At 31.5% G+C, this 108733-nt stretch overlaps 14 protein-coding genes and 1 non-coding gene across 29 annotated transcripts; 12 read left to right on the forward strand and 3 right to left on the reverse strand.

Moving 5' to 3' along the window:
• The first annotated feature begins 3260 nt into the window (after positions 1 to 3260).
• On the forward strand, positions 3261 to 11857 carry LOC662873 (transmembrane protein 62). The gene is made up of 9 exons (XM_008194635.3): positions 3261 to 3604; positions 3660 to 3909; positions 3964 to 4423; positions 4474 to 4629; positions 6971 to 7241; positions 7291 to 7372; positions 7419 to 7666; positions 11093 to 11376; positions 11423 to 11857. Exons 1-9 carry the CDS (start codon positions 3431 to 3433, stop codon positions 11496 to 11498), a joined length of 2001 nt encoding a protein of 666 aa, XP_008192857.2. The 5' UTR covers positions 3261 to 3430; the 3' UTR covers positions 11499 to 11857.
• A 345-nt stretch (positions 11858 to 12202) lies between these two features.
• On the forward strand, positions 12203 to 12919 carry LOC100142391 (odorant binding protein 14). Its single transcript, XM_001813603.4, has 4 exons — positions 12203 to 12347; positions 12392 to 12565; positions 12611 to 12802; positions 12853 to 12919. The coding sequence occupies exons 1-4, from the start codon at positions 12294 to 12296 to the stop codon at positions 12883 to 12885; spliced, it is 453 nt and encodes a 150-aa protein (XP_001813655.2). The 5' UTR covers positions 12203 to 12293; the 3' UTR covers positions 12886 to 12919.
• Positions 12920 to 12982: 63 nt separating this feature from the next.
• LOC100142187 (methyltransferase 2) lies at positions 12983 to 17299 on the forward strand. 2 transcript variants are annotated; one of them, XM_064358613.1, is made up of 4 exons: positions 12983 to 13206; positions 13251 to 13355; positions 16715 to 17001; positions 17049 to 17299. In XM_064358613.1, the coding sequence occupies exons 1-4, from the start codon at positions 13106 to 13108 to the stop codon at positions 17237 to 17239; spliced, it is 684 nt and encodes a 227-aa protein (XP_064214683.1). In that variant the 5' UTR covers positions 12983 to 13105; the 3' UTR covers positions 17240 to 17299.
• Positions 17300 to 17740: 441 nt separating this feature from the next.
• Mt1 (methyltransferase 1) lies at positions 17741 to 18660 on the forward strand. The gene is given in 3 exon segments (NM_001134228.1): positions 17741 to 18108; positions 18153 to 18439; positions 18488 to 18660. Coding segments are annotated over 3 exon segments (828 nt in total).
• A 4810-nt stretch (positions 18661 to 23470) lies between these two features.
• On the forward strand, positions 23471 to 27282 carry Tcjhamt (juvenile hormone acid O-methyltransferase). The gene is made up of 3 exons (NM_001127311.1): positions 23471 to 23829; positions 26762 to 27042; positions 27089 to 27282. Exons 1-3 carry the CDS (start codon positions 23471 to 23473, stop codon positions 27280 to 27282), a joined length of 834 nt encoding a protein of 277 aa, NP_001120783.1.
• Positions 27283 to 37158: 9876 nt separating this feature from the next.
• Positions 37159 to 43705, forward strand: Patsas (patsas). Its single transcript, XM_008194638.3, has 4 exons — positions 37159 to 37495; positions 37541 to 38081; positions 42580 to 43314; positions 43363 to 43705. Exons 1-4 carry the CDS (start codon positions 37392 to 37394, stop codon positions 43546 to 43548), a joined length of 1566 nt encoding a protein of 521 aa, XP_008192860.1. The 5' UTR covers positions 37159 to 37391; the 3' UTR covers positions 43549 to 43705.
• Positions 43706 to 45803: 2098 nt separating this feature from the next.
• LOC663016 (equilibrative nucleoside transporter 3) lies at positions 45804 to 47727 on the forward strand. The gene is made up of 7 exons (XM_969081.4): positions 45804 to 46146; positions 46195 to 46346; positions 46399 to 46544; positions 46586 to 47038; positions 47100 to 47185; positions 47236 to 47432; positions 47492 to 47727. Exons 1-7 carry the CDS (start codon positions 45931 to 45933, stop codon positions 47601 to 47603), a joined length of 1362 nt encoding a protein of 453 aa, XP_974174.2. The 5' UTR covers positions 45804 to 45930; the 3' UTR covers positions 47604 to 47727.
• Positions 47728 to 49762: 2035 nt separating this feature from the next.
• LOC663040 (uncharacterized protein) lies at positions 49763 to 55727 on the forward strand. The gene is made up of 5 exons (XM_008194640.3): positions 49763 to 50542; positions 54553 to 54759; positions 54810 to 55005; positions 55051 to 55206; positions 55303 to 55727. The coding sequence occupies exons 1-5, from the start codon at positions 50029 to 50031 to the stop codon at positions 55370 to 55372; spliced, it is 1143 nt and encodes a 380-aa protein (XP_008192862.1). The 5' UTR covers positions 49763 to 50028; the 3' UTR covers positions 55373 to 55727.
• A 64-nt stretch (positions 55728 to 55791) lies between these two features.
• On the forward strand, positions 55792 to 62945 carry LOC663094 (uncharacterized). 2 transcript variants are annotated; one of them, XR_010335449.1, is made up of 8 exons: positions 55792 to 57045; positions 57093 to 57390; positions 60561 to 60697; positions 60743 to 60957; positions 61012 to 61265; positions 62158 to 62317; positions 62406 to 62536; positions 62587 to 62790. XR_010335449.1 is itself a non-coding variant. In XM_969155.5 (8 exons), exons 1-8 carry the CDS (start codon positions 55992 to 55994, stop codon positions 62854 to 62856), a joined length of 2559 nt encoding a protein of 852 aa, XP_974248.2. In that variant the 5' UTR covers positions 55793 to 55991; the 3' UTR covers positions 62857 to 62945. The 2 variants fall into 2 exon arrangements, 1 of the variants encoding a protein (XP_974248.2); XM_969155.5 differs by having other exon boundaries at positions 55793 to 57045; positions 62158 to 62357; positions 62587 to 62945.
• On the reverse strand, positions 62925 to 72612 carry LOC663149 (uncharacterized protein). Of its 5 annotated transcripts, XM_064358960.1 has the most exons (6): positions 72457 to 72612; positions 72269 to 72327; positions 67094 to 67530; positions 66687 to 67044; positions 63601 to 63782; positions 62925 to 63553 (listed from the first exon to the last, which is right to left on the reverse strand). In XM_064358960.1, exons 2-6 carry the CDS (start codon positions 72305 to 72307, stop codon positions 63139 to 63141), a joined length of 1431 nt encoding a protein of 476 aa, XP_064215030.1. In that variant the 5' UTR covers positions 72308 to 72327; positions 72457 to 72612; the 3' UTR covers positions 62925 to 63138. The 5 variants fall into 5 exon arrangements, with proteins under 5 accessions (XP_064215030.1, XP_064215033.1, XP_064215031.1 ...); XM_064358963.1 differs by lacking the exon at positions 72269 to 72327 and having other exon boundaries at positions 72457 to 72561; XM_064358961.1 differs by lacking the exon at positions 72457 to 72612 and having other exon boundaries at positions 72209 to 72327.
• An 85-nt stretch (positions 72613 to 72697) lies between these two features.
• Positions 72698 to 96825, forward strand: LOC663176 (uncharacterized protein). Of its 9 annotated transcripts, XM_064358953.1 has the most exons (20): positions 72698 to 72861; positions 72911 to 73334; positions 73392 to 73418; positions 76549 to 76763; positions 76817 to 77000; positions 77047 to 77301; positions 77383 to 77553; positions 80637 to 80741; positions 80791 to 80919; positions 80969 to 81460; positions 83823 to 84032; positions 84120 to 84221; positions 84282 to 84422; positions 84478 to 84492; positions 87763 to 88228; positions 91721 to 91999; positions 92054 to 92523; positions 95969 to 96157; positions 96204 to 96386; positions 96439 to 96825. In XM_064358953.1, exons 1-20 carry the CDS (start codon positions 72751 to 72753, stop codon positions 96798 to 96800), a joined length of 4530 nt encoding a protein of 1509 aa, XP_064215023.1. In that variant the 5' UTR covers positions 72698 to 72750; the 3' UTR covers positions 96801 to 96825. The 9 variants fall into 9 exon arrangements, with proteins under 9 accessions (XP_064215023.1, XP_064215025.1, XP_064215026.1 ...); XM_064358955.1 differs by lacking the exon at positions 84120 to 84221; XM_064358956.1 differs by lacking the exon at positions 77383 to 77553.
• Positions 84476 to 84586, forward strand: Mir3819 (microRNA mir-3819). The gene has a single exon (NR_038765.1). It is a non-coding gene; the product is annotated as a microRNA mir-3819 (primary transcript).
• mRpL22 (mitochondrial ribosomal protein L22) lies at positions 96769 to 101825 on the reverse strand. The gene is made up of 3 exons (XM_008194641.3): positions 101625 to 101825; positions 101363 to 101576; positions 96769 to 97024 (listed from the first exon to the last, which is right to left on the reverse strand). The coding sequence occupies exons 1-3, from the start codon at positions 101823 to 101825 to the stop codon at positions 96807 to 96809; spliced, it is 633 nt and encodes a 210-aa protein (XP_008192863.1). The 3' UTR covers positions 96769 to 96806.
• A 122-nt stretch (positions 101826 to 101947) lies between these two features.
• On the forward strand, positions 101948 to 103258 carry LOC663227 (uncharacterized protein). Its single transcript, XM_969284.5, has one exon. The coding sequence runs from the start codon at positions 101948 to 101950 to the stop codon at positions 103211 to 103213; it is 1266 nt and encodes a 421-aa protein (XP_974377.1). The 3' UTR covers positions 103214 to 103258.
• Positions 103210 to 108062, reverse strand: LOC663250 (uncharacterized protein). Its single transcript, XM_064358958.1, has 3 exons — positions 107918 to 108062; positions 106480 to 107869; positions 103210 to 103526 (listed from the first exon to the last, which is right to left on the reverse strand). Exons 1-3 carry the CDS (start codon positions 107965 to 107967, stop codon positions 103287 to 103289), a joined length of 1680 nt encoding a protein of 559 aa, XP_064215028.1. The 5' UTR covers positions 107968 to 108062; the 3' UTR covers positions 103210 to 103286.
• Between the last annotated feature and the right edge of the window lie 671 nt (positions 108063 to 108733).

A 108733-nucleotide genomic window follows, 5' to 3' on the forward strand; every position in this document is an offset into this window, starting at 1 on the left:
GTCACCTTGCTCTTGCGTAGTATTTGAAATAATTTAATTTTTTAACAAAAACACGCTATTTTTAATTGATACATAAAACAAAGAAGTCCAAAAAAGTAGGACTTGCCCCACCTTAAAAAAAGTTCAAACTTCTTAACAATATATTTTCTTTAAATCAAGAAGATTAAAAAATGAAGAAGTTTGTTGCGATTGGAATAACTTAAAATTTTTAAAGAGAATACCCTTATTTATATTTTCGCATACAAAAGACTTTTAAATTGTCTCTCCAAAAACATTAAGAGTTAAGTGTCTCTTCTAATAACTCAAATATTTAACTTTAAAATAAAAAAAAATTGTTTCAGTAGTTGAAAAGTGAAATTCTCAGCTAACAATTTTAATGTTATCCTTAGGCCATTATTCGTCATTTATTAGAGTAAAATAACTAAAATTTTAATATTTATAGCGCATCTTTAAATACCCGTATAAACTCCAACAAATGTTCCGTGGTAGAACTACTATACAGAGTGTCCCACGAACGAATGCAAATATTTTAACCATAAATTAACCATTAAAATTAATTAATTAAGAAAACGTTTATTTTTATATCGTAAATAATATTCCAACAATTTTTATAAAATTTAGTTTGCAAACATTATTTTTATTTGCCATGTGAAAGCGCAATTTGTATTTATATAGGGTGTCCTCTTGGAATAAATTATAACATTTTAGCACAAATTACGTTGGCTTTGCCATTATCACAATCTGAAAGCCCATTCAATTTAAAAACCTTTTTGTTTCTTGCAGTTTTTCTAAAAATTAATGCAAAAGTGTAAACGATGCAGTATTAAAGCAGGCTAATATCCTGGTTTCAAAAACTCGTAAATTTTTGAATTTTGCGCTGTCTTGTACAGCTTAATTCAGGGTTTTTAGATCAAAACAAAGACAAAAAAATAGATTTGACCTTTACTTAATGTTTGCATTTGCATTTTTGGCAAAATAATTGCCATCGTGACATCGAAGAATTTTGGTTTCAATTGTGTCGAGCCAACGCAGAATTTTTGCAAGTGATTAAAATTAGAAATTTGTCGGGTGTGATTGCTTAAATCAAGGCGTGCAGGCTATAAATAAAGAAATAAAAAATTCTTTTCAGCTGAGTCATTGCGAATATGTATAAATATAGCAATAAAATATGCAAAAAAATGCGAATTTTTTGATGAAAATTGCGCAATGTCTTGTTTCCGTTGTGGTGTTTGAAAGTGAAAAATGGTCTATTCACACATAGAGAAATTGCGAAATGCGTGTTATTTGCCAATGTTAAATATAATATTTATCAACAAGATGTTTGGCCTTCTCTGAGCGATCGCATAAAAATGATATCTACATTCCAGGAAATTAAGACTATTATTTTATTACAATGACATTAAAATACAATGTAGATTTTTTGATAAAGTGCGGCAAAAGGACCGGTTCGTTTCATCGATAACAAATAATTAAAATAAATAACCTGACATCAATAATGGATTTAATTACATGGATATTTCATTTCTGATTTATTTATTGACGAACAATTATAAAACTATTGAAGCTTTAAGTCCCATAACTTGCCAGGTGGCCAGGTGGAAATACTTGAACATTATTTATTTAATTTTCAATTTATTTGTTTGTGTTTTATCGAGGCTCATTGAAAACGAAACAAATCGATTACCATGCAGGTAAGAGCCATTTTCAGAGTCTTTTCATATTACAGCTACAATCTTTCCCAATGCAACAACATTAAGCTATTGAAATTAAGTCAGTCTTGGGAAATAAAATCAACAATTTTTAAGGACTCTGGTGACATAGAAAATTCCACAATAAAAACATTGTAGGATCGAGTTTAAATTGAATTTCTACAGTTTTAGAAGAAACTAAGTGGATTTGTATCTACCAATTGTCGTAAAGACGTTTCAAATATGGTTTTTTAAACGTAAGTAAAAACTACTATTTGACTTCCTGTCTCTATAATAGTGATTGAGTACTTTTGTCACACAAAAAATATTTTTTTGTTAAGCCTTCTTTTTTAAATCTAAATTCTGATTATAATAGTAATTTATTTTTATTGTTCTCGCGTTTTCGCGTTTAAACATTTGCGCAGATAAAACACATTGACCCCGTATTCAGTACGTTTTAACCACAGCCAGACAATATAGAATAAATCCGAGATTAAATCAATATTTTCAAATTATTTTAGAAAAATTTCATTTGACATTTTAAAATGGCGTTTGTGAAATTAATTTTTAAAATAAAAATACTGCATTAGTTCCGGCTTCGTTTACAGTAAATCTGGCATTCACATCGAATAAAGAAAAAACCGACCATGTTTTCTCTTTTAATATAAAGGTAAATGTAGAAAAAGCACTTTAATTCTGTTATGAGTCTTATTGTTATGGTGTTTTCATAAGACCTATAGGTTTTATTGATATCATTAGACATCTCCTAGTAGCAATATTATGACCTAATAGTAGATCAACACTATTTTAAGACACGCTCCCCATATCAACTTCCAGCAAAAAAAAAATTATAAACACTCATACGAAAACGCTTAAAGTTTCCGGGTGTCTAGGTATGCAACTCGCATACGCTCGCTGCATAACAATAGCTCTCGAACTTTACGCTTTTGTCAAACTCGGTAAATAAATAACTAATATCACTAATATGAAAAACTAAAATAACACAAAATGAACCGTAGAATTGTCTGAAACAAATAATTTTTTTTTCTAGAACTTCTAGTTTCCGAGATATAAATTTATTTCTGAAACATAAAAAATATTTCTGTAGCCAAAACGGTTCCGGGTTTTTACCAGCACGTAGATAATTTAGTAAAAATTTGGATGCTTTTTTAGTTTTAAGTCTTTTATTTAAAAAAAAAACAACGAATATGTTGACATTTTCACTTTTTTGGCTTTTTTGGTGTCGATTACGGCAAAAGTGTTGGAGCAATAGTAAAAAAAATCAGGTACCATTAGAATTTACAAAACGGCAAGTTCAAGGCAATATCTCGAAAAAAATATCAAAAGTCGTCTACGGTAAAACTAAAAGAGCTATGAAAACTATAAAATGTTTCATCACACGAAACTGTAACTGGGTTTTCAGGAATAATTAATTTAATTAATTTTAACATACTATCTCTTTGTTTAATTTCGTTTATTAGGAATAATTGGTGTGGCTTTTAAATTGATTGGCTCGAAATCGAAATAAATACTTGCGTGACACCTGGTGGCTGCCACCGCAAGTTGGCTCTCTCAAATGTCAAAAGAAATGACACTTGACATTTGTCAAAGTGGTTGTGATGATTGGAAATTTTTAAATTCATTGTGCAATAAATTCTTGAATAAGCCGGTGTATTGTCACACAACCAAGCGATGAATAGTCAAGAACAGACGGTGCGGTTTTACTATAACAATCAAAAATCATGAGGATATCCAAGGGCACAATCATTATTTTAGTCTCGATGCTACTCATCTCAATTTTTCTTGCAAATGTTGTAAATTTGTTAAGCACTGATGGGACGAAAGTTAACTTATCAATGAAGGATGAATATCTGAAAGTGGCGGACAGTAGCGATCACCTAATTTGGTTTTTACAAGTAATGGAGTGTTGTGTAAGGCTTTGTTTATTTGATTTACGTGTTTCTTTTTTAGATTTCTGACATACACATTAGTGTTTTTCAAGACCCGTTTCGCGTAACGGATTTGAAGGATTTTTGCTTTCGAACTGTTGACGTAATTAAGCCTCCTGTGGTGTTGGCTTCTGGTGATTTAACCGATGCCAAAACAGCCGACCACATTGGCTCGCAACAATTGGAAAAAGAGTGGCAATATTACAGAAATGTACTCAACGAATGCCGAGTCAGAGAAAAAACTGTTTGGCTTGATATTAGAGGAAATCACGGTATTATAGTGGAGTAGGCTGTGGCGAAATCTAACCTCACTTATGAAATTCCAGATAATTTTAACGTAGCAGAAGCTGACTCTAAACAAAACTACTATTTAAATTACTCAATTCAAGGGCGCCAGCACCCTCGCTCCTACATTTACCAACTTTCAAAGGGCTCCGATTTATACTCCTTTATAGGGATCGACGCCTGCTTGGACCCAGGCCCTAGACGCCCTTTCAACTTCATCGGAAAACTCGACCAAACCGAAATCGACCACATCAACAAACTGATCGAAAGAACGAAAATTTCGGGCAGTAATTACACGATTTGGTTTGGTCATTTTCCGACTTCTTGCATTTTGAGTACAGGGAGCGAGGGTGTTCGAAATTTAATCCGGAAAGACCCGAAAGGTTTGGTTTATGTTTGTGGACATTTGCACAAACTTGGGGGTCTGGTGCCTAAAATGTACACTTTGCAAAAGTCGGGCTTTTTGGAGTTGGAACTTGGGGACTGGAAAGACAACCGAGTGTAGGGAGTGGGGTCCAAGTTTTGTTTTTTTTTTAATTGGGGGTTTGTAGGTTTCGTTTGTTGGCTATTGATCACGGAATGTTGTCTTTCGTGGACGTCGCGCATGGAGAGTGGCCTGTGGGGCTTATAACTAACCCCAAACATGCACAGTTTATCAACTCGGCGAAAGAGAATCTTGACAATATTAGAAAGTCCACTCATATCAGGTTTGTTTTACTAGAAAAAATGCTTTGGCGTCATTTGGCCTTGCGTTTACATTTGTTTGATCGGTAAAATCCTTTTGATAAAAAATAAGTAGCTACTTAAATAACTACGTTTTATTGATAATTGTTATTTTTGCTTTCAACCATATGATTTTCCTTTGCAATATTTAACTTATACATTCGGTATCTCCGATTTTTGTAAGAGAATTGAGACTTGAAACAAAAAACAAAAATTAATTACTTTCATTTCTTATAATTTTCTATATAATATAGTAAAAACGAGGCTTTTCTAATTTCTTCTTATTTTACTAATCTAGTGACAAAGATTTTTTTTTAATATACTGAGAAATATTTTTAACGCTATCTCAAAGACTTTTTCTCTGCACGTGAATTTTTTTCAGATTTTTCTACAATTCCTTATAATTAAAGTTAATTAATATTAAATGACTACAAAAAATTATTTCCTGTATCATTTTCATTTGAGAACAAGCGATCTTAAATGTTTTTTGTGTAAAAATCCGTAGCTCTAAAGATTAATTAGAAAGAATAAAAAATTCTAATAAACGTAATTTCGGTGTTTGTGGTAGCAATAATTTTATTAAGAATTTTTTAATCAAAACATCGTTTAATAACTATTGTTTTAGAGTTACACTAGAAATCAGAATATTTCGATTAATTAATGTTTCAAATTTTTAATTCCAATTATAGGGCAGGGTAGAAGAATTATAAAAAAATATTATTGCATAAAGAAAAGAATAAAGAATTTAAAAGGAAACATTGATTTCTGTGCACATTACCAAATTGACTTGACAATAATTTTATTTTGTCTTTTATTTCAAGTAGTTAAGAACGTTTTGGAACTTAAAACACATTACACAGCGAATTTGAAAAATTACCAAATTAGATCTAAATACATTTTTCAAAGGCATTGATATATTTTGAGCTAAAAACTTAATTTTTTACAAAAATAGATTAGAATTGGTGTTTTCTTTGGGCGCTTCAGCATGTTTTCAGTGTGAAATATCGATTAAACAAGCCAATATGATGAAAAATAATGTTGTTTGTCCTTTTTCAAGCGTTTACCCAGGTTTTTTTTAAGACGATTTTGGTAAAACCATTCAAAAAATTCCCATATTAGATCAAAATTTATCTTATTTTCGTTTTTTTCGGTAGATTTACCTTGTTTTTGATATAAATTGTTTCTACAGCAAAATGTAACCAAATTATAGTGATATATTCATAATATTGTATCTCAAAAATAAATTGTCTTACCAAAGTTTTTGAAAATAATTTTTATATTATTTAAATAAATAATATTAACACGTAACTGGTCGAAAAAACATTAAATTTGGCCTAAAATAATGTATTTTTGAAATAAAACTTTCTTTTTTTATGAAATTTTGCTAAAATTTTCTGAAGCATAACTGAATTACTTTAAATTAAGAACGTTCTTATGTATTGTCTGAAGTTTTGCTTCTAACAGCTAAAAAATCAATTTTTTTACGAGACTAAATCACTAATTTAAATACGTATCTAATGTAACATTTTTGTATTTTTACAGAGTTTTAACATTTGAATAGGAACTTGTGTTATCTTGGCTTTTTAGAGCACCTTGATTATGAGAGTTTGCAACAAAATTGAAAAAAAGAATCAGTAATTTACGTAGAATAATCAAATTGACAAAAAATTCTATACTTTTATCGCAAATTCTGTTTTTTTTTACAATTCTCGATAGTTTAAGCAGGTTTTTGAGCTAAAAACATGTTTTTGTCATGAAATTTGGCTAAAATTCTTTCAAAAATATCAAATTGAATCGAAAGTGGCCGTTTTCAAGACTTACTTATAACACGTTTCTCAACCTTTCAACCAAAACCGTACTTATTAGTTAAAATTTTAACTATCAGAACAAACGGACTGAGTTATACATAAAATGGGAAAACCTGAGATACCAACAATTAGCAAAAAGGTGTATTTTATAACTTAAAACTATGTATTATGATATAAAATTATTTGTTTCGTGTTTTACACTGAATATATTTTTTCGTTTTTACAACGTCTTATCATTTCATCAACTAGGTAGACAGAAATTGATGTTTTTTTTTCGAGCTTTTTTTCCACCAGATGTTGCTAAAATTGACCAAAAATCGCGAAATTAAATCAATATTGATGTTATTTCAGTTTGTTTCAATTTGCCTCGTTTTAAACGAGATCTCTACAAAACAAGTGAAAAAATCATAATTTTCATTATGTCGCAAACAAATTGAAAATTATTTAAAAAATAAATAACTTTTTAGTTATTTGAGAATTTAGAAATATTTCTGGAATTAATAATAATTACTTTCAGAGTGTTAGCGTTTTCGTTAGGAGAGATAACGTCTGTAAAAATACGTATAAACGATGGTAAATGGATGGACCTGTACCGTGTAGAGGGTCCTCTATACGTACTGAAGTGGAACCCCAAGAAATACCTTTCAGGGCTCCACACCATGGAATTATTAATTAAAGACTCTCACGGAAGGGAAAAGTTTTACTCACAACCCTTCGCACTGGACGATACTCGTCTATCATTTAGTCTTTTGTCTCGAATAGCTTTAATGACTGATGCTAGCACCATCGTACGTAATTTCCCAAATAATAATAATTTAAAAAAATAATAATTTTTAGTTTCGATTGATGTTCGTTGTGACGTTAATTACGTGCATATTACCCTTAATCGTATTTCGACTTCTCCACAGAATGGCGGAAGGTAATTATGTTTAATTATTTCGCTTTTTACTAATTGCTAATTTAAGACAAAAAATTAACTCCTCCGCGCCTCAGAGGCTCTTTTTGTCGGATGTGGTTGCGTAAATTCTGGGTGCTCTCAACCGTTGATCGGATTTTTTGGCCTATATTTTTATACCCTCTTTACCTGTCCTTCGGACCATGGTCGGTGGGATACTTGGTGGAGGACCATGTGGGGGTGATTTTTGCATGGGGTATTTTCGTCAATGGCTCCTACTTACCCGGTTCTTTCACTTACGCTTATGGATTTATCCAGGTAATTGGTCCCGCAAACTTCTCCAAACCCGATTTTTCTATTCTGTTTAGTGTTGGGCGGATTTTTTTTTGAGAATAGAATTAAAAAAAAAGTAGATGATAGAAAACACTTGTAGCAGCTAGCTTTACCAACTGACGCAAAAGTACATACATTCTTCTTTAAAAACAGCAAAAAAAGCGCAAAGTAGAAGAAATAGTATAAAAAATTGGTTGTAATGTAAACTCGGGAAAGGGTGAACATGGAGTAAGTGTAAAACTGTTACTATCTATCGAACAAACTGGATTAGTTTAATATTAATTTGAAACTTCTGAAAGTTAGGTTGTGCTATAGTTAAAAATGTATTAACGTCAAAATTTTCACTCATGCGAATACTTTTAAAATGCAGATTACTATATTAAAATACCAATATCCCTATTTTTTTTTCAATCAATATATTACTAAATACAGACTGATCCAGAAATACTGAGTCTGTTGGCAACACTGGACTTAAATTTTTAAGGATACCAATGGAGTACTCTTCCAGTTAACAACAATTTAACATTCTTGTGGGGTTATACGTTAAATAATTGTCAAGAGAAATCGTATTCGGTTACAGTGTTGCAAATTACGAGCACAAATACTTTCAAATGTGTTGCCAACAGACTCAGTATTTCTGGATCAGTCTGTAGTTTAATACATTAACAATGACCGTTTTTGCTTCAACTTTTTAGAAGTTTATAGGTAAAGTGTTATCCAATCGCGTGTGAACTTACTTGTTTCTTAGATAGTACGTAATTACAAACGAAGAACTAATAGAGCAAATTATGATAAGGATGTTTTCTATATTAAGCAATTTCGCTAGTTAAAGCTGAAATTATGACTTTATAATATGAAGCACATAAAATATTTAAGATTACAAAAACTACTTTGTTTTCCGATTTAACTGGAAAAAGAGGCATTAAAACTCTAGGAAGGACAACACTCCTACCAATAAAAGAAGAAAAAAAGTAGGAAGATAAAAAATCTTAATTTCTTAGTATAAAAACGCAGTCAGTTGAATATGTTTTTAAGTAATATTAATGTTTCCTTATTTTAATACACAAGTTCATAACTTTTTTTTTATTTATTTTATTGGTTTGTAGCAAACACAGTAAAACATAAAATAAAATGAATTTTCACACTTGCCCCATTAACGTTATATTGTAATATGTTTGTATTTATTTATCACACTTGTCCCAGGATGGTCACTTTCAAAAAATCTGTACAAATTTTTTTCTGATTTAGAATTTATAAGGGTGTCTCAGCGGGTAGGTAAAGTCCATTATTCATCTTTAAATGTTAGAAAAGATGTTTTTTTTTCTAAGCCGTAGTTACTAACCCCCTGGCTTACATACAATTATTTTCAAATATACAGGATGTTTTCGAGATTAAGACATTTCAATTAAAAAAACCATAAATTTGTATTGTAATTCATTTCTGAAAGTAAAGTATTTTTTCCAACTCGCTAGGTTATTCTGTATTTAAAATACTAACTATGGGTTGCACTTGTCCTCGTTTACCCTAGATTTTATTGAGTAGTAATAAAGCGATCAGTAATCAGTTTGATTTTAAGCAGCAGAAAATGATGAATGATGCTGTTTAACAAATTTTTCCACCGTAAAAAATTTTATTAAGTAAAGCCTGCAGAGTGTTTTATTAAAATTTGTTCAGTATAAAGTATCTCAATAAAAAAATCATATATTCACTGTAGCAAATTTCAATTTGCACTGTAAAAATAATAAATGTTCAGTATTCAGTGCGCAATAGCAACACGCCACTTGACATTACATTTTAAAGTAAGTGTAACTGGCGATAAGGAGATGAAACCTTATAATATATTAATTATACGAGTTTTATAAGACGTTCTATTGTGGCACGAATAGTTTTGGAGCACGACGAAGGGGTGCTCTAATAGAATGAGTGCCACAAGTAAGTGTTATAAAACGAGTGTAATATACTATTTTTTCTACTTTCTATTTTTGTTGTTTGTTTTTGTTTAGTTTAACTTAATTAATTCTTAATTTTGTTAATTATTCGGGCTTTATCAATAAATGACTTTACGATATTGACACTAGATTACACAGATGACTAATGATGACACCCAGCCCAGTACTGCCAATACAACTCCTAAAAATGTACTAAAAGGAGTTGCACAAAAGTACTCTTTGTGAAACTACTTTCAGTTTCACAATATCTTTGTTTGCGGACGATTTTTGGAACTAATTCTGAACTAGTCCATGTAAAGCGCATGTGCGGTTCAGGATCAGCTACGGATTTTCGTCCACCGCGAACGATAATTTATCGTTAAGTGCACAGTAAATGTTTAAAAACTAATAAGCCATCCAAACTTATCCCCAAGTCAGAAATGAGTTATCCAAAAAACCTTGATATGAAAAGTTATAAATTGTAGAAAACAAACCATTTTCAAATTTATAAACGTCATTTTATGAGATGGTGAGATGCATCCAGTTACAGGGACAAGAAATAAAACAAAATTGCTTTGGTCGACTAGTTTCGTTCTAATTCGAACATCATCAGGACTTAAAGCAATATTAATTACATAATTTAAAAAGTTTAAAAATTGAAACGGACATGTCAATAATAGTGGTAGCAAAGCAAGACAATTTTGTTTTATTTCTTATTCCTGTAACTGAATACATCCCACCAGCATAAATTTCCCAAGAAATAACTTCGACAAAAATAATTTATTTTATAAATAAAAAAAAAGCTCTAAAGACACGACAGTAACAGACAAAACCGCTTTCGTCAACTGCGCAAGTCTAGAACTAAAAATCCTACGTCGAGTCCGAGGATGCTTTGGACTGGTTTTGAATTGATCCGGGACAAAAGATTTTCTACCGCGATCGCCGGACTGTTACTAAAAGTCCGGTATTTTTTTCACCGCGAACGCTATCAAATGAACTGCGCATGCGATTGATGCCTGAACTAGTTCAGGACCGCTAGCACGAACAAAGCTAATGAATATTTTGTGACACCAAAGTAAAAAAAATGTATTAATGTTCGCTTTTTATCTCTTGTAACTCGAATATATATAAATTAAATTGGCTTAAAATCGAAGATTACTAAAATTTTACATTTCAAAAATAATTCACCTCTAACTGAAAAACAAATATCCACATTTTAAAAATTGGTAGGTGAGATTATAAAATTTAATGTAAGGGTAGCTAGCGGTAAGGAGATGAAACCTAAAATGTAACGAATGCTAGTTTTAACTTTCCCATTTACTGACATTTACTTAAAATAAAATGTTATTTAGTTTGATCGGTTTTGTAATGAAATATTTACAGTACATTTATTATTTTTACTGTGCATTTGATTTGTACCGGATTTTGTGTTTGTTTGTTTGTCCACTCGCCGGTACGTAGCTTGTATCGTATTTTTTTCCAGTTGGTTACATTCCAAATACCTTTAACGTTTATTCTGGCCCATGGAGTGGATCACAGTATCCAATATAAAGTGATAAATGCACAAAAAAAGAAAACAATTTGTGGCCACATTGGGTTACATTTGCCCTTTTTGCTGATATTCGGGATTCAAGTACAGATGGCGTACTTGTTCTGGTTGGCTTATGGGACTTTGGCCTTTATTTTGGGGCCTTTGAGGACGTGGTCTTTGTTTTTGGCTGCAGTTCTATGGTACAATGCCATCTATCTACCAGAGGGGTGTACAAGGTAAGAAGTGTTTTTTTAATAATTTTTTTTTAATTTTTAATCACAGGAAAGCTGCAAACTTGTTGCAAATTGTACCAGCGAGAGATCACAGCGACAGCAATGTCCTCGATATCAAGCAGTAATTCGATGTGTCTTTTCCTAAATGTACTGATATTCAATGTTGAACAAATCATTTCCTCAGTTTAGGTTACGACAGGGCCATACAAGAAATTATACCAAATATATTTATCGATCTATTTGTGCTTTCAATAAATTACTGTGAGACTTTGCAATATTATTGTTAGACGTTAATACGGCTCATGTGATAGTTTTTGTTAGTATTATAATTGTAGTTAATTTTTTTCTTCCATTCCCACATTCTTAACAAGGTGAAACCTATTTTTATATATCTTTATCCCTCTAGTTTGTGTTATCGATCAAGAATTCTAAATGCAATATTGTACTTTCGACGTCAATCAATAAATAAATATTGCAGCAGTTACCATTGCGTTTTAAGCACCTTTCCCAATAAACAATCTGGCTATTGTTTAAAATTTTCTTTACTTATTTAAAGAACTTCGAAATATTTAGCATAACAATAGCACTGCAAACAACGAGTGTACGTCTGTTTCTTAATTAATTTGCATTATCGACAACAAACCGTTCTAGAATTGCTTCAAAATTTATAACGATTTTTAAATCAAAAAATTCTGTGTTTATGTAACACCTGCAATTAATACGTATTGTTTATGGTTTGGTTTCCTGGCACTACAATTATGGGCAATTAAATTAAATCACAAGAGATGGTTGAATCTAATTCAGGAAGCAAAAACTGTCATTTGGCGAATATCATCACTAAATTATCATTTTTTACTTAATTGGTCTCGACCTTCAACGAGAAAATATATAATTCTCGAGCCATCTTCACTTGCATCAAAATGAATTCGGTACTTTTTCTTCTAGTGTGTGCGCTTGTCGCCTGTAGCGGTGAAGTAAGTTTTAGCCAGGAAATAACTTGAGTTAATTAGAAATTTAGTTAGACAAGGAATTTTTAATGCAATTTTTGCAAAAAATCAAAAAAGTGAGTGAAGATTGCATTGCCGAGACCCAAGCAACTAAAGATGATATTAAAACATTGTTGGAACATAAAATTCCCGACTCGCATGAGGGCAAATGCATGATTTTTTGCTTCCACAAACATTTCCAAATCGTAAGTCTTGATTTTGTTTGGTTTAATTTAACCGAAATATTTAAGCAAAACGAGGATGGATCTTTGAATAAAGTGGCCGCGATTTCGTTATTAGAACCGATCAAGGACCACAGCCAGGATATTTACGACAAGGTTGTGAAAATCTTTAACACTTGTTTCGATTCAGCTGAACGTGATGACGATTCTTGCATTTATGCCTCCAATTTGGCTGAGTGTGCCATCCGTGAAAGCAAATCGGTGAGTGTTCAATAAAAATACGAAACAAAAATACGTTGTGTTGATTGTAGCTGGGTCTAGACGATTTGTTGGTGATCGAATAATAATGTTCGAAATAAACAAATAATCGACAAACAAGTTGTTCACTCTTCCTGTCCCCTTCCTTTATATAAATTCGTCCGAATTGAAATCGGTCATAACAAGCAATGAACGACAACGCGAAACTTTATTCAAGCGTCGGCCAGTTGCAAAAACAAGGCATCGCTGAAACTTTGCAAAAATACATAAAACTTGTTCGTTTCAAAGATAAAATAAAAGTGTTAGATGTTGGGTGTGCTGATGGTGGTCTCACTTCCGAAATTCTTGTGCCAAATTTGCCACCAGATTTTGACGAAATTATCGGAATGGACATCTCCCCAAAAATGGTAACTTACGCCAGAGAAAAGTTTAAAACAAATCCAAAATTTAGTTTCGTCCAATTCGATATCACTTCGGAACAAATTCCCGAGAAATTTTACGAATATTTCGACAACATTTTCTCGTTTTATTGCTTTAATTGGATTGCTGAACACAAGTGAGTACTATCCCTAGTAGCAAAATTTGACTGTGTTATATTGCGGTTATACAGATTGAACCAAAACTAACGCACAAAATTCATATCTTTGTTATTAGTCATTTTTTTAAATCTTCGAACGGGGGAACAGGTCGATTTTATTTTTTTAAATGCTATATTTTGACACCGTGGTGACATTTATGACGCCATTCGTTTTTGAGTAATGACGTCATTTTTAATTTTTTTAATGTCACGATATTTTTGATTACGTTTTATTAGCTGTTTCAAAACTTTAAAAACGCCAACGTCGCATTTTCTCTCAAAATTAGCTTTTAAAAATTATTCATGTACTTCGATAATAGCTTATGTAATTTATACTTTTAATGAGAGGTCTAACCATTGATAACTATTTTACTATTTTAATATTTTAAAAAATAATTTGGTAAAATACGAAGTTGGCGTTTTTACAGTTTTGAAACAGCTAACAGACAGTAAGTATACACATCGTTTCTTCTGGTTTGTACAAAAAAATTAAAAAAAAACAATGCAAAGAAAAATTAAAAAAAGAAGAAAAAACAAATAAGTAAAAAAAGTCATTGAAAGTTTTATACAAATAGACGCTGTATTTTGTAAGGGGTGATTGTTTTTTTAATTTTTTTTTGTGTTTAGGTTTCATATTCATGCTAATTATTTAAAAAACATATAAAAAAACAATTGCCTTTTATAAAATAACAAGAACAAAAAAATAAAGCCTGTTGTATTCAATTGTCGATATTTTTATAAACAACTTTTTTAATTTGAAATTTCATTTTTATTTATTTTTTTTTAATTATCAGAAGATAAAGATGTGTCTTAGTTGTTTCAAAACTATGTAATCGCCAATGTCGCATTTTCTCTTAAAATTATGTATGCACTTCAAAAAATTAATAGCTAATGTAATTTATAGTTTCCATAAGAGATCTAACCATTAATAAGTATTTTACATTTTTATCAACCTTATTTACAAAAATGATTCAAAATGCGCCTTTAGCTTTTACATAGTTTTGAAACAGCTAATAGTATTTAAAACAAAATAAATGTCGGCTGTCTTTAAAAAAAAATAAAAATTACGTTACAACTTAAAAAAATATCTTATTGTTTGTCATGTAAGTAGAGTACAAATTTGTTTATACTTATAATTGAAAACTAAAGAAACTTGTCTAAATGTATTTAAGTGTTGAACCTGAAGATAATGAAATCGTGAAAACCAAATTATATTATTACGAGCATAAATTTGTCTCACTTTCTAACTGTCAACGAGCTTTTAATCCTACAATGTTAAGATGGGTTCGGAGAATTTGTGTAAAAGTAAGAAGATAGGTTAAAATAAATTTTAGAAAGTATTGAAGCAGGTAAAGGAAAAAACTATTAAGTCCAATACAAACACAATTCAACTTTGCAAATGCATCTATAAGCTGTTTCAAAACTAAAAAACGCCAACGTCGTATTTTACCAAATTATTTTTTTTTAATAAGATTGATAAAATTGTAAAATAGTTATTAATGGTTAGATCTCTTATTGAAAGTGTAAATTACATTAGCTATTATTTTTTTTAAGTGCATGAATAATGTATAACAGCTAACTTTTAAAGGAAATGCGACGTTGGCGTTTTTATAATTTTGAAACAGCTAATACAATAAGAACTTTCACCGAACCGAAAACACATTCAACTCACAATGATATTCAGGTAACAGTGGCGACATTTAAATACTTTGTGCATTTAGAATCACATTTTTAAAATGAAGAAAACAGTGAACAGTCGTACGTTTTTAAATTTTTTTTTTACTTTAGTTTCATAAATTTTTCATTGTGAAACTGAAAATAGCTTCACAAAGAGAACTTTTGTAAATTTTTATAAATTGTATTCACAGTGCTGGGCTGGGTCTCATCAGTCATTACTCATTACTGTAATTTAATGTGTGATCTGTTAACAGGGTCAAGTCATTTATTGATAAAGCCCAAATAATTAACAAAATTAAGAGGAAATAGTTTGAACAGAGTTTGGCAAGTTAAGTTTAACTTGTTTAGTTAAACAAAAACAAAACCAAGATAGAAAGTAGAAAAAATAGTATATTACGCTCGTTCTATAAGACTTAATTGTAGCACGAATGGTTTTGGAGCACGGCGAAGGAGTGCCACAATAGAACGTGTTATAAAACTCGTATAATGGTATACTATAGTTTCTGATAACTGTAATTTGTCTACACTTTGAAATACCCAGCTAATTTTCTGCATGTTAATAAAAATGATAAATTTTGCAAAACAAGCGTTTTCTAAGCAAGAAACGGATTTGAATTTCAAGATCTATACAACAATCACGAACATTTAAAAGGTAGTTATTAGTTTGGGTTTTGTGGCTTTCTAGTATATTTTAATAATGTTTTTTCAAGAATCCATTAGTTTTGAGTTACTGACTTAAAAACAACAGCGCTTAAAGCAAAGGAATGTTATGACTTACGCTCCTTTGTCTCCAAATATGAAACTTACACTTCATTTCCAGTTAACAACACACCTATTTTTCATTAACACTTGTTAGTAACTTATAATTTTGATATTTTTAAAGTTTTTAATAATTAAAACCTGCCCGAATAATTTTGTTTTGAATTATTTTCATACATAAGATTTTTGTCCCGTCCGTTATAACCTTATTCGGTTTAAAAAATAATACGAACTATGTTTTTTTTTTAATAAATCTTAGGCAAAATTATACAAAAAATTATTTAAGAATAATATACACTGAGGTTTTTATTTTACTGAATATGGCGCAACACACATATAACACTATTACTCGTATGTTTGATTCTAAAAAATTCATATCAATGCATTACTAGACTTCTTAGATCTTCTATATTATGTGGTAAAGAGTTTATTTTGCTGAACATTACATAACACACATAAAACTATTAATTGTATTGGCTTACATTCAGTTTTAGAAAATCCACGTTAATGCATTGCAAACAGTTCCATAGAAACGCCAATCAGCAAAATAAAATTTTCACTGTATAAGCGCAATATAGAGGTTAGATCACGAAACATAACTGCTACATAGGGCAGTTATTTAACTGCAATATAACCACGCGCGTTTAATGGTTAGCTAAGGAAATATAACTGCAATTTAACCACGCGTAGAAAAAGGCTAAATAACGGTACATAACCGCGATATAAAAGCAGTTATATAACCGCGCGTAGATAACGGTTAGTTAAGGTGGTTATATAAGAGTTAGCTTAAAAAAGCGTCACATCTGGGAGCGTGCGGTTATATTGGAAAAATATATCTCGGTTATATAAGTGTGCAACTAGGGATTAAAACGTCGTTTACTTCATGTAGTACCTAATTGCAGACATCCTCAAGCACTCAAAAATTTGTACAAAATGCTAAAACCCGGCGGTTACATTTTTCTAGTGATTATTTCAACCAGCCAAGTTTTCGACGTTTATGAAACCATGTCCCAGTCTGAAAAGTGGGCCCCATTTGTGAAAAATGTGAGAGAAACGGTATCGCTCTATCACTTCATCGACCAACCACAACCGAAACTGAACAATTTCCTGAAAAGTGCAGGTTTTGATTGTCATTTATGCACGCTGGAAGAGAAATGTTACACATTTGAGAATTTAGCGCACTTTTGGGGTGTGTCAGTATTCAAATTTGGCCTAAATTACTTTATTATTTTGCAGAATGGGCGGTTTCTATTAATCCATTTTATAAAAAAATTCCGGAAAATAAACTGCAGTCGTACCAAGAAGACTATTTGAACGAATTTAGGAAACACAAAAATGTTTTTATCGAAGTCTCAAATCGGGAAGAAAAAATTCGGAAGCCATACACCACTCTTGTGGCTTGTGCCTCAAAGCCCGAGGAAGTGTAAACTGATTTGCATTTAGCGTAGTTGTTTAACTTTATTGAGTGAATAAAAATTTTGGCGTTATCGGTTTTGTTTCATTTGATTTAGCTTTGATTTTTTGAATTAAATGTTGCAGACAAGACAACGAATAAAAAGTCTCGAGATAACTTAAGTGTATGAGCAATAAAGTGATTTTTAAAACTAAAGGTGAATCAATAAGGCATAAACAAGTGTTGCTATTTAGCTGAATCATCCTGTTTCATGTTTCAATTAACTCACAATAAAAGATAATTTGGCTAGGAAAATTCTGAAAAAATCATGCATAAACTAAATTAGCTCTATTGTTTTCTTGACTTTTCCATTTTCGTGCGTTCATAAAAATGTGCATGAATATTAGCACGTGCGAATTATTAATAATCAATGTCTAAAAATGATTCACAATACAATATCAACCCGTGGATCTAATTAACCCATAAAATGAATTTAAAAGCAAGGCAAGCGTTTGTGCAAGATTTAGTTGTTAAAATGAACGACAACGCTGAACTTTACTCGGATTTCGGTGACTTGCAAAGACGCGACGCCGATTACATTTTGAAAAAATATTCAAACTACCTCAAATTTGGAAAAAATGCCAAAGTGCTGGACATTGGGACGGCTGATGGCACCCTCACATCACAAATTTTATTCCCAAAACTACCCCAAGATTTGGAAAAATTGATCGGGTTTGATATCGCCGAAAACATGGTAAATTACGCTAAGAAAAAATGCCAGGATCTACCGAAACTTGACTTTGTCCAAATGGACATCACTTGCGAAAAAATCCCCTTGAAATATTACCAATCCTTCGACAATATTTTCTCGTTTTATTGCCTCAATTGGGTCCCGGAGGAAAGGTAGTGATTGTGTTTGTTTAGCTTCAGTGTCTTATTTTTTTCAGCTTTCCCCAAACGATGAAAAATATTTACGACTTGCTAAAACCAGGAGGCCAAGCTTTTATTACTATTGTTGGAAATAGCCCACTTTTTGATTTTCTCAAAAGGACTTCTTTGAAGGAAAAATGGGCTCCAATTATGTCAAATGTTGATCAGTACTTGTCGATTTTTCACAAATTGGAGCATCCCGAAGTTAAATTAGAAAAATTCGTGACGGATGCTGGTTTTGAGAGCAAATTGTGCACCGTTGAGCATTTGAGTTACGTTTTTCCGAATTTTACATATTGGTGGGGTACGTATAAAATTGGTGTTTTACTTTTAGAATTATTTGAATTTGCAGATTGGGCAATGTCGATCAATCCATTTATCAAAAATCTCTCCGAAAATGAGATCGATTTGTACCGCGAAGACTACATGAAAGAGGTGAAGAGACACAAGTCGGTTACGATTCAAGACGGGGAGAAAATTGCAATTGTCTACACAATTCTTGTCGTTTGTGCTTCAAAACCATGATTTAATAAATAAATGAATCGTTACGCAATTATTTCAACCCATAGAATGAAAGTAATTCGCTGGAACAGACCGTTTTGGTCTTAGACAGAGTTTTCGAGTTAAGAATTTATTTAGGGAAAAATTAAAAATGACTGTGTAACTGGAGTCGGCTGAAAGGTTTTCACGAGGACATAGATACTTTTAAAGCGCATTCTGATGCTTTTTTATTTTTGCTTTAAGTCGTATAGTTTCCGAGAAAAACGCCAAAATACCTATGCATTTTTGAATTTCTTGAGACAGTTTCCACCGATTTTCCGTCTTCTTTGTGGGATTTTCTGGAAATATCAATTGTTAAATTGAAAAAGTACCTACGTGCGCATGTGCTTTGATTTTTAAACATTTTTTTGAGAATTCTTCAATTGAACTTTTTTTATTAATATAAAAGAGTTTTAATTCAATATTTCTTATTTGTTTCCTCTCATTACTCCATTTTTGGTATTTTTCATCTTGCAGATGGTCCAGCATTACTTAAAGAGGAGTAAAATTCAAAGAAAATTTGAAGATGTGAGATGCAACAAAAATAGACTCATTTTTTATGAACTAACGTAAATCACGTTATTAATGATTATTGTATAATTTGTAAGCATTTTGATTGGGCTGTTAGAGGTCGGCCATTAGAATTACGGAGAAAACCAATCATTTTAGATTTTTTGCTTCAATGAAAAACTATATTTTTGAATGTAATTTATGTATTTTGGACGCACTTTAAAGGCGTTACTATCGAATCTGTCGAAATCTTCAGGACATATTATATTACTAAATTAATAAAGAACTCATTTCTTACTAAAACGAGAGACTGCATGTATAAGAGCATTGCTATATAATACAGGGTGATTCAAAAGTGTCAGATAAACTCTCATATGGTGATAAAAACGTTCACTTAAGCATAAAAATGAAGTCAGTTTTTTTTTTTTTGAAAAAAAATTATCTTTTAATTTGTTTTCCTTAGCAGCGGTATCGATTGTTGCTCTTTTGTTTACTAGGATGTCGAATTTAATTTATTGTTGAATTTACAAGTTTTTTAATCATTAGATACTAATTGTTGTTTTTTTTAAGAGCAAGAGCTGTCGTTTCCGCTAACTAAAGTAAAAAAAATATGATATGAAGCATCAAAAAATTAACTTGAAAATAGAACCATGAAAAGTTATATCGCGTGAATAAAGGCTCAAACAATTTTTCATCATAGGAAGTTTTAATTCCTTTATCAGCACCCGAGAGATTGTACATTGCTTTCGAATCATGCTGTATACAAAAATTACCTTCTCGTATTAAAATAAAAGAATGCATTTATAGCGAAAAAAATAATTATTCGGTGAAGGATGCAACGGAGGTTTTAAAAAGTACCTAAATAAGAGCCCCAACATTTTTACTGCAAGGGGCCCCCAGTCAAGTTAAGCTGTTCTGACTATTGGGAACTATTCGAAAAATAAAACTACTATTAGAACCGGCTAAAAAATGGCTTATAAGCGTTAAGGCGACTTCTCGAAAAAAAATCTCAATTTTCAAACTCTGATTACGGCGAACTAAAAGAGTTATGTTCAGAAAATATTCAATTACCATGTAAAATGATCTGAGGAATCAATTGGCGTTGAGCAAATTGAAAAATTCATAACAGTTTTTAAGTTATGAACAAAGATAAATTTTATCTATTTAGCATTTATTAACAGTTTTGGTTTTCGTAAAAAAACTAGTAGAACACATATTATAAATAAATCTTAGAATTCTTTAGAAGAAATCGTACTTAATCGTTACTCTAAGACTTTTAGTCTATAATTTGTTGTATCTTCTTGTTTTAATTTCTTTTATTGAAAATGGCTTTATTTTTGCATTTGTCTAGCGCTTAAACACGTTTTGGAGGTAAACCCTTCAGATGTCGACTCAAACTGGTTTTTCTATCTGATTAAATTTTATAAATAGATATATGTATATATTTAGATGTAGATATAAACGAATACAATTTATAAAGCGTAAATACCAATAATTTATTTAATTATTTAATTCCTAATTAAACTAATGCTACATTAAGTTGCCATTTAAATGCATTGACAAAATATCATGTCAAGTTAATCCCAAATAAAAATTTTATTGCAATTAAAATGTTCTCTAAAGCGGTCTTGAAAATATTAGTTTAAACAGACTAATTTTTTTCCAAAATTACATTGTAGAACATTCGTAGTCTATAGATTAATCTTATTTGTGTTTACTTTTAAATAATAGTAAAATGTGTGAGTGATGTGTTTCTGAAACGACTGCCTGTTGGCAGTTGATGCCAAGTTTTCTTTACGTGTATAATACAACGTTTTCTCTTATAGGTACACTGAGAATGTTATTTTTTTTACCGATAGAATAAAAAAATCACCAAATGGCCACCTTATTCTATCGAGTAAGATAAAAAATAACTAAATCAAATAATGTACCATCGTAACCATATTTAACTCATATTTATGAAATAAGCAACAACACTAGTATTAACCATCAGCTGTCTCAAAAATATAAAAACGCCAACGTCGCATTTTCTCTCAAAATTTGCTGTTAGAAATTATTCATGCATTTTAAATAACAGGTAATGTAATTTATAGTTTCAATGAGAGACGTAATCATTAATAACTATTTTACAATTTTATCAATCGTATTTAAGAAAATAATTTGGTAAAATGCGACGTTAGCGTTTTTATAGTTTTGAAATAGCTAATATAAAAGAAAAATCCATTTTAAGTCAATAAAATAAACTTATTAGTTATAGGAAATACATACAGAAATTTTCAATTTTTTGCAGCGTTAATTTAAGGATGTAATACAATTCACATAATAAAAATTTGGACGTACTAATCTTCCAATTTTGAAATACCTATATTTTGTTTAAAGGCAAATTTTTTTTTCATCGTAAAAAGCTCACACTTCATTATTTGCAAATTGTTTAATCTCTAAAATTGGCCCTAAAACATTAAATTGCAATTTCCGAACACAGTTTCTAAGTTAAGCTTTCGATAAAATTCAGAGAATTTTATTAGTTTAAACTAACCAAACATTTTTTTTTTAATTTAAAAACTACAAATTTGGTTTAACAACTGCATTTTGGAACATTCGTATTCTGTAGGTAAATTTAAATTCGGAATTATTTTGTTTACTTTTTGACGAGATTTTTGTAAAAAAATTAGGAATTATTGTTTTCTTAAAGTCTTAGTTTGAGCAAACACAAAAATTCAAAAATTAGGTTTCCACAATAAAAACTGCGACTTTTAATCTTGAAGAAATTTTTTCTTTTCCATTTAAAAACCAACATCAAATTACTAAATTTTGCAAACTATAAAACCTCAAATTAATCAAATTCTGACATGATAAAACTAGCCTAAAAAACGCTATTTTTAGATATTTGGATACCTTTTAGCTCAGAAACTGTTCGTTCACAAAACTTAATTTACTCAAAAATTATGTCAAAAATGATGACATTTTGTAAAATTACGAGTATTTTTGAGCTTATCTTTAAAAAATGACAATTTTTTTAGAATCACATTTTTTACCTAAAAACGTCGGTAATTGGTAAATCTTCCACAAACTAGCCAAAAAATCAGAAAATTCAGTGGAAATGGGAAAGACATATGCTACAAAAGGATGACTTAATAAATAAACGTTTCATTATGTAATTCTTTTCGCTTTCGTTTCTAACGATAATAAATTTGACCCGACGGAATGAAAATAAAAGAGCAGCTTGTGACTGGCCCCGAATTGGGTTAAATTTGAAATTTATTTGTACTTTCTATTAAAATAGGGTCATGGTCTATCCTGGTCCACTATTGAAATAAACAAATCCAAAGCTACAGTCCCCATTTTCACCTACATTCAGTGACCAAAAGAGAAATTTTGAGAAAGGTCATTAACATTCTTTTCTATCGGAATTTCAGTCAGAGAGTAATGTTTTTAAGCGCATCTGTGTCCACATTTTACCGCATAAAGGACAATATTCGGCTCTTGTCTTGTCGCAAAACAACTTGGAAGCTTGAAGGTGACCGCGGGGTTGAAGAACTTATTGTAACTAACCTATCCTATTCTAATGCAGAGTGGTTCCGTCTTGATAGACACCCCTCACCCCACCTAGACAAAAACATCATCAACCCCTATGAAATAGAACTGGTTTTCGTCTCGGTTTTGACTATTTTTGCACGTGTTTTGATTTTGTTTGAGATAGGGAGAAGAATTTAAAACAGCCCTGACCAGACACAATTACTTTTTTTGTCGAAAATGCCCATTTTTTGTTTGTTTTTTAGCCGAGTTGGATGACCGGTTGGATTGAATTCGTGGGTCCTAAACTCTTATATGTTGTAGTGGTCAGTTCATTCACTTATTTATAAACACATTTTGGGTCCACCTAAGGCAAAAAAGCGGCTAAAAATAGCCGCCTTTTGTTAAAAACACTGAAAGATAGGTGAAAGGTGCAATTTTTAAATAACAAAAACTAATTGTGTTTTTTCTCTGACGTCGAGAACAGTGCTTGCAAATTTTTGGTGAAAATTTCGTGTGATTGAGTGATTCTGTGGTAATTCCCTGACGATCGATTTGCGAGGAACGTCCGAATTGTGTCTTGAAAATTACGAAAAAATCGTGTTGGATTTTTCTGGGAATGTTTCAGTGTCTGTTCTCGTCAGGCTTGTTTGAGATGCGCTGAAACTGAAAATTAAATTCTGGTTCGCCCCTCTCGAAGTTATAAAAGCTTCGGAGGACCAAAACCCAATTGTTAGTTGACACCAAACACTTGGTCTATTTTCTTTAAAAAATGAACAAAGCCTCACTGTACTCAAAATACAGCGGTTTGCAAAAAAACGATGCGTCTTTTGTAATCGACAATTACTTGAGACTCATCAAGTGGAAGCCCAACGCGAATATTTTAGACATCGGCTCGGGTGACGGTAATGTAATATTCGAGCTTTTACTCCCGAAAATCCCCAAACATTTCGCCAAATTCGTCGGAACGGACATCTCCGAAGAAATGGTCCTTTTTGCGAAAAATCAGTGCAACGATCCGAAAATCGATTTCCTACAAATGGATATTTCGGCAACAATTCCGCCCGAATTTCACGAATACTTCGACCATATTTTTTCGTTTTATTGCTTGCATTGGGTGGTGGAACAGAGGTGAGTATCGATTTGAATTTACTTATTGTCTAAAATCCGAATTAGGGTCGTCCTTCACTCATTCGCTTATCGGACGAAACACTTTTATCAAATATGATATCCACAGGAATGTATCGCGAATGAGTTGTCTAAAAAAGCATGTTCAAGACTATGATTAAGAGAGCTAAAAAGCGTCCAATTTCATTAATTTTCTTCAGCGATTTACAGCTGTAATAAGCAACAATTTTTAAATTTATTTAAAGAACACATTTTTTTACTCGGGCTTAAAATGTAACTATTGTTTTATTGATTTCAGAAACAAATTCCGAAAACTGAGTTTTACATCAGTTTTAGGTAACATTTTTTAAACTGATTTACAGGATACATTCTTTATTCCCAAGAGTGCATTACAGGGCCAAAAGTATTTTCTTTTCCCTTTAAAACTTATATTGTTAATGAGAAAGAATTTTCAAATAGTACCAGATTTTTATTAAATTTTTTCAGTTTTCAAATTTTTTTTGTGAATTAAATAAAGCAATGACCGAATCTTAAAAGACTTTCTCCCCCTACAGCCCAAGTAGAAGAATGTATCTTGTAAATCAGTTTCAAAAATGTTATTTAATACCGCCGTAAAACACTGAGGAAAATGATTAAAATTTCACCCAAGTAACAAACTTATTGGGCAAAAGCATGAAACCATACGTTTTGTGTTTTGTTTTGTAAGGTACACTATGTACCTTACGAAAAAACTAATTCGTACATCAAATAACTTTAAAAATGTGATTATTTCTTCAAGAACAATTTTTTTCGAGTTATTCAAAAAAAATTTTTTAAATGGCAGCATTTACGGAGATTTTTTTGGTAAAACATTATGCTTTAAAATGATTGACTTTTAATTCAATAATATTATTATAGAACCACTGTTCTGAAAAAATCACTCGAAAACTAAAAATAAATTTGGAAAAAATGTATTCTTGATAAATCACCATTATTAATTTTTTTTTTTTTTTGTAACCTACATACAGTCTTATACAGGGTCGTTGAAAAGTATGGATTTCAGAACGGTCTAACAGAGCACCTTGAAACTTGGAAAACAGTTAAAAGTATTTAAATTCTATCATCTGAGAACTGATTCAATTTTCCATCATTTACGTATATTGAAAATACCAGGCCAACTCTATTTTTTTTAAATGACACGAAGGGTCAAAATAATTCAATAATTTTTTAAAGAAATTTTTTTTCTGAATTTTGTAGTGTATAACGTCTACCCCTTTATTTTTATTAAAAAAAAATTAAAATCCAAAAATATAATTTTGGATTTTTTGGAAAGTAACTAAGTTAGCTTCGAAAATACTGTTATTAGCGATCTGTCACTTGTATATCACTCAAAAATTAAACTTGTGTTCAATAATTTGTTTTACAATGACATATTTTTTAATGTTCAAATTAAATTCAAATTAAAAAAAATACTAACTACTGTTGAATTTGCTCTCGGTTTAGCGAATTTTTTTTGTTGGTAACATTTTAAGCCTTCTTTTTAATATCTGAATCCTAGATTATAAACACTATTTTAAAACACGTTTCCGATAGCAACGTGTTTTCATTATTTTAAAACACGCTTCCCATCTCATAGCAACGTGTTTTAAATTAAAATGTTACAACAAAAAACTTTGAATAACATTTATGCGAAAACGCTTAAAGGTCTCGCATACGCTCGTTGCATAACGACAGCCCTCGTATTATTAATAACTATAATGTAATTGTAGGATCTAGAATCATCTAGACTTCTTAATTTTTTTTCCACAGCTGATTCAATAACTTCTAAAACTTTTACCAGTCTTCTTAATTTTGGACAAATTCTCAGAGCATTGTAGCATTAATATAATCGGCAGGAAGAAAGTAAGAAAAAAATGTTCTTGGAATAATTTGCTTTAGCTTTGACGAATTCATTACCTTTGTGAATTTCGTGTTATGAAATGTTGTAGCTTTAGTCCTAATTTGGGTAAAATGACAAATATGGAACTAGAAAACTACTTTTTTTAGGTATTAAAACTAATTTAATTGTTCTACTAGGTGATCAGATTAGTTAGACCACGGTAAATGATAGAATCTTATCTTACTCTCTGGATTTCTAAGTTTACTCTAATTAAAAATTTGTTAAAATTAATTAATAAATCCATGTAACTCCAATATAACCGTAATATTGTAATCATGCTTAGGTATAACTGATATATAAAATGAATCAAGCAAACGCTACATTACATGACAAACATGGCAGTTTTATAACTGTCATATAACCAAAGTTATATACGTACGCTAGATATAATCATAGTTATGTACGCCAAATATGACCATAGGCAGGCGTTATACATAAAAACTTAGTCTAAGATAACTAATGGTTAGGTTTGTGCATTGCGGTTATATAACGTTATATTATAACCGCAATATAACTCAGTCAATCTATGCCTCTAATTTAATCATAATTTAAAAAAAAAAATTAAGCAACCCTTTCCTTTGTATACAGGATGTTTGTAGATTGAGCTTACAAATTTTAACCACTAATAGACCTCGTCAAAAGTAACATTTTTTCGTGAATTTACTCGAAAGCGGGATTGCGACTGACTAACCGAACGTCTGCACAAACATCTGATAATTTTTTGGTGCACAAAGTTATCCCTTTTTTGTGTATAAAAACGTTCACGGTCAACGTTCAATGCAATTTATTTTCATTGATATTTTACTTGCACCTAACAAGGGGAGAGACACTGAACGCCTCGTGAAAATCGTGAGGGGTAAAATGGTAAAAATTATTTTTGGTACGGAATTTGTTTTGCCTTCAAATTGATTTTTCATAACGCATTCTTTTAGTGGTTAAAATTTGTGAGCGCAATGCTCAAACACCCTGTATTATGTTTGATAATAAAATTTATAAAAAAATATTTGATAATTTCAGGCAAGCCATGAAGAACATATTCGACATGCTGAAACCGGGGGGCGAAATGCTCCTGACTTTCCTTGCCAGCAACCCGATTTATGACATTTACGAACGAATGGCTAAATCCAACAAATGGGGGCCATACATGAACAATTTAAAAAAATACATCTCGCCCTATCACCATTCGGAGGATCCTGAAACCGAGCTGGAGAATTTGCTGAAAAAGGAAGGGTTTATTACGCATTTGTGTCGAGTGGAGAATCGCTCGTACACTTTTCCCAGTTTTTCAGTTTTGTCAAGTAACGAAATACTAGTTGCCGTTTCATAAATAATTTTCTTTTTTAGAATCGGTTTCAGCGGTGAATCCGTTCATTAAAAAACTGCCTGAAAACGAAATTGACACCTACATTGAGGATTACCTCAAAGAGGTCAGGAAACTGAAGACGATCACAATCGAAACGTGTAACAATAACGACAATGAAGAGAAAATACACGTGCCGTACAAACTCTTCGTTACATTTGCCTCGAAACCGGTCTGATTTCAGAAAGAATAGTTGCAGGAAGACGAGTACAAATTATTATATTTTTAAGAATTATTTTTTTATTTATTATTCTTAGTTTCAACGTACTGAACCTCAATAAGTACAAATTATCTTTAGATATCGTAGCTTTATAGTTATATATTTACTCTAAGGTAATTGGTTTATTTTTTATATATTTTTTTATTTACGTATATTCTATAAACAGAGTAGGGCCCGGTAAATCGCTTAAATTACATCGGTAACAAAAAATTTGGTTGTATTTTTTTACCCATGTATTTCAGAGATTTGCCAAATTATTAGGAATGGTTTACGGAATGATATTTTCTAAAATATTTTTATATAAAAAATTTAAATAAACAAATGTTTAGATAAAATGTCGTTTTATATTATTTATAGATGAAAAAATTCTAATTACTTTACTGTTTCTTATTACTGGAGGATGCATAAGATGCTTTGGTGAATAGTACCTATATGTTATGTTACGGCCAATGTGTAAAACTTGACTAGTTTGTAAACTATCCAAACTGTTGGCTACTTTAATAGAAAACACAATTTCAACTAAAATTGAAGCTAATTTACAAACTAGACAAGAATATTGGATAATTTACTTGAAATATAAAGTAGCTCTAGTTGAATAGTTTATAGATTATTCATTCAAAGCTTTCTGGGTAATATGAAAACCACCCACACTTCATCGTAACACAAAATATCCAATTCTAGTTGACAAACTAACCAATTCGCTGGCTAACTACTTGTCTCTGCTATTAGTAAATAAACTGAGGTTATGAGATCTTTTAATTTTTGATTTAGCAGGTCGGGTTTACAAACAAACAATGGCTGTTTTAGCTAGTTACTTACCAAACTTACGATAAGTTGGACTTACAGTCACTGAAATGCAAATATAAATTTCCATTTTATCTTTCAAGGAAATTAGTCAAAAATTTTGGTTTGTTTACAAAGTAGCCGCCATTGTAATAGAAACTGCGTTTTCTATTAAAGTAGCCAACGACTTAGCTAGTTTGTGAACTAGCCAAGTTTACCCATTGGTACTGAAAGTTCTAATAAAGATATTTATCTGCTCAGTCATGTCATAAGTCATAATCCGTTGAGTTCTGCTTAACAAAAATATTTTCAAGATGGCAGCACTTTCGGTTATACCGAAAGTCGTTATTAACTTTCTTATTTTAAATGTAAAGCTATCTTTTTCATTGAGTTTTTGTGTTATTTTAAGAGAGTTTTTAACAGCTTTCTCTATACCTAAGTTTCACTTTTTTTGAAATAATGGTCACTTCAAAAATCGGTAATTCACTTAGTTTTAGAGATTTCGAAATCATATTTAGAGTATTAAGAAAGATGGCCTATATCTGTTCACTGTTCTTCAGTGTGTTCAAAATTGAAAATGAAACTAATAACCCCAAAGTATAAGTTTGGACAATTTCAAGTACCCATAACTTAATTTTTTCAAATGGGACGTCCCAGTTTTTATTTTACTAGATGGAGGAGAATTTTGTTTTGCATCGATCTGTATTAGTATTCCCTATACCTATCTGAAATAGTTTTTAAGTTATGTTGTTTTTTTTGTCATTGTAGGAAATTTCTTATTAACCACAACTATTTTTGTATAGTTTGTCATAGAAATATTTCTGATTAAACTTAAACGATAAACTCTGTTCAAAATTGTGTTATCCATCCTCTAAAAATAAGATAAATATTGAATGTATTGGTTCTAAAAAACTTTAATTTCTCACATTTTTTTATTCGTTTCTATGGCAAATTGTGAGAGCAAACCTATGGCTAATGAATTTGTCAATTTCAACAAAAAGTTATTGTAACTTGAAAACTATTAAACATAAATTAGGGAATGTTAATACAGATCGATGGAGAATTAAATTTTCTTCCATTTAGTGAAATAAAACTTTTGGCATTTCATTTGAAAAAATGATTTATGGGTGCTTAAACTTCTGCAAACATAACTTTAAAAATTTGAAGTTTGTTATTCTTTTTTAGATATTTGAAAACACCAAAGGATAGATCTAGGCTTCCTCTTTCAAGTGAGCTGAAAAATATTTCCAATTTTTTTTAAAATGACAGGGTTATCGATTTTTGAACTGGAAGTTCCGAATCCAAAAAAATTTTGTAAACGGCTAAATTTAGGTATAGGGATAGCTTATGAGAACTACCTTAAAATAACTCCAGTAATTTAAAAACGAATTAAAAAATATAGGGACTTTCGATATAACTGGATGTGCTGCCATCTTGAAAATTTTCATTGAGCAAGACCTAAAAGATTATGGTTGTACACAAATTTTCAGATGACTATGATTATTAGAAATCTCAATACTTCCAATGTGGGGTTTATAAAGCCTGTATAAAACGGGCCATTTTCGCCCACATTCTTGTTTGTTTAGTGATATTTAAAAAAGAAGACTTTAAAAAGGACTTAAAACACTGTGAAGAAACAAATATAACATCATTCTTGGCTTAATTCAACGAAATGATTATTTCTAATTGCGACTAATTGCGAATAAAGTAAAAATTGATAAAAATAGTTTACTTTCCAAAAGAATTTAGTGATTTATCAAAATAACACCACTATTCTTGAACTAATTTATTTAAAGAAAAACGTTTGGAAAAAGCTTGGTCAATGTCATTTTTGATCCAATTTTTGATCAAATATTGCGTGTTTGAAAAAACGCTCACAAAAAAACAAGAATAAATAATGTAAACATTGTCTTAATTTGGTAATTTATTGTTTTTTTCTTATCAAGATCTTACATAAAAGGAAAATTCAACAATGTTTTTGAGTTAATTTGATTTATTTTCGGTATGTTTTTAGAGAAATTTTAGTAAAATAGTATTTGTTTCAAAATGAGACACAAGAAATAAAGTGAAAACAATGTAATTTCCAACAAAATTTAGTGATTTATTACTTTACACTCAAAAACTATCGAAAATAGCGAATTTATAGTGTCAATAGGTCATTACTCAATTTGATTTTTGGTCTAAAAGTCATCAAAAAGTCTCACAAAAAGCTGAAAATGTGAATTTAAGCTTTCTTGACAATTTTCTACACACAATTTTTTTTTATATTTAATGCGATTGTAAACTTACTAAAATCAAATGCTATACAGATATACAGAGTGTTTCAAGTTTTATGGCCGAGGAAAAAATTAATATTTCTAGTCGAGTAAAAAGTAAATTAATTGTCTAAACAACAGAGAATTATTTACGCTACACACAAAGCGTGCCATAAGTTACTGGAGGTTGTGGATCTTCGGTATTAAAACGTTATAATTACTCAAAGGCTATCGATTTTCGCATACGAATAATTCTATTTTAGCAATTACGGCTCTAAAATTTAAAAGAATTTTACTATAAGAAATATACGACAATATTTTGAATTTTTTTTCTAAAACTGGATTTTAAAGGCATTGGCAACTTATTTTACCTGTTTTATGTTTTAACGGAAATTGAAAATATCATTCGTTCTATACCAGTAGGTTTTTTCAAAATTTTCTACAGTGAGAAATAAGCGAGATAATCGCTTCTAAAAGAAGAAATCGTGACGTCACAACCGCCTCTCATCAGTCATTACAGAATCCTCTTATCACTGAACTCTCTCAATCACCAAAAACCTGACAGATATTTAAACATTTTTCACAGATTTTCCACAAAATCAAAAATTAACTACTTTCTAAACTTCTCTGTGTTCTAAATTTTGTCTTGAACTTCTCGAAAACGTTTTGTCAAGTTTTGATAAACTCTATCACTGTCACTTAAAAGTCAAATACCGTTTGATCTTAATATTGGACCAAATGCTCCATAGGCGGTTAAGACGTCATAATTTCAACTTTAAATAACTTGAGTTAGGGAGTAGATATAGAGAACGGTTTTTACTACTGTAATAAGCGTTTTCAGTACTCATCATTTAAAACAAAGTTGTTTTTTAAGTTGCCAATGCCTTTAATGTCTCACAGCAACACCTTAAAATTTTAAAGCAATATCAAGATATCAGAAGCGTACTTAATTCTCTACCGTTTACGACCGGTTTATAGAACCTTCGTTAATGTAATGCGCAATTAAATGCGTGATTAACTTATCACGTGACCAAATTGAACCAATTTTACTGTTCCATTCGCGTTGTTAACTTTTAACAACGAATTAAATTTTAATGAAGCTTTTTATAATCCGGCTCTAAGGGTTAGTTTATAGAAAGCTCAACTAAAGTTAATTGCGCTGCTAAAAGTTAATCAAAGTGCTTCAATTTGGTCATATGATCATGGTCATGGATTTATTTATCCACTAGTGGATAAAACTTAGTGTGGATAAAATTCGAATTATTATGTGATTGTGGATAAATAAATTAATAGTCTTAGGACCAGTTGATAGAAGCGTTATTAATTTAATCCGCAATTAAATCCATGACCATGATCATATGACCAAATTGAAGCAATTTGATTAACTTTTAGCAGCGCAATTAACTTTAGTTGAGCTTTCTATAAACTAACCCTTAGAGCCGGATTATAAAAAGCTTCATTAAAATTTAATTCGTTGTTAAAAGTTAACAAAGCGAATGGAACAGTAAAATTGGTTCAATTTAGTCACGTGATAAGTTAATCACGCATTTAATTGCGCATTACATTAACGAAGGTTCTATAAACCGGTCGTAAACGGTAGAGAATTAAGTACGCTTCTGATATCTTGATATTGCTTTAAAATTTTAAGGTGTTGCTGTGAGACATTAAAGGCATTGGCAACTTAAAAAACAACTTTGTTTTAAATGATGAGTACTGAGTAATGAGTACTGAAAACGCTTATTACAGTAGTGAAAACCGTTTCTCTATATCTACTTCCTAACTCAAGTTATTTAAAGTTGAAATTATGACGTCTTAACTGCCTATGGAGCATTTGGTCCAATATTAAGATCAAACGGTATTTGACTTTTAAGTGACAGTGATAGAGTTTATCAAAACTTGACAAAACGTTTTCGAGAAGTTCAAGACAAAATTTAGAACACAGAGAAGTTTAGAAAGTAGTTAATTTTTGATTTTGTGGAAAATCTGTGAAAAATGTTTAAATATCTGTCAGGTTTTTGGTGATTGAGAGAGTTCAGTGATAAGAGGATTCTGTAATGACTGATGAGAGGCAGTTGTGACGTCACGATTTCTTCTTTTAGAAGCGATTATCTCGCTTATTTCTCACTGTAGAAAGTTTTGAAAAAAACCTACTGATATAGAATGAACAATATTTTCAATTTTCGTTAAAACATAAAACAGGTAAAATAAGTTGCCAGTGCCTTTAAAATCCAGTTTTAGAAAAAAAATTCAAAATATTGCCGTATATTTCTTATGGTAAAATTCTTTTAAATTTTAGAGCCGTAATTGCTAAAATAGAACTATTCGTATGCGAAAATCGATAGCCTTTGAGTAATTACAACGTTTTAATACTGAAGATCCACAAACTCCAGTAACTTATGGCGCGCCTTGTGGTAACTGGTAATCAGGTCAGTATTTCTTGACAATAGAAAAAGGTTTGCTATGATGTTTACAATCTTTCCGGGTTAAAAGAGTCTATTGTCAAAAAATTTTAACCTCATCACCGAATACCACAAAGTCTCGCATAAATTATTCGAGCTTTTAGATCTCCAATATTATATTGTTAATTACTCAAAAGCTATCGACTTTTGCATGAATCTATTTTAGCAATTACGATTTTAAAATTAAAGGAATTTTACCATATAAAAATAAGTCAATAACTTACAAAAATTAGTTTTACAGCAATATCTTTTGAGAGATATCAAAGTATCAAATGGTAGCGTAAATTGTTAAATTGTAAATTGTCTATTGTTTAGACAATTAATTTACTTTTTACTCGACTAGAAATATTTATTTTTGCCTCGGCCATAAAACTTGAAACACTCTGTATATCTGTATATCATTTGATTTTAGTAAATTTATAATCGCATTGAATATAACATTTTTTTGTGTGTAGAAAGTTTAAATTCAAATTTTCAGCTTTTTGTGAGACTTTTTGATGACTTTTAGACCAAAAATCAAACTGAGTAATGACCTACTGACACTATGAATGCGCCATTTAAATTAATAACGCTTCTATCAACTGGTCCTAAGACTATTAATTTATTTATCCACAATCACATAATAATTCGAATTTTATCCACACTAAGTTTTATCCACTAGTGGATAATAGGGCACTTTATCCACTTTTGCCATAGCAACTAGTAATTATGACTACCAGATAAAGCCTGCGAATATTTTTAATTTAACTTCGATTATTTCCATTTTGTTAATGTGGTGATTGTAGATAAAACGTTGTATTGCATTTGTGTTTTTGCCGCATTTTATCCACTTAAGAATTTTAAACATTCGGGCTTACGCTTTCATAATTAAACATTCTTGCGTGGATAAAATGCTTTCTTAATAAAACACTTATGCAATAAATAACTATTTTTACTCGACTAGAAATATTTATTTTTGCCTCGGCAAAACTTGGAACACTTTATACAGTTCGATGTAGTTTGGTAATTTTTCTGTCAATTTCGGCAACACCTATTTTTTTTAAATAACTTTCTTAAGTAGGCAAAAGGCAAAAGTAACAACATATTCGCCTAATCCCCGGTTTTTTGAACGAGTTATCGTTAGATAAATTCTATCGGTTCCATAATTTCTAAAGAAACATCAATCAGATTATGGCTATCTTCGCAACTATCCAGCTGACAAAATTTATCTATCCATAAACCGTTTAAGAAACCGGGGGTGTAAGTCTGGTGAATTGAGCGCATGAAAGCTGCAGCGAAGGCAGAATTTTACCTGAACAACAGTATCATACATTATACAGTAGGTACCTGGAGATTATGACAATAAACGACCCTCATTAAGGAGAAATTTTCCAAACTCTAAGTATTCTATTTCCTATTTAAAACAGCATTTTAGATAGTCAAAACGTGTTACCAAATCTAATACGGTTGCTATCAAAATTTTAGTCGTGGTCGAATTGGTTCCCGTTAATCTCTATAAGTATAATTCTGTAAAAGGTGTTGATCGAATTAGTTCCCGGGTGAGGGTCGAATTGGCTCCTGCATGAGCAGGTAAATAGAAAGGACCAAGTGACAGATATGTTTATATTTTAGTTTTAAAGCTGGTAGAAATGTTCAAATAATTATTTTCTCCGCACGATATCCAACAAAAAATTTTATTTATTCGTGGCTAACTGGTTATTTAAAAAAAGGAGAATGTTATCTTGTAAGCCCAAAGTTCTCTGTAAATATCGTAAAAAGTTCTGCAAATAAGCTCATTTTGCTCTGACCGTTTTTAGTTTACTAATTTGCGATAGCCATTGCATTTCCTTTTTCTCGATTACGTTGGGCATTAAAGATTGAATTCTCACAAATAGGGTTATATGTGCTCCGTGAAAAAAGATTGTGAGAATTTAGATATGTGTCAAGCATCAAACAAAAATGTGGTTCTGGCTCTAGAGTTCTAGTTCGGTTTTACATAATTTACTCTAAATTATCCGTCAATTTTAAATTTTATGCACCCTTATACTATTAAAGCATCAAAATGGAGACAAATTACAAAAACAATTTTAACATTTTTCAACTTAGCGAAGAGATTCGGCTATGGATTTTACCTCAACATTCCGTTTTTGAACTTGAAAATTTATTCATACACTTAAAATGCGATTCCTGTTATCATAATACTTTAATCCGTTCATCTGCCCTACTGGACCGACGGGAACCAATTCGACTATAATTAGAGAGGATTACCGAATTTAGGAACCAATTCGACTCGTTCCAAAAATTTTCGATTCCTACTGCCCATTGTAAGAAAGACCGTAGGCTGTCTATAATCCCCTTAAAGATTTAGGGAGTTTCCGTAAATGAATGAATGAAAGGAAATAGAAATTTAAGTATATTTAGGTAGATTCTCCAGGAATTTAGGATAACATTGTATGAAAGCAATATACTTAAACGGATTTTAGGAATAGTAAATTCCCAAAAGTGAAACTGCTTTTGGTTTTTCAATATGCAAGCAAATTCTTTGATAATGTCGATAAATCAATCTGCTCACAAAATGAATTAACAGTACAAGTGAAAATGATTTTAAAATTGTTGATGACAATCATAGTTAATAGTTGTGCAAATACCTTGCTCAAAATAAGTTAAGAAACTATAATTTTAACCATTTTAACATCAAACAAATTCGATCACTTTTGTTGGTAAAGATTATTAATCAAATATGTTTTTACATAAATTAGCGTTAAAAAGCTTCATTTTTCATTTAAGTTCAGGTTTTCTCTTTTTTATATCAGAAGCTTGTGTTTTTTGATACGTTTTTCGCAGTTAAAAGTGTTTCTATATTTTTTTTAGAGTCACATTAATCGTTTTGTATTTATAACGCCTAGTATACGCTTAGAAGTATTTATTAATCGATAATACCATGCGATCATTTGAATTTATAATTAGAGTAGGCGGCTTTTTGTCTTTGTGTTTGATAAATTAGTGCAGAGTGAAAGAAAAAAAAAATTTCTAATTGAATATTATCGTTTGAAACTTTATTTGACTCTTCAGCTTGATTAATTATGATAATCAGCGTTTTCATACAAGTTCAAAAACTAATAAAACCTACTCTAATTATAAATTCAAATAATCACGTGGTGCGGATAAAAACGGTCGTGGTCGAATTGGTTCCCAATAATCTCTATAAGTATAATTCTGTAAAAGGTGATGGTCGAATTGGTTCCCGGGTGATGGTCGAATTGACTCCCGCATGAGCAGGTAGGTAAAAAGGATTAAGCCACATATATGTTAATATTTTAGATTTAAAGGTGGTAGAAATGTTCAAATAATTATTTTCTTAGCACAAAATCCAACAACAAATTTCATTTATTCATGGCTAACTGGTTATTTAAAAAAAGGAGAATGTAATTTTTTAAGCCCAATGCTCTTCTGTAAATTTCGTAAAATGTTTCGTCAAGTAATGACTATTAAGACATCTCACATGATGACGTTGCGTTCTTTAATATATCTATTAATACTATTAAAGCATCTAAATGGAGACAAATTACAAATATAATTTTAGCATTTTTCGACATAGTACCCATTATGTTCTATGCGCCTTCTCCATCGTTTTGGAAGTACAACTTGAATACTCGAAAAAATATTTATCCACAGCCTTTAAATTGTTAAAATACGATTTGTTTTTGAACGTTTTAGAACTTGTAAATTTGTTCATACACTTACAAACGCCATTTCTGTTATCATAATACTTTAATCTGTTTATCTGACCTACCTGACCGACGGGAACCAATTCGACCATCCTCGGGAACCAATTCGACTATAATTAGAGAGGATTACAGAATCTGGGAACCAATTCGACTCGTCCCATAAAAACAATGTCAAAGCCACATTCGACAATTTAGGGAATCGCTTAATGAGCCATAGAATTACGCTTAATCGACAAACAGCGAACCAAAAATGTGCAGTCGTACACAAGCAAATATGAATACAGAGCGTATATAAGTCGAAAAACTTATATCCTCACAAGACAATATTGATTCGTTAAATATCCTTTAAATGAGTCTCCGAATTCGCTCTGTGTACTTGTCTCAAAACACAGCCGGCTGCTCTACTCAATTTACTTAGGTTACCTAGACCCCAGATTTGGCCGTCGCTGCAACTTTCATAATCATGGTCATAATGACCATTGCTGCAATTTATAATCACCAGGTGAATTTTGATAAATAATACCATAAGATTAAAACATTCTATAAACCGGCCCTAAATTTATTTAATGTGAGAGATAAGCATATTTTTCCATTTGTTCTGAGTTTTTATATTTTAAATTTTAATAACAGTTGTGCCCACTTTAACTGAGTCGAAATTTTTGATTTTGAGCCACCCTTGCGCGCGCTCCTTAAAAATCAATACCCAAGTGAAACAACTTGGCACGCTACGCAAATATCTGCATTAAATCAATCATAAATAATTTACACCGGAGTGGTAAACAGTCGTCAGAACGCTTTGCAAAGTGTTTCCAAGTCCGGGCACTGCCCGAAGCGTGTGGGCTTTGCCCCAAACCTCCTGCAACATGGTCGCAGACACCGACCATCCTGCCACCACCGTCAACGACACCACCGAAGCCGACATCACCGAACCCTCGCACAAATCCATCTTCGACGTTGTCAAATCGGGGTAAGTCACCCCTAACCCACCACCAGTCAAAACCCTAAATTCTAGCGAACTCTCCGAAATCGAAGAACTCGTCGATAACCTCGGCACACAAATCCTGCGAGAGCGCGATGAATGGGGCTATACTCCGGCCCATTGGGCCGCTCTGGACGGCAGTGTGGAGATCATGCGGTATTTGGTGGACAGGGGGGCCCCCATTGACCTGCCATGTCTCGGGACGCAGGGCCCCAGGCCCATACATTGGGCCTGTCGCAAGGGGCATGCAGCCGTGGTCCAGGTTTTGCTGCAAGCAGGGGTTGGGGTGAATGCGGCTGATTTCAAAGGGTTGACTCCGTTGATGACGGCTTGCATGTTTGGGAGGACGGCAACAGCGGCGTTTTTACTGGGAATGGGGGCTTTGAATCATTTGGTTGATATCAACGGGGACACAGCAATGCATTGGGCGGCTTATAAAGGACATGCGGATTTGATCAGGCTGTTGGTTTACTCGGGGGCTAATTTGCAAAAACCGGATCATTTTGGGTCCACTCCTCTGCACTTGGCGTGTCTTTCGGGGAGTGTCACCTGTGTCAAACTTCTCTGCGAGAAGGTATACAATACCCTTTCTTGAAAATTTGACAAAAAATACAACGAAATAAATGAAAATTATTAAAATCTATTGAAAATTACATCTAAACAATCTCGAAAACAATTAAAGCTACGATATTTCTGAGTGAGTTTAGTTTCTTTCTGATCATAAACAGAAATTCACCTATTTCAAATAAACCGAAAAAGGTACAAAGAAAAATCAAATTATCAAAAACACATTTCTTTAACATTGTCGAACTAACGACCCAAATTTCTTTTTCATTGATGTATTACTGTCTTTATATTTGAAAATAATTCTTTTATAGATTTAGATCGTTACAAATTACAAAATTACAAAAAATTGCAGATTTTAATTACACAATTTAATCAATTTGAATCGATTTGGCTCTTAAATATACTAACTAAACAATATTTTTTTTATTATCAGATCAGATTAGGAGTTGTAGATAATAAAAACGTATGTAACATAGTAATCACCCAAAAAAGGCAAAAATTATGTAATTTTTGACCTAATTTGAACCAGAGATACTCACTTATTTAGAAATTTAAGACAATAATTGAGAAAATTGCACAATTTAATTAATTATAATCGACTAATTAGCACACTAATTTTTGACCAACAAAGGAAAACATAATTTTCGACCAAATTTTCTATTATTTTTCGATCTGTTTTGACGAAATTTGGCTCAGACAAGCTAAATCGAAAAAACTAACATTACCAGTGGCCATTTATTTTGTGATTTGCAAAATAAATCAGTCACGATCTAGAAAAGATAGGAAAACATCAATTTTGATCTTCAGTGATTTTTCATCCAATTTTAGGAATTTTTTTTAAGAAACTTGAGTATTTGCCTCAGCAAGGCTTGGACAAAATAACACTAATTTTAGTATAATTGGTTGACAAAATGACACTAAAATTTTAGTATAATTGGTTGACTGTTCGGTCTATTTTTAAATAACTTTCGTAATAAAATTGCGTCTCTACTGAATCATGTGTTAAAAAAGGCATAATTTTCGATTTTAAACTGGTGATTTTTTTGGATTCTTCTAGCGACATCTCGGGGAAACACTAAGATTTTTTAGCTCTAAGACATATTTATAATGAAAAAGCAGAAATAACTATTTTTGACCAAAATTTATTCTTCTTGTAAAAAATTCTTTCACTCTCTCTGGTTGAAATACTAACGTGTCTTGAAAATTATATGAAAACACTCTCAAAACAATAAAAGTTACGATATTTCTGAGCGAGTTTAACTCCTTTTTGAGTCTGAAACTAACTTATTTCAAGAAATTTTGTCGAAATAAAGCGGGAAAAGTAGAAACAAATATAAAAATATTAAAAATAAATATGAGTGTCGTCCAACTTGCAACGCACGAAGCGACTCAATTTTTCTTTTAGTGTATTACTTTGTTCGTAATTCAAAAGAGATCTTTTTTAGTTTTAGACTGTTTTTTGAGCTAGATATTTACTTATGACTATTTCAGAAGAATTTAGGGTAATAATTTCAAAGATTTTCAAAATTTAATTACACAATTCTAAGTGGCTTATCTCGTAAAAGATTTTTTTTATTATCTCATCACACCATCAGGTATCATTTTTTGGCTGCAGAAATGTTTACATCATATTAGACAAGGAGTGGCAATTTTTTTAACTAATTTGATGCTTTATTGGTTTAATTCAAAAACAGAATCTGATTTTCGACTAAATGTTACGATTTGTCAGCGGATTTTAATGAAATTTCGGTCATAGACGAGCTAAATCGAAGGAAATTAACATTATTTTTTATTTTCACATTGGGTTGTTTGCAAAATAAATCAGTCTCGATCTAAATACAGATAGGATAACATCAATTTTAGTTCTAGTTAGATGATCTTTTAAATAATTTTTTGAAAAACATAGTTTTTACACCAACAAGGCTCGAAGAAGGATAAAATAACATTTACTATTGTATAACTGGGTGACTTTTTAAGATTTAAATTTATGATTTTTCGGTGTCTTCTAACAATATCTAACTTTCTCGGTTTAATTTTTTTCTGATTCGGAAACTCACTTATTTTAAGAAATTTTGACGAAATCAGCTGAAAAAACTACAAAGAAATATATATATATATATATATACAGAGTGCTCAAAAACTGGCGCACCAACTCAGTGGTACGTTACTGAGAAGCAAGTGCAGATTACGGGAAAAATGTTGAAAAAATTCTTAAAGTCATATTTTAAAAAATCTGGAGCTACAAACTTATTGTGTTAACTTCTTTAGTTTTCATTATTTTTTTATGTTTTCATGTTTCATACTAGGTAATCGATCCGTAACAAAACGATGAATAATTATTTTTAAATTTACTATCAGATTTTAGCAGTTTTTTTAAATTAAAAAAATTAAAATTCATCAAAAAAATCACAATGTGTAGATGTGCCAACACTGGGAATTATTTCCTAGGATACCGTTTCAAAAATAATTTATTTTTATTGTTGCTCAAATTCTATTGCGATCATGACTGTTAGACAACGTTGCCACATATCATTTATCTAAAATCCGTTATTTATCAAAAACTTTAATACAAAGAATTTTTTTACTATTTTTACCTTTATATGTAACCAGTTCTCTACCACACACCATTGAGTTGGTGCGCCAGTTTTTGAGCACGCTGTATGTTAAAAAAATTGGAGTGTCGTCGAAACAACGGTTTACGAAACAATTCAATTCTTTTAATGTGTTACTTTATTCGTATTTTAAAAGATTTTTTTTTAGATTTAGATTGTTTTTTGAAACAGATCTCAATTATTAAGTAATTTAGGACAATACATCGCAAAATCGCACAATTTTGTCAATTTTAATCGACTCAGGGACGAGTCGAATTGGTTCCCAAATTCTGTAATCCTCTCTAATTATAGTCGAATTGGTTCCCGGGGATGGTCGAATTGGTTCCCATCGGTCAGGTAGGTCAGGTAAACAGATTAAAGTATTATGATAACAGAAATGGCGTTTGTAAGTGTATGAACAAATTTACAAGTTCCAAAACGTTCAAAAACAAATCGTATTTTAACAATTTAAAGGCTGTGGATAAATATTTCTTCGAGTATTCAAGTACTTCCAAAACGATGGAGAAGGCGCATAGAACATAATGGGTACTATGTCGAAAAATGTTAAAATTATATTTGTAAATTGTCTCCATTTAGATGCTTTAATAGTATTAATAGATATAATAAAGAACGCAACGTCATCATGTGAGATGTCTTAATAGTCATTACTTGACGAAACATTTTACGAAATTTACAGGAGAGCATTGGGCTTAAAAAATTACATTCTCCTTTTTTTAAATAACCAGTTAGCCATGAATAAATGAAATTTGTTGTTGGATTTTGTGTCAAGAAAATAATTATTTGAACATTTCTACAAGCTTTAAATCTAAAATATTAACATATATTTGGCTTAATCCTTTTTACCTACCTGCTCATGCGGGAGCCAATTCGACCATCACCCGGGAACCAATTCGACCATTACCTTTTACAGAATTATACTTATAGAGATTATTGGGAACCAATTCGACCACGACCGTTTATAAATGCGTCATTAATTTAATTCGCCATTAAATGCGTGATTAACTGATCACTTGACCAAATTGAAAAAATGTGATTGGTCCATTCACGTTGATAACTTTTAATAACGAATTAAATTTTAACAAAGGTTTCTATAAACCGGCCCTTAGCACGTAAATAATAAACTCTTTTTTTTATTGGTAATTTCCAAAATTCGAATTCGAATTAAGTTGCCATTTAAAATGCATTGACAAATGTCAAGTTAATCGCGATTAAAATTTAATTGCAATTAAAATGTTCTGTAAACTGGCTCTAAGGACCGGTTTATAGAAGCGTCATTAATTTAATTAGCAATTAAATGCGTGATGAACGAACCACGTGACGAAATTGAGCCAATTTGAATGGTCTATTCGCGTTATTAACTTTTAACATTAAAATTTGATGAAGCTTTCTGTAAATCGGGCCTAAGAGTTATAGGTACTAAACACTCAAGAAAGGCGAGAATTATGTAATATCTCTAAACTCTCTAATAATGTGATTTTTCAACAAGTTTTAACGAAATTTCATTCAAAAGCAAGCTACATTGAGAGAAACTATTATAAATTTCTATTTATTTTGGGATTTCGATCTCATTCGGTGTTTTTTTTTGTCCGATTTGGTGAAAATTTTCCGAAAAAATCTTAGTTTTTAATTCAAAAAGACTCGAAGAATACTAAAATAACACTCATAAATAAATGTATCTCTAGTTCAAATAATCTATTTTTAACGTTTTAGTGAAATTTTCCAAAAAAAATCCGTTTTTACCTTAAAAAAGTATTCACAAATGTATAGTGCTAGACTTAACTTAGTTAAACAGCTTTTATTTTCTTTAATTTTAGATTAAGACTTTTAAAAAGTGAAGTAAATACTCGTGCTCTAGAAATATTTTTTAAAGTAATCCGAATTTGGTGTTTTTAGAGTAATATTGACTTGGAACCTTTGGATAAGAACGACAAAACGCCCTTAATGTTAGCCCAAAGCCACCGCCACAGCGACATTGTCCAAGTCCTCGAATCGGAGAAGAAACGCCGTTCAAGCTGGTTTCCTCCAGTTAACGAAGTTTGGGGTCTTTTGTTCGGAAAAGCAGGGAATTCGAAAGCGCCACTAGTGTTCTTCATGTGTTCAGTCTTACTCTGGGGGTACCCGATGTACGTAATTCGGTGTATCCCCATCACTTGGAACATTCTACGAGGCTCTCACTATTGTTTCATCTATTGGAACATTGTCATGTGGATATGTTGGATAACCGCAAACCGGAAAAACCCAGGCTATATCCCGGTTAACACCGATTCCTACCATCGAGCAATCAAACAAATCCCTTACTACGACAAATGGAAGAAGAGATATGCGGTTTTGAACCGACTCTGTCACACTTGTCGGTGTTTGAGGCCTTTAAGAGCCAAACACTGTCGAATTTGCAACCGGTGTATTTCTTACTTTGATCATCATTGTCCCTTCATTTACAACTGTGTGGGTTTAAGGAATCGAACTTGGTTCTTCCTTTTCGTTATGAGTGTTGCTATTAATTGCTCCTTTACGATTTATTTCGCTACTTATTGCATAGCCATTGAAGGGTTCGGCATTTTGTACATTTTGGGACTTTTTGAAGCGTTCGTTTTCTCAGGATTAGGTTGGATTCTGACGTGTACTTCGGTGAGTAACCAAATTACTTAAAACTAGAAACTAATTGTGGTTTTACAGATTTTACACGCTTGCATGAACTTGACCACAAACGAAATGTTCAATTACAAACGTTATCCTTATTTGAGGGACAAGAGGGGGCGTTATTTTAATCCATTCTCAAGAGGACCTATCTTAAATCTAATCGAGTTCTTTTTTTGTACACCGGAAGAATATGACGACGATTACGGCTACGATTATATATGATATACAAGAAATAATAGTTGTAAGAAAAATGTCACCACAAAATAGCTATTTTCCACTGTATTATAGACATTATTTGCTGACTACACTTATTCAAGTGGCTTGGTTTTTGCAATGCAAAATCTTGTATTTATTATATGAAATAAATTTTATCAGAAAACCGATTTCTTATTTTTCAAAAATACGGAGAACTTAGGAGACGAAACGAGTTACAAAATCGCAGGATTTTTTGAACTTAAAAAAATAGTACAGCAGAGTAAAATGAGGGCGCGTCGAGAAATATACTATCCACTAATTACTTGGAAAAAATGCAAAAATGTTGAACTCCGCATTTTTGATAGACTGAGAAAAACTAACCACTAAAATTTTCATAAGAACATGAGAAAAAAATACGCTTAGAGATACAAGAAAAGTGTTTTGAAAAAAGTTGTAGAGAATTAAATTTTCTTTAAAAAAGTTTGCAAGACCATATCTTTATTTGCAACGGTTTAGGCCCTAAGGACGTTCAAAGACACTCAAGCGACGGATTTGTGTCATTTTACCTGTGGTCAGTGTTGGGCAAAATGTAATCTAATTAATAATTAATAATTATAATTAACCTGTAATTTGTAATTCGATACTTTGTAACATATTACTAAAGTAATGTGAGTAACTAATTACAAAGTAATCTAATTACAAAACAATCTAAATACAATGTAATCTGATTACTTTATTACATTACATTTATTACAATTACATTATACATAATAGTAATTACTTTTTTATTAAATATATTTTCAGAGATATGGTATTGGGACCTTTACTGAAAAATTAAAAAACACGTGTTTTATGGAGGAGGGTGGAATTTTTATACAATTTTTAACCTCTGTTTAACCCCTTAGGGGTGAAATTTGGAAAAACATTAATTACACGTTTCTTCATTTTTGAGAAAGCCTAGATACCAATTTTCATTGATTTAACTTAAAAAATGACGAATTTTTATTTTACTCCCCCTTAGCGGTGGAATTTCCAAAACGCCCAAACATGCGTTTTTTAGTTTTAACCGAAACCTCAAACACTAATTTTTATAAATATACCTAACTTAAAACAATTACTAATTTTTATACAATTTTTAACTTCTATTTAACAACGCTCCTTCCTTCAGGATCGTAAAATTTTTAAAAAACCTAAACACGTGTTTCTTAATTTTTCAGCAAAGAGCTCATTACCAATTTTATGGTATATGCATATTTGACAGATTCTTTGGAATTCAAACTTAAATACCTCATTTAACCATTTAATTAATCGATTACTTTTCAATTGAATTAATGTGTAATTTGTTACAGCTAATTAAAAAGTAATTGTAATTACAATGTAATTAAATACAAAGTGATCATATTACTTCGTAATTAGATTAATCTGCAATTGAGTTATTAATTTACTTACATTGTAATCTGATTACGATTAACTCTCCCTGTGGTCAAGTAACACAAAATTAATTTATACCTAAATCGTTGAAGATAGAGATATAGTGTTGTGGACCTTTTGTAGGAAATTTAATCGTCTACAATTTTCTTCGTTATTTTTTTAGTTTTAAAAAATATGGGACAAAGTACAAACAGGTAAAAGTTTGATTTTTTTTTAAATACATGTGGCTTACGGTAAAATTTTTGCATTGTGTTTATGTATTACTGTTGATAATTTAATGATCTATCTGCTTATATTTTTTTGTTTGTCTTGTGCTAACAAGACAACCATTGTTTTGTATAAATTCATTGCTCTGAAAACTTAGACGGTAATAGAACATTTGCGCTCTCTGGCGACATTAACGAAGCTATCGAGGACGGAAACGTTTTCTTTGTATACGTCGTTTCGTATCCCAAGTTTTAGATATCCGTAGCCCAAAATCGCATAAAAAATTATAAATTAATTTTAACACGATCAAAGGTAGGATTTAATACTGTTTTGCACTAGAAAACTGAAAAGAAATTACATAAATCTGTGAAAACCCAATATTTAAGAAATTTGGAGTTAGTACACTTTTATACTGGGCACAGTATTAAATTAATAAATTTTTGGCGCCTAATGCGGGCGCATGCGCACGAGAATTCCCAATTAATAAAGCTTTAAACCCCTTGATCATATTATCGCAGGTAAATGTGCTTTTATTGTTATTAACATTATCAACGACCACAATTCATTTTTGCTAATAACAATAAACCATTTTTTAAACAATAATTATGGAGATAAAAAAGCAGGTGCGCGCGCACCATTTAATTGTCAAGTCCAGCTGATAAAATGTCAAAAAATGTTGACATGTCAGTCTTATCACTCAAAACTGACTTAACGTTTAATTTTATCACAATGTAAAATAACAGAGAACAAACGTGCATTTGCCGAACAAGAATGGCACATTCCGTCAATACCACTCCACTTCTCCAAGAAGTTGACTCTTCGGACAATGAGAACGATATTTTAGAAAATGGGGTTGTTATACGGGATAATAAGCCATTGTTCAAGTCGGCTGAACCCAAAGACAAGTACTACATGGCGTATATCATATTTTACTTGCTGGGGATGGTGACATTGCTTCCCTGGAATTTTTTCATAACAGCTGATGATGTAAGTAACAAGTGGCAACCCTTTGGGAGTGTAGTAAGTGTTTTTTAGTACTGGTTGTACAAGTTTCGTAATGTTAGCAATAACGATACTTCAGTAAGTAAGCGAACCCCTTTACAAACGTGTTTCACATCATACATAAGTGTGGCTTCAGCAGTCCCAAATTTAGTGTTTTTGATTTTAAATACCGCACTGACCCATCGGTAAAATAGTATTTATTTTACAAACAATTTACTAATTCCCTTCTCTTATTAGAATCTCACTTCATAAACGCGTCATTGGATCATTAACTTTTATGTTAGGTTTGTTTATAATGACACTGGTTTTTGTCACTACTAACACAGATAAGTGGCAAGACACCTTTTTTATTGTCACAATCACAACAATTGTTTTGTTGAATGGTATAGTCAATATTTGTAACTACTAAATTATTTTTGTTCAGTTTGTAGTGCTGTGTTATCTGGCAGTATTTTCGGGGTGGTTGGACGGTTTTGCCCCATTTATATTACGGCCACTTTGGGCGGACAAGCCTTAGGTGGAATTTTTGCAGCCTTGGCTGAAATCGCCTCATTGTCAATTGGAGCGTCCTCAGTTCACAGCGCGTTCGTTTATTTCCTTATCGGCAATTTAACAATCCTCAGTTCAATTATCTGTTACATCATCTTAACAAAAACAGTATTTTTTAAATTCCATTTGTATGAAAGAAGAATTGCTCAAAATGAATTTGAAAACGAACTACTTAGACCACGCATTATTGATCATAAAATGATTGTGAAGAAAATATGGACCCATGGCTTGTCTATGTTTATGGTGTTTGCCATCACACTATCAGTTTATCCAAGCGTTACGGTTTTAGTGGAATCTGAAGGGAAAGGACAAGGGCGCAGATGGAACGGTTAGTGAAGAAATCTACTTTACTGACATTGAATATTTTTCAAGCTTGTTTTTTATTTCAGATGTTTATTTTGTGCCCACTATCGCATATCTCTTATTTAGTGTGGGGGATTACCTGGGCCGGATTTTGGCGGGAAGGATTCAAAAGGTTTGAGACGCGTGGTTTTATTAAGCAGTGAAATATTATTTTGTTTTTAGCCCAAGAAAGGTTACATTTTGCTCATTTTGAGTACAGCAAGATTTGTTTTTATCCCACTCTTGATGTTGTGTAACGCCCAGCCACGGTCACACTGGGCTGTTGTTTTTGACCATGATTACGAATACATTTCAATATTATTTCTCTGTGCTTTATCCAACGGTTATTTGGCTAATATTACAGCTATTTGTGCTCCAAGGCGAGTAAATTTCGCTTTGTTTTCAATTATTATTATTTATTTTTGTTTTAAATTTTTAGGGTTGTGGAATCACATGAAAAGGAAACTGCGTCTTCTATGATGACAGTTTTTATGGGCGTTGGACTTGCTCTAGGGTCTGGAATTAGTCTCTACATGGTGAAATTACTGTAATGGTACTTAACATTCTTTTTTATTCCTACTGCCATTAATTGTGATATTTATACGTGTGACCCAAATTAACTCATTAGGGGTAGAATTACCTTCCTAGACGTAAATAAACGATAGTTAAGAAAAATTTGTTTTACTTATTCCTTCTAATCATTAATTACATTTCAAACTACAATTAGGAAAAATGGCAACAACACATTTGCGTTTGCACAAATTTGGACTATACAGGGTGAACCTACTAAAAGTACCATGTGATCATTTGAATTTATAGAATAGAGTTTAAACAAAAACGCTTACTCTAATTGAAGGGCTTAGGGTGGATTTTTCAATCGTCAGATAAATCCCGTATACGTAATTTCCAGTATAATTACTATGGTTACAATTGTTACAACAATTTATTTTTCAAAGTTTATCTCCAAAATAAAGTTGTCCGAGGATTGTAAAATCCAACCTAAGTGTAAGAACATGATGAGCCACAAAGTTTCAAATGTGTATTTTATATCAATTTCATTCACTTTACCGCTTTAGTGCGGTAAGTGGATTTATTACTGTCATTACGACACTTAATCAGATAATAGTTATTTATTCGACGAGTTTGAGTGTAAATCGTGGTGTAAATTGGACGCTTTATTTCACGAGTGGATTTTTAAACATCGAGTGACAACGAGAAGTTTATTATCCACGAGGTGAAATAAATGAACCGATTTATACGAAAACGAAGTCAATACAACATTTTATTCTTCGAATTAGACTCAACAAGGCTTAAAATTACTTTAAATCTGTGAAAAATAATCTGACGTTTCGTATTGAGAAATGCCAAATAGTCGAAACTTTCTTACACAGGAGAAAAATCGTAAATTTTGACAGTGCCGAAGAATAAATTGTTCTAAACATTGATCTAATATTTTACCAGGCCCTGTGGCTTATTATGTTCTTACATTGAGCCCTTCAATTCTTGAATACTAATTAAATTAAAAAATTAAAATTAAATACTAATATTTCCAAACTAATATTCGTATGGAATTCAGAGTTTATTATTATTAGCTGCTTGAAAACTATAAAAACGCCAAAGTCGCATTTTCTCTAAAAATTAGCTTCCATTATTCATGAACTTCAAAAACTAAAAACTAATGTAATTTATACTTTCAATGAGACATCTAATCATTAGTAACTATTTTACAATTTTTCAACCTTACTTTAAAAAATTCTTTGGTAAAATGCGACGTTGGCGCTTTTATAATTTTGAAACAGCTAATAAATTACTTTTAATTATCTCTAAGCCTGTGATTTCTTTTAGAATTTTTCTACAATTCTTTATAATTAAAATTAATTAATTAATTAAAAATTAATTATATCCCATTTCAGTTCATAGCAGAATTGCAACAGCGCATTTTAATTTTTTAAAGTGAAAAATAAAACACAAATTGAGAGTTTCCGAATAAAAAAAGAATTCTTTATTAAACTAAATCCTAGCGACACACTTTGAGCTTTGAGAAAACCCACCAGAAACCCTCAATTTGTGCTTCATTTTTTATTTAAAAAAATGCAAATGCGCTGTTGCAAAATTCTACTATAAACTGAAATGAGATATACTATTAAAGTAGGTGCAAAAAATTGTAAATGTGTTCACTCCAAAAAAATGCAATTGTGTTGTTGTAAAGTTCTGAAATTCATGACAGTACCTATTATAGTTGTCAAACGATTAACAGTTTCATTAATAGTTATGAACTGCTTTATTTAAGAAACATTTATTATGTATTCTATCAAGAGACGATTGCATATGATCCTCCTAATCTGTCAATAATATCTTTTATCAGTTTATCACGAACTAATTAAACGTTGCAATTTTTTAAGGGGTGAACAAACTAGAGGGGGTTACCCAATTTTTCCCAATTTGTAATCGAGTCTGATTTGTAATATTAATATTATGTATTGTCTGTGGTATTGTTGATTATAAAACATTCTGTATATATCGCTAAAAATCTACCAGATACGAACATGACACAAATAAAGCTTACTTGGAGGACGTTCGACTTTTGTTAGTGCGAAAGCTAAAAATCGGAATGGAAAAATGTTACTCGAAATCGGCGCGATAATATTCAAATTTTGGTGAGAAAAAAGTTTTGAATTATTTGACAGTTGGCAAGCACGTTTATCTCCCTCTCTCTCGCTCTAATTTCCCACCACCCTATCATTTCCTTTCACTGAAACAGAAACAGTTGAAAAAAAGATTTCTAAGGTGCGGATTGGTGCCCAAAGGTGAGGTTAAGTGTCCTTGAATCCCCAATTTTCACAATTTCCGCATCCTTCAACCACGCGACGTTCTTTGTGTTAATTCACCAACCACATAAATATTCATATTCGAATGGAAATTTTCAAGTCCAAGTTCCCCACTGTTTGAAATCTCAGCCGTACCTAGTTTCGAAAAATGCGTTGGATTAGCCACCTGGACGGCGGCCCCAAGAGGGTGAACCACGCAGCTGTGGCCGTTGGTCACAAGATCTACTCCTTCGGGGGCTATTGCACTGGCGAGGACTCGAAGGCCTACACGTCCATGGACGTGCACGTCCTCAACACCACCACGTTCAGATGGACGAAGCACCCTGTCAGCGACCTGCCCTACTTCGAAAACGACGACATTTTGCCCTACAAACGCTACGGCCACAGTGCGGTGGTGTATGGTGATAAAGTGTATATTTGGGGAGGCCGCAATGACAGGGCTTCCGATGGGGTGCTGTTCTGTTTTGATACAACTTGGCATTGCTGGACGGCCCCCAAGACAACGGGCTGCATACCTCTGCCAAGGGATGGCCACACGGCCTGCATGTGGAAGCACTACATGATCATCTTTGGGGGCTATGAGGAGGAGACCGACTCTTTTGCAGAGTCGGTCTATGCCTTGGATTTGAAGAAAATGGATTGGTCGCATGTTAAGACCGAAGGTAATTCAATTTCCTCCCTTGGGTGTGAATGACAATTGATTATAAAATTGTGGCATTTGATATGATAATAATCAATGTTACCAAATTAAAAACATTCAGTGTTGTCTTTGGTTTTGCTAGTTTAATTAATCAGAAATTAATTCATTTATTCTGGGCAGTGCTAAGTAATTTTTTGCCAAATGATAATATTCTGGATAATATAGTTAATTTTATGTATTTTTTTTATTAAATTTTTATTTAGAGGAGTTTATTTAAATTATCACAGTCCTTGAACTCTGCGCTACGTGAATATTTTTTTGCATCCGATAACCGAAGGTTTGAAGGGCCTACCAGAATTTTCAAAATTGCCAACTGTCAAAATTCAAGGCTAGTATTAGCTGTTTTAAAGTTACAAAAATGCCAACGTCACTTTTTCTCTCAAAATTATTCATTCACTTCAGAAAAATAATAGCTAATGTAATTTATACTTTCGATGCGAGATCTAATCACTAATAATAATAACTAAAAATAATTCCGTAAAATGCGACGCTGGCGTTTGTATAGTTTTGAAACAGCTAATATGTGGTTATCAAAAAAACAGGTATAAATAATTTTTTCCAAATGGAATAACCCTATTTTCATAACGGTAATCAAAAGATCATCGGCATTTATGGTGACTTTTATCAACACGTCCTATACCTATCTCTTACAGTTTTTAAAATAATCACAAAAGCCGATTTTACTTTGTAATTTTCATCGTTAATAAAGTAGGCCTTCCAAACGGTAAACAATTGTCAAACTTTAAGATTTTATGTAGTTTTTAGCTGAATTATTATCGAATAAGAGTGAAACAATAAGATTTAATTATTATATATTCTAACCTAGCGAATTATGTAAGGTAAATCAGTCATGAAGTTTTGAACTTCTTGAATGAATCTGGTAGACAATTCGAACATTTTTTTAATTAATAGTACAGCTTTATCGTATTTTTGGAAAGTTCACTCGATTAAAAATAAAAGTAATGGGCTAAAATTCCTTTTTTTTCAATTATTTCAAAAACTGTAGGAAGTAGATATAGGTGTTGATAAGTTTTCATAAAAATCGATAGACTTTTAATTTCCAATGAAAAAACAGGGTCATTCTGTTTAAAACAACTGTGTTAAAACCATTTTTGATCATCATTTGTAAAACATTTTTACTTTTTTCACTTACTGTAAAAGGTTTAAGATCTGTGATATTTTAAATGAATCTCTGCAAATAAAAATTTGCATAAAAATTGACATTTTAGTCAGTATTGAAAGGTGAACTCAAAAATTAAACAAGAATTGGTGGTTACTATTAGTTGTTTCAAAACTATAAAAACGCCATCGTCGGATTTTACCGAATTATTTTTTTTAATAAGCTTGACAATATTGTTAAAAATAATTGGCAATTATTTTTTTGAAGTGTCTGAATAATTTATAAGAATTAATTTTGAGAGTAAATGCGACGTTGGCGTTTTTACAGTTTTGAAACAGCTAATACATATTTAAAATTTCAAAGTTGGTCCCAATTTCTCGTAGTTGTTCAGGCATTTTGAAAATAGATAATTTAGTTGAACTCAAAATGGTCAATGTGGATTGTATACAAAAATTTAGAACTCAAGCTATACCTGTTAGAAGTTGAAAATTTTCTGATGTAGGCTAGAAGAATCAGCGCCTGTATTTACAATTTGAGAAAACGTGGAAGTTTTAATAAGTACATAAATTTTAATAAGTATAAAGTACTTATTATGGAAAAGTTATAACATCACTCGATAATTTATCCAATACATATGATTTTTGTTTTAATGTCAAGGTGGTCACTTCGGATTAGTAAATAATATTTATTCGGATTACAAAAGCTTCGGACTGTTGAGGTATTACTGTAATTAAATATTGTAAATAACTACTATATTCTTTTATATTACAAATATGTGACTGTGGAATTCAAATGCTTTGAATCATCGATACTCTATTCTTTCCATGAAAATCATTACATATTTCTACCAATCCGATAAAACACATGAATAATATGCTTTGTTTTTGAACGAATGATAGCCTTGTATATCGAAAACAACTAACGGTTTCACATTTAAATTATTATCAGACGATATAAAATTTGAATATTTCTGCGTACTAGAAAAAATGTAACATTGTAATTATCTTGTATATTTTTAAATGAAACAATGAAGGCAAATTGAGACTGGGTGTTTTTCCTTAGGAGGAAGTCATTTTCATGCGTAATACAAAACAATACAAATTCGTTCATTGTCATTTTTTAAGTTGTTGCAAACAAGAACTTGACCTGCATTATACTATTGTTTTTTGCTTTAATTTTAAAGACATTGTTGGGATTTATTGAGTATTTTCATACTAAATTTTCTACTACAACTTGTCATTTGAATTATCAAAAAATCTAATTTAATTTAAAATCTGATCAAATTTTTAGATCAGAAGTTGGTGTTTCTATTTGACTGATTTTAATCTTCTGATTAAATAAATGTACTCATGTTAATGTGCATCACAGTTAATGTTGAAATGTAAACAGACTTGCGAAAATTCATCTTTACCTCAATCTTCCTTAAAAATTATTCTCTTAAATAAATAGCAAAAAAAATTATTAATTTATTAGGTAAACAATTTTAATTTTAATAGAGCGTATCAACCAAAAAATGTTTGTCATTATTTATGTCATTAAATTTGTTCTGAATGACGGTGCATTTAGACAATCTACTTGATGCACATTAATATGAAAAAGTGTATGATTTAAAGTGGTGCTGGTTTCACATTAATAAAACTATTCAATTTAACAATTTTATTATTATTTTTTTTTTATTTTATCAAAAACCAGACTGTGCCACCCTAAAACCTGTAATTTCAGAACAAATAAAGTTTTTTTTGTTAAAATGTCAAAAATTTCAACAGGCTTAAAGAAACTTTATTCCATAAGACAAGAATAAAAGATAATAATGAGACGGAAGAATACAACTAACCATTATACAGAATTTATTTATTCATTTTCTGTTGCCAATCTAATAATCATTAAATAACTAGTGTGTGCTAGTGGCTCATACCAGCAATTGCTTAAGAATAAACAGATAATAGTTAAAGTAGAGTATTTTTCGTATCCTTTTTGTTTGATGTTACTTTATATTTATATTATAATAGTTATATTATACCTAGTTATATAAATTAACATATAATAAACAATTAATCAGACAATTATGACATTATTAGGGAAAAATGGTTAATTCTAAAAAGTACTTTAAATCGCTGTTAAGAAGGGTAAAAATTGAAAACATTATTAAGAAGTTGCATTGTAAAAATAAATTTTAGAACAAGTGCAGGGAAAGTATGCTTAAAAAAATTGACAAGTACCCGGTGTTGACTTGACAAAAATTTGGTTTAATAAATAAAACACATATCTCATTTTTTGTCTTTTTTTATTATGAGTCCTTGTGATGGCAGTTGTGAATTTTCTTAAGCGCGTGATATAATAAACAAATCACTAATTGTAAATTATAAAATTTATACGTTGTAAACGGTGATAAAAAGTTGATTTATTTGTCATTGCAGTGTTGACATAAACTTTTAAATATGAAACAAGACTACACCGATCTCGTTATTAAACAATTTTTGAGAAATCGTAGCGTAACAACTTCTCATTTATACGCGTTTTAGAAGTAATTGTCTTTTTGCGAAATATTTCGCGGTGATTTTCTGTGACGCGATTGCCTCACAATCTTCCATTTTAGAAATGCAACAAAACATTTCAAAATTAAAAAAGTTTGAAAACGAATCTGGTCTCTAGAAATAACATTTTATTACGTCATGTTCTTTATTGTAATAAATTTATTAAGTCTCGACTGATTTTGGATAACTACGCGGCGCAAAAACAATGTTAGAAATAACTTTTTTGCGTCCTTGAGTTGTTTAAAAAACAGGGTTTGTGTGTCTGAGACTTGACCCATTTCTATTTCTGTTTCTAAAATAAAACTATATTTTTTCTAGGAGAAATCGAACCCACCCTACGTGACTTCCACACAGCTGTATGCTTAAATAATCGAATGTATTTGTTCGGGGGACGTGGGGGGCACACCCTATTTGGCGAAGAAGTCTACTCTAATATGCTATGGTACCTTGATTTAGAGACATTTAGATGGGTGCGCCCTCAAGTCTCTGGTGATATACCTACAGGACGTAGGAGCCACTCAGCTTGTAATTTTACCCATTTTTGTAATAATTTATCTCAAAATGGCTCGTTTTAGTCGTTTATAATAATAAAATGTACATTTTTGGTGGTTACAACTATTTAGAGGAGAAGCACTTTAACGATATGTACGAATATGATCCTCAAACTAGCAGATGGAGGATGGTTAACACAATCGGTCCTAAACCTTGCGAACGACGGAGACAGGCTTGTGTCATCGTGGGTGACAGGTTATTCCTTTTTGGGGGCACTAGGTAAAATTAATTTTTGTCTAATTTTTTACTGTTTTTTTTTTCCAGTCCACAGATACCATATTTACGTGAACCCCAAGAAGACAGGTTAATAGACCATTGTGATTTGTACATTTTAGATTTTAAGCCGACATTGAAGACCCTGTGTATACTTTCTGTGAGGAAATATAGACTCGACGAATCAATCCTGCCCTATAGTTTAAGGTACCGTCATAATTAAGTTGGTGACACTGGTGATGTAATGTTGTCAACTTAATTTCAAAGACATAGGCCACTTTGATCAACAATAATTTTTTCTAGGTTGGACGTCATGAATATGTTTACACCCAACAAAATTACCATCAGCCGACCGAATAAATCCGCTGGTTAGACTCACTAATTAATTTCATTTTTTTTCAGATTAATTTTCGTTACATGATCATTAAATTTGAGTATTTTAGTACGTAATTGTGATTCGTATTTGTTTTTGTAAAATAATGGAACAGGAAACAAAAATAGTGTTTTATTTTTGTTGGATTCGAGTAGGTGGTTGTCTTGACCCTCAACTATTTTAGTGACGTAAATGTAGCCAAAGCAACAGTGCTGCGATAAAAAGTTTCATTAGTTGTCATGATATTAAGTGAAAATATTTTTTTATTCTCACAGAATGTTGAAAAGTATTGTAAGGCAGAATGATAGTGTAAATATAGATGTATTTATTTTATTTGTATATACTCATATTTGAATTTAGATATTTTAATAAACCTTTGCTCCAATTTCCAATTTGGGTTTTTTGTCGTTGTGTATGTCGTGTTGGTAGTATTTGTTTGGTGTGTTATTTTTTAGTGTGACGTAGTTGGAAAATATCAGAGGTTATAATAACAAATTTAACACAAATATGTTATTATTTGCAAAATTATCGTAACTGGAGTGCTATGTAGTTATTTTTGGGTGTTACTTTATTGTTACGTTTATTCCGATTGAAGTGCAAAAAGTGAGGTTATCCCACCATGTCCCTGATCGAAGCTTTGGAAAACGAGTGTTATCTGAAACCAGACTTCTGTGATAATTTTAAAAACGAAGTAAAACTCAAAATCGAAGAGTTTTCCGATTGGTTTAATAGCATAGCACGTTTGTATCTTTTACGTTGTCAGCCGGAAGAAAGCGAACTTTTTGTATACCTGCTTCTTAATCTTAAGAAAAAGCTCAAATGTGCGATTTCGGAAATAAACAAGTCGGTCAGTCAACGCAAGCAATTATTCACTTGTAATGTCTGTGAGGAAGTTGTTGAAGTGGAGCCCTGGCAGAACGTGTGGAGAGTGTTACAAGACCACCCCCATTTTGAGGAAACGTACAACCAAGGTTTCGATTTAGTGAGTTCGTCAGAATCGTCGAGCGCTTCAATTGTCGACGACTTGAGTGAAGACCTCAACCAAGTGTTGGAGCCTGAACCGGTCAACGGTTTAAATAATTTTAAATTTAATTTCGTCATAAAATACGATTCGGTGGTCGAGGAAACCCTTTATCCTGAATCGTTTGTAAGCGCAGCTCGAAAACGAGATCATATTTCGGACCACACTGTTCAGAAAAGTGGGGCTGCGCGTGCAGTTTGTCTCCTCTGTCCGTGCAGTTTAATTTCCCGCGGTAGAGTTTACAAAGTGACGTCGTATGTGATCAAAAATCACACAGCGGGACAAAGGCACTTGAAATGCGCTTCAACGCCCGCAAATACGAGCGCTTTGAGACAGTATCACGAGTTTTGGCGAAGTCAAGAGCCTAATTTTCAAGCCCACCAAGTGCATTTCCTCCCTGAAATCACTGTACACAACATCGTCAAATGTCACTTGTGTCAGGAATTTGTAAAGTACACTTCGGTGATTGACCACATTAAAGACAAGGTGCATAAAAGTAAACTCCTGAAGATTTTTCTATCGCCTGAAGGCAAGTTGAACGAGTTTTACTTGCTTGAGATGCAAGTGGGGGTGTATGAGGATGTTGTGGTGAACAATGCAGCGCCTAAAAGGGATGTTAAACCCATCAAAGAAACGAAGGAGAAAAATCCCGGTAATTATAACTAAGCCTTTAAGCTTGATTTGATTGATTTATTGTAGGACAACCAAAATGTGCTTTTGTCAAGGTTATTTTTGAACCAAATAGCCTACATTTGCCCCCGAGATACAAAAATCATTCGAGTTTTTTTACGTTTTGTAATTCGGTGGTCAGTTGCAACGTTTGCAAAATTAATTTTAGTAATGCAGTCCTGACGATATGGAAACATATCTCGACTCCTCTGCATAAAAAATTGACAGGGCGTGAGTGCCCTAAATACAATTTTTTTTGCGAAATTTGTAATGTTTTAATCAAGGACGAAAACGCCTGGGATGACCATTTCACCAATGGGCCAAACAGGTAATTCTTAACTTGGTCACAGATTAATCTGTGACTTTGTCATTATTGTTCTCTGTGAATCCCCGTCGTTGTGATAAGATAGTGTTTCAAACATAACTACTTGATAGATTGATGATTCATCAATGTTTGTGTTACGAGTTTATCTTTTCTTATCTGCATTTTAGAATTTTAGAATGTTGTAATAATTAGTTGAATTAGTTTGAAAAGTACAGGGGAAAAATAAGGAATATTGTATCTGAATACTATTTAGCCAATTACTCTACTTTATAAATTTATTTCTATCCAAAGATGATTTACTGTGACTGTTTTCTATTTACTCTCTTATCACTAAGTAGATTAGATAGATTAAGTATTTAAAATAAACGGACCCTTATATTTTTCTAAATACGTTTTATTATGGAATTATGTATTAGCCTCCATGAGGAGGCCCTCCGTGACATTGTTTCACAACTTGGTAGTACAAATTAGTTTAGCTTTTCTGCTACTAGTGTTTAAAAGCCCATTTAATTTAAAAACTTTTTTTTGTCCTTTGCATTTTTTGAAATGTTTTTAAATAAAAAATATGGGTCAGTTTATTTTTAATGCCTAATTTATGGGTAAAATATGTGCGAGAAACCCTGTAAACATGTCGCATATAACGTTAAAATTTGTTTTTGGTACACGCTCTGTAAAATGGTTACTTCATTTCATTAAGAACTCGGCTTCTTCGCCGCTAAAACTGTATTTTGTGGACTACATAAATAACTATTAAAATACTCACACAAAGTTTTGAAGCAAGCAAGCTTGTTCTGGCATTTGTTACTGCTGTGGTAGACTAATTATTAAACATTTTATTAATATTAGGTAATATTTTTCGAAGTGCATAAATAATTTATAACTTCTAGTTTTGAGAAAAAATGCGACGTTGGGGTTTTTATAGTTTTGAGACAGGATATATTAGAAATACGTGTTTTAATTTTAACAGGTAACAGAGTTCAACAAATAAAACATTTTTTCTATTTGTAATTTTTCAATAAACAAACTTACAAATTTACTTAAAATGGGAAAAAGATAAGATACTGAAACATGTATTCGCCTATGGGTACAAAAATAAAAGAGCTGAACTATTTTTTTTTTGTAATAGAAACGGATAATTCAACAATTTAAAACAACAATGAAAACTGTTGCTATGGAGACAAACTAATTATTAAACACTGACCGGCTCGTTTGCACAAAAGAAACAAGAAAAATCCTGAAAATTATAAATAAGAATTTTGCAAAAAGTTATATAGAAAAGTTGTGGTATTTGATGAGTTTTATTACCTGTTAAAATTACCACACGTATTTCTGATCCACCCTGTATATGCTGTAAAGTGTTGTAAATGTAAATTAAGCTCAAGCAACTTTTGTTGATTGTGTTGAACTTTGCTAAGAAACTGTAATATAATAATTAAAACGAATAGTTTAGATAAAACTGAGAGGTAGTTCAACTTTAACAGACTAGCTCTAAATGTTGATAAAACGGTAACAATGCTACACGTTTTTTAGTAGTCCATATAGGCAATAATTTGAGCCGATGTAAATAAATCAAATAATTTATGTAAAAAGTAAAAACAGTCGACTACGCAATTAGAATAGTAAAGAAATATCTGAAACTAGACAGTTTAAAAATGATATATTACGCACATTTCCTATCTCTTATCCAGTACGAGATTGTTTTTTGGGGTCAGTCAAGTGAAATAAAAAAAATGTTGTTACAAGGAAATTTGCTCAGAACTACTAGATCTAAGATTCTGTTTAGGCGTTTTCAGACATTATACTTCCTATTAATAAAATATTTTATGTATTAATGGTCAGTTTCATAATCGAATTTAAGGAGCATTAATTAAATGTTGTTTATAATATGTGCTAACTACTATGGATTCGGCATGTGCTAACAAAAAAAAGTGCTGTGTTGGAAGAAACTCTATCAGAACTCTCACTGCTACGATAAATTCGTTATCGCAAACACTGTTCGAAATGAATAACGAGATTAATGATTTGGAAGAAAAAAACAAAAAACTGCGTAATGAAGTTAAAAATCGCAAGACCTAATTCTATAGCACAAACTGGCCCCTCCGATCTAATTGTTATGAAAAAATTTTCGATGAAATTGAAGAAAGACAATCGAAAAATTCTTAACGGATAGTGGAATTAATATTAAAATAACAAAATGTTTCCGAATTGGTAGTTCAAAAAATGCTACCTCGTCTTTTCGTCTAATCAAGATCAACCCATGATGTGCGCAATATGTTAAAATCTTACAAACCACGCAATGGTGTATTAGCTGTTTCAAAACTATAAAAACGCCAACGTCGCTTTGACCGAATTATTTTTTTAAATAAGATTGATAAAATTGTAAAATACTTATTAATGATTAGATCTCAATTTAAAAGTATCAAATTACATTAGCTGTTATTTGTTTTGAAGTGCATGAATATGAAATTTTTTAGAGAAAAATTGACATCTTTGACATTCGCTAATTAATTTAATTTAAATTGAGGAAAAATTAATAACAGCTAATTTTGAGAGAAAATGCGACCTTTGTGTTTTTATAGTTTTGAAACAGCTAATATATTCATTAACAAGGACTTAACAAGGATGCAGCAAAAAGTGCGTACGGAATAAGGCAGGAATAAGTCGTACAAGGGATGAGAACTTTATTTCGATTATGAAACTGGCTCTAAATCTTTTTATTAAAACAACAGTTTAATCAAAAAGTTGAATAAAATAAATCAAAAGATTGAATAAAAAATTTATAGCAACTCTTTAGTTGCAACACTATTGACAACACGAATAAAGTAAAAAATAAACTGTTTATTCATCCTCTAAAATATATTAAAATGAGCATAGGTATTAGAAATAACAATATTGTAAAGAAATTTTATTTTCCTGAATAGACAGCGTTAACAGATCTCAGTTTTTCCTACAACATGACGTTATTAACTTTTAGTGTAAATTTTTGAAAAAAAAACATTCCTTGTTTTGCCCCTGTAGTGTTCATTGCGTAACGCAGATATCCACTAAAGTTTGATAATAACTGCATTCAAGTGCTTGTTGTCAGGCATAAAATAATAATGATTGTTAAAAATGTACCTCCAGTTCAAAAGTTGAGGTCATTTGATGCAACACTACATCAGTCGATTTTTCAGACACGATAGCATGACTCCAGCCCGCAAACAAAAAGTATGTGAATACGAATGCAAAACTTGCCTCCTTGTAATTTTCGGCGATGAATTATCCCTCAGTCGCCACATTTCATCACGTGGTGGGAAAAACCGAGCTAAAGGTTGTCCCTTCTCTTTACAACCCTTAAAATAACCCACTTTTGTAGATGTTAAACTCCCTTTCTCTGTCAAAAGACTTTTCCGAACTAAAGCTTTCATCCAAGAAGAAGCCGAACGAATGCAAATCGAAGCAAACAAAGTCATTGAGAATCGAGATAAATTGAAAGAATGTTGTGACGATTTGGAACAGGCCTTGTGCGGGATTTACCCAACTTGCAAGGCTTATCCTTTCGGATCGAGAATATCAGGCTTGGGGAATAATGTTAGTTTTGGGTGCTTGTCCTGATTGTTAACTAATTAAATAATTTGTGTGTAGCAAAGTGATTTGGATGTGTTTATGGACACGGGTGATATGTATTTAGGTGAGAGGCAACAGGATGCACAAAGTCAGGAACAAATTGTTAAGAAAGCAAGTAAGGTGTTCAAGGCGTTTAAGGATCAGTTTCATTCTGTTGTGTCCATTCCAACGGCCAGAACGCCCATTGTCAAAGTTCATCACAATTTTACAGACTTGGATTGTGATGTTTCGTTCAGGCATGGCTTAGGCGTCGAAAACACCAAATTTCTGAGGTAGGTAAAGTCCAACATTAATCACAACAGTGATTAACAGGTCTAAATTTAACTCATTTTTTATTGAAACCAATATTATTTGTGAAATTTCCTAAAAAAGGCGAAGGTTTTAATTGCTTCAAAATCTTTCAAATGCCAAAGTATAGTTTTTTAAGGTAAAAACACTGCTCAATTTGGCCGAAACAGACCAGCGTCTTTCAACAAAAAAAACTCACCTATTATGTTGCATAAAATTACTAGAACATGTCCAACAAATTGTTACACCGGTTGTTGAAAATTTATAGTGTTTAAAAGGTTGCAAATTCTAGAATACTATAGACTCGTAAACATTATTTTCTATGAATTTATAAATCGAGGTTTCACTGTACTATTTGTAACTGAGTTCTATTGGGCTAAAAGAACTCATTAGTTTTAATGTTTTTGTAAAAAAAACTTAACAAACGATCAAATGACATGAACATCCATTTGTAATTGTTTATTAGTTTTCTTAAAAATTTTAGTTTCCATTTTGAGCCTTCTTAAGCTAAAATTTCTCCATTTTACAAAATATTTTGTGAAAACGCTGTTTTCTATGGTTTTGTATTCGTATCAGGCAAAATTGTATTTAAAACAACTAACCTTAATTTTCGTTTTCGATAGTGGCTGCCAGCATTTAGGGAATTTGATACCATTATGTCGTTGTTGATAAAATTTCAATTATTTTGGCACTAAACACTGTATTTATCACAAAAACTAAGGGACGTGACGTCAGGTCAACATCATTTCATTGGTTGCTTTGACACTTGAGTTCTTTGACACCAAAGGCGGGAAATTTGAATATGCCAATTATTTTTTAATTTTTGCCTGTTTATGGTGATTTAGCTCGTCACTGAATCAATTAATAAAATTTCAGGTTTTGTATGGAGTTGCAACCGATCACACAATCATTTATTTTGTTGCTGAAGCGGTGGTCGGATTATTGCCGACTTCACGAACACATAACCAACTATGGGTTGGCTCTAATGGCGGTTTTTTTCCTCCAAACTGGTGGATTTCTCTTGTCTGTTAAAACAGTAAGGGCTTACAATCCAACACAATCGTTAATTATTGATGGTTGTTTAATAAAACCAAGTGATTATTTTTACTCATTTCAAATCGTAGGTTGGGAGACTCTAAACTACACAGTTCCTATCGAAAAAATGAAAGAGTTCGTTAAACCCTACACTGGAGGAGTGACACAATTGTTGCGTGAATTTTTTTATTACTATTCGAAGTTTGACTACGCCAATCAAGTGTGTTTGTGTTTTTTGTTAATTGTTTGTGGTTTACTTGGTTCTTGTAGGTGGTTTGTCCATTGTTGGGTAATACTATTCCGAAATTGTGTTTCAACGAAAGACCCCAGGAATTATTACCAATTGAAATGAAGAGTTATGTTCAGAGAATACAAAGTGAAAACGGGGAGCAATTCCAATTCCGTGGTTTGACTCCGTTTTGTGTCCAAGATCCGTTCGATTTGAGTCACAATTTAACGAAAGCTTGCCAAAATGGCACAATCACCAGATTGAAAGCTTTGTGTACTTTGACGTACGAGTTATTGGACTCTATTGAATAATATTTTAAGTGCCTGTGAGTGGCAAAATGTGATGTTTGTTTGGTGTATAGTTTTTAATAATGACGAAGTAAAGGCAAACATAGAATATATTTTCTCTTCACCTAACGTAATAAAAACATAAAAATATGTACATCGATTTATACAAATTTTGGAATACTGATGTCACAGGAAAGGGGTGTGCTAACACCTCACCTAATAATACTTAAAATTATATATACAAAGAATTAAATTAAAATAAATACATTATTGTCACCATTATTATCATGAGATTTGGGGCCAAATTCACATTTCCGGCTGCAAAATATTCAACAGACTGACATACGACCCGATAATAAACCCGACAAAGCCGAACAAAACAATCGCCAAATCTTTCCACAAGATCCAGTTATTTTTGCCTAATTTGTCGGGCCAGAAAGTGATAATTTCGATCAAAGGCGGGAAAATTAAAGCTAAAGCTGAGCTACTGAAAGCCCCAACCAGCGAAATAACAGCACCCAAATTCGGAATCGCGATGGCTAACGCAAACGTTACAAAAACTAGAATTGTTCGCGTTGCATGTTCGGCCAATCGTTTCGATTTATCCGAATGAAAATAATCCTTGACCCAAGGCCACACAATGTTAAAAGGAACGTAAAACTGGAGACTGTAGGAGAGGAAAATCGCCACTGCCATCATCAACCGGACCGATTGTGCCAACCTAAAAAAATATGTAATAGTTATAGCACTTATTTTTTGGCAACTTACAATTCATTTGGTGGCAATAAGAGAGTAACGCTCCCCAAAACCGCTTGATCCCCATATTTCAAGTAACCGAAAAAACCCACAGCTGTGTACAGGGTTGCCACTATTACCATTCCGGTGTTTAAAACTCCGGTCCAACCGCCGAAATCTTGCGGCGATTTCATGTTGTTTTCCAACGGTAAAATCTTCAACAAAATTTTTAGTTAGTTGGTTCAATATAGAGTTGATAAGGAAGGTATTGGAGTTTACTCAAGCAAAACTACACCTTTTTCAAATGTATTTCAGAAAAGGTCAACTGACGTAGCTGATATGAACAATTCATTGTGAAACTGAAAGTAGTTTCACAAAGAGAACTTTTGTGCAACTCCTTTTAGTAAATTTTTAGGAGTTGTATTGGCAGTGCTGTGCTGAGTGTCATCACTGTAATCTAGTGTGTGATCTGTCAACAGCGTCAAGTCGTTTATTGATAAAGCCTGGATAATTAACAAAATCAAGAGGAAATAGTTTGAACAGATTCTGATAAGTTAAACTGAACAAAAACAAACAACAAAAATATTATATTACACTCGTTTTATAAGACTTAATTGTGGCACTCATTCTATTGGAGCACTTCTGCGTCGTGCTCCAAAACTACTCGTGTCACAAAAGAACGTCTTATAAAACTCGTATAATAATATACTACAGACTGATCCAGAAATACTGAGTCTGTTGGCAACACTGGACTTCAATTTTTAAGGATACCAATGGAGTTCGCTTCCAGTTAACAACAATTTAACATTCTTGTGGGGTTGTACGTCAAATAATTGTCAAGAAAAATCGAATTCAGTTGCAATGTTGCAAATTACGAGCACAAATACTTTCAAATGCGTTGCAAACAGACTCAGTATTTCTGGATCAGTCTGTATTTTGTAACTTGTATTTCATTTTCAACTGTAGTTAGATGTAATTCAAAGTAGTAAGGATTTAAGAAAACATTATGAGTTATTAAAATTAAATACATAAGTTTTTTTTGAATAATATTTCATATTTTTCAAAAATAAATTAAAATAAGGCTTTTACGTAAGCCAGCAAAGAAACGTAATGAGAATATTTAATCAAGAACATAGATTTGATTCTTTATGGTATTTTCCGATTTTAAGTTTAAAAATCCAAAATGTCCGAAATTTTATAACTGAATTAAAAATTACACATTCTACATCTTTTTCTACTGTATTTGCGAAAGGGTAAAGTATATTTAATAAAATATTACTTCTAAATCTTTTTCAAATGTAGGAAAATAAATATTTCCAGTAAAGTAAAAAAAGAAATTAATAGTCTAATTGATATCGTTCAAAATTTTTAAGGTTTGACTGACTGTGAGACACTAAGAATAAATTGAAAAAATATTGAAACTAATTATCACCCAGAATTTAGCGTTTGCAGTTGCATACTTTATATTTTTCTCTCTGTATGTGATGTGTTTAGAATTTGTCTACAATTCTTTATAATTAAAATTAATTTAATTAATATTAGATCTGCTGGAAAAAATATTTTTCTATAGCAGTTGTTAAATTATTTCTTGGTCAACTCTTTTGAGTTGAGAATGTGTGAAATTTATTTTATTCAATTAAATTTACAGAATTCAACGTTAATTTAAAAGGATTAACAATAACTTTTTTCTCTTAAACTTAAAGTTCTTCTATAGAAACAATGTTGTATTATACGCGATGATAAAGACTTCGTCACTCTTGAACTTAGTCTTTTCACTTGTATATAAACAATCTCTTTATTATCTCCTATAATAAATAAACTTCCTATATTATTTTAAAACAAAGCAATGCTTAGACATTGTTCTGCTGTACAAAAAATCTCTAAAAAGGAATCACAAAAAATAATTTAAGTAAAAATTAAAAATTCAAGTAAAGGTAATTTTGGTACTAGCAATAGTTTTATTAAGAATTTTTTGCTCAAAATATTATTTAAGCATCATGATTTTAGAATAACACTACTAAAAATCATAAAATTTCGGTTAATATTTTTATATCTTCTATTTTATTTTAATACATACTATTAATATTTTTAATTAATTTTACTTAGAAGGACTCGTAGAAATTTTTTGAAAACATTCATATGCATAGAGAAATTTATATAGTATTTAATAGCAAACGCTGATTTCCGTGCGACTATTAGTTCTTGAAATATATTAGCTGTTTCAAAACTATAAAACCCCAACGTCGCATTTTCGCTTAAAATTAGTTGTTATATTCATTATATGTTTATATCTTATTTAAAAAAATAATTCGGTGAAATGAGACGTTCGCGTTTTTACAGTTTTGAAACAGCTTATAGTTAGTAAAAAACTTTTAGCAGATCACACTGTATATGATAAAAATTCCTTTAATTAATTAATTAATTCAACTAGAAATGTTTATTTTCCTCGGGTCAAAAGACACCCTGTATATTTCAGAAATGTTAATTGTAATTCAGATTAGTAAACTATTTAATTTCAGATATAAAATCTTGCACATAATTGCATTTTTTTCAGATAAGAATTTTGATTTAGGTTTTAAATTTAAAATTACAAAATATGTATTACCGAAAATCAAAGTTATGTTCTTGACTACAATTCCGTTTCTTTGCTTAGCGGACATGTAAAGCTCTATATTAGTACAACTATTTTGATTTTACTTTACTCTGTACATGTGGTGTTTTAGTAAATCTTTTGATAATTAATTCATATGCAATTTGATTTTTTGACTTACGACAAATGTTTTTCTTAAATCAAATCTAAAATTATGCATTACAATTTTCTGAAGTAGATACTATTAACTGAATTACAGTTGACCTTTTCTGAGATAAATGTTGCTAATCTGAATTAGCCGGAATCTGCATCTTTAGAGACTTCTTTGTTTAAGTTTATTTAAGTCCTTTGTCCGCTGAATACATATAGCATTTCAATAATAGGACGAAAACTTTTAAAAAGGTTTGAAAATTAACAAATGTTTGTAAAAAAAATAAATAAACAATTGTTAAGCTTCTCCGGTTAACAAACAGTTTTGCTTTTGTAAAATTAATGGAACTTGTCTTCAACTTAATTAAAAGTGACTTACCACACCAATGCCCTCAAAAGCATAAATCGCAGTCCCGAAATAAAGCGGCAATTGTGACCAACTCGAAAACGCTTGCACTGTCGAAGTATCAGGTAGGTCTTGAAGCATGTAGAAAAAAGTTATAACCAAACCGCTACAAGTCAAGATTGATGCAAAAAGTGACGCCGGAGTCAAATATTTCAAACTTTTAACAAAGTTAAGTAGAACCATAGGAATCAGAAGTATCACCAGATACCAGTGCACACTAATATCGAAAAAATAGTGCTTGATAACATCGTGGAGATTCGCAGCCACGAAGACAAAATAAACGCAACAGAAGCCCAACTGGGTGATGCACAAGAAAAGATTAATCAAAGTCCTGCAATCGAAACATTATTTGTGTGTTTTGAAATTACGAAAAAAGTTACTTTGCAATTTGACTGAAACGTTGCAATGGTTGTGGGCCCGTTTTGAACGCATTTTCAACAACTTCGTCGAAACTGAGTGCGGGTTTTTGCGTTCGTCGGCACAGTTCATGGGCGCAAGCCACCAGCATGTGCATGCAATGTGTGCAAATGAAACCCATGAACATGGTCCCGAACAGACCCACCACCCAGCCAGCGTTGCGGAAAGCGTCGGGCATTGCCAAAATTCCCGTTCCAATGTTGCCTTTCAGTAAGTGTATCATCGTGTCAAAGTTCGAAGTTGGGTGTTCCAGTTTTCGGTTGAGCGTTGGGTCTTCGGAAAAGTCTTCGCCCGATGCCGAGTCCAGGTCCAGGGAGACGTCGGGGGCGTCGCTGTCGAGTAAACGTTGCTTCTCGTCTTTGTCATTTTTCGATGATTTGGTGAGGAGTAGTTTGGAGTCCTGCAGTGGAGAGGTAATTGATTTGTTATTGGTAAAACTGTGATTGGTTATACCTTGAGATTCATTTTTTAAACACTTGTGGTATTATTAAACATATGGTGTGAAGGTGCGATTACATGTTTGACGAAAGTGCTATCTATTTACGTACTTACGATATCAGTGGTGGACTAGATAATATTTTTTTTTGTTTATTTTACTATAACGAATCAATTGATTAACAAAATGGTTAAATAATAACACCGCTTGAACCTGTCCGTGAAAAGAGAAATGCCAGTGAAATTGAAAGCATAACGTAAGACAACTTTCTTATCCTAAGTTTGAGGTCGCGCTATCTTTTTAATTATTGTTGTTTAGATAGCAAATGCCGTCGAATAGTCTCTAAGTTTTGCAAAGGATACAAAGTGTTTAACGGTTGCATTGAATTATGTTCATAATTTTTTAATAAGCTTAAACTTTTCATTTTTATGTAAAAGTGGGTGAGTAATTTCTTAATATCCGGAGTGAGTTTAGTAACGCATATAATTCATATCTTGTTAATGTCACTTTACTCATTTTTCAAAAAAAAACAGTTCGATTTGATTTTTATAAATGCTAACATTTTGAGACCATAGCACGGTTTATGATGTTATTGGTTTGAGTAATGATGTCATTTTTTTAATGGCAATCGAAAATTTTGTGTACTGTTCCTGACAGTACAGTACTTTATCTTCCTAGTAATAACAATAAAAAATACATACAAAAATTATCGTTTTGTTCCTTATTTTATAAGGGGGCGACAGTTCTTCTTAATTTTTTTTAACAATATAATTAGCATGAAAACACTTACTAAGAAACCTAAACAAAAAGAAATAAATAAAAAAATCATTCTGCTAAAATAAAATTCGATCATTAAAAATAAGGCACCTTGTGTAAAACTATATATAACTTTTTTATTTTATACTTTTTTCAATTTTATTTTTTTGATTGTTTCTAACTTACCGGAAAGGATTGTACTATCAAAATCAGTAGAGAAAAAAATCGGTTGCCATAATTAAAAATTACGTAATTTTTCAAAAACTCAAAAAAAATTACGTCATAAATTTTGAAATAATATCAAAGTGTAGAATTTATTAAAATAAATTCGACTCGTTCGAGGATTTTTTTGGAAAAAGACCCATAATAAAGATATCAATTTACTTCAAACTCACTGTATATTTTCTACTTCCACGTTTTATACGTTCCAAAAAATATTTTTCTCATTAATTGAGCAAAACAAACTAATTGTAACAACATCGTAACAATAGTATATTAAGTATCAAGAACGCTAAGGAGAGTTTACCAATCGAAGATAATTTTATCGTTGTCTGAGATCGGCTATCCTTAACGTTAGTGATGCTTATAGCGTTTTTTGCACGACTCTTAATTTTTTTTAAAGATTTATTAAATAATGTCAAAATAATTGTCAAGACAGCAGGTTATGGTTACCGGTTGCTACGTCCAAGGCGTCGACAAAATTACTTACCGACGCCTAATTTACTTACCGACACCTTTCGACGTAGTAACTAGTAAACACCACGTACTGTCTTGGAAACAAGCACAGTAAACAATCAAATAGAGCTCAGTCGTGCAAAAAAATACATTGGCTAACAAAAGCAAACGATTTTACTATAATTTTTACTCTTTGTTTCACATAAAATATAAATTCTCTCTAACTTTTACTATAAAAGCATTTACTTAACTTTATTCATACGGCTCATTATTTCTATGAACAGTTAATTCCTGCTTTGAAATGCTATGATTATATCCGGTAGGCATTTTAATATTACGTCACCTTAATCACTTTAATGATTTATTTGTCTTATTTTTTGTGTTAACAATAATTAAATAAATGCATTTTGTTTTTGTTATAATTAGGATTAGAACAATTATTATTTTATTTTAAACAATTTAAACAAGTTTAATATTAAAAAAATGTTGTTTTTTCCAGCGATTCAATTAAGGGATTAATTATAAAAACAGTATGCTATGTACTCGTATTTAGGAGATAAACTCTGGATCCGGTGCTCGTAATGATAACAAAAACGGATATTAAATTTCTGATAAGCAGCAATAAAACCTAATTGTGTTTTTGTGGCCAATTAATCAATTTATGAAACTGGGAATTAGTTACAGAAATTAAAAAAAACTCTTTACCAAGTGCCATAAAGTTTCTTTTATTTAAGAATATTCAGTCTTTACTCGATATTTAACTTGAAAATGGCGAACACAGCTTTTGTAATGCATATTTTTTTTTCAAATTTTTTCTAGAATTCCATTTAATCAATAGTTATTTACATTAGATGTGAGGTAGGTATAATTTACAGCGTGAAACTTAACATAAATAACGCACCAAACTTTTTGGCCGAAGATCGTTTTACGATTAACTCAAATCTATGCGTTCCACGTGATGGCGTTGATCAGAATCTTGCCAAAAAATAAAATGAAAATGACTTTATTTTTGAATACTAAGTAGATAAGTAAGAACGGTATCTTCTTTCATCTTTAATGAACATTTATCGTAAAGTATCTTTTTCTTCGGTGTCTCTAAAAGCCTAACATTTTCGTACCGTACTCGTGTGTGATATCCTGATATTGCACAAATACCTTCTAAAAATCAGATACTGTAGACGATAGCTGTCAAAAATTTGTAAACATGTCAGTTACAGTTGTCGAGGTCAAAAAATTAATTATTGTAAGCAGACTCACCCTGTATAATGAAAAATTAATTTCAGGAGTGAACATGGAGTTACTTTATGAATTTATACTGTGTGCTTTACGACTTTATACTGAATGTTTTACCTATTGTTATCTACAAAAGTAGTAAATTTTTCTATAAAAAATTGTTATCGTATATTTTTGTCCCAATTACACTGCGTCTTTCTGAATAATTAAAACAAAGTAGTTTTTTTAATATTATTTTAAAAAAATGAACAAACAATTGTGGCGGTAGCACCTAGAGGCTGTGTTTTATCAACATCAAACTAAAATAAATAGGAAATTATCAGCTATTCACTTGTATCTAGTAATATCCACAATATTGTGGACACAATGCATTTCTTATTTTTTAAATAATATGCCACTGATAATCATGTTAATACTTACCACGAATAATACAGTTTTACACAGAATAGGGGGAACAAAGTTTTGTTTAATTATTCACATTGGTAAACACAATATTACGTCTGTTTGTGGAACTTTTTCCCAATATCTTATTTTTCGTTATTTGAAGTGATTATTCAAGATAGGAAAAAAACCGACAACCAGTTGATTCTACTGGGTCAGTTTTTGGTCAAAACGAATTCTTTAACTTATCGAGAGGTTATCAAAATTTTTGATTTTACCTCGACCTTTTATTTAACAATTCATCGCGTCTTTTGATGACTTATTTTTTTAATTCTGGTTGTTATTGGTGTTATTACCACGTCCAAGCAGATTGGACATGCGGGTATATCCTTATTTACTCAACAGCTTTAATCGTCCCTGATTTGGTTTTCACAAAAATTTTCCAATCGTTAATGACTTGTTATTGTTAAAGAAAGTTTCCCCTCAGACAGGATGAAATAAAGTGTAAAAGAAGCGCTCACAATCTTATTATGAACCAGACGATAAAAAACATTTATCGAAAAGTAAATTTCCTCTCATGTTCTATCATTCCCAATGAATGGTAAAACATTTCCGATAATCTTTGTACAGATGAATTTTAACTAACAATTAATGTTAGTGGCATGACAAGAATTCGATGAAGATTCGGGTTATCATATTTTACTGAGCAATTAGGTGAAAAAATGGCATAAACTAAATTGATTATCCAACGAAAAAAATTAAAACGAGCCGCACGTGAATTGTTCCACATCTGTGTAAATATTTATCGCTTCGTTTATCAAAATTGGTGGCTCTTGCATGTTGTGTGTCAAATTCTTTTGAACCAGCACAAACAATGATAGCCGGTGGAAAGTTTCCATGTGATTAATCAAACTGACAAAGAACCGAATTTTACGAATTACACTTTTTCAAAAAAAAAATAAATAAATAAAAATCGAAAAATACTTACGTAGTATTCGCACGAATTGATGGCACCGTATTCCTTCTTCATCTTTCGAAAATTTCAACCACTGGTGTTGAGATATTAAGGGTCAGAGTAGTGGAGGACTACTGATTAAGTTGCCTGCTCGTCTCTTTTAAAATTGCTATTATTCAGCTGACCCTCACCCCACCAATAAATCGTATTTGTTTATAAACTTTATCGTTGAATAAAAAATCATTATTTGACAAGAACCAAACACGTGTGCTTTTCAATATCAAATGCAATAAAAATTTGCGCAAATCAACAGCATTCCAAAAGACGAAATATGACTCACGCCTGAAAATACTCTTTAAACACAAGCATTGATTTATGGGGGCGTTCCTTTGGAAAACTTAGATTTCTAATACGGGTCAGGGGGCGATTTTTTAATTAAAAAAATGTGTTCATTGGTGAGAAAAATAGGTGTTGACACTTGACCTTTAACGATATATTATCACCCAAATATTTAATTGCAAAATCGTATCCTTAACCTGTTCAACTGGTACTGTGATAAGGCCTGTTAGTGACAGCCTGCAGCCACCAATACATGTGATAAGTGCTCAAATGGTTTAAAAAGTGCAAAAAATACATATTTACAGTTCTAGTTCTCATGCGACATCTACGTGCAGCAACCATTTAAAAGTACATCATATTTACAGTGAGGGGCTGTAGCGGAGTCGCCGTTGACATATTCATCTCGTTAATTCAAAAGGCCACTAAAACAGACAAATGCTAGGTTTAAGTCTGTGACCTAGTTTCCAAAAGGGGGCACTTTTTTTTAATTTTCATAATATACAAGTGTCTAAGAGAACTAGTTAATATCAAATAAGCAATTCCTTACTTACTTTTGTACAAATCGCCAATTTTGTTTATACACAACTATTTAAAATTTTCGACTGACATAATAAAATATGACAGTTGACACAGCACTACCGAACAATTGGACTACGTTTTTTAACCGAAAATTATCGATTAATCGATACGTCGAAGTAATTAGCCATTCGTGCTTGCAAATACTTTACTTTTATTATCAAGTCAAATTGTATTGATTTCTAGAGTGAAATTATGACCAAAATAAGTCACTATTTGCAATTCGGACGAACAAACAATCGTTCGCACCTTTAGTAGTTGTTCGGTGCATGACAGCTGTTTTTGACGTCTGTTCACGTCATTATTTTTATCAACATAAACAACAGTTAATCCACATCGAGCTTATGAATTTGGGGCTGTTTAATCGCATGAACTTGAAAGTATACGTCCCCACGTTTTTTATTTTTCACTGATAGTTGAGTCTTGAAGGAAAGCGGCGAGAATAAGGGGATGTATTCAGAATGGACGTCTTTAAGTCTCATGCTTCAGAAGAACGGCGACGAAAACCAAAGTGTTTTAGAAAAGTTTGGTTTAGGGACGAGCAAAGAAGTGACTCTTGGCGTAGTAAGACAATTGGCGAGTAATTTGGGTATTAGTCAACCAGCAGAACCTAGTCCTCTAGTGACTGATAAAGAGGTGCAATGGTGTATGGAAGTACTGTGCTTTGGGCTGTCTTTACCCCTATCAGAACATGAGGCAATCAAAGATTGTGTTAATGTTTACTGTGAGTGGCTGTCAGCGTTACTGAGCCCCAAAGTTTGCGTTCCTCAGCCAATTGTTGAAGATCCGAATGTGTACGCGCGGAAGATTATCGCCCACCTTCACTATTTATTTATTCCAAGGAAAGGAGAAGGTAAGTAAAAAATTCTTATTTTGTGATTAATTTTAAACGTAATGTTGCTTTTACAAGACTGGCCTTTTTTATATCAGGATTTGGGTAGGTCTTTGTGTACCAACTACGGAGGATTAAAACCATATTCAAAATCACTCAAAAAGCAAAATAAAAAAATATAATATGCACTCTGGTCCATATTCTTAAATACGGTTCAAGATACAAAAAGTCAAATTATAATTAATTGGTAAGCTATTAACTAGTCATACTTATATTTTGTTAAAAAGAAAAAAATTGCTCTTTGAATCTCAAAATTTTATGTTTTTAGTCACCGGTTTTTAGACCGGTTTATAGAAATCTCAATTAAAATTTAATGCGTTGTTTAAAGTTATCATTAGTTCGTGATTGAGAGAGAGCATTTGGTTGATTCAATTTGGGCTCGTTATTAACTTAGATGCTTTTATTTTTAACAATAGTTAGATTTTAATTGAATAAACCGGCCTTTATTCTCTATTTTAGTATAAGACAAAAATGTGTATTCGTTCGTCATTTATTTAAAAATTCATTATGTAAAATATGTATAGTCAATCAATAATATAGTAGACGAAATTAAAGCATTACAAAGAAGGGAAAGTGCCCCCTTATTAAAAATAATAATAAATGTTGCGTGCAAATAACGAAACTAAAGAAAAAGAAAAACGTTGCAGTTTTGTGGGTGTACAGTTAAAAATCTACTCTTAAATTGGTTTGCAAAATAATTGCTATTTTGACAAAATGTTACAGTTTCAAGGATCATTATTACTACACCTTTTCCAGCTGTTCAGAATGAAACAAATTAATTTCAGAAAGGGTTAATTGTGTTTCAGAAAATAATAATTGAATTATAAATGATTTCTGATCCAGAAATCCATTCCATTGTCTCATAAATTTAAGACCGTTATTTAAATAAACCTATAAATCTAAACGATCGCTTTGGAATCAAAAACGAATCACACTTAACACTTAACTTGGGGCGGGTATTTAATAAATAATAAAACTGTAAGTTTTATTTAATAATTTTATTCGAACTCCGTTCGGGATAACAATAAGTGACAAACTGATTAAATTCTGTTCGAACATCGATAAATCCCCATTAACCAAACATAATCAGTTTAGCTGAAGACAAAAAGATATTAACAAAAAACATTGAAACAAAATAATATTAAATGACATTGTAAAACTAAATTCCCCTGCTCTATTATTTACCTAATAAATAAAACAATTTTCGTTAAAGTCGTCTAAAAGTTCGTTTAATTCTATACTATATCCATTAGTTTACAATAATTACACTGGTCTGTAAAAAATAACTTTTTATTCCATTGTCATGGATAAAATCGTATTTTATCCACTGTTTACTTCATAGTAAAATGGATTTTTATCGTCTAGTAAAATAAAGTTCACAATCATTGTTGTTCTTCTTTTTTTGACGATTTTTAATTCTTGAATTTTTTGACGTTTATAATTATCAATCAAAGTAATACAGTAAGCTTTCAGTAAGCACAGTAATAATTCATAAGCTGTTTCAAAACTATAAAAACGCCAACGTCGCATTTTATCAAATTATTTTTTTAAATAAGATTAATAAAATTGTAAAATAGTTATAAATGATTAGTGCATTAGTGCATGAATAATTTATAACAGCTAAACTTAAGATAAAATGCGACGTTGGCGTTGTTAGAGTTTTGAAACAGTTAATATATACCGTTCACGATTGTTTCAAATTCGGACTATCTATGAAAATCTGACATTTTATTTGGCAGTACTGTGAGTTGTCGTAAGAAATTTATTTTGGGTTATAATTGATGACAACCAAAGACTGCTGTCAGTTCGCTCGTTTTTTTAATAAATAATTGAATACGTTTTTATTGTTATTCTACTCATTATCATTAGTTAAAAAAGTCCGGTCTGTCTTTCTTGTATTCTTCAAAGCATCTTTTATACACCTTTCTTATCAACAGAAATTACTTTCGGCATTATAAATTAATAAGCAGTAGAACTGACAACACAGCGAATTTTTGACAAGAAAACGTCATAAAGACAGCACCTGACAGGATCTAAGGCCAATCTAACAAAAATATATCTACGCCTGCTGAGAGTTTAAAACAATCGTGAACGGATAATATACAGTTACGACTTAAATGGATTAAGGTTACGTTAACGCAAAAACGAATCACAACTAATATTGAATTTTGAGAAATTAAAAAGTAATTAAAAAATAATTATTTATTATGCAAAACGATAAATTTTGATTTTATCTTTGAGAGCGGCCTACGCCTCGAAGCTAAAATACTTAAAAAGATAATGGTGAATTTTATCGTTGTGTACAATACAAAATTTTATTCCCTAATCCATTCTTTAGATTGAGTTACTGAATTATTTTGATTCAGTAATTCAACAATGAAGAAAACGTCAAAAACAGAAAAAGCAACAATGGTTGCTGTGAACTTTATTTCTCTAGAGGATAAAATGTCATTTTACCATGAAGTAAACAGTGGATAAAATACGATTTTACACTAGATAGAATAAATATTCGTACAAACGAATGATTGCAAAATACTGAAAACAGCCATGGGAAGCAGCTCTACAGTGAAGATTTTATTTTGCTGAACATTGGCATCTCTATGGAACTGTTTGCAATGTATTGACATAGAGTTTCTAAAACTGAACATAGGCTAATACAATTAATAGTGTTATTAGCTATTTTAAAATTATTAAAAATGCCAACGTCGCATTTTACAAAATTTATTTTTTAAATAAGGTTAATAAAAGTGTAAAATAGTTATTTATGATTTGGTCTCACATTGAAAGTATAAATTACAATAGCTATTATTTTTTTAAAGTGCAAGAATAATTTATAACAGCTAATTTTGAGAGAAAATGGGACGTTGTGTTTTTATAGTTTGTAACACTAATGTGTGTTGTGCTATGTTCATTAAACGTTTAATATAATGATAATTTTATTTAAAGAATGATTTCATTACAGAGCAGCATTATTGGATTTGAATCATCGTAGATCAGTATAAAAAACAGAATTGACTTTTTAGTAGCAAATTATTTTTTCTAACAAAAAAAAACAGTTTTTTATAATCTGACTTCGTTACTGTTGTAATGTAGTCCTAGCTAATAATATTTTAATCCTCCGTGTTGTGTACTAGCTAGTTTTAAATAAAAAAATAATCGCTTATCTCTCATTTAGGAATTGATACAATCAACAGGCAAGCCGTTTTGTGTCACAGGGTGTTGCGCACTCTCCAGCAAATCGCTCACGAGTCAAAATTGCTCGAACGCGAGACTTGGGAAGCACTTCTTTTATTTTTACTCGCAATAAATGACACGTTACTATCACCACCAACAGTAAAAGACGACGTAGCTGACCAACTTTGCGAAAGAGTTTTAAGTGTTTTATTTGAGGTCCGTTAAATATTTATTTGTTTGGATTGTTTCGTCACTTATTGTTTTTGAAGATATGGCTCATAGCGTGCGCTCAATGTTTCCCTTCACCACCTCTCTGGAAAACTTTGAGAGAGTGTTGTATGAATTGGCGTCATCGAGTCGCACTAATCGAGCAATGGAATCGAGTCAATTTAGTTTTAACATCCAAAGTTTTGGCGTTCATGTACGGACCGGGTTTCCCTGAACTAAAAATCGGTAATCAATTATTTAGAAAAAATCGTTTTATTTAAATAAATTTTAGGCGATGACGATTTGATAACTCATGGTATGTCAAATGAGTGTATAGCTCAGAGTTGGTACCGTTTTTTGAACACAATCGGAAATCCGATTAGTTTGACTAAACCTGAAGTTATTAGCCAAACTCAGAAGTTTCTTCAATTTGCGATAAGCACAGACAATGTAAACGACCCCTGCCAACATCCCTGTCTTCAGGCCCTCCCTTTGATTTTTCTCAAAGCAATCAAGGGAATAGCTGGTCAAGTGGACGCATTTCTCGGTTTGTAACAACCAAATTGTTTCGTTCTGCCTTGCTAACAGTCTTCATTTGATAATCGATCACTGTTTTACGTTGGTTCAGGTGTAGCACAAGCTGTTTGGTGGGAAAATATGATAACAGGGGGCAGCACTGATAAGAGTAAAGAAGCCGCACCAAATCAAACTTCTGCTACTTATTCACCTAGTCCTACTCCTCCTACTCAACGCAGATTGGCAAAAAGTTTTAGTGTGGCACCGTCCTCTGTCTCTAAGGGTTAGATCTAGTCTGTGTTTTTAACAAACTAAACTAGTGGAAGCGATGATTGTAAAATTTTGTTCAGAAGTATTTTTTTTAAATAATCACACAGAAACAGATACTTCACTCTTTTCTCTATGCTTATTACGGATTACTATAATTGAGGATACGAGACGTCATACAAATAAAACGTCCTCTGTTCTATTACGCTCTAATAACGAATTTACAAAAACGGTTGCATTTAAGTAACGGTTAGTACAAGGCAAACAAAAAAATACAAGCAGATGGAGCATTAAATTCTCAATAGGGTGACAAAAACATAATTCAAAAAATTTATCGTAAACTAGATTTACAAAAAATTTAAAATTTGGATTCTTTTTTAAATTTAGTTTTTTGTTAATAGTTTATTTAGAATTTTAAAATTTTTTAAATAAAATAAAATAAAAAAATACAGTCGAGGAAAAAAAAATTAATTCGTACTGTTTCATTTAGACTCTCTCCAAGGATTTCTTTTGTTGCAACTATATTTAAGGAAGATAATTTGTCAATAGGACGGTATTAAAAGCAACTGGTGGATACGTTAAACAACCATTTGACAAAAATGAGGATTTCCATTATTAGGGGTTGTTACGTCTTAAAGTATAGTCAAATGTTGTTCCAATGAGTAAAGTGAAATTAATGTACCTAATTGCTAATTTAATCAAAGATGGTTATTTGAGCACATAAAAAACAATTTTGAAAAAAATCCACTTATCTACAATCAGATGTATAAAAGAATACATATTAATTGGTAAATAAACATCTTATAATACAGTTAGACAAGTCTTTTAAAATCATTATTACAAAAAATATAAGAATAAAATATTTTATAATAGTTTAAAATTTTGTTTTGGAAGTAAAAAAATATTTGAAAGTGTATAGTTCTAAACGAAATATTATGGAGCTTAACTTATCAGAAATTATTAAATGACGATACTTTATTTTCATCTCCAACAATGGAAACGTAAGAGATTTAATTTAAAAACTAAGAGCCGGTTTATAGAAAGCTTTACGAAAATTTAACATAAAAAAGTATAATAAAAGTTAACAACGCGAATATACCAATCAAAATGCTTCAATTTGGTCACCTGATAATTTAATCACACATTTAATTGCTGATTAAATTAATGACGCTCCTATAAACCGGTCTTTAATACACAGTCAGAGATAAAGGTGGTACAAAATACTTTATTGAAAACAATATAAAAAAATTACTATTATTACTTATAAATTTGTGCATCGTCCCATTTTTATCAAAACGCGCTGCAAATACAGTTACACACAGGATGCTCAAAAGCTGGCGCACCAACTCAGTGGTACACTGTTGAGAAGCATGTGTAGATCACGGAAAAAATTTTGAAACGATTCCTAAAAACATATTTTAAAAAATATGGAGCTACAAACTTATTTTGTAAACTTCTTCAGTTTTCATTATTTTTTAATGGTTTTATGTTTCACACTAAGTAATCGTTCCCTAACACAACAATGAATAATTATTTTTAAATTTCCTATCAGACTTTAGCAGATTTTTTAATTAAAAAAAAAAATAAAATTCATCAAAAAAATCACAATTCGTAGATGTGTCAACATTGAGAATTATTTCCTAGGAAACCGTTTTAAAAATAATTTATTTTTATTGTTGATCAAGTTCTATTGCGATTACGACTGTTAGACAACGTTGCCACATATCTTTTAATTTAAATTCGTTATTTATCAATAACTTTAATACAAAGACTTTTTTTAGTATTTCTACCTTTATAGGTAAGCAATTCTCTACCACACTCCAATGAGTTGGTGCGCCAGTTTTTGAGCACCCGGTATAAAAAAGTGTAAGGAACAAAGTTCAGTGATTTAGGTGTAATAAATTAATTTCCCGATAGACATACGGTTGAAGACTTTTTTAAAGGACATATTAATTCTCTACAACTTTCTTTCTAACATTTTTCTTGAATAATAGGGTTTTTGCTGGAGACTTTTCGAAGCGAGATTTCTCGAAAAATCGAACTTTATTCTCGAGGAGAAAAAAGTTATACCAATGTTTTAAAGTTATAGTAGAGCTTAAAAAAACAACTTGCTTCACTGAATATTTATGATTTCTGAGGTATGGTTGGTTTTAGCGAATAAGTTTAAATTCAGAAAATTTAACAGTGTCAAATTTTACCATCAAAAATTGTAAATAAATATGAGTTTGCGGTTAGCTTCTCAAAACCTATTACGTTGCTTTAAAGCAATTGAATTAAAATCTAAAAAAATAGCCACAGAAAAAAAAGGAAAAAATTTTGAAAAACTTTTTTGTCTAAGATACAACCGGATATCATTTCCTCAAATGTCACCGAGTATTAGGTCTGTAATCAAACATAGAGAGTTCAAAACAATACATTGTTTGTATTTTTTTGTCAATTTTTCCGAAATGTAGCTTGCACACTCTATTCTAAGAAATATTTGAATCAAGCAAGTTGATTTTTGATTTCTCTCGATCGCTACTGCCTTTACTCATGTTTTTAATTTTAATTGTGTGCCGAACGATCAAATAATTTTGTTAGTTTTGGTTATGTTGTTAAAAAATATGATTTAAATTTTAATTTAAACAAAATGGAATGAATAACAATAGTGTTGCTTAATTAGCGTTATTTTATTTTGCATTTATTTGACTAACAATTTTGATTTTTTTTAGTTGTATAAATTTCTCGAAAATTTCCAGCCGAGAATTCTCACCGTATTTGCAGCGTTTTGAAAAATATGAAAATTTTACTTGTCAGTTTTTCTCAGCTTATTAAGAATGCATAGTTCAACATTTCGGAATGTTATTGTTTTACAAATAATTAGTGAATTGTTTGAATTTAATTTAATTTAAAACGATTTTGTGTTTCGTTTCGTCTCCTAATCTAGTCTTCTGTAACACAAGTACTTGTGAATTTTTCTCATTTTTTTACAATTCCTTGTAATAAATGTTAATTAATGAAATTCTGAAACAAGTAAATTTCACCAAGTGATGGAAGATTTTCAATCATCGTTTTCACGCGAGTGTGTTTATTTTGTGTGTGATTGATTTGGGGTTGTAGGTATTCCGAAATCGTCTCTGATCGGTTTGACGACAAGTCGGAGTTCGGTTGTTGCGACCGCTTCGGCCCCAAATTCGGGACCTTCGTCAGCTTCGAGCGCTTCTTGTATGTGATTTTTTTCAATTTGGTTTGCTTTTCTAGAGTTTTATTACAGCTTTAACGTCTTTTGGTGTTGAAACACGCAACCCCTTAGCGCCAGGAAGGCCCCGATGTAACAGTATTTTGCATTTATTTGGCGAGTGGTTATTTGAAGCTGCTTTTCTCGGTTGCGATTTACACAACCGTAAGAATTAAAATCGCAGTTATAAATCAATTATTTTTGTTTAAATTAGGACAAACACACGACCAAAATAAAAGACCCAGTTCGGTTTTGATGGAGAGTTATTCGCAACCGAGTTCAATCAGTGACATTCCTAGCTTGACCATAGATAAGTATGAAGGTGGCAAGGCTGAAGCTTTGGGTACGCTTTGTCGAATTATGTGTGCGAAAAAAACCGGCGAGGAAATACTTCCCGTGTATTTAGCTCGGTTTTATCTCGCTGTACAACAAGGGTTGAAAGCACCAAATCGCGAGTGTGGCGAAACCATGGTTGCAATATTAATGAACTCATCAGATTTATTCCGACTTGATTTAGACGGGATTCGAGTCCTTATCCCTGTTTTTATAACAGCGCTTGAGATTGTTTTACCAGACAAAGATTTGAAATTAAATTCGAATGTTTCAAAAATTGAATTAAGAAGAGCTTCCATCCATTTATTGTCATCAATGTTGGTTTTGCCGCTACATTTTCAGAACGTTGTGATTAAGGAATTGATAAGTTCAGGTAATTTTTTGGTAGTACCTCCGCTACCGGCAATGGCAAACAATGTTTTTTATTTTGCCAATTACAACAAAACTATTCGAAAATATGGAACTATTTTAACGTAAACCTGTGTAAAGTGATCCAGGGATTCGATAAGCGTTGAGAAAATCGTCAAGTTCGTTATAGTTTTCAAGTTATCAATACATACGAATTTTATCTATTTTTGTTTTTGTTAGCAATTTTTTTCGAAAACTATTAATCGTAGGACATAGAATAGATAATTAAAATAATTTTCCAAAAATAACAGTGAGTTTGCGCGTCACAAATCTTATAAACTTCGTTACATTATAAGCTTCTTACTCGATTTTTTACTGGCTAGATTAACACGTTGTTGAGAGAAAAACGTTGTAACATATGAATCATATGATATAAGTGCAGGGTTTTAGGGAATGGCTTAGCAATAATTCGTATGTGAATTTGTCAGAATCAGACAAATTAAAAACCCTTATATCATTTTTCCAAAAAGTGCGTACTTTCTTCAGTAATTTTTGTTAACCTATCGGTTGAGAGCCACTGTGTGGCTTATAATAGTTTATCAGCAGTTAATTGTTTTTATTAAACATAATTAAACGGAGCATGGCCGTTTTGAGAATTTTTCAAAATTGTGTCTAACATGATCATTTGTGTGGGGAGTTTGAATGATCATTTGTGTGGGGAGTTTGAATCCCAGTCCTGGCCAAAAAAATTGATTTTTTTTCGTAAAATTTAATAGCAAAACACAAATTGAAATAGAAGAATAGCACAGTGAACCAAGAAGTTAATTCACCTCTGCTGTTTTGTCAATAATATTTTTATAATTCTAGTTCAGAGGTTCTCAAAATTTGGAACTTTGGGAAAATTATGGGAAAATTTGGGAAAATTATGCATTTTTGATTTACATAAATTTTGCTTAATCGGTTTGTCTTGCCATTCTCTATTTGCCTTTAAATTTTTGCTAAACCATTCCCTAACACGCTGTATAAAAAAGTGTTGCACAAACTCACTAATAAACAAAAGATATTAAGTTGAATAGTTTCGGAGTTATTACCTGATAAATGTACCGGAAATCGACGACCAAAATCTCGACAATAATAGAACTGATTTTTTAAAATCGAACCTGTTGAGTATTTCTTGCACTTTTAGGAGTACCAGATGGTTCTAAAGGCATAGAAAAGTGCATAAAACTTTTGCTATAACAAGTTTTTAACACACAGGTTTTTAATTTGAATGTAAATCAAAATGACCGCCATAATTTAATTACATAGTAATCTGTTATGTTAATCATTTTCAAAAATTATAGGCGTTAAAACTGATGCAGCATTTGAGACATTTCGTGTTAGATTTTTCCCTTTTTTTTCCTTTCATACTTTGTAGATGTACTCGTAATCAGTTAATTACTAAAAAAGTATTTAATACTAAAATAGGTATACTGTTTTTAAGAACAGATTTACATTTAATTTCTTCATTGGCTTTACTGTTACATTTTGATTAGCTGCAATGATACTTTTTTAAACTTATTTATTAGCTGTTTAAAAACTGTAAAAGTGCCAACGTCGCATTTTACTGAATAATTTTTTTAAATAAGATTGTTTAAATTGTAAAATACTAGCTATTAATGATCTTTTTTTCAAAGTATAAATTACGTTAGCTAGTATTTTTTTTGAAGTACATGAGTAATTTATAACCGCTAATATTGAGAGAAAATGCGATGTTGCCGTTTTTATAGTTTCAAAACAGCTAATAGTAATTATTTATGGTAAAAAATTCAAATTTATTGTTTTATTCTTGTTATAAGTAAATAATTTGTTATATTCTTTACCTATAGCGTTACAATATTTACGAAATTTTTGAGTTTCATTTAGTTTACTCCGAGTTTACTCACTATATTTGCTGCTTCAAAACTATGAAAACGCAAACTTCATATTTTACCGAATATTTTTTTTTAAATAAGATCGATAAAATTGTAAAATACTTAGTTATTAATGAATAGATCTTATTTTTATTTTTTTTTTTTTGATGTGAATGAATAATTTACAACAGCTAATTTTAAGAGAAAATACGATGTTGACGTTTTTATAATTTTGAAGCAACTAATAGGTTCCTATAACACAGACCTATAATTACAATTACATGCTTTATTTAATTACAGTATAAACTGATTATTCTCAATTCTGCCTAGAATTTGCTGGAACAAATTCTAAATGTAAAATCACTTGTTGATTACTATGGTATAGGTTAAAATGCTCTTCGATGATTAGTTTTTATTAATAATTAATTTGCCCCATTGCTGGTAGCGAAGGCATTTCCCAATTTTTTCGAATAGTTTTTTCACAAAATCATTTAGGTTTCTCAGAGCGTCCTGTAACTTTCGCTCAACTCAAACCACGATTGATGAATCTCGTCATGAATGCACTTCAGATTGAGACCGACCCTCAAAATACTCATATGTTACTTGGAAGTCTGTTTTTATGTGTTCAAGATTCGTCGATTTATGAGAAAGTCGAACAAGTGACACAACCACCGACTGATACTTCCTCGAATTTGCTAAGTTCAGGTATTTGATAATAATAAGTGAAGCTTTGTGTTTGTCTATTATTTCCCCGTTTGTATTGTTTTTTTTTGCTTGTTTGTGCTTATGTAGCGTCCGACACTGCCAGTACCATGAGCATGGCTAGCAGTTATGACCGTTCCACTTCACCTGAACACTTTGGTCCTGTTGATTCGTATGATTTAATGCCGATAGGTATCACGTTTCACGAAATTTAAACAATCGGAAAATAATAAATTAAATTTTTGGTTGTAGATTCGGCACATGCCTTGTTTGTTAGGGCGACTTATTTGGTATGTCATCGATTGATCAGTTCGTGGAAAACAGATCTGAATGTTTCTCTGGCGGCACTTGAACTGCTCTCAGGACTCGCCAGAATACACATCAAAGAGTCGGGTAAGTAAACTATCGAAAAAAATTGCACAGCTTAAAAAATATTGTTTTTGAGCAGCTAGGAAGCTAACAGGTAATTCGTATTAATATTCCATTTAGTTCTGGAGCAAGGCTCTATTCTTATGTAAAATTATTATTTGTTTTTGATGTAAAAATGCTTCCACTAAGAAAAAAACTAAAACGAATATTGCAATAAGCGCTCGAACTGGAAATCGCGACATATTTCCATTAACTTCTTTGATTTGCAAACATTTTGAGGATCAAAAATTGTATATTTTTTTAAATAGGAATTATAGTTGGCTATCACATTTTCGAAAAGCTCATTTTTTTCTGAACTGAATACAATATAAACTCAGTTTGATATTTTTATATATTTTGATAATAATATATTTAAAATATTTGAAAGTAGTTGGCCATGGAAAATTCGTTTTAATAAAAGGTGTGAATAATCTAGAAATTTTGTGAACAGTTATTAAAATAAAAAAATGTGACATTATCAAAATAAGCTATGTTGAAGTTATTTTTAATTGAACAAGTATACGATCGTCGCAAATTTTAATTTCATTAAAAATGTGTAGAAAATTGAAAACGATGTGCCACTACCATTTGATAACATATTTTATGATTTAGTGAAATGCAATGGAAATGACGTTGGGATTTGATTTTGGTGTTTGGATTGACATTTTTTGTAAAATAAAATTTTATTGACAGGAAATCATACAATTAATAAGATTTTGTTTGCCGACATTTCATGTTTAAGTAGAAAATAAAATGACAACGTAAGCATGCCATTTTAAAACTAAAAACTTATAATTTTTATTAATCGCAAAACTTACAACTAATAATAACTTATTATGCTGTTTTTGAATGAATTAGTGTATAGGAAATCATCAAATTATAAATACTTGTTGGGCAATATGTTTTTCATGGTTTTAATTGATAATTCAAAATTTTTTCATGGCCTACTATAAAAAAGGCGAAATGTTAATTTTTTTTAATATTTAAAAATACTGTATTACAAAAATAGACATTAAATGAAAAAAATAAGATTTTCAAAAATATCACAGCCGCCAATGATTCCTATTGTAAAAAATAAAACTTTATGTTATTACAGCTAAATTGCTGATAGTATTATTAAATTCTCTGTAAAAAAGTGTACACAGGGTGGTCCAACTCAGCTCCCGTCTTCTGTAGCTCAGTTATTAGTAAAGTTGGTCTTTTGATATTTTGTAGAAATGTAGAACGTACTTCAAGAATAGATTTCTTATTATACAAAGCGTCCCAAAAAATTAAGTCGTCATAATGATATTTTTAATGGCATGCTATTATTTTTTAGTGCTCATTAGGATGCTTCTCTAGCTTCTTATATGTCCCTAAAGGTTTTTTTAAATCGGTTTAGGGATTACTGTTGAAAACACCTTTAGTTTTAAAAATTAATAAAAAAATATTATAAGGTACGTAACGAACAAGATCTAACAGACTTAAGTCTGATTGATTTGATTTGCTACAGGGTGTTTACAGTTTACTTTCAATTTTTTTAAACTTTAGAGCTTTTTATTTTGTTTATTTCAAATGGCAACCCCTGTTTACTTTTATCCCATTCGATGGGGAATTGGAAAATTAACGTTTTTTCTTATAACAACTCTAACGTAAATCTTAACAAATTCCGGGTTATTTGATCAAAACCTGTTTTGTCAAGTATTTAATTGAATACATATCAACACATGTTTTTGTTATCACAACCCTGTTGCAAATCTTAACACATTGTGAGTTATTTGCTAAAAGCTCATTCTGTCAATGAAAAATGACATTAATAATTAAAAGTCGAACATGGTTAAGGTTTTTAGCAAATAACTCCGAATGTGTTAGGATTTACGTTAGGGTTGTAATAAGAAAAAATGTTCATTTTTAATTTTGCATGAAACGATATAAAAATAAACAGGGGTTACCATTTCAAATAAGCAAAATAAAAAGCTCTAAAGTTTAAAAATAAATTGTAAACACCCTATAGTAATTCAGATCAGTCAAACTTAATTATTTATTAAGTCTGTTAGACCGTGTTCAAGGTGTACGTACTAATAATGTCATCAAGAAAGCACCGTCTCTATTTTTTATTACTTTTTAAAACTAAAAGTATATATCCTATTTTTCTGGTTTTTATTTTTTTCAACAGTAATCTCTAAACCGATTAAAAAAAACTTTAAGGTCATGTAAGAAACTAGAAAGGTATTAATGAGCACTAAAAAATAATAACAAGCCATTACAAAAATTTATTACTATAAAGTCATACTTATTTGGGACACTCTGTATAATCACAAATATTTTCCTGAAATACGTCCTAAAGTAACGTCTACAAAATGTCAAAAGTCCAACTTTACTAATACCTGAGCTACAGAAGAAGGGAGCTAAGCTGGGCCACACTGTATTTGTTCAAGTGTATATCTTTTATAACAAGGAAGATTTGAATTTTTTAACGATAGCGGGATGCGGTTTTGTTCAAAAAAATTTTTTTTAAACGTACCCGGGAATGTGTCACTTGTTTTTCTCTAAACCTCTTACTTTCGGAGATCCCCTATCCGGACATTTGAAATGCAGCACCTTGTATTTTAATGAGCCATAAACGACTCCTCCTCATAGGCGTTAATAAACGTATTATAAACGATTATAAACGCAAAGTATAAAAATCAATTAATGTTGGTTAAAATATATCAATACACAATAAAATACATAAATCGCTTGAAATTGGTAAAAGTTACATAAAAAATTCTAGTGAGTTTTTACTACTCCTTTGTCGCAAAATACATTAAATTAAACCGAATCGTGTATTTTGTAGGAAGCATTACTAAAATTATTTTGAAAATTTTGCTGTCAGGTTGCATTATTCTTGGAATGACTGTAAAATAGGCACAAAAAGCTACAAAATTTTTACATTTTACTTGTAAAAACTTTTGTCAGAAATAAAGCTAGTTGTGTATGCTTACGTACATTCATTAAAAATTAGTTTCCTAAAACAACTTTTTCATAAATTTTACGTGATAATCAGTTTTCAGGAGGTATACCTGCTCCCCTGACCAGATAATAATTATTAAAACTGATCAAAAAAAATTAGAGATACTATTGAATTTTAAAGAAAATCTACAGAAGCAGTAAACATAATACCATTAGTGTTTTTCTATTAAACTTATTTTTTATCGTTTAGACTTATAATGGTTTAACATCCTCCAGTAAAAATTATCACTCTTATTAAAATCATGCAGATGAATGTATTAAAATACCTATACCCTAACTTTTTTCGTAGTTTATTTGTCTAGTTTTGGAAATTAGTTCAATAAATAATTTCTAGACGCGATGGAGTGCAAAAGGGCCGTAAAGTGGCTTTGCGACTACATCGTTTCGCAATGTTCTCGCCCTCCACCAGCCCACTCCAAAGACCTGCACTCCACCATCGTGGCCGCCTTCCAATGTTGTTCCGTCTGGCTCCTGGAACACCCTTATTTACTCCGCGACAAAGACTGTCTTACCACAGTCCTTGAAGTGGCAGAATTGGGCGTTTCAGGCACTAAATCAATCGGAAAACCTGGCGAAAACATAAAAATGAAAGAACAAAAAGAACTCAAACCGGCTTCGATGCGTGTGCGAGACGCTGCGGAAAATCTCCTCACTTGTATTTTAGAACAAGTTGGGTATTTCCCCAATGAATGCGGCCCAGAATCAATTTCATCGCTTCTTGACGAACTTGCTTTGTTGCAACATTGCAATTCGTGGCCCACCAATTGCACGGATCAAGCTGTTGCTGTTGAACGTTTTAGGTATGTATTTAAAAATGACTTGTAAAAGTATAAAGTTGCAAGCGACGATGACATTTCAAGCCAAAAACGCGCACTTTTAAAACTGAAAACGAAAGTTCTTATAAATTTTTTTCACTTGAATTAAAAATAAAAATAATGAGCTAAAATTCTATTTTTGCAATTATTTCAAAAACTATAAGAGATAGACATAGAAGATGTTAATAAAAGTCTACATAAAAAATGATGTTCTTTTTATTGCCGCTTAAAAAACAGGGTTATTCCATTTGAAAAAACTGTTTTATATGAACCCTTGCAAGTAAAAATTTGTAAAAAAAAGACATACGTCACAAACTATGACGGATAAGTAAATACAATGTGTTTTTAAATTATTTTCATCTAGTTAACTTTGACAATGGTGACAATTCTCTGTCAATAAATGTCAAAACGGTCAGTTGTGAAATTCACAAATTGTCAATTAATTAATTTTAAAAATTTCGATAAAATGCAACTAAATTGTTATACCTCATTCTTTTTTTAAATCAATTGTCAGTGTCAAACATTTTGAAATAATGTTGGCACCCTGGGACATTGCAATAGGAACAAAGCCTGGACGACTGATTAATTTTAAATGGAGTTGCCAACGTTAAAACAATTCGACGATTGATTTTAATTATGGATGGACTTTACATTGTGCAAGTTTACAGCAACACAACACAACGAAGTTTATTTCCGAATTGGAGACTAAATAAATAGAGAAGGTAATATTCGGTGTCTAAATGCCTGTCATTAATTGTATAAAGCGGCATTTCTGATTTTACATGGAAAATTTACAGACGACTAGATGAGAATCATTTAGAAACACATTGTATATTAACAACTATATCCCATTTCAGTTCATAGAAGAATTTTGGAGCAGCGCATTTGAATTTTTTGGAGTGAAATGAAGCACAAATTAAAAGTTTCTGATGGATTTTCTTGACTCAAAACGTGTCGCTGGGATTTAGTTTAACACAAAATTCTTTTCTTTTACAGAAACTCACAGTTTATGCTATATTTTTCACTCCGAAAAATTCAAATGCGCTGTTTCAATTCTACTATGAACTGAAATGGGATATAGGGTACATTTTACTCAGTTTCAAGAGGCGAATTCAAAAATGCAATAAAAATAGGTGGTTACTATTTAAAATTTGAAAGTTGGCGCTAATTTCTCGTAGTTCGGAAAGCCATTTTGAAAATAATTTTGTTGGGAGTTAAAATGGTCGATTTGGATAGTATTCAAAATCTTAAAGCTCTAACTATATTAGAAGTTTCTAATGTAGGCCCTAAAAGAATCAGCCTGTATAATGCTGATGATTTTGACATAACGTTTTAATTTTTTTTGTTGATAACAAACTAAACAGTCAATTTTTTTTAATTTATCTATTTACTTATTTTTATTTATGAGTAGTATAAAGTTACGCAATATCTTGATAATTAAAAAACTTTTTCTAGATTTTTTCACTATTCGTTACTATTTGGCAAAAGTTATCATTCCCCAAGTTTATTTGTATAAGTTAAGGCTCACACTGTATTGCATTTAAAAAAATAAAGTTAATATTAAAAAAGATATTTGTCCAAGGAGCAGTACGTAGAAGGCAAATTAAAATGAAATTAACTCGACATTAAGTTGCCATTTAGTAATCATAGTAACTTCACCATGAAACATTTGTTGTTGGGTTTTATAGAGGAGATTTAAACATCGGCTACGAATATTAAACTTTTAGAGTTTTGTTATTCATGCCATGAAGTAAAGGACTAGGCACATTTATGGGAATTTAAGAGCCACATCCAAATTGAATAATTTTTATATCAAAAATACCTTTCACTTGAGGTATCATAAAGGAGTTGTTTGTACTACAAAGGGGTTGGACACTAAAAGGTGTTCCCCTGAAAATAAAAATGGACCTTTCTCAGGATTTTCTAATTTTCTAGATATTTATTAGGGTGCCTCGTTTTAAAAAAATCACCCTGTATAATAGGACCTGTTAAGAAAGAATTGTTTTTTTTTCGTTTCGTTTTGTTTCATCGAGAACATATTATGATGCCGTACTCTGCACATACGTATACTACAGGGCGTTCCATCTAGACCCCACATTAAGTATTGGTAGGTTGGTAGATCTAATAAAGACAGTCATCTGATAATTTGTATACAACCATAATCTCTTAGGTCTTGCTCTATAAAAATATTTTCAAGATGGTGACACTTTCGGTTATACAGGAAGTCGCTATCAACTTTCTTATTTTAAATGGAAACATATTTTTTTCACTGCGTGTTAGGATAAGTTGAGTTATTTTAAGGCAGTTTTTATCAGCTTTTTCTATACCTACGTTTAACCGTTTTCGAGATATTTAAAATTTTTGGAAATTTTTGGATTTGCACCTGTTACTTAAAAAATCAATAACCTCTTAGTTTTAGAGATTCCGAAATCATATTTAAAGAATGAAAAAGAAAGCTCATATCTGTTCTCCAGTGTGTTCAAAACTTTGAACAGAAGTTAATAATCCTAAAAATTTTAAGATAAAGTTTGAACAATTTCAAGTACCCATAACTTAATTTTTTGAAATGGGATGTCCTAATTTTTATTTAACTAGATGGAGGAGAATTTTTTCTGCATCGTTTCTTAATCACAACAAGATGTTATTGAAACGCGAAAACTATTAAACGTAAGTATAGGGAATGTTAATACAGATCGATACAGAATTAAATTCTCTACGATTTAATGAAATAAAACTTGCGGCATTTCATTTGAAAAAATTGAGTAATAGGTTCTTAATAGGGGTTTGTTATTCTTTTTAGAAATTTGAAAACACCAAAGGAAAGATCTAGGCTTCCTCTTCCGAATGAGCTAAAAAATATTTCCAAATTTTTAAAAATGGCAGAGTTATCGATATTTGAACTGGAAGGTGCAAATAAAAAAAAATTTAAAAACCCTACATATTCCCTAAACGGCGAAATTTGGGTATAGGGGAAGCTTATGAAAACTACTTTAAAATAACTCTAGTATTCAAAAAACGCATTAAAAAATATAGCTTTCCATTTAAAATAAGGAAGTTGATAGCGACTTCCGGTGTAACTGAAAGTGTCACCATGTTGAAAATATTTTCATTCATTCATTCATTTTCATTCATATTTTCATTCATAACTACCAATACTTCTAATGTGGGGTTTAGATGGAAAACCCTGTATAATATCAAACACCATGTGACCAAAATCTATATTGCCGTATTAGAATAAATTGGGTAAAAGTGAAATAAACACAAATTTTGCGTTTTTCAGTATTTCGATAGCATGGTATTACTAAGTGTGGCTACAGGTAAATAAAGCTGCACTTCGATTTTTATCAACTCGGTACATTCCTGTTTTATCATTTCAGTTTGCAAGATCTTGCGCGTTTACACAGAAGCAACTTTATGGGAATTTAGTTTATTTTAGTCTAGTCGATTTCGTTTTTATTTATTAATTTAATTCCTTAGGTATTTTGTGACTGAGGGCTCGGTCATGTTGGCTCTACTCGAAGAACCGTTGGGGAATGACCAAGACCCGCAACCGACAGTCACGATTTTAATACGAGGGCCATTCGGACGTCATGCCTGGACCATGCAATTGAGGCATTTGCCGAGGCATAGAGCAGGCATGAAATCACATGCCTCAAACACTGGACGTCCTGTTGTCATGCACGAAACACCCGTTTGTCCGCAAGTCAAACAAAAGTATTTCCCCGACAGTGTTGAGAGAGTCACGCAGTGCAAAGTGTAGGGGAACCCCCAATTTTTTTTAATTAAGTAAATTAATTAAATTTGTTAAAGTGATCAGTCAATTCCGCCGCTTGATTCGGTCATAGCCCAAGACGAGGAAACAAACAAACTGGTCCAATTAATCGAGCGACAGACGACAGTTGAGGCAAATCTAGCCGCCTCACAATCGAATTGTGTGCCACAAGAGTGTACACCGCCTCCTGTTTGTCACGATTTTCAGACTTCTAGGTTGTTTTTGTCGCATTTCGGGTTATTGTCCCTCGGTGATGAGGAAAAAGCGGATGGGGCCCCGACTTTGACGGCTTTGGATAGCAGTTCGGTTGATTTTTGTAAGGATTTGTCTGTTTTGGATCATTTGAGTCCGAGGACTTGTGATACCGTTCATATTTTCTACGTCAAGTCGCAACAAGTTGACGCAAATGATATTGTGAATAATGTGAGGGAGCAAAGTGGGATTTCGGCCTACTTTTTTGAGTTTATTCACACTTTGGGATGGCCTGTTGAGGTGAACAAACACCCAGGTAAGAATTTAGCTCATTTTTTCCATTAAGCTGGTGACATTAATGATAGGGTAATACAGAATTATGTAGAATATTATTTGTTTTCGGGCCGGTTGTTGCGCTTTTTGAAACCGGGTGTATCAGAAATACGTCTGTTAATTTTACCCCGCAATAAAACTCATCAAGTACAACAACTTTTCTATATAACATTTTTCAATATTCTTATTTATAATTATTAGGGTTTTCCTAGGCTCCTGTTAGAGCCAGTTAGTAATAATAGGAATTCTAGTAATAATAAGTTTGTATTCATAGCGACAATTTTCATTGTCGTTTTAAATTGTTCAAATTGTCCGTTTCTATCACAACGAAAATAGTTCGATACTTTTATTTTTGTACCCACAGGCTACCCGCCACGTTTCAATGTGTTAACTTTTCCAAATTTTAAGTAAGTTGTCGAAATTTTTATTGAAAAATCACAAACAAAAAAAAAGGTTTTATTTAATGAACTCTGTTACGTGTTAACACACGTATTTTTGATACACCCTGTATTGTGTAAAGTTTTACACTCAGGCACTTCACCTTTTAGGAGAGAAAAAAAAAAGAAATAAATATAATATTGCACTGACAAAAAATCGTCGTTAAATAATGGTTAAACTAAGCAAAAGTAAAAAAACACACCAAACAAGTAAACATTTTACAAATTGGTCAAAATTTACAAAGAGGTGAAAAGTGCAAAACATGAAGAACATCTTGTGGAAGCTTGTTAGTTTTGGATTTTTTTACCAGAATTACTAAAAAGTTAACAACATAAAAAAAATAACTCATTTTAAAGCATATTTTTGCTGAGTTAATAAAAATCTTTGAAATAAGATATTGTCATTATAATGTAACAGGAAACTGCGAATTATTAGTAAACCAAATTGTTGGCAGAAACTATTTTTTTAATAAGACCACTTATATTTTAATTAATTTTAAATTTTAAATCAAATTTACGATGTATTTTTTTCCACTTGATCCATCGCTTAAAGCAAGGAGAGTTAATTTTACTGTAGTTTTGGAATTTTTAGTATTCATCTAACGAAAAAAAAAACCAACGAAACAAGCCAAAATATCGTAACTTAATTTTTGCATAAACTATTTTTTTTTCAATATTGGCGAATTTTTAAAAATAAGTAGTGAAATGAAACTTATTATGATTATCCGTACTGCCAAGTAATGAACACCTAGATATTAACAAAATTTCATAATATCCGCACTAATTTAGTAGAAGGCAGTTTACAATGCAGAAACTATGCTTTGAAATGAGAACGATTTTCATAGAAAAATATGTTAAATCCAACAAAATAAGCTTCTGCTATTTATTGAATAGAAAGAATATAAACAGTTCTTTAGAAAAAGCAGATTTAACGAAACAAGTCAAAATACTAGCTCCTTTGAAAACATATGAACCTCTGAACAACGTGGATGGTCATTGGAATCTACGGTTATTTTGTAGTTTTTTTTATATTTATTTTCTTTTTATATTTTCTCTTTTATTTATTTGATGTATTTTTCTTCATTTTTGTAAAGTTTGAGTGGAAGAGCAAAGAGCAGCAGCTGTGCTGTTCATCTGAACTATGCCCTTTTGTTCGTACAATTGTATTAGCTGTTTCAAAACAATAAAAACGCCATCGTCGCATTTTACCGAATTATTTTTTTAAATAGGGTTGATAAAAAGGTAAAATAGTTATTAATGATCTCTCACTGAAACTATAAATTACATTAGCTATCAATTTTTTGAAGTGCATAAATAATTTATAACAACTCATTTTGAGAGAAAATGCGACGTTGGCGTTGAAACAGCTTATAGTTAATAATAAGGCTCGGAAAATATGTATTAAAAAACCCCAAAAAAAATGCATGCAAATATGCACCAAAAACTCTCAAAATATGCACAAAAACATGCTATTATATTTTTTATTTTGCATAAATGCTCTTATAAAATAATAACAAAATAGTAAGTCTTTCTTAGATTATACATCGTTTTTAATAACAAAAACCATAAAAATAATAAGAACAAAATTTCAGTAAGTTTACTTACAACAGACTAAGTATATCTCATTTTTTGATATTGCAAACTTTTTTTGACACATATTTCTGTTAAATTAATTTGAATTATTGCAAATTCAAATGTATTTACAGAATAGGGTCTATTATTTTTGTCGCTGAACTTGTTAATTTGGGTTAGAAATTCAAATTGTAATTAAGTAATTGTACATTTTCAAAAAGTAGAAAAAATGAGATGTATTATAAGAAAATGTTTTTTTTGCTGCAGACTACACAAAAAATATAGTTGTCGTTTTGTGAGACACCACCAAGGAATTTGTTTCATATTGAAAAATCAAAGGTAATTTTAAGGTTAGGAATTTACTTCCTGATTCGTAAAATCCGTTTAATTACAGGTAATTCATAATCACAAACTTTCATTGAAAATCTCACAGATTATCGCTTAGCAGAAGGTACAGGTTCCTTTCTACCTGTTTACACATAGATTATTTGTACATTTACAGTAATTTCTGGGTATTCCTGATAAAAAACATTGAAAATATGCACATTTTATAAATGCATATACATTTATTTAAAACACGTTAATATGGGAAACGTGTTTTAAAATAGTGTTTATAATCTAGGATTCAGATACTAAAAAGAAGGCTTAAAATGTTACCAACAAAAAAAGTTATTACTATTACCATATTCTCCTTCAGTTTTTATTAGAAAGTAACGAAATATACCGAAAAATATTGATAACTTGAAAACTTGTTTTGTTAGTTATCTATCGACAAAAAAATCAATAAATCTTAAATAAGACTAGCTGATATTTTTAGCAATTCGGTTGATACAATTAGTTTTATAAAAAACGTGACAACCTTATAATAGTGCAATGTTGACTAATGATTATAATGAATAAAAAAACTGTGAATGAATTTTTGATACTGTTCCTCGAATACAAACGAATTTATAATTCGTAATAAACAAAAAAAAGCCAACATTTATTAGGACTACTAAAAGTGCCATTCTGAACGAACTCAATTAAAAAAAATATTCAGCCATTTCTTGCATAAACTCTTTTTAATAAGATTGATCTTTGTTGAAGTTAGCTAAATCGAACAGAATCAGCCAAAAAAAGGTAAAATTTACTCTTGTGATGTTTTCTACCGATTTAATCCTCTTACAAATGATAAAATAGCAACAAATTACAATAAGTAAAAACAAAGAAAGCCAGATTTTAAATCAAATTTAAGAAGTTTAAAACCGTTAGTCTTTTTTTGGCGTAATTTTATGTTATGTGTTTGTTTTTATTTAACACTTCAGTCATTTTTCTAACTTTGTTAGAAAATTGCAATAGTACGATGTAATTTATCAACATAAAGTGTTGCCAACTTAACTTCAAAATCACAGGGCTCACAGGCTAGTTCTTTAATTTAAGGGTGGACTGGCCACGTTTCGACGAGTTGGAAAATTTCCCCTCAGGAAAACTCCGTTTCCGCGCGCAACTCCAGCTATGACGGCACCACCCATGTCTTGTATTGGGCCGACGCCTGCTCTGAAATAGCTTTTGTGGTCCCCTCTGTCATAAAACCACCAGAACCATCTGAACAATCTTACAGCGCCTCATGTAAGCCCCACAACCGTTCAAAACCACCCTTAACCCAAAATTTCAGTCTGGTACGAACGAAGCTTGTCTGAGACAAGCAAAGACAAGAGGGCCCTAAGTCTCGAACTGGACAAACAACCGGTGCCTCCTCGACGCTCGGGGCCCCGGTCAAACCTCCACCCGCACACTAATACGAAAATAATGGTGGTATGGTTGGAGAGTTTCGAGGATCACTTAAATCTTCCGATTGGTGAGATTTTTATGAAAAAAAAAAAACAGTCCAGTGATTTATTTTTTTCTAGATGATTTACTGAATTGTATGCACACCGGTTTAGAGCGAGGCTCCGTCACAAAAAGCAGCGAAGTGTTGGTCATTTACTTACATTTGATGGCTTCGGGGCTGTTGAGGGTACATCTGCAAGGGCCTCCAGGGCGTGTGGGGCTCGCGTCGCCCCTTATCGACGGAATGGTGGTCAGTCGGCGCGCCTTGGGCCCCCTTGTGAGGCACACGGCCCTAAATATGGCTCGTAGGAGAAGGCTTGACTCCGATAGTTATCAGCCCCCTCATGTCAGACGCAGGCTTAAAATCCAGGAAATGGTTCAGAAATATAAACGCGAAATGACTAAACCTGAATTATTAACTTATTTATTTAGTTCTACTTAAATAAAATTAAATTGAATTGATTATTTTTCGGCGTCTCATGTTTTGTAACCATTCCTCGAGTTGTTGTTGGGGCTCTTTGGGGGGCTGGTAGTAGTGTTTAGGGGGCTTGCCCTCTTCAAGACGAACGAAGTAATGGCAGTGCATGTATTTAATTAATCCAGCTCTGCCTCTCGCATGTCTTCTTACCCCTTTGATAACTTGGCCTTTACCCACAAATGATTCGGCTGGAAATGATTAATTTACATAGAAATTGTCGTTTGGGGAGAGGTAAACCCCTGATGGATTTATGTGTACACTTTGAATTTCATTAAAAGTTAAAAAAATATTAAAAAATAATTATTTGTTTTTTAATGCATAATTTTCTTTAAGAAATGGTTTGTTAAATTTTTCATTAAAATAACTGAACATTTTCATCTGATTAACTTGACCCTTATCAATGCGAAATAAGTGGCAAATTCATTCAACTTAGTTTAATTCTGAATTCAATTTTCATTTTGCTTTCTGAAATTCGATAATTTATAGTCCTGTCTGCTTGCGTTGGAAGGGTCGGCATCCACAGCAGGAATTGGCTTATTGAGGCGTCATTTTCACTTTGTTCGAAATTACGTAGATGTACAGTCAGACAATTTAAAAATGACGTCTCAAAAACGAATCCCAATATCCTAATAACATTCAGACAATCATAAATGATCGGATTGTAATGTTAACGTGGCTTTAAAATAAATTCCTTTAAATGTCTTATAATAGTTTTATAACTTGTCACTGAAAACGAATCAAAATATTAAACAAAATTTATTGTTCGACACTGTCAAAATTTCCTGTTTTTCTCCTGTGTAACACAGTTTTGACAACATTTTGGCATTTCTCAATACGAAACGTCAGATTATTTTTAACGGATTTATAGCAATTTTAAGCCTTGTTGACTCAAGTCGAGGAATAAAACGTTGTATTCAACTCGTTTTCGTATTAATCGGTACATTTATTTCACCTCGTGGTTGATAAAGCACTCGTTTTCACTCATGGTTTGATAATCACAGGTGAAACAAAATGTCCGATTTACACGAAAACTCGTTGAAATAACTATTAGTTCTGTTCCAGATCTATTTTTTGGTAATTATTGTAAAATTAAAATTAAAAAGTAACATAATTTTTGTACGAAATAGGTTTCCTAAACTTTATTTTATATTTGTACTACTACAATAGTACATACACAGATTTTTATTTTACACTATTACTCCAACGTTTAATGTTAAAAAATTCATATCAATACCTTACTAGAATACTTAGATCTTCTGTGTTATATGGTAAAGAGTTTATTTCGTTGAACATTACATAACCCATATAATACTATTATTGCGTAAACAACTTCAGCATTGCTTTATTCTGTCAATATGCCAAAAATGTTCACCGAAGAACAAACAAAAATAATGTCGGAATCTTATTTCCGTAATAGACATCGGGTTAACGTAACTCATGGATAGCTAGATCAAAATTTTAGAAAATCGCACGGTATTAATTGTCTTATCCTCAGTTTAGTTCTAACAAGTCTATGTCAATGCACTGTAAACAGTTCCATAGAAACGACTATGTTCAGCAAAGTAAAATCTTGACTGTATTCGGAAATAAAATTAACTAGACGCCCTCTGGTGATGACTTTTGAACTATGTCGAAAACAGTAAAGAAATTTTCGTAATGCCACATTTAACTGACATTTAATGAATTGTTCAACAATTTTGCGTGTATAGTGTTAATTACTTACAATAGAAAGAATTACTTTAAAAGTACGTGGTGGTAAATACTAGCGTTGACTTTGGTTCTGTAGTTTTTCGTGGTATAAAGTGTTTATTGTTGGAACTTGAAAGTGGATAAAAAGTGAAAAATATTTAAATTTTGATTACAAAGTGTTATCAAACAGTTGTCTAATTAAAGATTATAAGTAATGGATCACAGCGAACACAAAGTTTGGCTCAAGAAACCAATAAATTAGTGAAGTGTTATGAATTTTAGGTTAGAATTTTCCACTGAAAAAAATCATGAAATGCTGCGGTAAATCTACAAAACTACAATAAAGATTAACAACTGCTGATACATTTAAACGTAAATTATGCCAAAAGGTAGGCGTTTCAATGTCTTTGTAATAATTTTCCAATAAAGAAAGTGAACCAAACAGTCATTCGTTATTCGTGTTTTCCTCGTCATCTCTAATTTATCAACATTTGTTTCTTCCATCAAAGATGCAATAATCATTCCGCATAGGCAATGCAATAATTGTGAAGTCCCAAAATTCGTACAACGCTCAAAATATCCGAATAAACATTTTCCCGCCATTTATGGTTACTGTTTTCGACCTAGCTCAGTGGCGCCCCCAACGGTAATTTTACTTCCGAATACCGGCTGATTTAAAAGTGTCGGACAAACTCTCGTATGGTGATGAAAGACAAAAATGAAGTCAGATTTTTTTAAGCAACTTGTTTTATATATTTTTTAATACGTTGTCCTTAGCAACGCTATCGATTTTTGCTGTTTTGTTTCCTACGATGACGAATTTAATTTGTTGTGGAATTTACAAAAAAATTTGATCTGAAGTATCAAAAAATTTATTTAAAAATTTAACTTTGAAGAGCTATATCTCGTGAAAAAAGTGTCAAAAGTTTGTCATTTTGCTCGCGAAACAGACGTCTTCCACGAATGATTTTTTTCTGACAGCATTTTTCACTGACGATATTTTTTTAAAAGGCTTAACATTTTAAAAAGCATGTAAAAATTACGTTTTTAAGACTTGAGTTGTTGCATTAATTGGATTTCAATCTTTACCTTCTAAAACATCTGCATTTTAAATTTCATAAAAATCTGTTGACAAATATCTGAGATATCAGGCTCGAAAGTCTTAGCTGAGACACCCTTTTTTAATTTGCTGTTTTGTTTACTACGATCACGAATTTAATTTGTTGTCGAATTTACACAAAAAAATTGATCTGAAGTATCAAAAAATTTATTTAAAAATTTAACTTTGAAGAGCTATATCTCGTGAAAAAAGTCTCAAACAATTTTTTGTCACAGGAACTTTTAATTCAGTTTGCTGTCCTTTATCAGCACCCGAGAAATTGTACGGTACTTTTGTATCACCTTGTATATTAAATGATTTATAAAAAAGAATTAACTATTTTCATTTTCTGAACCTGCAATTACTTACAATAATTGTTATTTAATAGCTCTGTCTTATTTAGAATCCTTGAAAAATACTTATAACTTTAATGTGCTTTAGTTTTACTATCGAACAAGTTAGATTTGAATAAGTTTATACTATTTGAAATTAAGCTATAGTATTAATTAATATTTCTTATTTAAAAAATAATAACTGAAAATTCATAATTAATTAATTAATTTGAAAAAAGTTAACTACGGTCGTATTAAGAAACAAAATCCAACAAACGATAATATTCTTAAAAGAACTGACTACGGAGGATTATAAATCGGAGGATTTCTGAAACCCCAAAAAATAGTACGGTAGAGTAAAAATGAGGGCGCTTTGAGTAATATACTAATTACTTGGAAAAAATGCAAAAACGTTGAGCTTTGTACTCTTAATAGACTTTTTATAAAAAACGAGATAAAAATTTAAAAAAAATTGCGCTTCGTCCCGTACTTTTCAATACGCTGCAAATACGGTTAAAAATACAAGAAAAAAGTTAGAAAGAAAGTTGTAGAGAACTAAATTTCCTTTAAAAAAGTCCGCGAGTCCATATTTTTCTCTTCAACGATTTAGGCCCCAAAGACGTTCAAAGACGCTCAAGCGACAGATTCGTTTCATTTTACCGGTGGTCCAGTGACGAAAAACTTAATTGGTACCCAAACCGTTAAAGATAGAAATATAGAGTCGCAGACTTTTTTATAAAAAAATTAATTCTCTGCAACTTTGTTCCCCACACTTTTGTTGCATCTTGAACCGTATTCACAGCGTTTTGATAAATATGCGACGGTGCGCAAAAGCTATCGCTTAGAATTATCAATTTCATGTTGCTTATCCGTTGCTACGTCCACATAGCATACTGTCTTGACAATTGTCTTGACGTTATTTAATAGATATTTTAAAAAATGAAAGGATCGTGCAAAAAATGTCATAAGCATCACGAACGTTAAGGATTACCGATCTCAGACAATTGTCTTCGATCGATAAAATCTCCTTACTGTTCTTGATACTTAATATACTATCTGCTTCTCTTTTGCTTAAATTAAATAAATATTTGAAATAAAGTTTACAATCGGCTCATTTATGACTGCCTGGTTAATGTTAGAAAAGTCAACATTGTCTCTTGAGGTGTCATTTTCAAATTGTTTGACTGTACATATATTTACGTAGTTGTATTGGATTTATTTGGATTTATAAACAAAATATAGGTACATTTGCTTGTAAAAAAACGCAAAAACAACTTTTGTAAACACGATGTAAATTTATGTAAAAATTGTTTGACAATTTCCGTTTTTTTGGACTCAAGTGTTTGTATGAGTACACTTTATGATCAGAGGCTTACCCCTTGCTTGGGGCCATTTGGGATACGTACCAACCCACAAATTACTAGCAAACTCTACGTTGTGTTCTTTCACTGCCAGATCTCGGGCCTCCTCAATTGTCTCCCGAACGTCTTTAGCCCCCTTTTTCATAACAAATTTTAATTGCTTGATTGCCTCATCGACTGTCATGCCGCGGACAAGACATGCCACGTACCACATTTTGAAGGGGCTGTATTTAATGTTGCACCGTTGGTGGCACACATACTGACAATTTTCCATTAATTTTATAACACAGTTGAGATATTTACTTACGGCAGGTCGAGGGGTCTCATCGGGGGACTGTGGCGGGTAAATTTTCTTGTTATATTCGAGGAAATGACTCGGCTCCTTGGAATCACTACTTGAAGCATTGAGGACACACGAATTGTGAATTTTCCTAGCCGCAACTGACACAACAGGTAGTTCCGATAATAAATTGAGTCTGAATAAAGCGCCAGGTTTAATTAACGCCATACTTAATGAAAAAATTACAAAAATTACACACAACTTTTGTAGGTTAGATCGACATAACCCAACTTTTTACCCGCTCTCGCTCTGTCTGTCAAAAACCTAACCTGCAAATAAGTGCGTCCAAAATGTTGAAAATTATCCAAACAGCTACAAGACGGGGGTTTTTGAAGACAATCAACTCGCAGAGAAGTTACCTGCGAACGTTTCTATCTCAAGCTTATTACTGTAACGAAGTTTGGGACTCCCGGCTAAACAGCCCCCTTTTACAAAAAGTGAACCTCGATGGTCTTTACTATGAACTGGACCAAGGTTTTCAAAAGACGCGTCGAATTAGCCCTGTTGATGTCGATATTTTCGCAAATGCGCTAAAAGACGATGTTTTCATTGACGAATTGTTAGATTTGGTCCACAAATTGAGGTTAAGTCCGGACACTGGTAACACTTTAAATTCGACTTCGCACGCTGTGGTTCGGACCCTTTTGCGAAATGACAAGGTTAAAGAGTTGCTCCAAGTTTTGGACGATCGGTTGAATTACGGAGTGTTTTTGGATGATTACACTGCGAATATTTTAATGGATAAGTTCTGGAAAAGTAAGGATTTTGCGGCTGGGTGTCTCGTCGCCAGTCAGATGATGCTCCAGGAGGATTTAAAGCACCCAGTGACCGTAAATTTGGCGCTTTTACATTGCTATAATTATTTGTTGAAACCTGGGGATTGGCTCGAGATGCCCCAACCGGAAGAACCTGAAGAGGAAGTCAAAATTCGGGTCAATTATATACGGAATCCGTTCAATGACGAACATTTCGACTTGAGGGAACCTCAGAAAATTGTGGGAAAAACACTTGCCGCAGCTACTAGAGACAGAAATGATTCGTTACACAACTCACTCAGAATTATCGGTCTTGCATTATTTGGTAAAGAAGAACTAGTGAAAAAAGAAATGGAGGCGAGAAAAAACACTAAATTAATTAAGCAAGTTGTTCAGCTTCTCCCTGATGATAACCCCTTCAAGGCTGATTTAACCCAACTAGAATTGGTGTCTGAAGACGTGCAAACAATTTTAGAGAAACAACTAACCGAAAGTATTGCCGTGACGTCAGAAAAGGACATAGCCAATCAGTGCAGTTTGTTCAAACAGTGGGAAAACGAAAGACTCCAAGCCTTAGAAGAGCAAAAGAAACGTCTCCACACCCTTGAGCGACTCGCCGAAGTTGAACGAATGAAGAAAGAACTCAGCGAAAAAGAAGAAAAATTATGGTTCTTTGAAAACGAAGAAAAGATCGAGCTCGAAATCGAAGAAGGCACAGCCGCGATACCAACCCGACAAACCAAAGAAAAGAAAACCGACGAAGACTACGTCCCGCCTGAGATAATAAAAACGCACAATTAGTTTTTTATATTGTAATAATAACAACAAATATAAATAGTAAAAACATTTTGGTGTCTTAACAAATTGCACAATTTCACCGCTGTTTCAACAACTGTTCTGTCTCTTTCCGCATTTCTTGCAAGTCTTTGTTCACCCTTTCCAACTTGACGGCGCTTTCTTTGCCCGTTTCGGAATCAATTTGTTCCTGAAGATTTCGACATTCGCGCTCGACAGCCCCCAGATCGGTCACAGCTTTGATTATACTCGAACAATCGTCGCGCAGTTGAGCCAACAATTTGTACGCTCGTCTCGCCGTTTCGTCTTGCTTTGCATCCTGTACAAAAAGTAATAAGGAACAGTAACTATTTGTAAACAAAAACATTTAATTATACAGGTGTTTCGTCTAAACACTACATTAGAAGTAGGTGGATGTCTCATTTCGGATCTTAAGAAAAAATCTTTTTTTGGAGTAAAATAAGTACAAATTAGAAGTTTCTGTATAAAAAAAAATTTCTGTGTTAAACTGAATCCGACAAGTTTAGAACCAAAAAAATCTACCAATTCGAAGAAAAACCAAAGTTTACGAAATACATATTTCTATTAAATTTTTTGTATTGCACCTTTTTCATTTAAAAATCAATAGCTTTACAATTTTTAAATATTTTCAAATCGTATTTAGTTATTAGCAGTGATTATGGCATAGATCATTATTTTGATTGTTCAAAATTTCGAAAAAAAGTTAACCAACTCAATTTGTATTCTAACACACCAAGAGTTATTTGTTAAAAACTCATTCTGTCAATGATAGATGATTAAAAATGAAACAAGGTTAACAAAGGGAGTTCTTGGCAAGTAAACCCCAATGTGTTAAGATTTGCAATGGTTGTGATAACATAAAACATTTGTTAAAATAAGAAAAATAAAAAGCTCTAAAATTAACAACGTCTGAAATAAATTTTGCACACCCTACTGTAATAATTCTGTATGAATTATTTTAATAAATTTTTAAATTATAAAAGAAAAATATTTTTTTTATTTTTTACAGTAATCACTGAACCAATTTGACAGAAGTTTTAGTGTCATCTAAGTAACTCAAAAGGCATTCTAAGCGGCCCAAAAATAAAAAAGCATGCCATTAAAAAATTGCATTATAGCGTCACACTTTTTAGGTCAATGGGCCGTGTGAATAAACTGAAGTAAATGCTTTTACTTGTAGTAGTAAAAGATAGGCTTAATTTATAGAGAAAGAGATAAAACTATAGTAAAAGCTTTTGTTACATTTTCCCATTCTGTATAATCAAAAATAACGTCTACCAAAAATGTGCAAATACCAAAAGTTCAACTCGAGTAATGACTGAGCTACAGAAAACGGGAGTTGGGCTGAATCACCCTGTATGTTAACGTTCTTATACTCATGTAATCATGTTTAATTGATTTTAACTTTTTATTGAAATTGGGAAATTCATTAGTTATTATAACTCTTTTCGCATGTGTTGTAATGGAAACAAGAAGTAAAATAAAAAATTTAGGTTTTTTTAACATTAATTTATGTCTGTATTTATTTTGGACAGCACTAGTCGTTTATTCTATGAGAAATACATATTTGTTTATGCGAAAACGATTATGGTGAGAATATCCCATTTCAGTTTAAAGTAGAATTGGAACAGCGCATTTGAATTTTTCGGAGTGAAAAATAAAGCACAAACTGAGAGTTTTTGTAAAAGAAAAGAATTCTGTGTTAAACTAAATTCCAGACACATGTTTTGAGCTAAGAAAACCTACCAGAAATTCTCAATTTGTGCTCCATTTTACTAAAATTCAAATGCGCTGTTGCAAAATTCTACTACGAACTGAAATGGAATATATTACATTTTTCGCAATGTCAAAAAAACAAAATGAAAAATATCAATGCAGAATTAAATTTTCCTTCATCTTGCAAAGAAATAAATGAGGTATGTGTACCTATCTGAAGTTTTACAATTGTAACCTTTAAAACTTATTGTTAGTGAAATTTTTTTTAAATTTTTATGAATCCAAAGACAACACCTAAGCTTTCTCTATTAAATGCCTAAAAACACGATTTCAAAATATATAAAATAAGGAACATTACCGATTTTTGAAGAGAAAAGTGCAATTTCGTAAAAAATTAAAAAGTGTAACCATTTCGAAAACTATTCAACTTAGATATAGGGAAATCTGTTGAAAATTTCCTAAAAATAACTCAAGTAATCAAAAAAGACAATCAAGAACATAGTTTTCCATTTAAGACAAGAAAGTTGATAACGACATCAGAGTATAACCATTGATAATATTACATTAACATTAATAAGTATAATAAGTTAATCAGTGGTATAACCAAAAGTGCCGCCATCTTGAAAATATATTTACTGAACTGGACTTAGCGGTGTATTGTAATTTACAAATTTTCAATTAAATATCATTATTAGAAGTCACATAGCCTCTAATGTAGGTTTAGATGGAACATCCTCTTCTACAGGGTGTGTTAAAATGATTATCATCTAGTCGCCTGTGAATTTCCCATGTAAAATTAGAAATGCCGCATTATAAAACTAATAAAAGTAATTCAGACTATTGCAATTATCCATTTATTAAAATCCCCAAATTCGGAGAAGTGTTTCCTTGTACACTGAAATATTTTAGTTATTTTGTAATGAAACTTAAATATAATTAATTATGAATTTGTGAATTTTTCAGTTGACAGATTTGACATGTATTGACAGCGAATTCATTAAAGCAGAGCGTCACAAAATTTACTTATAAACCAATTACAAAATGAAATAGATGAAAATCATTTTAACACACCTTGTATTATTGTCGTAAAAGAGCACCTAAGAGCAGAGCAGAATCCATTTAATAAAAACTAAACTTTAAAAGTTCTAATTTAATTTTATAAAGGCAGTTTTTCGGGCGATTTTTGTAATTCATTTCTATTTTTTTTAATCTAATGGTCAATTGAAACTCAAGTTTCAACTCAATTGCATCCCTGTAAAAGGATTTGTGATTCAAACCACTGTGGCCAAAGTAAATGAGAATTTAAAATAAACATCTTTTGAAAAACATTTAACATTTAGGCGTTTCGGCTTTAATTTTAACAACTATTTTTGTGTGGACTACTTAGGACAGAAGTATAAAGAATAATATTAAATCAAACGATTAGAGAAATTAAATTATTTAAAATTAATTCGCGCCGCTATGCGGCTCAAGAGCGGCCTCTGATTGGTGGTTACCATGCAACAGTGCCTCGCCAAATTCAAAAACAAACTCACCCTGAAAATAAGCTCGTCGGCGAGAGTAAAGGACCTGTCGACTTGCCCCGTCAAATTGCTAATTTCCCTCTGTACCATTTTCGTATCATTGAGTATTTTCTGTATTTCGTCGTCTTGTTTCTTAATGTTGCCAATTATTTCCAAAATTCGTCTCGTGTACCCTGACCTGTTGTGTGTTTTGTTGATTTGCTGCAATTTCTTCCTCAATTCTTCCTCCAGTTGTGTTTTTTCGTTCAAATCAATTTTGAGCGTCTTTTGTGTCTCTTCCAATTTTCGTAATTTTTCTTGTTCCTGTTGTCGCTTCAAATCTTTGTGACTGATTGCGTTTTGTAGCGATTTGTACTCTTCTAGAAGTGGTGTTTGGATTTGGTTCCACTGCTCGGTCAAGTTGAGCAATTTGTTTTTACTGGCTTCAATCATGTGCTTCAGTTTTTGGAGATTTTCTTCTTTGCTTATAACAGTGAGTGTTTTTGATTTTAAACTGACTTGGGCGAGAGTATTTTGAAGGATCTCTTCGTCTTCCGTTTTCGTTTTGATGGCTAGCTTCAGCTGCGTTTCGCAACTTTTTACAGCATCTTCAAGCTCCAGGCATTTGTTTTTCCTCAAGTTTAATTCTTCCAATAATGACTTTAACTTGTTTTCAGTTTCTGACTCTGTCATTTCTGTGATTTTCACACTTTCAGCCTTTGTAGTTGCTTGGACTAGCTCTGATGATTGGAGTAATAAATCTGTAGGTCTTGAAGCAATTTTTAAACACTTTCTTAAACTAATATCTTCGCTACTAATAAAACTGTCTTCGAATAAAAGTGATGGTAGTAATTCTTTAGAAGAGCATTGTTTCGTGACGGCAGGAACATTATGAACCCAATATTGTTTCAAGGTTTCGTTATTATAAACCTTTGAACTAGACGGAACTTTAAGTTTTTTCGTACACAAAGGTCTACTATTCCCTAAACTGTTAAAAATGTAAATGTTGTCGCTCTTGCGACAACCGTTGTGTAAGACACTTGAAGGCACCCAAAACTGCTGTAATGACTTTTTCACCGTATGTTCAATGTCTTTAACTAGAGTCGGAATGTAACCGGTTTGTTCAACATGAGTAGTTTTGCTACTCTCTCGTGGCAATTTCTCAATGAGAAACATAAAAATTCGGCGAATTTCGGCTTCATTACAGTACAAAATCGTTTGATAACCTATATCATCCCGATACCCCAAATCTTTAATTTGCGCAGCTAGACTAGAAGTAATTTTCAGTTTGTTACTCATTGAGGGTGGCAATTTTTTCGGAAAATTTGTGTCTGGAATTATAGTTTCTAAACAGCGTGAAATTGCAGTCACAATCATATCGGCATCAAATTGTTTTAATGAGGTGATGTCTTCATCGAAATCGCTGCAAGTTATTGTGTTGAAATCAAACATTTTGCTATTTTCAACCTACCAGTGAAGATTTTTTAAAGAATCGATGATAATTCCATCTATTTCTTCCATTTTTTCAAAAAATTATTAAAAGTGTCAAAACAAACGTCAATGACACCGATGACAGAAAACTGTACTACCAACCAAAGTACCGCCAACCGATAGTGATGTTTGCCCACTTGGCCCTAATTAGATTTGAATGTGTTTGAAGTCCGTAATTTGATTTGAATCAACTGAAGTTAAAAAATGAATAATAAAAATAATCCTTTAACTTGAATGGCTTGTAATATCTTTATGTTTATTTCTGAAGTTGTAATTGCTTTTATTAGGTAACAGAAATTAAAATAAGTTAAAAATAGCTGTGCAGTAAGTTTCTGGATGATATTTACGAAAGGTCATATCTACTAATATCTAATAAAACGTTTCCGTCCTCGATTGTATTGTTAATGTCGCCAGAGAGCGCACATGTTCCATTCCCTTACTATCTAAATTTGTGAATTTGAAACAAATGGTTGTATTGGTATAACGGTTAACATATAGCAAACAAAAAACTATATGCAGATGGAGCATTAAATTTTCAATAGTAAGACATAAACATAATGCAAAAATTTTATTATAAACTTTATTTAAAAAAATTTCAAACCTTTCCCATTTTACACTCAGCCCCATATTTTTCAAAATGCTGCAAATATGATTTTAGATACAAGAAAAATGTTATGAAAAAAAGTGTTTAGAATCAATTTTCCTACAAAAAGTCCCTGAGGCTATATCCCTATCTTCAACCATTTAGGCCCCAAACTCGTTCAAGCGACGGATTTGCTTCATTTTGCCGGTGGTC

This window comes from Tribolium castaneum, chromosome 9 (assembly GCF_031307605.1).
Source record: "Tribolium castaneum strain GA2 chromosome 9, icTriCast1.1, whole genome shotgun sequence".
In the NCBI taxonomy this organism is placed as follows: domain Eukaryota; kingdom Metazoa; phylum Arthropoda; class Insecta; order Coleoptera; family Tenebrionidae; genus Tribolium; species Tribolium castaneum.

Excerpts from the sequence above, each read along its gene's own strand:
- LOC663040 (XM_008194640.3), top strand. The coding sequence starts at position 50,029 with ATGCGTTGGATTAGCCACCTGGACGGCGGCCCCAAGAGGGTGAACCAC. Across the intron at positions 54,760-54,809 it reads ACGTAGGAGCCACTCAGCTT|TCGTTTATAATAATAAAATG; the intron begins GTAATTTTACCC and ends GGCTCGTTTTAG. Across the intron at positions 55,006-55,050 it reads TTCCTTTTTGGGGGCACTAG|TCCACAGATACCATATTTAC; the intron begins GTAAAATTAATT and ends TTTTTTTTCCAG.
- LOC100142391 (XM_001813603.4), top strand. The coding sequence starts at position 12,294 with ATGAATTCGGTACTTTTTCTTCTAGTGTGTGCGCTTGTCGCCTGTAGC. Across the intron at positions 12,348-12,391 it reads TTGTCGCCTGTAGCGGTGAA|TTAGACAAGGAATTTTTAAT; the intron begins GTAAGTTTTAGC and ends TTAGAAATTTAG. Across the intron at positions 12,566-12,610 it reads TCCACAAACATTTCCAAATC|CAAAACGAGGATGGATCTTT; the intron begins GTAAGTCTTGAT and ends GAAATATTTAAG.
- Patsas (XM_008194638.3), top strand. The coding sequence starts at position 37,392 with ATGGTCGCAGACACCGACCATCCTGCCACCACCGTCAACGACACCACC. Across the intron at positions 37,496-37,540 it reads TTCGACGTTGTCAAATCGGG|CGAACTCTCCGAAATCGAAG; the intron begins GTAAGTCACCCC and ends CCTAAATTCTAG. Across the intron at positions 43,315-43,362 it reads GGATTCTGACGTGTACTTCG|ATTTTACACGCTTGCATGAA; the intron begins GTGAGTAACCAA and ends GTGGTTTTACAG.
- mRpL22 (XM_008194641.3), bottom strand. The coding sequence starts at position 101,825 with ATGGCGTTAATTAAACCTGGCGCTTTATTCAGACTCAATTTATTATCG. Across the intron at positions 101,577-101,624 it reads ATGAGACCCCTCGACCTGCC|TATGTGTGCCACCAACGGTG; the intron begins GTAAGTAAATAT and ends GAAAATTGTCAG. Across the intron at positions 97,025-101,362 it reads TGCTAGTAATTTGTGGGTTG|CCGAATCATTTGTGGGTAAA; the intron begins GTACGTATCCCA and ends AATCATTTCCAG.
- Tcjhamt (NM_001127311.1), top strand. The coding sequence starts at position 23,471 with ATGAACAAAGCCTCACTGTACTCAAAATACAGCGGTTTGCAAAAAAAC. Across the intron at positions 23,830-26,761 it reads CATTGGGTGGTGGAACAGAG|GCAAGCCATGAAGAACATAT; the intron begins GTGAGTATCGAT and ends TGATAATTTCAG. Across the intron at positions 27,043-27,088 it reads CAGTTTTTCAGTTTTGTCAA|AATCGGTTTCAGCGGTGAAT; the intron begins GTAACGAAATAC and ends TTTCTTTTTTAG.
- LOC663094 (XM_969155.5), top strand. The coding sequence starts at position 55,992 with ATGTCCCTGATCGAAGCTTTGGAAAACGAGTGTTATCTGAAACCAGAC. Across the intron at positions 57,046-57,092 it reads AACGAAGGAGAAAAATCCCG|GACAACCAAAATGTGCTTTT; the intron begins GTAATTATAACT and ends GATTTATTGTAG. Across the intron at positions 60,698-60,742 it reads TGGGAAAAACCGAGCTAAAG|ATGTTAAACTCCCTTTCTCT; the intron begins GTTGTCCCTTCT and ends CCACTTTTGTAG.
- LOC663227 (XM_969284.5), top strand. The coding sequence starts at position 101,948 with ATGTTGAAAATTATCCAAACAGCTACAAGACGGGGGTTTTTGAAGACA.
- LOC663176 (XM_064358953.1), top strand. The coding sequence starts at position 72,751 with ATGACAGCTGTTTTTGACGTCTGTTCACGTCATTATTTTTATCAACAT. Across the intron at positions 77,302-77,382 it reads TCAAGTGGACGCATTTCTCG|GTGTAGCACAAGCTGTTTGG; the intron begins GTTTGTAACAAC and ends ACGTTGGTTCAG. Across the intron at positions 84,033-84,119 it reads CTCGAATTTGCTAAGTTCAG|CGTCCGACACTGCCAGTACC; the intron begins GTATTTGATAAT and ends GTGCTTATGTAG.
- LOC662873 (XM_008194635.3), top strand. The coding sequence starts at position 3,431 with ATGAGGATATCCAAGGGCACAATCATTATTTTAGTCTCGATGCTACTC. Across the intron at positions 4,424-4,473 it reads GACTGGAAAGACAACCGAGT|GTTTCGTTTGTTGGCTATTG; the intron begins GTAGGGAGTGGG and ends GGGGGTTTGTAG. Across the intron at positions 7,667-11,092 it reads ACGCTTATGGATTTATCCAG|TTGGTTACATTCCAAATACC; the intron begins GTAATTGGTCCC and ends ATTTTTTTCCAG.
- LOC663016 (XM_969081.4), top strand. The coding sequence starts at position 45,931 with ATGGCACATTCCGTCAATACCACTCCACTTCTCCAAGAAGTTGACTCT. Across the intron at positions 46,545-46,585 it reads AACAATTGTTTTGTTGAATG|TTTGTAGTGCTGTGTTATCT; the intron begins GTATAGTCAATA and ends ATTTTTGTTCAG. Across the intron at positions 47,186-47,235 it reads TGGCGGGAAGGATTCAAAAG|CCCAAGAAAGGTTACATTTT; the intron begins GTTTGAGACGCG and ends TTTTGTTTTTAG.
- LOC100142187 (XM_064358613.1), top strand. The coding sequence starts at position 13,106 with ATGTTGGGTGTGCTGATGGTGGTCTCACTTCCGAAATTCTTGTGCCAA. Across the intron at positions 13,207-13,250 it reads TGGACATCTCCCCAAAAATG|TTTCGTCCAATTCGATATCA; the intron begins GTAACTTACGCC and ends TCCAAAATTTAG. Across the intron at positions 13,356-16,714 it reads AATTGGATTGCTGAACACAA|ACATCCTCAAGCACTCAAAA; the intron begins GTGAGTACTATC and ends ACCTAATTGCAG.
- LOC663149 (XM_064358959.1), bottom strand. The coding sequence starts at position 71,641 with ATGAAGAAGGAATACGGTGCCATCAATTCGTGCGAATACTAC. Across the intron at positions 67,045-67,093 it reads CGTTTCAGTCAAATTGCAAA|GACTTTGATTAATCTTTTCT; the intron begins GTAACTTTTTTC and ends TTTCGATTGCAG. Across the intron at positions 63,783-66,686 it reads CTTTTGAGGGCATTGGTGTG|ATTTTACCGTTGGAAAACAA; the intron begins GTAAGTCACTTT and ends ATTTTGTTGAAG.
- LOC663250 (XM_064358958.1), bottom strand. The coding sequence starts at position 107,967 with ATGGAAGAAATAGATGGAATTATCATCGATTCTTTAAAAAATCTTCAC. Across the intron at positions 107,870-107,917 it reads TCTTTAAAAAATCTTCACTG|CGATTTCGATGAAGACATCA; the intron begins GTAGGTTGAAAA and ends AATAACTTGCAG. Across the intron at positions 103,527-106,479 it reads CCGACGAGCTTATTTTCAGG|GATGCAAAGCAAGACGAAAC; the intron begins GTGAGTTTGTTT and ends CTTTTTGTACAG.